The sequence below is a fragment of the Macrobrachium rosenbergii genome, chromosome 26 (assembly GCF_040412425.1).
Source record: "Macrobrachium rosenbergii isolate ZJJX-2024 chromosome 26, ASM4041242v1, whole genome shotgun sequence".
Taxonomy (NCBI): Eukaryota; Metazoa; Arthropoda; class Malacostraca; order Decapoda; family Palaemonidae; genus Macrobrachium; species Macrobrachium rosenbergii.
In genome coordinates, this window is record NC_089766.1 from 50,767,777 (window position 1) to 50,911,955 (window position 144,179).

At 41.4% G+C, this 144,179-nt stretch overlaps 1 protein-coding gene and 1 long non-coding RNA gene across 3 annotated transcripts; both read right to left on the reverse strand.

Moving 5' to 3' along the window:
* Nucleotides 1–9,914: 9,914 nt before the first annotated feature.
* On the reverse strand, nt 9,915–81,280 carry LOC136853196 (uncharacterized). Of its 2 annotated transcripts, none has more exons than XR_010857385.1 (6): nt 81,037–81,280; nt 76,695–76,929; nt 76,484–76,569; nt 19,699–19,898; nt 12,890–13,057; nt 9,915–10,657 (listed from the first exon to the last, which is right to left on the reverse strand). It is a non-coding gene; the product is annotated as an uncharacterized lncRNA (long non-coding RNA). The 2 variants fall into 2 exon arrangements; XR_010857386.1 differs by having other exon boundaries at nt 19,699–19,902.
* A 27,645-nt stretch (nt 81,281–108,925) lies between these two features.
* On the reverse strand, nt 108,926–122,739 carry kin17 (kin17 DNA and RNA binding protein). Its single transcript, XM_067128557.1, has 2 exons — nt 122,475–122,739; nt 108,926–111,717 (listed from the first exon to the last, which is right to left on the reverse strand). Exon 2 carries the CDS (start codon nt 111,698–111,700, stop codon nt 110,513–110,515), a length of 1,188 nt encoding a protein of 395 aa, XP_066984658.1. The 5' UTR covers nt 111,701–111,717; nt 122,475–122,739; the 3' UTR covers nt 108,926–110,512.
* Nucleotides 122,740–144,179: the final 21,440 nt, after the last annotated feature.

The window sequence follows — 144,179 nt, forward strand, 5'->3', positions numbered from 1 at the left end:
GTCACTTGTTTTGTCATTTATCTGCCATTTGCCTTCTCCAGCTCTTGTTATCCACAATAGATTGTGGATAACACAATCTACTTTAGTGAGTTTAGTGTGAGAGAATCCATTTCTCCTTCACCAAATTCAGCGGACATAATGAATGACGAATCATGAATTCACGGAAATTGTAAGCAGATTTTGTTGACAGAGAATGTGCAGCTGCATTCTTGTTGTGCGCTTAATACCGGGAAACTTGTTCTTCAGGCTAGCAGATTATCGGCGAAAATGGTAGTTGGAAAGAAAGAAAGGCGTTGGTTGTAGTTATTAGTATTCATGGGCAATTAAAGGTCAGACCTGAAGAATATCCCTATTGACAAAGATTGGTGTAGAAATGTGTATATTATTCGAATGCCTGACAAAACTCCCACAATGACATAACTCCACCCTGACAAAACCTCATGTTAATAAAAATGTGACATGGAGGAGAAGGATGTAGTAAGAATGAAAATTTCTAGAAAGAAGAGATAGTTCTGACGAATTTAGTTGGATCGGCAGCAGAGTCTCAAGACTAGTGGAGAGGAATCCCAATCAGGTGTCAAGACCCTTCTGCTGGTCCCTAAGCCCCCTACCCACGACAAGGGGTCAGAATCTAGGGGGTTCCCAGGTAAGTGAGGAATGATTCTTGTGACCAAACTAGGAGTCCTAACCAACCAAAGAATACCTTGGCCAGAGTGAATAAGGTTTAAAAATAAAGTGGAAGGAAAGACACTTTCAAAACAAGAAAGAATGCAGACTTGCAAACCACACGGGATAAGCATTCATCCACATCAAAAGAGCAAATTTACCCAGAGACAGAGTGGCAGCAGACCTGCCAACTAGACAAGGAACACAGCTTACCAGTCCAAACAATGAATACCTTGTCCAGAGTGGGGAAGGACACTTTCATATCAAGGCAAGCAGTGCATCTTCCCAATGAAGAAAGGGAGCATGCTTACAAACCAAATACAGTATGCACTCATCCGGACCAAACGAGCCACGTATCCTTTCACTCAAAAGAAGAAAAGCCTTTGAATCTTCCAAAGTAAGTGAGGTATGACATGGAGCAGGCAGCCCTGCCAACCAGACAGTGTAGTTTTCCAAACCAAACAAGGTAACACATTGTCCAGTGTTGGAAAACTTGTCCAAAGTGAGGGTTTTCAAAGTAAGTGCAAGGAAGGAGTCTCAAAACATTTCATACCTGCAGAATGCATCCATCCCAAGGAAGAGAGGAATGCAAAATTTTTAAACATCATATGCAAAGAAGGACTCCTTTAAAACAAGGAATGGATACATACTAACAGACCAAACAGGATATGCATTCATCCAGATAACAAAAGAGTAATGTAATATCCTTTCAAAGTAAACAAGTAATTCTTCCCAAGCAAGAGAGGAATGATTATGACCAGACAAGGAGCAGCAGCCCTGCCAACCACACAAGTAGCACAGCCAAACAGACAAGGAAACCTTGTCCAAAGTGAAGAAAGTCTGTGAGGTCGTGTCTGTCGCTGGGACTCTCAGGGCATCCTCGCTTAAAACAAAATCTACGTGATGCACCAAGTACTCTCAGGAGACACAGATCCAGTGCTCCTGATTGAAATGATCTTTTAGACATTTTTCAGAAGAGACTTCGTCCTTGTTAGAACTGTAATTACTAATGTATGTTAAGGCACTACAAGCTTTCCAACCATATGTATTGAAATCTCTTCCTATATTGTAAATAGAATTCTTCAGGTGTGAGAAAACACATCTGACTGTATATAGAGACGTCCCTCTGTTTTTCCCTAATGTGTTAAATGCTACTTTTATGTTTGAAGAAGACCCACCAGATTTTGTCAATATATCAGATTACACCTTTAAATCTGCCTCTTATTTGCTGCCTCGTGTTAAGCCTAACGATAAGGATTCCTTCAAGGTAAGGAGAACCTTTTTCCAAAGGATGCATACTAAAAAACCAAACATTTGCAATCATCCATATTAAAAGAGCAATGCATCCTTCAGTTTGATCAAACTGAAGAAGGAAAGCCATTCTTTCAAAGAAAATAAAGAAGGCACAGTTCTTTTAACCAGACACAAAAATTAAGGAAGGCGCAATTCCTATAACCAGACAAAGTAAGGAAAGGAGGCGCAATTCCTATAACCAGACAAAGTAAGGAAAGGAGGCGCAATTCCTATAACCAGACACAAAGTAAGGAGAACACAATTCTTACAACCAGACACAGAAAAAGTAAGGAAGGCACAATTCTTATAGCCAGACACAGAGCAGAGACAGCCCTGCCAAGTAGACAAGGAGTGCAGCCATGACCACCAGAAAAAGAATACAGCCCTAACAACCTGTCTAGGAACGTCACCCTGTCAACCAGACGAGCACAGCCTACCAAAACAAGACTACCTCGTCTAAAAGTGAGGTCAGTCTAAAAAAAAAATTGGAAGGAAGGATTATTTAAATCAAAACAAGGAATGCATCCTTATAAATGAAGAAAGGAACATGTTTACAGACCAATGTATACTTAAAAACAAAATGCATTCATCCATATTAAAAATGGATGTACATCTACCAGTTAAACAAGGGAAGCTATTCTTCCAAAGCTACAGAAATGATTCTTATAGTCAAGAAATGTATTTTCTAAAAAACAAGCAATGCATCTAACCCAAAGAGGAACATACTTCCAAACCAAATGAGGAATGCAATCTTCTAAATCCAAAAAAAGGATTGCATCATAGAAAACCATACAGCAGTCCTTCTAAGTAAAGTGATTAATGCATTGCTGTACTGCAAAAGCAAGGGATGCAACCTAAATGAGCATGCATCCTTCCAAACCAAACTATGTATCCTTCCTAACCAAACCAGGAATGCACCTTCCAAACCAAATAAGGAATGCAATCTTCTAAATAAAAAAAAAGGAATGCTTCCTTGTAATCAAAAGATTGCATCATAAAAACCACACAACAAGTGCAACAATCTAAATCAAAACAAGGATTGTTTTTTTCCAAACCATACAAGGACTGCATCCCTCCATACCAAACTAGGAATGCATCTTCTAAACCAAACTAGTAATGTATCCTTCCTAACCAAACAAGGAATGCATCCATCCAACCCAAACAGAAAATGAACCTTCCTCGCCAAACTAGAAATGCATCTTTCCAAATAAGGAATGCATCCTTCCAAAAAGCAAATGAAGAATGCATCCTTCCAAACCCAAAAGAGAAACTTTTTGCAATCCTGAGAACTTGTTACGTGTACAAATCAGAGATAAAAAATTCAAGAAAACACAGAGCAATTTTGTGATCCACGAATAAGAAGGTATACTACCTCCAAGATGACTGGCAAACAACTGTGCTAAGTAGAAAAAGCAAATGCATATGTAAAACAAAAATGCTGGAACAATGTAATAAGTCTAACAGTCAGGAGAGCAAACACGTTCAATGCCCAGAGTAAGAAAAACTGATGACCCAAAGACTAAAAAGACCTGCCACATAAAGACAGGCTTGTGAGGACCTGATCTGTCGCTGGGACCCTCGAGGTATCCTCACTTCAAAACAAAATCTACATGACGCACTGAGTACTGTCAAAACACAGACTCAGCACTCTTGATTCAAACGATCTTTTATGCATTTTTCAGAAGATACTTTATGTCTTTGTTAGAACTGTAATTACTAATGTATGTAAGGCAAGCTTTCCAATCATATGTATTTGAAATCTCTTCCTAAACTGTACATAGAATTATTACCCATTTTTCAAGTGTGAGAAAACACGCCTGACTGTATATAGATGTCCCTGTTTTTCCCTAATGTCAAATGTTACTTTTATGCTCGCAAGAGTTCTTGACCTGTCAAAGATTCTGTGTCAATAAATCAGAATACACCCTGCATCTGCCTCTTACTCACCACCCCATTATAGGCTAAACCACTGAAAGCACTACAAAGACCATAAAGGCTTATAACCTAGAGAGAAAAATAACAGAACACCCCAAATAATGATTGCAAACCAAAAATTTGCCCATTCAGTTGCCTTATACCAGCACAAGTTCCTGCTCCTAGGACCTCGAGAAAAGAATGTGGGTGTTTATTAGAGCAAATTAGGAAAAAGTCCCAGAAAAAAAATTACACATTCCATTAAAAGCACATAAGCCAGAACAAAATCTAAATTTTCAGGGACAAAGAGATTAAAATGCAAATAGCAAATGCGTGGACAAAAATTCAGATACTGATAATGAGAGCCAAAAGTGTGGAAAAAGCAAACTCAAATATTAAATAATAAGATCCAAAAATGTGGACAAAACAAACAAACACTGATAATAAGAGCAAATGCGTATCAAACTAAAAAACATGAGGCAAAGCAGAATAATTCACATACTCAGTAAAACTACCCAAACATGAGCTTAAAAGAGTGGACAATCTAGAGAGCAAAAGAAAAGTCCACTGAGCAAAATAAGAAGAGAAAAAGTAAACCCATGAAATCCATGACCGAGCAAAGAATGGACAACCAATAACTTGGTAAAGTCTTGATAACCAAGAGGACAATGACTGGAGAAAGCAACCATGAAGGGAACAGCAGAGTAAGCAAACCCTGGACAACCAAAACATCAGAAAATGTGCAACCCAAAAAATAAAACGAAATAAAGATAAAACGGTAAAATTTAATAAATCCCAAAGCAGGTAAAAATGAGCCAGTAAGGACCTGAGTTAGTATCAAATTGCAAGCAACCATGAGAGGTGATGAAAGGAGCAAAAGAAAATGTAAAATTACCTGAATATCGAAATATGCTAGAGACGGAAAGCATACACAAATTAGATCCATAAATAAACATTGATTACTACTATACCAGGAATAAACAAATAGGTCATAAGGAGGAACCACGATGTGAGAGAGAGAGAGAGAGAGAGCTACTACATTAAAAAAAATATGAGAGAAATAGTGGAGAGAGAATGGGGGGGGAGGGAGGAGAGAAGAGGTGAGCATGCAAAAGAGATAAAAAGCAAGAATGCAAAGAGTAGGAAAGTGCACAAAAGAAAAAGAGAGAGGAAACTTACCTAACAAAATAGGCCTACAATGCAAGACCCCACAAATGAAACATGAAAAACTTCAAAAAATCATACTCAGTAAGCGTAACTTATAAGCAAAAGCAACCGAGCTAGTGTTCACACTAATGGTTGTGAAAATTTTACCCCTTAAACATTAGAAGGAAAGAAAACTTAGCACTGTACTCCTAAATATTCCTTCTGATTCACTGACAGTGTATGGGTACTGCGAAGTTCAACATCCACTTAAAACATACGGGGTATCACAAAACTAGACATTTACAGCATGGGGGTACTGCAAAACTATGCATTTACAGCACAGGAGTATCTCAAAATTATTAAACAATCATTTACAGCATATGAGTATTACATGCTAAACATTCATTTATGGTATGGGGCTATCACAACAAACCAATCACTTACAGAATAGGAGCATTGCAAAAATATACATTCTTTTACAGCATATGGGCACTGCAAGCTATATCAGACATCCATTTAGTGCAGGGGCATTGCAAAGCTAAAGATTCATATACAGCACAGGATTATTGCAAAACTGAACATACATTTACAGCACAGGGACACTAACACTCTACATTTATTTACAATGTAAGGGAACTGCAGCACCATACATTCATTTGCAGTGTAAGGGTATTGCAAATCTAAACACTTATAGGATATTATTATTGAAAATTAAACACTTATAGGCTATTATTATTGAAAATTAAACATTCATTTACAGACTAGGAGTGTTGCAACACTACACTTATACAGCATAAGGGTACCATGACACTAAACATTCACCTAAAGCTTAGGGGTATCACAAAACCAAACACTCCTTCATAACATAAGGGTGTCACAGAACTAGAGAGTATGGAGGCATAAATAAAAGACATGTTAATTACAATTTAGTGCAGTATACATCTGTAGTTAATCCAAGTTAAGCTTTGCTAAGATTTTCAAGCAATTGAGAAACTGAAGAATGACTGCATGAGACCTACAAGGAATTTTCTGATGACGAGCCCCTAAATTCAGTATCTTCCTTTACAAACCTTAAAATTACAACAAGCACTCAATATATTGTGCAACAACTAAATCTACCATAGCATAAAACACTTGGCAACGTGCAACATACCTGAAATCTCATTGCAACTGCTGTAAGTTTTTACCATCTGTTCCACTGGGCTTTGGTTGACCTACTAGAAGTTCCTGACCATACAGGAACACACTAAAGCAGCAAATACCAAAAGATACTATCTTCTGAATGTGGCCTTTAGACTTCAAATTCCTACCAGTAAAGTTGAAATGGCAAATGATACAGTAGGAAAGTAAAATATCGTGAGCCTAAGCCTAGGCATGAGGTTTTCAAAGTTATACCAGTGTTAAGATAATCAAGTCTTAGAACTTCATTGTTACTCCTACCTTAGTATTGCAACTAACTATATGTTAGTATCAACTACAAAGTTAAAAACTATCACTTAGGATAAAAATATTCTGTCTAATACTATGAAACATAATATACTTTTGTAAAGGTTTTACAAGCCAACAGAAATTGAATCAACAGGTTTTCCAAGTTATCACTAACAGTACAATGTTGGAAAGTTTGTTACAGGCAAGAAAAAAACAGAAAAACTCAACCCTATAAGAATGGACCTTACATTACAAGCCTGAAATTTTGTCATCACAAAGCTGCTCAGAAAATAATTTCCACTCCCTTCACACCTTCCAACACTGCCTTGCAAAAGGACCCATGCTAGGCCAGGTTAACAAACCAACGACTACTTGAATTACTGACTAATGCTATTTGGCTGACAATATGAAATTTGAATTGGAATAAAGGGATACCAAACAACATGAAATACTGCTGAAGCAGCTACATTTGACAAAAATTTTTGACATACTTTGGAATTTGCAGTTGATTATTTACAAAAATAACAACCAAACTTCAAAATCCCATGCACAGTAGCAACCTAAGGGATAAATAACTTCAGTGAGTCGAAAGATTAGAAACGTTATAACAGAAACCCAGAGACCAAAGAAGCCAATGACCTGTCCAAGGTCAATGAAACAGTAAAAAATACTGACCATTGATAATTTAAATCTCACTATGATAAGCTTCTTTGTCAATCAACAGTTATGAAGAAAGCACAGCCTTTTTTGGCTGCACTCACCAATATCCCAAAACACATGAGGGAGGCTGTAACTATATAATATGTCAAGGGAATAAATGTTTAGTGAAGCGCAGTAAAATGGGCACCAATCTGTCTTATAATAGCAGACTCAAATATCTGCATAAGATCAAAGCACACCCATTTTACATAGGGGCAAACCAGAAGTCAAAACCTCCAACATTAAAATCTAGGGATAAAAATCCTTCCTGAAACTCTAGTCATGATAACAACAACTAAGGTCAATAATAATTAGAGAAAACTTTTGAGGATAACAAGCGAGGCAAGTAAATTTCAGTTCAGAAAAACTGAGTTTTAACTGACCTCCAAAGCTTTCCCAAGGAAACTAAGAAGCACAACAAGCCAAACCAAACTTCAAGAAAAGTTATTTTAATTTTTCAAGCCAAGTGAAGTTCTAGAAACTTCAACCAAACATCAGATTTCAAATATGAAGTTCAAAACGCTTTCCCACATTCTTCACAACCCTTCACCTGCAGTACTTTGCACAACAATGGACCAAATCCAGGAGTTACCAAATACTCTACTAGAGCTACCTAACATTAACAAAAGTCGAGTAACAATAGTCTCCTATAAACATCCAAACACTCGTTACATAATGACTCACTTCTAATTTTCAAATTTCTAAATCCCCCACCTGACTTATGTTACGGTTAAGTCTCCTAATGAAGTTTCTCAAAATTCACTGGCAGTGAGACAACAATGGAGTCAAGGTCAAGTTTCCAAAACTTCCACTGGAACTGAAATCAGATTCCAAGCCCTCCTTAGGTGCTAATTTTTCTGACCAGACTACAAATCAGGGAGCTTGGAAATAGTCAACAGGGTTGACACTATCAGGACTCAAAACTCTCCACAAGTGTGTTACATCAAAGACCTCTGAACCAGGGAGTTTCCAAACCTCTACCAGAGTTAATAAAAACTGTGGGTTCCTACTTGGGATATTTCTCAATCCTTCAGTCGATGCTGTATTAAGTTAACTTTGATCAATATACTGTACACCAAAACCATAAACAGCCCATCCTCTGACCAGAAAAAAAAAAAAAACTTTCACCTACAAAATTCAGGGATAACAGCAAGCTAAGTTTTCCTGTAATTAACACTGGACCTTAAACTTTCCAGAGAAAACTAGTTAAGGACACTACTAGTCTAATTTGCATATGACTTAACTACTGCTACTACTACTCACACTGCCAATTTACTGTACAGGATTCAAAGAATGATGAAATAGCAACACCAATAAGAGGAACTAAAAAATGTTGGTACAGTCAACCTGTGAATAGCTAAAATCTGCGAATAGTTAACATCCTCCTCTAAAAATGGTGATAACTGGCTATTTAAATAGTTCAAAAACCAGACACCCCCCCTCTCAAAATGTACCTGCTTATCTTAATCATTCACACACCAAATGTATACCTTAAACTATCATCCTACACAGAATATACCTTAAAATATCATATAAAACACTTTAATATTTCAAATTAAAAACTATTCAAGTTACCCCTATTTTCAAGTACTTCCATTTTCTCTCATACCTAAACTATCATCCTACACAGAATATGTCTTAAACTATTATTTAAAACACTTCAATATCATTTCAGTCATCTTAAAACATTACCCTTAAAAATACTATACATGGCTTACAGCCAAGTGTGAAAACTATTCAAGTGACCCCTATTTTCAAGTACATGCATTTTCTCTCTTACAGAAGCAGTCCAGCTTCTTTGTACAGTACATGGAGATACCCTGGGAAGTTAATCACTGTACACAGTACCTTCATTTTCAATACGATTGAAAAAAGAATACATTTTATTTATAGTTTGCTGTATTTACATTAATTAATATTAATGTTTGAAAATTAGTAAATAATTCTTTATCACAAAAAATGTATTTAGTCACAAAAAATAACACGAAAATACAGTAACTAGTGAATATTTCTCGCTGGAAAAATCTGCGAATTACCGAATTTTTTGCATATAATTTGGTGATAAGTTCCACAGAAAAATCAGTGAATAGGTGAAGCCGCGAATAGGCAGGGGTCAACTTATAAATTTCCGAGGTATTTCATGAAGTCATTCAAACTTATGGATGAACCAGTTCTCTAGCCTCATTGCTGATAATTTCCATTATCACAAATGCATGCACTTTACAATACTACCTGAGAGAATACCACCCTTGCATTTTATTCACACAAGTGAGATAATTTAAAATACAATATAAACCCTATACACCTACAAGACATTTCTAACAGGGAAACCTAAGCCTGATTAATACGTTAGAACACAGATCATTGTTTTAATATTAAATATTCATTATCATACTTCACACACTTAAAAAGTTGATGTTCCTAAGGCATCGGTAGTGTGGGGCACTGAGTAATTTCAAGTAAATAAAACTAAAATGTTATTTTGTCAGTAAAATAAATCACCATTAACCCGTAAGGGACAGGCTAAATATATATCAAGCACACCCTTCACCAGGCAAACTTTAAAGGTTGGCCACTTTAAGAAAAAAATGAGTAATTAGAAAGAGGAAGATAAGCAAATGCACATGGTATAAGAAAAAACATTCTAAAAATTTTCCCTGTGTGGGGCCTCTTTTACAAGACACTCGTAAAAATATGCTAATTTTACCAAGTCACACGTTTTTTCTAATAATTTATTTTATTTTGTAAAATTATAATTACAGCTCACACAATACCATAACAGATAAGAACTAAAGTCAGTAACAAATTCTGATTATATTCGTTGTAAAATATTTATGAGATTTACCGAGATGGGGAGATGCAGTAACTTTTGGGAGGTATACATATTTTTTCTGATATTTCTCTGAACTTTTCTTTGCAAAATTACAATTGTAGCTGACATGCTATCATAAAAGATAAGAAATAAAACCAACAGCAATCCCTGGGTATATTTATGAGCAAATAAATAAAAAGACGTCATGGGAAAGAGAGGGGCAGTACATTCCCCCATCAAGTCTCAAGGTATACTGATACCCTTCTGTCCTGTGCTGAGCTACTACAGTTGCCCTAAGTCAATGGACCATTGAAGTGCTGTGAACATCTTTCGCGCTAAATTCATCCAAATCATATGGCGCGTGATATTAATACTCGTATGAGTTAGCCCATCTAATACTCAAAACCTGTTATTGATATTCATATGATGATGTCTGTTCATTAAGGGTTAAGGTTCTTGATTAAATGGATCTTTTGTTAATTTTAAATACTGGTATACATATTTTCATTGACTAATTGCTTGGAGTTTTGCTGTGCTGCAGCCACTTGGTTTGGACCTGTGACTACTTCCTTGAAATTGTTATTTACTTGAATTGGCAGCTTCTTTCATTCTTGCAATCAAAGCTTTATCCTGTTGATTAACTCTGAAGATGAAGTTTGTTATACGATGGGTTCCTTTTAGCAGCATTGTAGATTGCACCTGAAAATTTTTTCCTTTATTAATTTTAAGATTTGCTTTGTATTTATCTACAAACATTTACTGTTCAAATCATTTGGAGTTGTAAGCAATCCAATAGGCACCACACACTAAACTGAATTCTCTACACTATTATGATATTCACTAAATATCTAACCTATACTCCTATCATAACTCTTAAAATGAGGTTGATAAATCACTTGGGCACTTTGCAAATCACAACCCAAAGTATCTGCACACTTTTTGAACGCTGTATTAATGTGAGGTTCAGGTGTAATAAGTATTAAGATACCATGGCAATGGTAATTAAAACTGTTAAGTTGGCTCCTTAAACCCCTATCAACACTGACTGACTCAGGTGTCACTGTAATGTTCAATAATCTCTTCACTTTATTTTGTACAGTATTTGGATTAGGTATCATATTAAGTTGAAAGTATCTTGAAAACCCTAACACATTCCCATTTGATACTTGGCAATGATTTACTGGAAAAGTCACTTCCTCTATTATGGTAGCAACACCCAAGCTTTTTCTTGAGCAAGTCTGATTACTATTATGGCTGTTAAATAAAAAAATTCAAATCCTAGACATCCTAGGTTAAGACAGGTAAATAATTTCACCTTTTAACACCTTATATCAACTTTTTTTATTCAAAATATCCAGTGCCACAACAATGTGATTATGAAGAGCTATTATTCATTGCTTCTTATGCTGACTAGATAATAGAGCTAGTATTCACAATCATTTTAACCGGTTTACTATATTGTCAACTCTTCTGCAGTTATTAATCCCACATCAGCAAACTTGAATCACATACAGTACATCAAGCTTTTGAATTAAATGCACATTCCCAAACTTCAAATGTTAACTAAAATTTTTAAGAATCAATTACTGTAATACAAAATAATATGATGCATAATTTATTTACAACTAATTTTCTTGAAACATTTTACAAATAATCTATAACGAAAAATTTGTGGAACTCATAAAAATTGGTTTTCAATCCTAAGTAATTCTTCATGTTTACAAAATTTCACATGCATCAAGAACCAAATGTGAATTTATCATCAACAAGAGAAAAGAGCTTATGTAACCACTTCCTTTGTCAAAACCGAGCAGCGAAAGTTCCTGGGTGGATCTCCTCTTCACAGCCAAAAAGTGGCCAAGAATTGCCAAGGCAATTTTAAGACCAAGGTCTGAGAGATTGAGGAGTCAGTTGGAGGAGATGGGGGAAATGCTATATAAAAACAAATTTCTTCATCCCTCTCCCTCTATAGTATTTACAGAAGTATTCTATGTGATGCATTCAGCAAAAAAAGCTCTGGCATGAAGCTTCAACCTAGCAATAAGGCATTCCTTAATTAAATTACACTTTTAAATATTTAGGTTCAACACAACCTTTAATGGTTTGACAATAGTGAGAAATATTTGAAATGGCTTCCAAACTTTCATCGAGCAAGTACAATACTGTACAGGCAGTCCCCGGTTTACGACGGTTCCGGCTTACGACGTTCCGAGGTTACGACGCTTTTCAAATATATTCATCAGAAATTATTTCCTGGCTTACGACGCATGTTCCAGGGTTACGACACGTCGTACGCCGATCCGACGGAAGAAATTTGGCCCCAAAACGGCAGAAAAATCATAATTTGAAGGTTTTTTTTATGTAAAACTCAATAATAATGCAGTTTACGTCGTTTTCAATGCACCCAGAGCATTAAAAGTAAGGTTTTCTTATGATTTTTGACGATTTTCGACAATTTTCCGGTTTACTGACGATTTTCGGGTTACGACGGGCGAATAAGAACAGAACCCCGTCGTAAACCGGGGACCGCTTTGTATATAGTTTGCATCCTATCATATTTTGTAGAAATTTTTATAATGTGTAGTTTTTTCACACTACAATCAACATACAATTACTGTACACACTTTTCAAGTGAAAGGAAACAAAAACAATTTACCTGTTAATTGCTGACAAAACTATAACAAATGAATGCCTAGTTGCTGTTGCTATACTGAGGTCAATGTTGGGCCAAATGCTCAAATCAAACCCTCTTCTACTGAAGATTCTAAAATAATCCTAACCTTCCAAAAATAGAAGAGTATCAGCGATCCTGGGTTGGATGGGTTCAAGCACACTTAAGTCCCAGAATAACAAAGTTTAGCCATCCATTACCACATGCAATGTTCATCCAGTTCTATGACCGAACCTTGAAATAGAGAAATTCCAACATACCAATTTCATAGCTCACAACAAAATTCCTTGCCTGAAAGGCTCCAACACAAAGGGACTCCATCATATATAGCCCCAAGCATATCAACTCCCAGCTCTACATTCTCTGTATAATGTGGTCTTCCAGTTCTGCTGCTGAACCTCTTACAGTAAAAGTCCATCTTACAAATTCTGAAACAGATAAAACTGAGTGAAGAGTTGTATTCCATGAACTAGCCATCATTATATACAAAATGATAAGATTCCACAGCACTGGCAACAACAATGCCAAAATATGGTATTTTCATTATAAAATAAGTTTTTAAATATACTTACCTGGTAGTTACATATATATAGCTTTATCCCGCCGATTCGTCGCGCGCACGGCAGAAATTCAAAATTCGCGGCAATCGCCGATAGATGGTCAGGTGGCCATACCTGAGCGCCCTCTACCAGGTAATTAGAACCATTCCCAATTGTCCTCAGAAATTCCATGCCCCTGTTCTCAGAGGGGAGGAGGGAGGGACCTTTTATATATGTAACTACCAGGTAAGTATATTTAAAAACTTATTTTATAATGAAAATACCATTTTTAAATATCTAACTTCCCTGGTAGTTACATATATATAGCTGATTGACACCATTGGTGGTGGGTTAGAGAACCAAAACACCGTTGGGAATTCGTATAATTACTAAACACTAAATATTAGCTGTAAACATACTCTGGTTCTTACCTGATAAGGAAGCTGGCTTCATAATTATCCTGCCTCATTCGCCTGCATTCCTTGAGAGACCCAGCGACCCATCCAGGGGCTGTACAAAGTCTCTATGGGGCTGTCACACGGTCCTCAACCTTAACATGACTAGACCACCACCCTTGCTATCCTGGCATAGCCATGGACAAAGAGCTGACCACCTGACCCACTAAAATCACTAAATAACACACTCCATAAAACCTAACTTAGACTTGCAACCCCAGACTGTGGAAGGTTGCAACAACCTTCACAGACAACCTGTGAGTTCAAATCAAGAAAAAGGCAAAGGGTATAATACAAAAAAAAAAAGGTTATAGGGTAGAGGCAGTAGTACCCTCTCCAACTATGGCGCTGGAGGCAATGTACGGACCCAGGGAACAGCAATCCTCATATTGGGTCTGTACTTCTTTCAGGTAACAATCTGCGAAGATAGATTTGCTTTGCCAAAAGTCGCTTCCAAAATCGATTTCATAGACCTGTTGTGTCTATAAGCCATCGAAGTTGCCACAGCTCTTACCTCGTGCGCTTTGACTTTGAGGATTGAAAGCTTTTCTCGTCACATTCTTGGTGAGCTTCCCTTATTAAGTCCTTGATAAAGAACGCCAGTGCATTCTTTGATAAGGGTAACGAAGGTTTCTTCACTGAGCACCAGAGGTGATCTGTCTGACCTCTCATGTTTCTGGTCCTTTGTAGATAAAATTTTAGGGCCCTAACTGGACAAAGGCCTCTCTCTTTTCCTGTCCTACTAAATGAGACAGCCCTGGTATGGAAAAAGATCTGGGCCATGGTTGAGAAGGGTTCGTTTTTAGCGAGAAAACCAAGTTGAAGTGAGCAGACTGCATTTTCCCCATTGAAGCCTGCTTTCTTGCTAAAGGCTTGTAGTTCTCCTACCCTCTTGGCTGTAGCCAAAGCGACCAGGAAAAGGGTCTTCTTAGTGAGATCCTTCCATGAAGCCTTGTCGAGAGGTTCAAACCTATTCGAGGTTAAAAATTTTGGGACTACGTCCAAATTCCAAGAGGGGTCCGGGTTGTCCTTCCTCTTAACTGTCTCAAAGGACCTTATGAGATCCGTGAGGTCCTTGTCTCCCGACACGTCAATATTTCTGTGACGGAAGACGGAAGCAAGCATGCTGCGGTATCCCTTGATGGTAGATACTGCTAGGTTTCCTTTTGGTTTTCAAATGCAGAAGAAAATCTGCCAGTTGAGTTAGAGAGGTACTGGAAGAGGAAATGTTGTTTTTCCTGCACCATTCCCTGAATACGTCCCACTTTGATTGGTACACCTTGAGTGTGGACGTTCTCCTCGCTCTCGCGATGGCTCTTGCAGCTTCCCTTGAAAACCCTTCGCTCTTGCCAGTTTTTCGATAGTCGAAAGGCAGTTAGGTTGAGAGCGAGGAGATTTTGATGGTATCTCTCTATATGTGGCTGTCTGAGTAGATCGTTCCGACAAGGTAACGATCTGGGGTGTCTACTAGCCACTCCATCACCTCCGTGATCCATGGTCTCATGGGCCAAAATGGAGCTATCAGGGTCATGCGGGCATCGTTCGACTCTCTGAACTTCTTCATGACTCTGTCTAGGGTCTTGAATGGAGGAAAAGCGTACATGTCTAGTCCCTCCCAATTCATGAGGAAGGCGTCCACCGCCACTGCTTCCTGGTCTGGGACTGGAGAGCAGTAGACTGGTAACCTCTTCGTTCTCTGTGTCGCAAAGAGGTCTATTGACGGTTCTCCCCACAGATTCCAAAGCCTGTTGCACACATCGTGATGTAAGGTCCATTCTGTCGTGAGAACCTGTCTTCCTCTGCTGAGAAGATCCGCTGACGTTCTTCTCTCCCTCTATGAAGCGGGTGATCAGAGTTAAGTTGTTCGTTTCTGCCCACAGCAGGAGATCTTTGGCTGCCTCGTAAAGCGGAAAACGAACGAGTGCCACCCTGTTTCCTGATGTAGGCCAACGCTGTGGTGTTGTCTGCGTTGACCTGTACAATCTTGTTCTGGACCTTCTCCTGAAAGTGGACTAGTGCAAGATGAATGGCCACCAGTTCCTTGACATTTATATGCCATTTCTTCTGATGGTTTTCCCATAGACCTGAGATCTCGCCCTTCCCCAGCGTTGCACCCCATCCCATGTCCGATCGTCTGAATACAACACTAGGTCGGGGTTCTTTTGTTGAAGTTCGAGGCCTAATTGAAGTTTTTGGGGTCGTTCCACCAACTCAAATGTTTTTTGATTCCCAGAGGATCGGAATCCACGTCTCCAGATCTTGGCCTCTTTTCCAATAGCTTGACAGATGGAACTGAAGTGGACGTAGATGTAGTCTTCCCAGGAGACGAATTGTTCGATCGAGGAGAGGGTCCCCAGCAGACTCATCCACTCCCTCGCCGAACAGGTCCATCTCCCTAGAAAGAGCTTCACCTTTTCTAAGCAATCTAGAATGCGTTTCGGGGCTGGAAAAGCCCGAAAAACCACTGACTGAATCCTCATCCCCAGGTAGATGATGTCCTGTGAAGGCGTTAGCTGCGATTTGGCTAGATTTACTACCAGACCTAATTGTTGCGTCAAATTCATTGTAACTTGTAGATCCTCCAGACACTTTGCTTTGCGATCTGGCTCTGATTAGCCAATCGTCCAGGTACATCGAAATCCGTATCCCTTTTAGATGTAACCAGTGAGCTACGTTCGATGCCACTCGAGAGAAAACGTAAGGAGCCGTGCTTAGTCCAAAACAAAGTGCTCTGAACTGATAGGTTGTCCCGAGATGCACAAACCTCAGATATTTTCTGTAGTTCGGGTGAATTGGTACGTGAAAATACGCGTCCTGTAGGTCTATTGAAACCATCCAGTCTTCCTGTTTGGTGCCTGCTAGGACTGACGCAGATGTCTCCATGGCAAACTTGACTTTGCTTACGTACTTGTTCAGTGGACTTACGTCCAGAACTGGTCTCCAACCCCCCGAGCTCTTGGGTACCAGAAAAAGTCTGTTGTAAAAACCCTCTGATGAGAGGTCCTTTACCTCTTCTATTGCTGCTTTTGATAGCATCTGGGTCACCTGTTCTTGAAGAGCTGCTGCTTTGCTCCCCGAGTAAGTAGCTGTCAACTCTAACGGTTCTTGTGAAAGAGGGGGCTTCCTTAGGAAGGGAATCTTGTATCCTTCCTTCAAAACTTCTGACTGTCCAAACGTCTGCTCCCCTTTGGCTCCCTCTTGCCAAAAGTGGGATAACCTGGCTCCCACTTGTGTCTGGAGGTTGTTGTGATCATTTCTTGGATTTGGGTTGCTGTTTGGGGTTCTTACGAAGTTGTCCTCCAGCAGCCATTCTCTGACTTCCTCTCGAAAGGGCTCTCCCCACGAAAGGGCTGACGCGTAGGAGGAGCTTCCTTGTCCTTCCTGGCTAAAAAGTTTGCCGAAAGAACTTTCCTAGCAGTCCTTGTGATCAGATCTTGCGTTGATTGTTGCGCAAGGGCTGCTGATAAGTCCTTAACCAGCTCTGAAGGGAAGAGCTGTTTAGATAAGGGAGCATACAACAGTTCAGATTTCTGAGCTAAAGTCACCCAGACGACACGAATGAACACAACATAGCTCGTTTCTTGATAACACCTGCTGTGAAAAGGGCAGAAAGTTCGACCGACCCGTCCCTCACAGCTTTATCGAGACAGGCAATAAGGTGCATTTGCGTGTCATTCTTCTGATCTGAAACTTCTGCAAGAGCTGCAAGAGTCCAGTCCATCAAGCTGAAGACTTCAATAGTTCTGAAGACGCCTTTCAGCAAATGATCCAACTCCGAAGTGGACCACAGAACCTTGGCTTTAGTCATGGCTGTTCTCCGTGAAGAGTCAACGAGTCTGGAGAAGTCCCCTTGGGAGGAGGCAGGAACTCCCAAACCGAGAGCTTCCCCAGTCTCGTACCACACGCTGGATCTAGAAGCCAATCTTGTCGGGGAAAGGAAAAGTTGTCTTTCCTTGTTCCTTCTTCTTCAAAATCCAATCATTCAGTGTCGAAAAGGCTCTCTTCACTGATTTGGCCAACACTGTCTTCTTGAATGAGGAAGACTTCTGGGGTCTACCCATCAAATATTGCGAGGAGGACTCGAGGTACGGCCTGATGAAAATCGTTAGGAAATAAGTCCGCCAAAAGAGTAAGAAGTCTTTTCAGATCAGCGGCATGAAGAGTTTCTTGAGTTTCCTCTTCCGAGATCTCTTCCAAAGGATCCGCTATTTCCGATGTCGAACGAGAGGGGGAAACGTGTGAATCGTGCTGCTTGCGCAAGGCCACGCATGCGTCCAACTTGCTGTGAGGAGCCGGCGATCCTTGTTCCTCCCCGTCACTCGTGCGGCTTGTTGCGGGAAGCGTCTATGAGCGCTGCAACTCCGCGAGTTTGCGCCTTGCTGGCTGTTAGCGTCTTGTTGTTCTGATTCTTGCCTTACCTCTTCTTGGGTCTGTTGACGTCCTTAGATTCCTTCTTGTGTGTTTCTTCTCTTAGTCCTTGCGACTTGTAAGAGTCAAAAGAGACGCAAGGGACTGCTGGACTTCCGACAAGAACTTTACTTGAGGTGCCACTTGCTGCTGGGAAACAACTGGAGATGGCACTGCACAGCTTCCACAACTTCGGAGACTCTAGCTGGGATCTTTTGATGAAGAGGTGGTGACGCAGCTTGGCTGACACGTCCCATTCTGGGGGCGGGGAGAAGCGTGAACTGAAGTCATGTATACGTCTTCTTCCTCCGACGAGCTATGCATCTTACGCCTCTGTTTAGGCGCAGAAACGCCGTCTTCTTCCGACAGGAATCTCTCTGGAGAGCTCCATTTGCTGCAAGAGGGTTGTTGGAGCGGGAAGGGGGACCTGCGTCTCTTGATAGGTCAGACTCTTGTGATTGACGCCAACCACGTCTGGGTCTTGCGTCATCCGAGGAAGACGAACACGTCCTCATCTTGCCTTTCCTGCGGCGAGGGGAGCGCCCTGGGATGCGCCAACAGGATCGCCGAGGGGACGTCCGCTCGTTGTTCAACGCCTCTCACCTCCCTTAGCCTGTCGATGTTCCTTCTCCCAGGGTTGGGGAGCATGGAAGAGGTCTAGGGCTAGGAGCGTGACAGACACGAACGGACGCACCCTCCACTGCACTAACACTGTCACCGAACTTTTGTTGCAAACTATGCACTGCCCCCACATCACTTCCCTATCCGAAGAAAGGGATTGTACAGAAACTCCTATGGCCGAAATAGCAGCCATTATATCCTTTAAAGACGGATTACTTACTCCCGACTCCGCAGGAGGATCGGGTACTATAGCCTTAGGGTTAGGATCAGGAATATTAGTATCAGACAAGTTAGAAAGGACTTGACTATCAGAAGACCTAGCTGAAAGGACACTGGAAGATCTAGCTCTCCTAATTCTGTCCTTTTCCAATCGCCTCACATAGCGATCATACTCTCTCCACTCTTTATCGGACAAACTTTCACACTCCTTGCATCTATCATCAAGTGCACACACATGATCTCTGCATTTCTTACAAACTGTGTGGGGATCAAGAGCAGCCTTGGGAAGCCGGTTCTTGCATCCCCTAACACACATTCTAACAACAGGGTCAGCCATCTTGAAAAGCAAGTACAAAGAACAATTGTAACAGTCAGAAACCGAACAGATAGGCTAACAATGAGAAACGAAAATCCAGGAAGATCCAAAATCAGCGAAAGCCATCAACGAAAACCAAACAAGTAATGGGTACTTCACCAATTGTAGTAAAGCAAACCAAAGTAGAGCGAATTTCCAACGTGTTGATAGAACGACGGCAGGAATTTCTGAGGACAATTGGGAATGGTTCTAATTACCTGGTAGAGGGCGCCAGGTATGGCCACCTGACCATCTATCGGCATTGCCGCGAATTTTGAATTTCTGCCATGCGCGATTTAATCGGCGGATAAAGCTATATATGTAACTACCAGGAAGTTAGATATTTAAAAACAGAAATTAAATAGAAATTAAACACAATTCTTGAGTTTTGGGTGCTATCGAAGTCCATAAAAAGGTTAAGGCCTTATTTCAGATTTTCAATTGACTTTCTCTGTAGCAATACCATAAATTACCTTGTGTTAATTCTAGCCTTTCACAAATCTTCAAGTTTTTTCCCTCGTGAGTAATGTTAAATATTCCATGGGGTTTATTATCTTGAAAGCTTACTTCAGCAGCTGAAGTGGTTCCTGATAGTGTTGATTTGATAAGTTGGGTCTGATTATCTGGCACTGGAAACATTTGGTTATACAGTACACTGGTGAGACTGGAGTTCCTGTCTGAGAAAAAATAAAATCTTTTAGTTCACATGTAAGAAAATAAACCTAAAAAGTTCACTAATGCCATGAATATAATTATGGCCCCCAAAATGAATGTAAAATCAGGAACCTATACTCAAAAGATATCTAAGCTGGTGATCATAACACTACGAGCAGTTTGAAAAAAAAATTATCCAGTAATTACAATGTACTCATTCAAATACTAACTGTACTGTGTGGTTTTCCATCAGTCATTTGGCCTATATATCTCAAAATTTTCAAGGTGATAAATCTTCAGAGATAAACACAAGGGATTCTAACCTGTTAATATACTATCTCCAATAGTGGTCTGTTAAGTTTTAATCTTGGATATTTAACCTGCTACAAGACAACAGCTCAACTCAGAATAAAACTGACTTAACCACATTAACACCTCAACTTGACAAGGCACTTTGGGGGTCTGGCCATTAAGTAACAAAGACCCTATACTATAGTCTGCACTTGAAGTTTTTCTAGATATCTTATATTTAACAGCAATTACTGTACACAGTACCTAACCTAAATTAACCTGTACTTTACACCTAATAATCAATTCAAGAGATATACTGTACAGTATTAACAAATTTATAAAATCAAAAATGGTGGCATAGGAAGAAATATGACAAATTCAACAATAATTTGTATTTTTCCCAACATACAAACCCACAACATCATGCGATAGGAGGATCCTTAGGCACGCATGCACGGACAGCTATGGTAGACTGGCTTTTAGAGAGTATCACTAGCTCTAAAAGAGGCCCCAGGACCAGCATCCCCAATTTGTGAATAGGCGGAGGGAACTGTGATATTTCCCTTAGATGCATGAGAGAGAGATCGGAAAGGAGGAGGCATGAGGTGGGAAATTGAAAACTCACATGATGTTGCGGGTTTGTATGTTAGGAAAAATACAAACTATTGTTGAATTTGTCATTTGTTCCGACACTGACACAAACACCTCAACATCACGTGATAGGAGACTCATAAAGAGGAGAGAGGAAGATCTCTCTATAAACAAGCAAGGCAATTAAAAGTAACCATGGGAGCTCTGCATTCAAACAGAGCCAGATGGTCCTATCCCATGAACATCACATGTCGGACCCAGGTGAAGTTACAGAGAAGAGACTCTCGACAAATGCGAACAGAGCTAAAAGATTATATCTTTAACACCAATTGTTGAGCTGCCACCACCGGGCCTAAGAAGAAAGTGTCCAGTGACTATGTGTGAAATCTTTCAAATAAAGAGACGTAAAGGTGGTTTGTCTGTTCCAAACTCCAGTGCAGAGGATCTGTCCCACAGCATAGTTCCTCTTAAAGGCAACTGATGGGCCAACACTCCTGATGTCATGGGCCTTAAAGTGTGTTGGCACGGTGGATACATCACGTTATTACTGTACCTCCCTCACGCAAATGGAGATCATGTTTTTGGAAATCTTTTTAATAAAACCTGTGCTGGCAAAAAGTCTACATTGTGCTGGTCTGAGGTAGGCCACATGCTTTAGGTAAGCTTTCACTGTGTGTATGGGGCAAAGCAACATTTCTTCCTGATTGTTATCCACAATGTCCTTAAGAGACAGAATGAAGAAGCCGTCAAATCTTGGGTCATGGGACGATGGGTTCTGGGTCTTTGCGATGAAGTCGGGCAGAAAATTGAAAGCCATTTGCGTCCATCCATGGGTGTGGGTTACACTGTAAGAAAGTGCATGAATCTCACCCACGCTTTTAGCAGACGCTAACGCTAAAAGAAACACTGTTTTCAATGTTAAGTCCCTGTCTGAAGAAGTTCTGATTGGTTCATAAAGGGACGTGGTCAAGGAAGATAAAACTTTTGTTATATCCCAATCAGGAGGTTCCAAATTTCAAGGAGAACAACTTTTCTCAAAGTTTTTTATCATATCCAAGATCTCCCAAGATGATGCCAAATTAATATCTCTAGCTTTAAAAACTTTGGAGAGGACCGATCTATACCCTTTCACAAACGAGATGGAGAGGTTTTTCTCGTTCCTCAGAAGGAGAAGGAAATCTGCTACACTTCTTACCATTGTTTTGAGGGGATGTAGATCCCTCTTACTGCATCAATCCAAGAAGACTGACAATTTTCCTTCGTATAGCTTGAGGGAGGATTCGCTAATCGAGCTGGCAGTGACTTCTGCAACCTTTCTAGAAAAGCCTTTCTCTCTGAGGAGTTGCTCAATAGTCTCCAGCATGAAGTTGAAGTGATTCTACTGACTGATGTATCCTGCTTGTTCTTGTTTTAGTAGATCTGGCATTATGGGACGACGTCTTGGAATGTCTATGAGATGCAGGAGATCCGCATACCATTCTGCTTGAGGTCGCATTGAGGCTACCAATGTCATTCAGAGACCCTGAGAAACAAAGCACATGTTGATCACCCTCCTGATTTGGCTGAAAGGAGGGAATACGTAAATGTCCAGGTTGTTCCGCTGGTGTTGGAACGCATCTTACATGATGGAGTTTTTTCTGGAACTGGAGAGCAGTATACGGGTAACTTGTGGTTCCTCGAAGTTGCGAACAGATCCACTGTGGGGCCCGGCCACAAGCTGAGGAGTCTGTTCAACACTACTGGCTGAAGCAAGGACCACTCCATCCCCAATGTCTGTCCTGATCTGCTTAAGGTGTCTGCTACAATGTTCTTCTTCCCTGGGATGTATCTGGCAGTTAGCATCAGGCCCTTGAGTTCTAACCATAAGTGCACCTTGAAAGCTAGTTGGTTTAAGGAGCAAGAAATTGTGGTGGAATTCAAAACACAAAAAAAAAAACAACACACAACACCCTGATCCTCGGTTGCTGGGAGATGGATTAGCCTAAGGCCGCCATAACAACCACAACCGCAAACAACCACAAACACAACAAAGAAATACAAAAAAAAGGAAACAGAACACACACACAATAAAACAGCACACCAACAAGAAAAACCAACAACTCCCGGAAAAGCATACGAAAACTGTCCAACACGAAAACCACTGACCGGCACTAGCTCTGACTAAAGACTCTCAACAACCAAAAAAACCCTCCTCCACATTCTCACAGACAGACAGCGCCGTAAACAGCCTCCAACGAACGACCCTTATTCCTCTTCCAACAACCAAAACACTCACTAACGACAATTACACTCGCTCTCTCTCTCTCTCTCACAAAACGTTGGGAAATGCTAAATAAAAATCCATTCATCCGTCTATAGTTCTCCCCGCTTTTAGCATTTCCCAACCAATACTTTTCACAATACATTCAAATTGCCTTACGCAACACCAACGGATGCTCACTAGCAGGTCCTCTAGAACATAACTAAGCCCACTGGGACCAACTTCCAATACTTCATATGGACCCTCAAATTTTTCACGCACTTTATTTACATTCAACCGCCCTTTCTCGATTACTTCTTTCAACACTTTCTCGCCCACCTTGTAACTTTCAAACCTTTCATGCACCTTCTTCCATACCTCCCTATCATTCTCAGATATACCCAATCTCGGTCTCACTATCTTTTCAAAATTTAACACACATTTACACGGAGACATACCAATACCCTTATGCACGGTGGCGTTGTATACCCACAACGCTCGCCCAACATTTACATCCCAATCATTATCACATTCACTCATCATACATAATATCTCCGTCAACGTTCTCACCGTTCGTTCCGCCAATCCATTCGCACTGGGCATATACGGCGTAGAGTACACATGCTCTATGCCCCAATCATGCAACATTTGCTCAAACTACCATCCAACAAATTCAGGCCCATTGTCACTCAACATTTGCGTCGGCTTGCACACACACATTGGCAATATCACTTGACCCACCATTCTCGCTACAGTCTCACTCTTTTTGTTCCGAATCGCTACTGCATATGCAAACTTACTCAAATGATCTACCATTACAACCATTCCCACATGTCCTCTAGCAGTCACAGGCAACGACACACAATCAGTCACAACCATCTCAAATAACTCTTTCATCTGCAATCGCAACACAGGTGGATTCACATGCACACTTTGATACTTACCCTTCTGACAGTCCGCACGTAATCGCTACATCGGCTCAAATTTGATTCAATCCAGGCACATACAATCTCTCTCTCATACATTCCCATAATTTATTTTTCCCAGATGCCCATACCTATCATGCACTAATAAACACATAACCACGGCTGCATCTTCCGAAAACACTGGCACATACACTTCCCCCATCCCACATTCCTTCCTGATGCAAAAAAATAAACTATACCTTTACATACAACAAATCTCTTAGCACTTCGCTTATACACTTCTAAGTCATACGGCCAACTTCCTACTCTTACACCCTCTAACACACACTCTCTTAACATACTTATTCTCATGCACTGATTTTGCATCTGCTTAATTTCCTCTTCACTCAACAAATCATTTTCACTCCTTGCAATATCTACCATACCTACAAAACTAGTTTTAGACACATCCCCTCCTTTAACCGTCGTTATTTCCCTGCCGCCCTTTCCTAAAATTCCCCTCCCGACATCCACACTTATCCCGCATTTTTTCAAAAACTTACATCCCAATAAAATATCATATTTATCATTCGTACTCTCAATCACACAAAAATCACTTTCTTCCATCATTACACCCCCAATTTCTAAAGGTTCACACACTCTTCCAACCACTGCTACCCCTAAATTTCCAATCCCTCTTACTTCCCCCTGACAATTCCTAATTTCACACGTATTCCTCAATTTCTCACATCCATTCTTAAATATGACATTCATACTACACCCGGTATCTATTAACGCAATCAATCTTACTCCCTTACAACACACTTGCATACTCATGCACTCGTCAGTCTTTCCAGCAAAGCCTCCCTCATGCAACAACCCCTCACGTACATGCATCACACGCACCGCTTGCATCCTAGAGGATCCACCCATTTGAACCCCTTCACACTCAGTTTCCCAAATTCGCTGTCACAGTCACCCTCTTTCGTCTACATACACTTGATACATGCCCTTCCATTCCACATTCGACACACTTCGCTCTCGGTTCTGAACACATTCTCGCATAATGCCCATTCTTACCACATATTACATTCACTGGTACCCCTACGACCATTAGCAATATGACCCACCTGTCCGCACCTGTAGCATTTAACCCCTATCTTTCGTACACTCACTTACCAAATGTCCTGATTGCCCACACCCGAAACACGCTCCTAAAGCCCACCTACACTCATTCTTTGTATGTCCTTCCTTTCCAAATCTAAAACACTTCGCTCGACTTCCACTCACCGACCTTCCCTTTGTACACTACTATCCCTAACCCGTCCAACCCGTTGTTCCCTTACAAACCCACCATTCATCCTCACTGGTACCTCCACATTACTTGCTCTTACACTCCTATCTATTACACTATCTGCCATTCTCATTGGGCCCCTCAACACTACATCCCTAAAGCTTCCAAACTCTGGCACTCTCTCATCTACCCGAGCCTTTACACTCACACTTCTGCTCTCTTTTATAACCCTGTCAAGCTCATAATCTTCTACAATTTCCAAAATTTCTCCCCAAGTCAACCTTTCACTTGTCCATCTTTTCTTCTCCTTCCGCTTCAAGTTCACAAATTCTCTCACTCCATCTGGCACTGTCTCTAACAACTTTCGTACTAACTCCTTACATTCATCTATCCCATCATCCACAAACTTCTTCCTCGCATATGTCTCCAGCCTACAAGCATACAGTGACAAGGTTTCCCAGCTTTCATTCTTGTCTCATCAAATCCATTCTTCCTCTTATACTTAACACTGCTTTCATACGCCCGCTTGCTCAACTAGTCTAGCTTTCACCATGTCATACTCAACATCTCCCACACTCATAATAACCCTATACATATCAAGCAAAAACCCAGTCAAATATTCTCCTAATTCTCGTGCCCACACTCTCTTACTCTCCCCATATTTATCCTGACAAAACCTTTCATACTCCCTAAAGAAATCATGCACATCCCTACTTCTATACTCATTATACCTTTCACACCGGGGTACCTCCCTCACATACATAGCCTTTCTCACTTCTTTCTCACTTTCACTCTCACTTTCGCTACTTTCACTCTGTCCTTTCACACCCTCTTCAGAATACAAAGAGTCCACTTCCGCACTTACATTCATCTTACTCATTACACTCTTCTTCCCCTTCTTTTTATCCACTTTTATCCATTCACCTCCATCCACCTCACTATCACTACTATTTTTACCCTCTCCCTTCTTTCCTGCCTTTCCCACTTCCTTATCCTTTTTTACCAGTTTCCTTTCCTTTTCCCTTCTTCCTTTTTCTTCCCCTGACTTATCCTTATTTTCCCTCTGTTCCTTCCCTTGCTTTTCATTCCCTTTTCCTTACCCTGCCTTTCATTCTCTTGTTTCTCACTTCCTATTCCAACATCACTTTCATCACTCACGCTTCCACTCACTTCTTCCTCCTTTTCTTTCTCTCTTGCCCCTTCACACGTTCCAGAGAACCTGCCTCCAACAGCCCCTTCTCCAAAAACACCCTTGAACATACCTTTCACCATTTCTTCCACACCTTTCATCATTCCCTCCAACTTTTTATCCATCCTCTCTTCTGACTCTTTCATCTCCCCTTTCATTTCCTCTTTCGCTCCTTTTACTAATGATCCCATCTCTTCCAACTGAAGCCTTAATTTCTCATTCTCACTCTTTAACCATGCATTCTCCTCTCTTAACAGCTGCAACTCCTCTCTCAACCTCACCAGTTCCTCTTCCATCCTTTCCTCCAGTCACACTACCCGCCACCAATCTTAATTGCAACTGCCCCACGTTGGGCGCCAAATATAATGTGGCGGAATTCAAAACACAAAAAAAAAACAACACACAACACTCACCCTGATCCTCGGTTGCTGGGAGATGGATTAGCCTAAGGCCGCCATAACAACCACAACCGCAAACAACCACAAACACAACAAAGAAATACAAAAAAAAGGAAACAGAACACACACACAATAAAACAGCACACCAACAAGAAAAACCAACAACTCCTGGAAAAGCATACGAAAACTGTCCAACATTTAAAACCACTGACCGGCACTAGCTCTGACTAAAGACTCTCAACAACCAAAAACCTCCTTCACATTCTCACAGACAGACAGCGCCGTAAACAGCCTCCAACGAACGACCCTTATTCCTCTTCCAACAACCAAAACACTCACTAACGACAATTACACTCGCTCTCTCTCTCTCTCTCTCTCTCACAAAACGTTGGGAAATGCTAAATAAAAATCCATTCATCCCTCTATAAAATCATCCCCCCGTCTGTTCAACTAGGGGACAACCAAAGTGTTGTCGCTCATCAAAACTGTTGACTTCCCTTTCAGGTCTTGGAAGTACTGCAGAGCTAACCAGGCTGCCTTCATCTCCAGCACATTTATGTGTTCCATCTTCCTCCAAGTCCCTGAAACGCACTTTTCATTTAGGTGTGCTCCCAACCTGTCCTGGATGCGTCCAAGAACACTAGCATCTCTGGAGCTAACTGGCCAAATTTCATTCCTTGGCGATAATTCTTTGGATTTCTCCACCACTGTAATCTCTTCTGTTTTCTTTTGTTACTGCAATCACTTCTTCTGCATTCTCTTGATTTTGGCTGTCTTCTTTCAACTTCCATTGTAGGAAATGTATCTGAGCTCTGCCTCTTAGAATCAGTTTCTCCAGGGACACTAGGTGCCTAATTAGAATCTGCCAGTTCTTCATTGGTTGTATGAGCTTGGAGAGGAACCTCAAAATTTCTAAAAACTTCTCCAACCTTTGTTGTGATGGGAAAGCCTTCAAAATCTGGGTATCTATCATCATTCCCAGTACTTGATTCTCTGTGTTGGAACTAAATCAAAATTCTTGATGTTTATGAGAATCTCCAGAGTCCTACACATCCTTAAAATCAAGTCTCTGTCCTTCTCGGCCTAGGCTGCCATGGAGAAAGAACGAGCCAATTGTCCAGATACCTGCAGAGACGGATGCCTCTCTTGTGGGCCCATGCTGAAACTAGTTGAAAAATTTTGGGAAGACTTAGGGGCTGTCACTAACCTGAAGCAGAGGGCCCTGTATTGATAAGTTTCTTTCTTGAGACAAATCGAAGGTATTTCCTGGAGGAAGGATGAATCAGAATTTGTAAATATGCATCCTGTAGGTCCAGAGATATCATAAAGTCTCCCTGCCTGATTGCTGCCAAAACAGACTTCAGTGTTTCCATCTTAAATGGGGTGACCTGGAGAAAGTTATTCAGTGATGATACATCTATTACTGGTCTCCAACCCCCTGATGCTTTCTGTACATGGAAAAGGCGGCTGTAAAACCTGGTGACAGTGTCTTCACTATTTCTGCAGCCCCCTTGTCCAATATATTCCGAATCTCTTGCTGTAGGGCCTTTTGCTTGGGGGAGGTTTTCCTGTAGGAGGAAAACTCTATAGGAAAGGGTGACAAAAGTGGTCTTTGATGGAAGGGAAGAACATACCCTTTCTTCAAGGTTAGTACCGTCCAATTCTCTGCCCTGACTTTCTGCCACTCTTTCCACTTGTATCTCAGACAGCCCCCACCCTGGTTAGCAGAAGATGGGGGAGGCAGCCTTCCTCATCTGGTGGACATTCTTGATGGTCCCAGCTTTCGCTTTCCATACCCTGAGGGAGTGGAGGAACGGTATTGAAGTCGACCTTCTCTTTGTCTACCCCTTGACTGGGAATTCTGACGAAAGCTTTAACGAAAAGACTGCGTTGCAGTTCTAGTCTGTTTACCTCTGTTGTAAGAAAAGGATTGCTTTCTCAATGAACGTCTGCTAGATGAGGCGGGAACGAAATACTTAGCATCCTCCCTCCTGTCTGAGATTGCCTGGTCGACTAAGTCTTGGAGAAAATACCTAGACATTTCGGATAGGGGGCTATTCTGGAGAAAAAACCCAGACATTTCAGATAAAGGGCTATGCCTGAGACTAGACCAACTGTCCGAAGAAATGTGCTTCTGAGCTATTGACAAGAGGGAATAGCATTTTTTCAATAGAACATTAGCCCAAACATTCACTGCAATTTTAGTCATATATTTTAAGGCTTTAACTGATGGAGGGAAGTAAGTCTTTAATTATAGTTCAGGAATCATGAGAAACAGTCTTATGAATCAGTTTCAATAGGGCCCCTTGTCAGGTGTCAAGCCAAGAGGCAGCTCTCAAAGTTCTTTCCAAACTACACTCCAGGTTGACCATCTCAGAACTAGAGAAAGTAGAACCTATTTGTCTCAAGAAATCTAAGGAAGCATTGTTTGATAGCCTTGACAAACTTCCATTCACTATCCTGGGTAGGGGGGTGGGCTTCTCTGGTACATAATACTTACCTGTCTAGGTAAGGGAGGTAACAATTTTTGCGATCGGGAGGTGGCTAGGGAACCTTCCTCTCCAGCAATCAATAAATCAATTTCTTTAATTGAAGACTTTACCATCCTAGGCAACGGTAGGCAGATGGAATGTTTTGTTTCTGTAGCTGAAAAGGCCACCTGTTCTAAAAAGAAGAGTCTGCATAATCTTCTTTATCTTCTTGTTCCAGTTCTGGATATTTAAGAATCTTTCTTATTTTCTGGATAAGTTCTGGAAAACTTATAGATTCTTCCGGAACATCCCGAGGTAAATGAATGAAACTCGATTCCACATCTGGGATTGACTGCGACATGTCTTCCGTTTCTGATGAGGCGGTGAAAGGGAATCTCGAGATTTTCTCTTTTGATAGGTCATACTGAATGGTAAGATGGGGAACGTCTCCCAGAAAACTCACGGCTTTTATTGAAAGAAGACTGGGTCCATGAAGCCGAACGTTCCCGAGAATCAATGTCAAAGCGAAGAGGTCTAACTTTTAGTTCATCGTCCGAGGAAAAAGGAGAAGACTTCCGATATTTTTTGGTAGGAGAATGTCTTTTTTGTGGGTATCATCACGTCGCGTTCCACTCCTGGAACGGGAACGGGATGCATCTGAAAACTGTGCATGACAGGGAGTGACGGTTCGGCACCTGGAATCCGCCAATTTCGCTCTCGTGGGAATTGCCATGTCGCGTTCTGCTCCTGGAATGGGAACAGGATGCATCTGAAGACTATGCAGAACAAGGAGTGACGGTTCGGCACCTGGATTTGCGAGTCACAGGCCGGCTACTCTCTTTTACGTTTCTGCCTGAGAGAAGTACCATGCCAAATCACGCTTCTAGAGTGTGACCAGGAGGTGTCTCTGGGCAAACCAGAACAATGTCCATGGCAAGAAGTGTAGCGTTTTTGACTTAATTCCAGAGAAGCAGCATGCGAGTCACTCTTCTCGAGAGTGATCAGGAGGAGCTCTCGGAAGAAGACTGCAAATGGCAACGCTTTCACACAGGAGAAAAATTTGATGAGGAAGAGGCAGGAGACACAGAACTTCCACTCCGTCGCACGCCACTGGTACCTGGGACTGGATTGGGAGAGATGTTGGGAGACCTTTTCCCCCTACTCCCACTCTAGGAGCCGTTACCGGGCTAGCCTGGGTAACGCTGATCTTCTTACTTTCGCTAACGGAAGCTGTCAATTTTTTAATGGTCTGGCTGTATCTGAAACCATAGATTTACCAAAAAACTCTTTGTTAGAACCAACGTCATCTCTTGTTGGATACTGGAATTCTGCTCCTTAATGGAGGTGATTGGGTTGGCGAGTTGAAGTTTCCTTTTCTGACTTCTTTTTAGCACTTCTATTTTCATATTTCTGCCACTGAGACGACGACCACAATTCACATTCTTTGCACTCAGAGATCGAGAGCAATCTTGCCCTCTGCATTTAGAACACTGAATGTGGGTTAACCGCTAAAGGAGATGAAAACTTTCCACATTTTCCTTTCCGAGTAATACCCGGACACTTACGGGAGACCGGTTTCGCTGAAGATTTCATAATCAGGGAAAACACAAGACACACTATGAGATTCACCATACACTGTTCACATATGTCTCAAAAACACATGAGATATTTCAAGATAAAGCGAGATTAATATACGCAGGGCGTAAGAAGCACATCTTAATGCAACGACGGCTAAGAACACATTGGAGGATGCTGGTCCTGCACTCTTTTATAGATAATGCTACTCTCTAAAAGCGAGTCTACCATAGCCGTCTGCACATGAGCGCCTAAAGATACTCCTGTCACATGATGTTGTGGTGTTTGTATCTGTGTCAGAACAACTAGTGTTGTCAATCAAAGCCAAGATTGACAAGTCAAAAGCTACCTCTTGCTTCAAGCCTTCCCCTCTTCTTACATGAAGCTTCAGCTGTATCTTCCTACCAAATAAGATATTTCTAATTATATCTTCCTACCAAATAAAATATTTTTAATTTTATCTTCCTACCAAATAAGATATTTCTAATTTTATCTAGCTTGTAGCCAAAATTTGTTTTACTTTATATGCTATGTTGTGTAATAATGTGTTTGATACTCCACTTCAGATGTGGTTCAACTATTAACTTTGGTATACTGTATTCAACTTACTCTAGCATAAGCTACAGTACATTGTAGATTACAAAAGATGAGTAACATTAAAGGGAGTGATGGTGGGAGGAAGGGCGGGGGAGTGGAAGAGACATAGACAGCAAGCCCTGACTGACAAAAAAAAAATACTTGAATTTACAGTGCTCTGGGATAGGTTAGTTAAGGTCTGGTAGGTTAGGACCTTAACCCTCTCTTGAATTTACAGTGCCCTTGGTTGGGTTAGGTTAGGTCTGATAGGCTATCACATAACCTTATTTGAATTTATGGTATTTCTAAGTATTAACTCCACGTGTTTTTACCTTGGAAATTGTTTTTCCTATACTTTTAGGGCTGCTGATAAAGGAGACACATTTGTTTGTTATCGGCCAAGTGTTATTTTCCTCCTAACTCTACCCAACAGTAAAGAGGAGCTGTGGGAATTAGGGGTTTTGGGTGGGGGAGAGCACGCCAAACGAAGCGGACATGTTTACATTGTGGAAAAGTACTCAGAAAGTGTAAAATGCCAGGGAGCCATTTGTTGCGGGGAGGGATCGGCTGAAGGAAGGGAGGAATGTTGAGAAGGCAGGGAGAGAGTTCTCACATCCCCAAATGCGGGGAAGGTAAGAAGCGGCAGTGGGGGTAGGCAGAAGGTACCGGCACCGAGGAAACAGAGGGGGGGGGTGCGGGGTTTAGGTAGGAATGCATTAGGAAGCATAACAGGCCTGCAAAAAACAAAACGTAAACTCTTTTATCATCAGCCCTAAAAGTATAGGGAAAACCAATTTCCAAGGCACCAATCAGTCCTCAGGAGTTCCGATCTCATAAAATAATCTTAAAAAAAAAAAAAAAAAAATACCATTTGATAGAATAAGAAGCCAAGCCCCAACAGACTTACCTTAAGGACTCCGAGCCTGTTTATGGGGAGCAGGGTGCGTTTTGCCGCACCTACATGCTATTTTTCTGAATATCCAGCCTGCACTCACTACCACACCAGGGGCTAATTTTTTTTTTTTTTTTTAAGGCCATGATCTTGACGCAGCTGAATTAACATCTCGTAATTGCCATGAGAACAGATGCTAAATTACCGGTAGTTGACGTAACAGTTCTCGCAGGTAACGGGCAAAGAGTGGTGAGTTACAGGCTCAAAGGAGCATTAAGTTTATGGCAAGGACTCAGCCGGTGTAATGAAACAAAATATGCAGTTATTCAAATTATTAAAACACAGGCCTACGTTGGAGTAAAGCTAGTGGTGGGTTGAGAGAAGAGGGGTTGGGGGGTAAATGACATCAATGTGAAAAGGAGGGAAAGGGGTTTGCATAAGAATCTGTGAAGGAAAGTAGGAAACTTTCAGAGTGGTAACGCATAGAAGAGCGATAATGCACAGAGAGCCAGAAAGTTGTAATAAACGTTACAGCAACCAAAAGGAAAAGCTTTGTACAGGTTATCATAATAACCTCACCAACCTAGAACAGTAGGCCGCGTTAATTAAATGAGGGCGTTTACAGAAAGAGTAAAGTTCAGGTTATTATACTAACCAAACCCACCCAACATAACCTAACATAGCAGGCTGCTTTACCTGGCTGCTTTAAAGAAAACCTAAATTAGTTAAACAGAACAAAGTTCAAGTAGGTTAACCGAAGCTATTAGTTGAAGGAAGGGTTACAAATCATTCCAACGCAAAAAGACAGGTGCAACAGTTGGAAAGATGGTGGTCTAACCAGTGAGGATCGCATATGAATAACCCCCACACCCCCTCCAACGGCGGGAGAAACTTCTCAATTCCTCCTGAAACCCACTGTTTCCTCAGAGTTCTTCTAGGATGCAGCCCAATTCTTCAAGGCCTATAATCAATTGTAATGCTGTATTGTAACACTTACAAGGTAAATGTCACTTGGAGGGAAAAATAAAGTTAAGTATACCTTAGTTTAACCATACCACTGAGCTGATTAACAGCTCTCCTAGGGCTAGCCCAAAGGATTAGATTTATTTTATGTGGCTAAGAACCAATTGGTTACCTAGCGACGGGACCTACAGCTTATTGTGGAATCTGAACCACATTATAGCGAGAAATGAATTTCTGTCACCAGAAATAAATTCCTCTTTTTCTTCATTGGCCGGTCGGAGATTCGAACTCGCGGCCAGCAGAGTGCTAGCTGAGAACGGAACCTGCTCGCTTACCTCATTTTAGGGCGTAACGTTCTTAGCTAGTCAAGGCCTAACCCCACCCACATTAGCTTAGGGTACTGTAAATTCAAACGGTTGCGTCCAAACCCACCGGATCTAACCTGACTTAGGCCATTGTAATTTCAAAAGGGATATATACATCCTTGTCTACCATAATATGAATTCATGTAGGGTTACATCCTAACCTAACACACCTAACCTAATCTAGGGCACTGTAAATTCAAACTTGTGGTCTAACCTACCACACCTAACTTAACCTAACCTGGGGTGATGTAAATTCGATTGGGGTCGATCCCTACCCTATCATGCCCAATCTAACCTAGGCCACAGTACATTCCAAGGGGTTACATCCTAACCTACCACACCTAACCTAATGCAGCCTAGTGCACTGTAAATCTACTAAGGTTTCGTCATAAGCTACCAGACTTAATCTAACCCAACCTACGGCTCTGTAAATTCAAACAGGTTGCATCCCAAGTTGCCAGAATTAATCTAATTTAACCAAGGCTCTGTAAATTCAAACAGGGTTAGGTAATAACCTACCACACAAACTTAAATCAAAAAAAAAAAAAGGGCTACATCCTATCCTACCTACCATACCTAGCCTAACCTAGATCATTGTAAATTCGGTAGAACTAAGTAGTAGCTCACTGGCAGCGATTTCCTTCTAACCTAATTTTTTCTACAGATTTATGGTTGCTAATTATTGATTTACCTTCAATTTTTGTTGCACAATTGTAATTAACCACAGAGCTTCGTCCAACAAGCTGGGGGATTTGCTCCCCTGCTTGTTGCTATCCTACAATTTAGGGGACCCCTAGGGAAAGTGGGGCTGCATTATGTACAGGAGCAGTAATAACTGTGAATTATTAACTCAAAATGAAGGCAAGCAGAAAGAAAAGCCAGTTATACAAGACAAAAACAGAAAGAAATATAAGTAACTTGAAGTATAAATCCAAACGTCGCTTTTCTCACGTAGAGTTAATGGTGTAACGTGATTGGTTGGATAAGTATTTAAAGGCTTTGGACCCACCCCGCCCCGCCCCCTTTTTCCTCAGTAATGAGTCGGCTTGTGTACCAAAAGCTCCTCTATAAGAGTGTGCATTCGAAATAGCAGTGGTAGTGAGAGTATGCGTCTTTGTAACGGCTACCTTTGTCATCTTGTTCCTCCTGTGTTTGTGTATGGGTTTTTTCATCTCTGTAATGCAGCATACAGTAAAATTTGATCGCCTTCTCAGCCCCCACCCGGTGTTCTACAACACCAATAACCCCACAGAAACCCCTACGGGTCCCATAAATTGTAGGATAGCAACAAGCAAATCCCATAGCTTGTTGGACGTTCTGTGGATAATTACAATTGTGCAACAAAAATTGAAGGCAAATCAATAATTAGCAACCAAAAATCTGTAGAAAAAATTTGGTTAGAAGGAAATCAAAGCTTGTGGAGCTACTACTTAGTTCTACCGGGTTTACAATGATCTAGGTTAGGCTGGGTATGGTAAGTAGGATAGGTCGTAGCCCTTTTTTTTTTTTTTTTTTTTTTAAGTTTGGTGTTGTAGGTTACTACCTAACCCTGTGTGAATTTACAGAGCCTTGGTTAGATTAGATTAATTCTGGCAACTTAGGATGCAACCCTGTCTGAATTTACAGAGCCATAGGTTGGGTTAGATTAAGTCTGGTAGCTTATGAAGAAACCTTAGTAGATTTTACAGTGCACTAGGCTGCATTAGGTTAAGTGTGGTAGGTTAGGATGTAACCCTTGGAATTTACAGTGGCCTAGGTTAGGTTAAATTAGGTATGGTAGGTTGGACCACAACTTTGAATTTACAGTGGCCTAGATAAGGTTAGGTGTGTTAGGTTAGGATGTAACCCCACATGAATAATTATGGTGGACAAGGATGTAACCCTTTTGAAATTACAATGCCCTAAGTCAGGTTAGATCTGGTAGGTTTGGATGCAACCCTGTTTGAACTTACAGTGCCCTAAGCTAACGTGGGTGGGGTTAGGCCCTGACTAAGTAAGAATGTTACGCCCTAAAGTGAGGTTAAGTTCGTTACTTTCTTCTCCTTTGATGTTTTCCCCCCACCCAAAATCCCATTTGCCCAATGTGGTCCCCTTTATTTGTCAAATAAAAGGGGAATGCTCCAATGATCCTTGATTATTACTAACATCATTGGAAACAGGTTTCTTCACTTTTAAGTCAAACAATGCTTACTGCAGTGATATTCAAATTAAACAAAATAAGCCGCAGAACCTTCCAGTAGCATTACCAGAACCAATTACTGAAATTTTGGTAGATTTTGGTAATTTTTGGTATTTTGACTGGACAACATAAAACAATAAAGGGTGTATAGGCTTATACGACGCAGTGCCACCGAGATAACTTGAAAAAATTGACAGAAATGATAGAAATTTGGTTTTACATTTATCCACTCCAGAATAAATGCCCTCACAAGTTACAACCTTATACCAAATACGAACACGGAAAACCAACACTCATTGGGAAAATCAGCCAATCAGAAGTGTCCGTAACTTCGTGTGGGAGAAGACGGCTCCTCATTGGCTGAACTGGCCAATGAGTACGAATGCAACCAAAGGCAATAGATACACTTCACGATGTAACTTCACTGACATCTCTTAACCTTGTGAGGATACGGTAACAAGGTGTCCGGCAGCAGGGTTGCCAGAAGTTTGAGCACAAAAAAATGGACAGTAGTCATTTGAAAATAGGACATTTGAGATTAAAAAAAGAGTCATATATATATATATATATATATATATATATATATATATATATATATATATATATATATATATATCTCTAAATTTATATATGTACGTATGTATGTACGTATTGTGTTAAGAGGAGCAGGTGCAGGAAAACAAGCAGATTCCAAATTCAGTATATTTATAATCCAATATTTCGTGACCCTTTGACACATCATTAGGAACATCCGCAAAAAAGCGGACTGGAGGCGCCTCGCCGAGGCGATGCCAAGTCTGACAACCATTGCAATGACTGCAAGTTGTTAACGTTCAAAGTGGTACGTGTTTGGCAAATATGGTGACTGGTGTATTGAACTGTTAATTCATAGTAGCATTAGTTGAATGGGATGATGTATTTATACTTCTGATTAATTTTATAATCATTGTAATTAATATTTGTGATAACATGAAACTGACAAGACCTGGAAACAGATATAAGAGGAAGTGAAAAAGTGACAGAAAAGGACAGTTTTTGACTGCCCTTTTTTTCTTCAAAAATAAAGGACAGGCGGATTTCTAAGAGGACAGACTGTCCATAAAAGGACAGACATGGCACCCCTGCCCGGCAGTAACCATTGCTGGATCCTCGATCAGGGTTGCCAACCCCCGAAGTCAAGCAATACCAAATCGACCATCATCTTCTTCTTCTTTTTCTTTTAACGTGCTTTTATTCCCATTTTTGTATGGGGTAAGCACGATGCCTTCTTTGAAGGACTTTTTGATTTGGCTTTGGGGTAGACCTGTGGTCTCGATCGGCTGCCCTGCCTGACATCGCTTAGACCCCGGTACGTATGTTTCATGTATCATACCAGACCCAACGCCCTTTAATACCAAATTTCATGCTTCAATGCCAAATTAGGAAAATACATATTATTTAAGTGAGGGGGAGAGATTGTATGAAAATTCATTTGCCACCTTTATTGCTGAATCTTATAAAAGTAGCATGAGCATTTTAAGTTAGAACAATGCAGCTTCTGTTATTAAAGTTAAATACTGTAATGTAAACAAAAACCCAGCTTATAAGTGAGGATTATTTAAAGCAATGACATACGTGATATACGAAGGATGGTGCTACTTACCATTGTTGGGATGATTTTTTTTTTTTTGGTGACATGAATCATCATCATCATCATCACTTTCATTATCACTATGATCAATAACATTATTATCACTGTTTCCCATTGTAGGCACCAGAAAGGTTTCAAAAACTAAATTTTAACTCAAAGGGTTTAAAAAAAGGGAAATACACCCAGATAAACCTATTTAGGAGACAGCAAAGAATAGAAGGAAATGTAGGAGTCAAACAATTGCAAAACTACTAAGCATCATCAATATAAAATTAAAGTCGCCTAAAAACAAGATAACTTTCAACCTAGGTACGTTTCAGGTTGATTCCAGAACACATTTCTCCCATTTTAAACCTTGGAATTTCCAACTGTTCTAGAAATAATATCAAGCTAATAAAATTGCTTATATATGCTTGTGTATATGTATATATATATATATATATATATATATATATATATATATATATAATATATTATATATAATATATATATATATATATATATATATATATATATATATATATATATATTGACTTTTTCAATAGTTCCATATGCTGTTCAACTGAAATCAAACATCTCTTGAAAGAATAACGTAGTTATATACTGCAATAGGAGAGCTGTTAATCAGCTCAGTGGTCTGGTAAAACTAAGGTATACTTAACTGCAATACAATTATTATATATATTATATAATAAGGATATTGTAAGGACGTCAGGCGTCTCTTCCCTTCCCGTCAATCACGATCATGTATCACATCTATCAACACAGCGAGAATCTCAAGTACTGTATATATTTCTATGTAGAATTTCCTGGGCTTTTCGCCAATATATATTTTATCACTGTATGTACAATACGTCTCTTATTATTGCTATCTGATTGACTGTTAACAAACACAAAGTGCTCTCACTCAGCGTGCGGGTCACGGCAATCAAAGGTCCGGCAGTTGGTTTCCGTCTGCACGCTGCTATGTATACCTGTGCCCAAGTAAATAAATTACTCAGTACCCAGTTCTGTCTCTTTGACCTCACAACTGGTGACCTTAGGAGCGACGGTAAACACAGGGGTTTTGGCTTTGCCATTAATGGACTTACTGCGGCAACTTTACCTTTAGAGGGCCCTTAACGGAACCATACAATGACAAAGTCTAGGCCTCTGAAAGCTCCTTCCTCAGAGAATGCCTATGCCACTAACGGACTAATTACAGCATACCTCCTTCAGATACGTTCTGGCATTCTCGAACGGTTTGGCCCTGCCATTTACGATTCACGTTGACCGTATTCAGAAGTCATTAACAGAACCACATGGCGTATAGTTTTGACTTCTGACGAGCCCCAAACATCGTTAACGGACTAAACACGGTGCTTATTTCGCGTTTTGGTGTGGGGCAAAATGTCAGACACTGAGGTAGAAAGTTTTTCCGAGGGCATACAGATCCTCTGCAGTCCCCTCTCACCTTCGAAGGCAACAATAAGTCAGGCAATAAAACGCCCACCATTCTCATGGCAAAATACCGCATCCTAATTCCTGTGGCCAGACATCCATTTCCGCGTAGCAAAATCACGGATGAGGAAACCAAAGCGGACATCACCATGACAACGCTGCCAGAGGAGATCTTCACAAAATCACCCAATGGTTGGACTCACAGCCAGGCAAAGTCAAGTACAGAGACTTGTGAGAGAAACTCATCGACACACTCCATGCCCGTCCCAGAGAGCCCAATGCGCCCTCGACCTGATGACCTAGCTCTGGGGATGCATCACCCAGGACACCTGGGACGAACTACCAGTACATCCCAACGATGTTCCGAAGACAGCCATCATCAAGCAGTTTGGGACATATACCTTCTCCTACTCCACCTTTGGCCTCAGGAACGTTGGGGCCACATTCCAACGCCTCATGAACAGCATCTTGGGTGACCTACCTTTCTGCGTCTGCTGCTTGACGACATCCTGATCTTCTCAGGTCCCCGGAGGAGCACCTGGGTCACATCCGGGCTGTGCAGAAACGCCTTCAGGAGAATGGTTTGGTTGTCAGATTCAGCAAATGTACCTTTGGAGTGGAGAAGGTAGACTTCCTGGGCCACGAGGTCTCTCCGGCAGGTGTCTGCTCCATGGCCTCCAAGGTGAATGCAGTGAAGGAGCTTCCAGCACCAAAAACCATCAAGTCTCTGCAGGAGTTCCTTGGTATGGTCAACTGATACCAATGTTTTGTGCTGGGCATCGCCTGCATCATGTATCCCCTAACCGGAGTACTGAAGGAAGCCGAAAGCACTGACTAGGGAAGCCCCACAGCAAAGGCTTTCAAACAGACGAAGGCAGCCCTCGCCAAAGCCACCATCTTAACATATCAAGACCCCACACCCCTTGAGACTTACCACTGACGCCAGCAGATAGTAGGTGTTTCCTGCCACACGCCTGTCTTTTAGCCGTAAGTTAAATCTGCTGAGACCCACTACAGTGCATTCGACAGGGAACTGCTGGCAATCTACCAAGCCATGCGGCACTTCAGGTACCTCTTGGACGGCAGCCCTTTCACCATCCTGACAGACCACAAGCCGTTAATACATGCTCATGAGGGCAGGGGACGATGGTCAGCAAGGCAGTAACAGCACCTGGCTGCTATCTCTGAGATTCAGCTGCACCATCCATTACGTCCCTGACGCCATGAACCCAGTATCCATGCCCTATCAAGAACTGAAATAAATTCAGGCCACCTGGGCACAGACTATGAAGACCTGGCGAAGGAACAGGCCGCAGACCTGGAAACGGTTTACCACACGGCACTCACTTACCACACTGAGGTGTGAAGTCGATGCCAGTGGGTTGATCCAGATCAATACTTTCTGCGACACCAGCACTGGCCGCCCGTGCCCCTGATACCCGCATCACGGAGAAAGCAGACGTTCGACATCATCCACGGGCTGTCCCATCCATCAGGATGGACAATAACTCGCCTGATGACAGAGAAATTCGTGTGGCACGGGATCAGGAAGGATGTTCATGAATGGGCGAAGAACTGCATACTATGTCAGACAAGTAAAGATCACCCGCACACGGAATCAGGCATCAGAGACTTCCCTCAACCACGATGGCGTTTCGGCACATCCACGTGAGCGTCATAGGACCTCTGCTGCAATCAGGGGTGCCAGATACCTCCTGACAATCACAGACCATTCCACAAGATGGCCGGAAACAACCCCTGAGTGGTAGAAGCATCAACAAATGCTGTATTTTAAAGGAAGCCCTACTGTCAAGTTGGATGAGCCGTTTCGGTGTGTCTGACAGATAATTCTACAGACAGAGGCCCGGCATTCTTAGTGGAACTCTGGGTCTCCCGGCATGCCTGATGGGGACAACACTCCACAGTACAACGGCATGCAACTTACGGCCAACAGTATGGTGGAAAGAACCCATCATTCATTGAAAGCAGCTCTGATGCACGTTGCACTGACGAAAATTGGAAGGCACACCTGCCCTGGGTCTCAAACCACACCAGGGCAAACGGCACCACTGTTAAGAGGTGCAAAATAATGAGCAGGTGGACATCTGCTGGTTTATTAGTTGTTGTTTTAGATTTAGCTGGCCTTGTGCCAGCACGGGCTCTTTGCTTCCAGAGCAGCCTGAGGGAAGTGGCAGAAGGTTTTTAGGAAAGCAGGCCGCTTATAAAGTGGTCCAAGGACGTCAGGACAAAGGAATACAATAGGATACAGGTTACCCGTGGTCAACTGCTCTCAATCAGAATTCGGACAGCCCAAACACAAATAACATAAAAGATCAAAATGCAAGAATTGACACAATAATATTCTGACACATATAAAAAGTAACAGGCATAAATAAATCAGTAACAGTCGACGTATTTACATAGATAAAATTTGGCTATTTTTTTTTGACCTAGGCTTGTAGGAGAGTCACCAGAAAAAACGGGAAGTTCACCACAGAAACCCGTTGCTGCGGAACTTACAGTCTTACTTTATCAGGGTCGTAATTTGATGAATTTTTTTCAAAAATTGGTAAAATTTTATGTTGCCAATATAAAATGCCACCCAACGCCTGGTGTTTAAGGTTACAATTTTGCCCTATTAGGTATGGAGGGGGTTGTTGTCTTACCTTATTTTTCAGATTTGATGAAGAGCTTTTATAAAAAATGTTGGTTCTGATTTCATAAAGTGCATTGGCAACTTATAAAATTTATAATCAATCACGTCAGTGGGCCTATTTGTCAAATGTGTCAAATACCTGCAATTCATAAAATGAAATTATTTACCTTAATCGTACTGTCGGAATTTTCCAATTCCTCATTTGTTAAGTCTTCTGTAAGTTTGCCATTGATTTCAGGGCTTATAAAGTTTAGCAGCCTCGAGAAAGAAGTGGTGGTGAGTGTTATCACCAAAAATGTCTAGAAACATGTATATCGCTCAGGTAATAAATAATTAATAAAATACCGGTCCTCATACCTGGTCCGCTTGGTGTCATACGCTGGCAAATCGTTTTTGGGATTCATCTGCCCTCAACAGTTTGATTATGGACACTTCTTATCATCTGATCCACGAAATTTGGGTCATGGTTCATCCACTCGGTGAGTGTATTTCTGAAATCTTATAAATCGCCCACCCATCATGCTGGAAACCAGCAATAGATCTTCCATTGTGGAATAAATGTCTTAATTAATGGTAAATTGAGGGTCAGCTGCAGTTTGTCTTGCCCTTCTTTGTGAAGAGGGACCAAGAATTTCTTGAGAACGCTTTATACCCCAAAAAGAAAAACATTATTCAAGTGTCTAAATGTTTTACATCCTTTTTCCGAAAAAGGTCTTGTCTGTTTCAACGATGACCCCGGACCATTCGATGGGTTTTGATTATTCAGCCAGCTCACGGTATCCTTTCAGAACAAAAGCTGAATACCAGTCAACGCTTGTTCTGACGAGATTCCATATGCATCACTTACACAAGGTAGAGTACTTGAAAGATTTGTCAAACTCAGTGATTGACAAATAAACCTACTTCCCATGGGGGTGAGGAGGTTTTCCAAAAGTATTTGTTAGACTGAGGGTAAGAGCATTGCCTTGATTTTTTGATTTTGCAATCTTTATATATAGACACAATAAGACTGGACGGGATCATGATGGTATGCGCACTTTCGTTGCAATTAGGGTAAATTACTCCTTGGGCAAAACTTTGAGCCTCAATTACTCTATAAAGTCTTCACTTTTTGAATGAAAATTACTTTAATGAACAGCTGTCCTTTCTTAGGAAGGATAACCATTACATGTTGCGGTTAGTGGTTTTGGGGTTCAAATGATAGTTTTGAGAGTGATACACAAATGATATGTGTAGAGTTATATAGCTTATCGTATATTGTTCAAACTAAGTTTATACCAATGTGGCGGAATTCTAACCCACAAACAAAACAACAAACAACACTCACCCTGATCTTCGGTTGCTGGAGATGGATAAAGGTCCACGGTCAACAATCACAAGCAAACAACCACAAACACAACAAGGAAATACAAAAAAACAGAACACACACACAAATAAACAGCACACAACAAGAAGACCAACAACTCCCATTAAAGCATCCGACAAAAACTGACGAACACAAGAACCACTTTCCGGTTGGAGCTCAACTAAAGACTCCCAAAAACTGAAAAATCTTCACATATTCCACAGACAGACAGACAGCTCCAAACAAACTAACGACCTCATCCCTCTTCCAACAACCGAACCACTCACAACGACAATTCTCTCTCTCTCTCTCTCTCTCTCTCTCTTCACAAAACGTTGGGAAATGCTAAATAAAAACAAATTTATTCATCCTCTATATTTCTCCCCCTTTTAGCATTTCCCAACCAACACCTTTCACACCTCTTTCAAATCGCCTTACACGCAACACCCACGGATGCTCACTAGCAGGTCCTCTAGATCGCGTTCAGCGGGCACGCAATCATTCTCTCAGACTCGCTCTCTCTTCCAGCAACATTCAGATTTACATTTTCTCCTCCATTCTCTCTCAGATTCACGCTATCTTCTTCACTATTACCACTCTCAATTTCATCCACAATCTCATCTATACCCTCTAACTCGTTCCCAAATACCTCCCCAATTCTTCAACTAACCCATCCCATTCGCTCATTGACCTTTCCAATTCTTGCAACGATTCATTCATGCTTTCAATCACTCGTCTATCACTGCTACGCTCTCTTACTCTTACACTTTCGCTCACCTCCAACCGTTCACTAACCCCTACACGTTCAGTCAACTCAGTTATATCAAACCCGCATATGCTATACGTTCTATCCATACCATCCCATTCATCCGTATTACACGCTTTATCACTCATTTCCACTTTGGCACTCACACCCCTATCACACAACTTACGACCATTCAGTTTACTTACGTTCTTCCCTTTCTTACGTTTTTACCATACTCTATCAAAACAAATTGCTGATCCTCCATACACAAGCTCTCATGCATACTTGGTTCACCCACATTCGATTTCAACCATTTATACACCCCATTCTCTCTCACATATTCCGTACATCCTTCCATCTACGCAACTGGTTGTGATGCGCTCGCATTTCTCTCACACTACCATCTACACATACTTCCCCCTACAACATAACTAAGCCCACTGGGACCAACTTCCAACACCTCATACGGACCTCAAATTTTTCACGCACTTTATTTACATTCAACCGCCCTTTCTCGATTACTTCTTTCAACACTTTCTCGCCCACCTTGTAACTTTCAAACCTTTCATGCGCCTTCTTCCATACCTCCCTATCATTCTCAGATAGACCCAATCTCGGTCTCACTATCTTTTCAAAATTTAACACATATTTACACGGAGACATACCAATACCCTTATGCACAGTGGCGTTGTATACCCACAACGCTCGCCCAACGTTTACATCCCAATCATTATCACATTCACTCATCATACGTAATATCTCTGTCAACGTTTTCACCGTTCGTTCCGCTAATCCATTTGCACTGGGCATATACGGCGTAGAGTACATGTTCTATGCCCCAATCACGCAACATTTGCTCAAACTCCCATCCAACAAATTCAGGCCCATTGTCACTCAACATTCGCGTCGGCTTGCACACACACATTGGCAACATCACTTGACCCACCATTTCGCCACAGTCTCACTCTTTTTTGTTCCGAATCGCTACCGCATATGCAAACTTACTCAAATGATCTACCATTACAACCATTCCACATGTCCTCTAGCAGTCACAGGCAACGACACACAATCAATCACAACCATCTCAAATAACTCTTTCATCTGCAATCGCAACACAGGTGGATTCGCATGCACACTTTGATACTTACCCTTCTGACAGTCCGCACACGTAATCGCTACATCCGCACAAATTTTACTCAATCCAGGCACATACAATCTCTCTCTCATACATTCCCATAATTTATTTTTCCCCAGATGCCCAAACCTATTATGCACCAATAAACACATACCCACAGCTGCGTCTTCCGAAAATACTGGCACATACACTTCCCCATCCCATATCCCTTCCTGATGCAAAAAATAAACTATACCTTTACATACAACAAATCTCTTAGCACTTCGCTTATACACTTCTAACTCAGACGGCCAACTTCCTACTCTTACACCCCCTAACACACACTCTCTTAACATATTTATTTTCATGCACTGATTTTGCATCTGCTTAATTTCCTCTTCACTCAACAAATCATTTTCACTCCTTGCAATATCTACCATACCTACAAAACTAGTTTTAGACACATCTCCTCCTTTAACCTTCGTTATTTCCCTGCCGCCCTTTCCTAAAATTCCCCTCCCGACATCCACACTTATATCATGCATTCTCATAAAATCAATTCCTAATAAAAAACATGTTGGCATATCATTCTCATCCATGACTACAAAATTATGTATTATTTCAAATCCCCCTAACTGAATTTTTAGTTGTACCTCCTCCCATACTAACACACTCCCTTGTCCCAAACCATGTATCCTTACACTCGTTGATTTTCTTTTTATATCCCAATCGCACCTTTCCAATTCACTAACTACTGTACTACTCACTAACGACACTTGTGCTCCCGTGTCTACCAAACTACAATATTTATTCTGATCCACCACTACATTTGTTACTAATTTACCTTTCGCTTCATGCATACACGCTCTCACGGCTACATTCACCTGCTTAGCTTCCTCACAACCATCCTCATCGCATTCATCTTCAACGATATCCTCAACCCTACCCCTTATTCCCTCATTTTTCCCACAATCACCTTTCTTAACCAGCCAGCTACAAGTATCCTTTCCACAGTGAACATTTAAAATCACATTCATACCATTTTCATTCACCCTTCCTTTATACTCCACCGGCCTATTCCATCCAAAGAACAATCGTACTGTAATTTTAAACATTTCAGCCACTACCAACAAGACTTTCACTAACTTTTCCTCCTCATCTAATTCCCTTCCTTCCTCACGCACTCCTCCTTCCGGCATCTCATTCATCACCTTTTCACGTAACTCGTTCATGCTCGCAGGTACTCCGTCAATCAACCCATTTGTTTCCAAATTACCCAACCCCAAACAGACATTCCCACACTCGATTCTCCCCTACATACTGTTGCTTTACCACAAATCCTACAGGTACTTGGTCCGGTCCCAGTCGCTCCTAACCCTATCATCTCGTTCAGTCCACATACGCGACATAGCATCTGCAACAATATTCTGTCTACCTTGTACATACTCTACCTTAAAACTAAACTCATTCAAATCCTCTATCGTTCTCGCAATTCTAGCATTCACACTCTCCTTTTTAACCATATATACTAGCGGTCGATGGTCCGTCCGTATCACAAAATCTACCCCATATAAAAATACTTTCAACGCTTTCACACAAAACCTTATTGCAGCCAATTCCTTTTCAATCACCGAATATTTCAACTCTGCCTTTCCAAACGCCTTGCTCACATAAGCAATTACTCTCAATTGTTCTCCCCATTCGCCTTCTGCATTTGTACCAAGCATCCTCCCATACTATATTTACTTGCATCCGTATACAGTTCTAGTTTATTCGCATTCTCACTATAGTCCGGGAAAGCCAACGTCACGTCTCTTGCAGCCTCCTCTTTCAATCTCTCGAACGCTTCGATCATTCGCTCATCCCATTTCAATCTTACACAATTTCTCTTCCCCGTCCATTCAGTAAGTGGTTTCCCGATCCCTGAACAATCTTTTATAAACTTCCTTCCAAACTCAATTAAACCCAAAAATCCTTTCAACTCACGCACGGTCCGGGGACGTGGAAATTCCCTCACCTTATTCACGAACTTATCACTCTTCCTTACACCTCTTCCACTCACCATATGCCCTAGGAATTCCACCTCCCCAGCCAACCAAGCACACTTTTCAAATTTTACTTTTATTCCTACTTCTTCCAACCTTTCTAACACTCGTTCAAGCAGTTCCATATTCTCTTCTACAGTCTCACTCTGCAATCAAAATATCATCTATAAAAACAGTTACCTTCTTGCGATCAAACCCAGCCAGAACCACATTCATTGCCCTTTGAAGGCAGCAGGCGCATTAGCCAGTCCGAAACTCAATCTTCGGAACTGGTAGTGGCAGGAACTACTAGAAAAGGGCCGTAATATGCCTGCTCCTTCCTCCAGAGGCATCTGGTAATAGCCTTACCAGATCTAATTTTGTAAACACTTTCATTCCATTCATCTTGTATACACAATCAGACACCACATTCATCGGGAATCGCTCTTTCACAGTTACTTCATTCACCTTCCGATAATCCACACACATCCGCAAACTTCCATCTGGCTTACGTACCGGTACAATGGGGCTATTCCAGGCGCCGCACTCCTTTCAATCACTCCCACCCTCTCAAGCTCCTCACACTGCTCCTCTATCTCACGATTGATAGACGGAGAAAATGTCGGGGACGCTGATATATGGGGGGTGTCGTCTTCCAGAACTATTTTAAATTCAGGAAGCTTGATCCCCCAAAATCCTCGTCACCACGACTCAATGCCCCCGCCTATCCCACAACATTCTCCTCAATCGTTCTCTTACGTTATCACTTACATTTTCATCTACCTTTACTCTTTCTTTTCAACTCCTCATACGTCCAATCATTAGCTCCTTTCAAATCACCTGTCATCACCTGCCGTACCTTCACGTACCTCTCATCATCCACATTCACCAACGCACGTAATATTCCCACGCAATCTCCCTCACATATTCCTCGGACTCGCTTCTTCCCTGACACTCGGCAATGACGTTATATATACCCTCGGATCTCCCATGTTCAAAAACCCCATCATATACACACACATTTGCCCTGACTAATTTATTTATGTCTATTCCCTCAACCACATACTCACACCTATCATTGTTGGCTATCCCGAGGCTATCCGGCCATGCCACTTTCACACTCACAACTTCTCCAATCTCATGTGGCACTTTTACCCTCTCTGTCGCAATTACAGGCACTCTCTTCCACAATTTTTGCTCAACCCTACCATCCTTCCCCAAATACAAATCCCCAAGCACATCCCCTTTCATACGTAATTCAATTACATTCATACTAGGACGGACCACCATCCCGCATTTTTTCAAAAACTCACATCCCAATAAAATATCATATTTATCATTCGTACTTTCAATCACACAAAAATCACTTTCATCCATCACTACACCCCAATTTCTAACCGTTCACACACTCTTCCAACCACTGCTACCCCTAAATTTCCAATCCCTCTTACTTCCCTGACAGTTCCTAATCTCACACGTATTCCTCAATTCTCACATCCATTCTTAAATATGACATTCATACTACACCCGGTATCTACTAAGGCAATCAATCTTACTCCCTTACAACACACTTGCACACTCATGCACTCGTCAGTCTTTCCAGCAAAACCTCCCTCATGCAACAACCCCTCACGTACATGCATCACACGCACCGCTTGCATCCTGGAGGATCCACCCATTTGAACCCCTTCACACTCAGTTTCCTGAATTTGCTGTCACAGTCACCCTCTTTCGTCTACATACACTTGATACATGCCCTTCCATTCCACATTCGTCACACTTCGCTCTCGGTTCTGAACACATTCTCGCATAATGCCCATTCTTACCACAGTTACCACATATTACATTCACTGGTACCCCCTACAACCATTAGCAACATGACCCACCTGTCCGCACCGGTAGCATTTAACCCCCCTATCTTTCATACACTCCCTTACCAAATGTCCCGGTTGCCCACACCCGAAACACGCTCCTAAAGCCCACCTACACTCATTCTTTGTATGTCCTTCCTTTCCACATCTAAAACACTTCGCTCGACTTCCACTCATCGACCTTCCCCTTTGTACACTACTATCCCTAACCCGTCCAACCCGTTGTTCCCTTACAAACCCATCATTCATCCTCACTGGCACCTCTACATTACTTGCTCTTACACTCCTATCTATTACACTATCGGCCATTCTCATTGGGCCCTCAACACTGCATCCCTAAAGCTTCCGAACTCTGGTACTCTCTCATCTACCCCAGCCCTTACACTTACACTTCTGCTCTCTTTTATAACCCTGTCAAGCTCATAATCTTCTACAATTTCCAAAATTTCTCCCCAAGTCAACCTTTCATTCGTCCATCTTTTCTTCTCCTTCCGCTTCAAGTTCACAAATTCTCTAACTCCATCTGGCACTGTCCCTAACAACTTCCGTACTAACTCCTTACATTCATCTATCCCATCATCCCCAAACTTCTTCCTTGCCAACGTCTCCAGCCTACAAGCATACAGTGACAAGGTTTCCCCAGCTTTCATTCTTGCCTCATCAAATTCATTCTTCCTCTTATACTTAACACTCGCTTTCATACGCCTCGCTTGCTCAACTAATCTAGCTTTCACCTTGTCATACTCAACATCCCCACACTCATAATAACCCTATACATATCAAGTAAAAACCCAGTCAAATACTCTCCCTAATTCTCGTGCCCACACTCTCTTACTTTCCCCATACTTATCCTGACAAAACCTTTCATACTCCCTAAAGAAATCATGCACATCCCTACTTCCATACTCATTATACTTTTCACACCGGGGTACCTCCTCACATACATAGCCTTTCTCACTTCTTTCTCACTTTCACTCTCACTTTCGCTACTTTCGCTCTGTCCTTTCATACCCTCTTCCGAATACAAAGAGTCCACTTCTGCACTTACATTCATCTTACTCATTACACTCTTCTTCCCTCTTTTTATCCACTTTTATCCACTCACCTCCATCCACCTCACTATCACTACTGCCTTCACCCTCTCCCTTCTTTCCTGCCTTTCCCACTTCCTTACCCTTCTTACCAGTTTCCTTTCCTTTCCCTTCTTCCCTTTTTCTTCCCTGACTTATCCTTACTTTCCCTCTGTTCCTTCCCTGCTTTTCATTCCCTTTTCCTTACCCTGCCTCTCATTCCCTCGTTTCTTACTTCCTATTCCCATATCACTTTCATCACTCACGCTTCCATTCACTTCTTCCTCCTTTTCTTTCTCTCTTGCCCCTTCACACGTTCCAGAGAACCTGCCTCCAACAGCCCCTTCTCCAAAAACACCCTTGAACATACCTTTCACCATTTCTTCCACACTTTCATCATTCCTCCAACTTTTATCCATCCTCTCTTCCATCCTCTCATTCATTCTCTTCTGACTCTTTCATCTCCCCTTTCATTTCTTCTTTTGCACTTCTTAGCATTCCTCCCATCTCCTCCAACTGACTCCTCAACTCCTCATTTCTCACCCTCAACCTTTCCCATTCTCCTCCAGCCAACCCTGGAGTTCCTAGCTTCCATCCTCTCTTAATCTTCATCTCACTCATCCTGACCTTTTACCTCACTGACCCACCACAGACAATCTTAACTGCTATTTTACAACAGCCCCACGTTGGGCGCCAAATATTATGTGGCGGAATTCACTAACCCACAAACAAAACAACAAACAACACTCACCCTGATCTTCGGTTGCTGAGAGATGGGTCCACGGTCGCCAAACAACCACAACCACGCAAAACAAAAACCACAAACACAACAAGGAAATACAAAAAGAAACAGAACACACACACAAATAAACAGCACACAACAAGAAAACCAACAACTCCCAGAAAAGCATACGACAAAAACTGTCCCGTTCAAGAACCACTGTTGGCACTCAACTCTGACTAAAGACTCCCAAAAACTGAAAAAATCCTTCACATATTCCACAGACAGACAGACAGCGCGCAAACAAACTAACGACCTCATCCAACTTCCAACAACCGAAGCACTCACTAAACGACAATTACACACTCTCTCTCTCTCTCTCACAAAACGTTGGGAAATGCTAAATAAAACAAATTTATTCATCCTCTATACCATTGTTATTTCCTGAACTTGTAAAGTCACCGCATCGATGTCAGCGGAGTGCTTCGAAGGCGTCATTAATTAAGTCTCCGCTGAGCAAGTTTTCTTTGGTGACTTCATAACTTTCTTCACACTCAATTCGTCACGCCTAACGCGCCAGGTCACGCATTTTCTACCATTTCAACTTTATATGTATTTGTCCAACTGTCATAAATCATGTGTCGTATGTTTCTTTATTCGCAGGCATCAAGACTGTATCCATATTGAAGTTCTATACGTTTTTGTATTGTAAATTGTACTTGTTCGCCGAATATTATTGTTAATTGTTTTTGACCTCAGGTCACGCTCAATGTCATTGTCTTCCGCGGTTCGGCCGCTATATAAACTGCCTGAATCTGTATTAAACCATTACGGGCTGCTCTAGAAGCAAGAGCCCGTGCTGGCACAAGGCCAGCTAAATCTAAAACAACAACGTAATAAACCAGCAGTAACTTTTACCTGCTCGTTTCTTTTGCACCTCTTACAAACTCACAGTGCCATCTACTATTGTATAGTTGTTTTTGGTCTTTAGCATTACCTTATCCTGCAATTCATGCAGCTGAAATCTCTAGTTTGCTTTTACAAAGGTGAAGTTAAGTACCAACACTCAGTTTACCTATCCCCACATTTTGCAATTTGTATCATTCTTTTGCCATCTGTTGCTTTTGTCGCTGGGTGGTTTGCTCACTCCAACACGGTCTAAATCCTTACATTTCGCCACACAAATTCATCTAAAACTTCAAAGGAACTGCTTACCTTCTTCGAAATCTTTAGTGTTTAGGGCTTGATCGCGAAGGGCTAGGACCGGGTCGTGTTGTACTCGGTCGGAACGATAACATGAGTTCGGGAGGCAGTGTTTGACGGCTCTGGAGTTAAGTATTCCAAGAAACGGTAGAAATTTACACAGACCACCTTTCATATACCGTCTCCGAACAACACAGTTTCTACGGCGTCGAATTCGTCGTGTTGTAATAGTAAAAAGAAAAAAAAAAACTCGTTGGTGCTTTCATTCTGGATGTCGGAACGTGAAAGAAAGGCTGCATCTGGATCAGAATGAGTGCAAACAAATCATGCCGTACTGATTAGTTCTGATATTTAGTCTTGGAATAAATTTATACCAACTTAAGACCAGAAATCCTTTTAGCTTATGTTGAACTCATTTCCTAGATGAAATGAAATCTCGTAATGGTCAACTCGTCTCGGCGCTCTGTTGATCTGTCTTCCTATTTTGTCACTGATTTTGGTGTAGCATGGTTTGATATAATTAGGCAGTTTTCAGTACCCACTAGTTGCAAAATTCATATGCAGAGGAACACAACGAATTCAATGGAAGAGAATATAGTTTTAGATAGTTCTAAATTTTATACTAAATTTTCTTAAAAACTAAATAATTCGGTTAATTAAATATGTTTAAAATCACAAACAAATCTTGATATATTCTCGTCAGCACTGTCGAAACGAAGCGCATGTTAAAAAAATCCTCCAGTGCAAAGTCAATATTACAAGACATCCTCAGCAGAAACACACTTAACTAGTTACAGGTTTGTACTGTCATATTTGGGCAAGGGTTGCGACACCTGTGTAGATTGATGAGATCAGTGTCTGCCTTGTCGTAACATAAAACTTTTCCAACCTCATTTTGTCCTCAGAGGACACAATAGTGAAGTCCAAGGCCTGCATCACTGGCAGGTAAAGGTCGTGATGACGAAACTCTAAATGTAGCCCTAGTCCTAGTGACCAACTCCAGGCTTGTACTGCACATTGAAGCCACGAAAGATTTTTCTATTGAATGAAGCCCTGTAGAGGGGTAGCCATTATATCTTTGCGCCTCACGTGGTCCACTGTCAGTCATTACATAAGAGGCCTTTGCAGCGTCCCCATCGGCCCCTAGCTGCAACGTCTTTTCATCCTTATTGCTGTATTTTCTGTTCCTGTCAATTTCTTTCCTCTGACTTTCCACCTCTCTAACAACTGTTTCACAAACAACTGAAAAAATTTCCCCTTGTTACGCCTCTCAAACCTTTTTTTTTTTTGTCAATTTCCCTTTCAATGCTGAATGACCTCAGAGGTCCCAGCCTTGACCTAAATTCGATATAAATGAACATGATCACCTCTTAAAGTGCCACTCTAGCTAAGCGTTTTAGGTACTATGGGCAAGGACCCTCTGGTCCACCAGCATCCAGTACCAAATGAGGAACCTTTTCTGAAGGACCCTTTACTGCTATGAGGATTATGACAAGTTTCTAGAGCTATCCTAGGCACAGTCACATCCCAAAGGTATTGAAGCTAACAACAAGAACTGAAGGGGAACAATGGGCTCACAGAAACTGCCATTGTACCATCAAAGTTCCAGTTAAAGAGGGGTCCATGTAGAACTGCTGTCCAGTACATGTCCAACACCCTCTAATGAAGCCTATCTTTTATTGTGGTAAGTTTTTTCCTAAACTTACATAGAGTTACTTATCTTAGAGAAAGTGGGTATAGCGCCAACAGTTGCAAAAGTTTTTTCGCAGCATTTAAAATGGGGTGGGGCTGCAGTTAATTAAGATCTCAGATACTGTCAAACCCACTCACAATAAGGTCCATGATGTTTTTGTCGGTTTTTGTCTGACTTCTCAGTGTGTGATCGCCTTGAGTTCAGTCCCTTCTCATGCTTGATAGATTTGATTGGCATCACAATCTTATTGGCCCTGGAGCTAGGGATGTAGGCTTGGTGAGGACCGTAGGTCTAGCTGATGAGTCATCAGCAGCCTCTGTCTGGTTCTCCTTGATCATAGCTTGTGGAGAGAGAGGCTTGGGAGCAACTGTGTAACTTCGGCCTCAAGAAACAGTGTGTGCCAATGATTGCCTTTCCATTCGAGTGATTTTTCAAGTTGCATTACAGCACATTTACCATTATCTGATTGCCTAAATTTTAGGAAATTATAAGAGTATAGCAAAGGGATAAATTATCGTTAGTATCATGACAGGAAAGAGACGACGTATAAATACATGATAGCGGTGAAAGGAACGACCACCGTATATATATGTTAATAGTCATATATTGGTCAAAATATATGGAATAAGATACAGAACTGAAAAAAAAAGAGCAAACGTAGCCCCTGCACTCAGAAGATAGCGCACTGTTGTCATGTTGTTTTTTTACTTTTTGCTGACAGTCTGGGTAGCCTAAATGCTTGCTGAGCGGGCTCTTAGCTAGGAACTTGGGCCACTGAAACTGCTTCCCGTAGAAAACGGGTGAGAAGCGGTGAAAAATAAAATGTCAAAAACGACAGATAGTTTCTACACAATAGTTTTCGAGGCCACTGAGATGAATAGTGATGCTATGAACCTTTCAGTCCAAGTTCAGCCTGATAGAAATAGGGGTGAGAAGGGGTGAAATACAGAATGTCAAAAATGCTGGGCAATGTAACTGTAACTGAAGCAACTATCTTAACAGGAAAGGAAGAAAGTGTGAGAGAGTAGAGGGGGTGTTGGGAGGAGAAGGAGGGGCTGGGGTAGTGAGAGTGCGTGAGAGAAGAGTTTATCGTTTGTCATTCAATTTTTGAAGGTTGGTCAGCTAGTTTACTAATAAAATTCAGTGTTAGACTTGCACTTTTGTAGAGGCTTCTCATGGAAGTTTAAGACTATAACCAACACTGGAATGTTGTAATCGAAACTCCAATATCTTTTTATAAAGATGCAATGAATTGAAAGTTTTAATACTTTATGCGAAATTAACAATAAATATTTCCCGTTATATATGAATTTTTATATAAAAACTACAAAATTGTATTTTTGAACTTTTCCAACGCATCACTCCAGCCTCGTGTTGCGAATGATAGCAACAAAATAAATCCATTAATTATTACTACAGTATATGTTTGAAGGGAGGTAGTATCATGAGTCTCCCAATGAGTGCACTGATTATTACATTATGAGGACTGAAATATGAGTAAGAAGAAACAAACAGAGCTTATTTAGTTTAGTTTTCTTTGTCTTAGGAATTTCCTCGACAGACGTCACTATATTCTGTTGTGCCGACAGACTGCACGATCAACCGACGAACTACAAAAGTGACTTAGCCCCATGCAAGAATAGAGCCACGTAGCTATATAGTAGCTCCACGGTGGACGGCACTATAACTCGACTTTTTCTACAGTTTTGGTTGCTAATTATGAAATTACCTTTAATTTTTGGCCCTCGAGTGTAATTAACCCTGAAGTTCATCCAACAAGGTAGAGGATTACCCAGTCGAAACCGGGGTTATGGGTGGGGTATACCCCGGTAGAGTGTTATTTGGCTATGTAATGGCTCACCCTCATGTTTCTACCCTACAATTTTGGGGACCCCAATGGAAAGCGGGGTTGTGGGTGGCGTAGACGACGAGGCATGAGAAACCAGCCAAAATTTAGTTTTTACGGCACCCCAGACATGAGAAACCGTTAAATAAACAGAGAACAAACAAGAACATTAAATGAGCCGACAAAAAGGCAACCCCTCCCATTACTACTATCCTCCCGAACATTTATTGGGAGCCACTGGTTCATGAACTCACCTCACTCGGTTACTGAGGAAACTCAGAGTTTGGGGACCTAACCCCAAAACACTTATCTAACCAATCACATTGTGCTGTTATCCCCCACTGAGGAAACCCTCCTATACGCTGCCACTCCTCGCGGCCTGTAGTTTTAAGAGTTCACTAGGCGTTTCGCATGACAGGGCACGGGTACGTCTGTTTTGAACGGTTCATATTTTGTCCGCAGTGCAATAACTTGTTAATCTGTTATCCCTACGCATGAATCTCACACACCTTGCATGAAATCCCCAAACTATATGTTAACACAGCAAAGAAAAAAAACACATATACGCTTTTGAGTTTATTCTTGTAAGTTTCAACGTTCTTGGTTGCACTTAGCCTACCAGGCAAAGCAACTGTTGCAACACAGGTAAAGTTCTGACCAGTACTGAATTATTAGGAGATTATATCCCCTGAACCTACTGCTAAAACACAATTAAATGCATTTACCCCGCCAGCCCAGTACTAAACTCGGCAAAGTGTATCTGTAAGCCCTCCAAAAAAACTTTCCTGCACATTTTTCCCATGACAGCATCGTTTCTTTGCTTCCTTATCATTTAGGAGGATTCCATTAATTTGAACCCATTACTAAACACTGCAAAATGCATTTAACCCGCCAACCCAGTACTAAACAAAGAAATGCATTTACTTTTCCAGCCCAGTAATAAACTCAATTGGCAGAATATTGCATCTGTACCCAAAAAACTAAAAACTTTCCCTACAACATTTTTTCGACAGCAGCATCGTTTCTCTGTTTCTTATCATAACCAGACTGGGATTCCATTTTGAACCCATTACTAAAACACGGAAATGCATTTAACACCCCAACCCAGTACTAAACACGGCGAAATGTGTTAAATATCTGTAAGATTAAAAGATAGTTTTTGCCCATGTTGCAATTTTCTTTTTATGGTTTCTTTGCTTTATTGTCATAACCAGCAGCTTTTTCAACAAAACCATTCCTGTTACCGTCGCTTAAGTTTCCCCTTCCCCCAATACCTCCACGCAAACCCTTCCTCCCAACACCTAATTGCACCAAAAACCCACTTCCCACCTCTCTTGACCACGACAGCCCTTATCTGCTACCCATTCCTCTAACCCTTTGTTGGCCGAGTTGGTTGAGCTTCAGACAGTCATTAGGATGGGCGGAGTTCGTTCCGCCGCCGGCTGATGAAGAGTTAGAGGAATTTATTTCTATTGATAGAAATTCATTTCTCGCTATAATGTGGTTCAAGATTCCACAATAAGCTGTAGGTTCCGTTGCTAAGTAACTAATTGGTTCTTAGCCACGTAAAATAAGTGTAATCCTTCAGGCCATTAAAAGGAGAGCTGTTAATCAGCTCAGTGGTCTGAAGTAAAACTAAGCTATACTTACTTTACCCATTCCTATGCCTTAAAGCATACAGGTTTTGCGTTTCTTGTTCAGTACAGAGGCTGTATCCCTTCCGTCAGTGTTGGGTTTATCTGAGCCCATTTTCGGTATTTTTCCTTGTGTCTTGCGCTAACTGCTATATGAGTTATTGCAACTTTTCTGCCTACTTGCTTAGGAACTGTTCGAACGGTTAATCAAGCTTTGTCAGGAGGAAGTACACTTTTGTAGGCTACCTGGCTGAAGCCCTATTTTAAGATTCATTTCCTAGACCCCAACACCAGGATCCACACAATTTTAAACTTTGAATGATTCTACCCTCCCGGTCCACAAGGTAAGGCCAGTTAGTTCTGTTGGTGTTCACTTTTTTGTTTTATCTGCAAATTGTTTTCTCCTGCCATTTTGCTCCTGCCAGCAGCTTTAAGTGCCTTCCCGCTCTTGTTTTTACATTGGAAACTGGTTTCTTCTCCACTTTTACGGCTTTTGGTGAAGTTGGTTTTTGTCGGCCACACACTTTGTCCCCCGTCCTTACCGGGCAGTGTTTCCTGAAAATTACCCCCACAAAAAGGGTTAACGTTTCACCCACTGGCTTTGAGATGAGTTTCCCTCATTAACCCATCACCCCCGCCTTGCTAAACCGCATTCCACTTACCCCCACTTTTATGCAAATGAGGAAATTTCTCCCTCCTGCCTCGTTAACCCCCACCATTTCAGCCGCTCCCTCCCCTTTGCATATGGCTCCCACTCGTTTTCCCCTCCAGCCAGCGCCCCAACGTAAACATGTCCTCTCCACATTTCTCTGTTTTCCCCACCCAGAACCCCAGATTCCCACAGTCCCCTTTACTGTTGAATAGAGTTGGGGGCAAATGACACATTTCCGCAAACAAACTCACCTCCATTATCAGAAGCCGTAAAAGTGGAGAAAAACCAGTTTCAAGGTAAAACAGGCACGGAGTTAATATATAGAATTACCCAGGGTTTTTCAATTTATTTACAAAAACAAAACCATCTCATCCACCGCCCTTACACAACAAGCCACACAAACCTCCAAAAAACGTGCCAATGAACTCACAATCTCTATAGATATGTAACATTGAAAACACGTGATCTACCACAACTGCCCTGAACCTCAAAGAAACCACCAGTACCGAACATACAAAGCTAAACAGTTACTCTTACCCAATCATTCTCACTACAATTACATAGGGCACTGCAGTTGCTAAGTTTACACAAACTTTAGGAGCCCAGCCCACATGTCTGTCAGAAAATGGGATTTCTGGAACAAGAGGATAATTCAATATAGATTATCGCGCAACAGTCTCACTCCCTGTCCAGGCGATTGCTAATTGGGTTAACTCATTTTTACGTACTTGGGCTTAAGGACTTCAAACTTACAACAAACTATTCAAACAAGTAATAAGACGAAATATGATGTTGCATACTGCGGAGAACCCATACGTGCATTTCGGCAAAATGTGCAATAATTAGTCTTAGCTTATGACGTGCCTTGTCCGTAAGTTCCCGCCATTCTGTCAGCCTCGTAGAATCAGCGGGAGTTTAAAGTGAAAAAAATCCCATACACTGAATTTTTCGTGCCATTCTCCACCCCAAAGAAAAGGTAGGAAAATTCAGGTGGACATGTACTAGTCAAGTAAACTCTAAGAGGACCATCCGCCAGAATTAGTAGCGACATGAGAACTTGTCAGCGCTCACGAGATGAGGTCAGATCTCGACTACATTACAATGATATGCAGAGTGATCACTCAAATGAAATTCAGTAAATACAATCAAAGAAAAATTCAATAGCAGACACGTGCATTACAATATAATGTGCTAAAGCAACAGCAATTATGGACACAATGGGTGTCACTAGCAATGTAAATCAATGGAACATGGAAATCAATTCATTTTTAAGAGACCCATCCATCGCACCAATGGCAGTCTCTTTCGAGCACACGAACATAAAACGTGTCTTCGTCATCCATCGGAGGGGACAATACAGAAACGAGCATCTGGTTTTCTCTCTCTCAAGGAACGCAACTTCTACCATACAATATTTCCGTCTGTTTCTCCCTAACCATTGTTGTCTCGATTTATGTACAATCACCACTACTTGCATTGACATGCAAGCATTCTAATCATGTACGCATAATGTTCCACCAAATCTTCTGTATCAAACTGTATGTATGTTTCTGTTTGTGAAGACGCCAAACTGATCTCACCATTTCACATATATTATGCTACTGCATTGTAATCATTAAGTTTGTCTTGAATCTCATGCAATTGGCCATATGCAGAATTTCCTGGCCTTTCCATTGATATATGTTTTATCACTGTACATTTATTATGTCTCTCATAATCGCCATTCTGTTTGTCTGCCGACAAACACAGATGTCCGAAACATTACCTCTGTTTTGCTCTGCCTGTGTCAACGCTACTTTCGGCTCGCACAGGCCAAGTAATCTTCTTGAAGATTCTGTACATTCATTCATTAAGGAACCACCAATAAACCAGTCAACACCCGCCCAGTATGTCACTCAGTCCCGTCCTCACACATTCAGCTAAACAAGCAATCCATGTATTAATCAACAGAACGTGTAATTTTTGCTACAAAACTGACTAATTAAAGTAAGAACTGCAACAATAAGGAATTAGTCCCATGTCAACCAATGAAAGTAAACTTAGCAATAAGGAGATTTACATATATGGAAATGATTCAACCCTAATCAACACAAAGCAAGGCTCTCATCAAGGCATTGTCGACATCAATACACAAGCATGAGATATCAAAAGGCATCGATAATAAGCATGAGATGTCAAAAACGCATCAATAATAAGCATAAGACATATCAAAAGCAAGGACCTCAGTAGAAATAGCTACATCAGTAGTAATCAGTGATATAATACATGCAAGTTCAAATGAGTGTAGCAACTCAATGGCCTAATGCACCTCATGCAATGGCAAGATTCGTGCTATCAAATGCACAATAATATTGTCTACCACTCGACCTTCATATTTTGTCGTCAAATTACAATTAACAGATTTACTGCAGATTTTCTGACTAGCAGCGTACAGGTCGTGGTTTGTGTGACTTCGCACGCTTCATTCTGGTTCATACGAACTCTCAATTGCTCCTGCAGTCTTGAGAGGAATCGTGAATACTTCCTATCTCTCAACCAAAGATATTGTAAAGTCACCAATTCGGCGCCAGGATAGTGTTTCTGCGGCGCCATTAATTAAGTTCCGCTGAGCTTGTTTTCTTTGGTGACTTCCCGTTTTTCTTCAAGCTAAATTAGTCACGCCTAAAACGTGCCAGGTCACGCTTTTTAATCATTTTTACTTTATGGTATTTATACGAATGTCACACATTGTGTATCACATGTTTCTTCATTCACAGGCATCAAGACTGTATCTATATTGTGTCTCTGTATGTTTTGTATTGTAATTTGTACTGTTCACTGCATATTATTGTTTATTGTTTCGACCTCAGGTCACAGTCAATTCCATTGTCTCTCACGGCCCGGCGTCAGTCGGCCGCAATATAAGCCGCCTGGATCTGTAATAAATCAGCAGTAACCTTTACCTGCTCGTTTCTTTGACACCTTATCAGTGGTGACCCCGAGTATCCCGGAGCCATTAGCGGACTCACACGGCGACCAGTCTTGGCTCCAGGATTTCTCCAAAAACGCTCTTAGCGGCCTAAACACGGCGCTGTAACCAGCGTTTGAGCGTGCTGACTCGTCGGCGTACCCCACCAGCGCCACTAGCGGAACCACACGGCGCACGAAAGTGCGTACTGACGCGAGTATCCTACCCAGTAAAGGGGTCAAAGGAGCGAGCATGGACGCGATATCCTCCTTCATGCAGTTAAACGCGACCCGCGGACGCCGAGGTTTACCACCTCCCATCGCAGCCGCCGCCGCCCCTGTTCGAGGCCCTCCCGCAACTGACCACACCAGCGCCCGAACACACGACGGCCGGGCAACACAATCGGGCCGCCCTCACCTAAAGCTGCCCGTTACGCAGGGCAACCCATCGAGGTGGCTGCGCAGGGTGGAGAGCCACTTCAGAATCGCGGACCACGGACGAAATCCTACAGGCCGACACAGTGCTCAACGCCCTTCCGGAGGACGTACAACAACAAACTCATCTCGCGGTACCCCAAACACTCACCTCACATACAGCACCACAAAAAGTTCCTCCTCAAGCTTGCTCCCTGCCCATCGCCGAGCGGGCCGCCCGTGCTATCGACCTTGCCAATAATCCACGCCACGACCTCAACCAAGAGACGCTTGGGCATGGTCGAGATCTCCTGTCAACACCAGTCTCGGTGGCACGAACAAGCGGCAGGAGATAAGCTTTGACGGGAAATTTTCCTTCGCCAACTCCTCCCGAAGCACGCAACCAGATCGCGCACCCTACACCATGCCTGTCGAGGACCTCATAGAGGCGGCACAACACCTCACAGACTCTTTCAAGGCTTCACAGCGGCTAAAACCGCCACTCAGCCGGGTCAGAAGGCCCAGCCTGAAGAGGACGTAGAGCAGCCCGTCAACGCCATCGCCAACAGACGCCCACCGAACCACAGTAGACGGTGGTCCCCGGCTTTTGTCGCTATCACAAGTGGTTCGGAAAGGACGTACGAAACTGCCTGCCGCCCTGCTCGTTCAACCGCTCAAAAACGGGGTGGCGGCGGCGGCCAGCAGGACAGGCCGCCATGGCAAAGAACCCAGGGCCTCAAAAACAGTAGGTTTTACGTCCGCGACACCGTCTCCGGCAGGATGATGCTGGTCGACACAGGAGCCTTCAAGTCGGTCTTCCCAGCATCCAGAGAGGACCGCAACCAGACACCAGACCCGCCGCTTCCTGACGGCCGCCAACGGAACCCCCATCCTCTCCCACGGCACCAGGCTCCTGTCGATCTCCATCCTGGCCAGAGTTACTCCTGGGACTTCATCGTCATGACGAGGAACCCCCCACTCCTGGGGCCGATTTTCTGGCGCACTTCGGCCACAGATCGTCGTGGGGCGCAAGCGCCTCGATACCGACTCTGCCGGTCTCTCCCGTTAACGGGACCCAGACCCACCATCAGCGCCGTCGCCCTCACCAGTACGCACACCTTCTGTCGGAGTTCCCTGAGGTACATTAAGCCCGATTCATTAAGTCCGGGCCCCAGCCAGCACATATACCACCATATAGTGACAAAGGGGCCCCGACATGTATGTTCCGCAGGCTTCCCCTCAGCGCCTTCAGGAGGCTAAAAAAGCATTCGGAGATGGAACGGATGGGCATCTGCAGGAAAGCCTCCAGTCCATGGGCCTCCCCTCCACATGGTGCAGAAACCGGACGGCTCCTGGAGACCCTGCAACACAGACGGCTCAACATTGCAACGGAGCCCGACCACTCACCCTCTGCCCAATATGCAAGACCTCACGGCCTCCTTTCACGGGGCCAAAATATTCACTAAATTGGACCTTCTTAAATCTTATTTTCAGGTACCTGTTGCGCCAGAGGACATACCAAAGACAGCCATCATCACGCCCTTCGGGTCCTATGTGTTCGACTTCTCCACCTTCGGGCTGAGGAACGCATGGGGCCACCTTCCAGCGGCTCATGGACAGCATCCTGGGGACCTAAAATTCTGCGTCTGCTACGTCGACGACATTCTCATATTTTCCAGGTCTCACAGCGAACACCAGAGGCACATCAAAGCAGTCCTCCAGCGCCTCCAAGAAAACGGCCTCGTCGTCCGTTTTGACAAGTGTACATTCGGCGTCCAGAAAGCAGAGTTCCTGGGTCACGAGGTATCTCCGACAGGCGTCCGCCCTCTTACATCGAAAGTGGCAGCCGAGCAAAGTTCGACACCCACCTCCATCAAGGCCGTCCAGGAGTTCCTTGGGATGGTAAACTTTACAGGCGCTTCATCCCCGGATCGCGACACCACGGCCCCCTGACGGAAGTCCTAAAAGGTCAACCAAGTCCCTGTCTTGGGGACCCAGCCAGCAGCAGGCCTTTTCCCGACGAAGGCCGCCTCATTCAAGGCAACCGCCTTGGCACACCAGGATCCCTGGCTCCTCCAGCTGACGACAGACGCCAGTAACGCGTTGCCTGCGGTGCTGTTCTGGAGCAAATCATCAACGGCGCCCCCAGCCCATCCTTTCTTCAGCAAGAAGTTCTCCCGCAGAGTCCCCGATACAGCACCTTCGACAGGGAACTCTGCGCTGATCTTCGGTTGCTGCAGTTCGGCACTTCAAGTTCCTCCTGGAGGGACGCCTTCACAATCTTCACAGACCACCAGCCACTGGTTCACGCTTTCACAAGCAAGGGGACGCATGGTCTTCCAGACAGCAGCGCCACCTCTCAGCCATAGCCGAATTTACCTGTTCCGTCAGGTACCTCCCCGGCAAGAAAAATCCCGAGCAGACGCCCTCTCCAGAGTCGACTGAACGCAGTGCAGCTTGGTGTAGATTACCAGGACCTTGCCAGAGAACAGGCCGCTGACCCAGAAACCCCAGCATACCGCATCGACATCACATCCCTCAAGTGGCGGACGTGACCGCCCCGGAGGCCCCAGTCTGCTCTGTGACATCAGCACAGGCCAGCCCCGCCTTTGGTTCCAGCCTCACGCCGCCGCCAGGTATTTGACATCATCCACGGCCTCTCACACCTCTCCACAAAGGGACCACGCCAAACTGCTAAATAAAAAAAGTTCGTCTGGCACGGGTGCAAAAGGACGCCACAGCCTGGGCAAAACAGTGCCTGCAGTGCCAGACCAGTAAAGTGGGTCGTCACACGCAGTCGGGGTAGGCGAGTTCCCACAGCCAGGGCGCCGCCGCCACATCCACATCGACGTCGTCGGCCCCTTCCCCATCAGGCGGATCCAGATACCTCCTCACGGTGGTAGACCGTTCAACGAGGTGGCCCGAAGCCACGCCCATGCAAGAAGCCACCGCCATCTCGCGCCGAGGCCCTGCTCTCCAGTTGGGTTAGCCGCTTCGGCGCCCCGACCACATCACAACCGACAGGGGCCCCGCTTTCCTCTCCGAGCTGTGGTCTGCCCTGGCTCAACTGCTGGGAACCACGCACCACACCACCACAGCGTATAACCCAGCGGCCAACGGCCTGGTTGAACGGTTCCACAGGTCCCAAAGTCATCCTCATGGCCCGCTGCACCGCCGAGGACTGGAAACATCAGCTGCCGTGGGTCCTCCTCGGGTTGAGGACCGCCCCAGAGCCGACGGCACCCCATCCGCAGCTGAACAAACCTATGGGGAAACCCTCGTGGTGCCGGAGAGCTACGTGACGGATGATCGCCACTCCCCATCTCTGCAGAGGCTCCGCGACGTGGTTCCGGCAAGTTCGCCTTGCAGGCGCTCATACATCGACAGAGCAACCACCTTCATGCCGCCACAGCTGTCATCCGCCACCCACGTCTTCGCCAGAGTCGACGCCCATCCAGTCCACCACTAACTAAGCCCTACAGGGGACCCTTCCGCGTGCTGGAACGGAACAGCAAAGGCGCCCGGCTGGCACTTCCAGGCAGGAACGACTGGGTTTCCAGACCGGCTAAAGCCCGCCTTCCTGTCGGAGAGTCCCGGCAGAGTCGCAGCACCCCTTCCGCCCAAACGCACTCCAGCACGCCCTCACCACCGCAGGCGCGGCCGCCCAGGAAGGGACCGCCCAAACAGCAGCCTCACAGGCGGGAGGCCCTCAGTTATCCTCAGGAGCCGCGGCACCCTTCAGCGCCCCACCAGGTACAGGGGATTAATCAGACGCGTCCCTCGCCTTGGGAGTATTTGTAAAGTCACCAATTCGGCGCCAGGATAGTGTTTCGGGCGGCGCCATTAATTAAGTCTCCGCTGAGCTTGTTTTCTTTGGTGACTTCCCGTTTTCTTCAAGCTAAATTAGTCACGCCTAAAACGTGCCAGGTCACGCATTTTAATCATTTTTACTTTATGGTATTTATACGAATGTCACACATTGTGTATCACATGTTTCTTCATTCACAGGCATCAAGACTGTATCTATATTGTGTCTCTGTATGTTTTGTATTGTAATTTGTACTCGTTCACTGCATATTATTGTTTATTGTTTCGACCTCAGGTCACAGTCAATTCCATTGTCTCACGGCCCGGCGTCAGTCGCCGCAATATAAGCCGCCTGATCTGTAATAAATCAGCAGTAACCTTTACCTGCTCGTTTCTTTGACACCTACAATATAAACTGCAACGCTTAATCAGTAATAAGGTCTGCTAACAGACATATAGAGCAAGTTCTGGGACGGGCCCCTCAACACTGCATTTCTATAAGAGATGCGAAATAATGAGCAGGTGGACATGTACTGCTGGATTAGTAGTAGTTGTTGTTGTTTCAGATTTAGGTAGCCTTGTGCCAGCAAATGGGGCATACCCATCTCACAGACTCATCATCAACATAGAATTACGGGCCGCCTAGGAGCAGAATCCGTTGGCACAAGGCCAGCTAAATCCAAACAACAACAACAACAACTGTACAATCAGTTCAGTAAGGAACCATCGATAAACCAGTCAACACCCAGCCAGTATGTCACTCAATACAATCCTTACACTGGTGACCCAGGAGTGATCCCCAAGGAGCCGATGGCAGACGTCAACCCAAGATGACATCCACCCGCCAACAAACCCTTCGCCGCCTTTCTTTGCTGTTCCCGAAGTCTTCAATAGATGTCTGACCCTCGAGATGACCCACCCCACCACTGGAGCCCCGGACGCTTTCCTCCCGAAGCTTGACGCCACCCCCGAACTCGTACCGACGAGCTGACCAACGACGGACCAGCCGACATCATCCTCTACCGAAATCAGCCCATGTCATCCTTCAGCCTACTTCGTCCCCTCAAGCTGGCTAAAGGATCAGCCGATGTCATCCTTCAACCTGCTACCGTCCTCCGCGAGTTCCTGCCGGCCGGCGACGCCCTTCAGCCTCCTACCGCCCCAAGCCCAAGCCCTTTGTGCCCATTCCAGTTGTCAGCAAGACGATTTCCGCATCGACGCCTTGGTTTGAAGGTACGCATCGCACAGATCGCGGTCTCTTTTTCGAGAACACGAGGCGCATCATCCTTCGAAGGACAAAGAGAAAAACAAGAGCATCCCGTTTCTTTCTCAATGAATGCAACTTCTACCATACAATATTTCCTCTGTTTCTCCCTAACCATTGTTGTCTCGATTTATGTACAATCACCACTACTTGCATTGCCATGCAAGCATTCTAATCATGTACGCATAATGTTCCACCAAATCTTCTGTATCAAACTGTATGTATGTTTCTGTTTGTGAAGACGCCAAACGTCTCACCATTTCACATATATTACGCTACTGCATTGTAATCATTAAGCTGTCTTGAATCTCGTGCAATTGGCCATATGCAGAATTTCCTGGCCTTTCCATTGATGTATGTTTTATCACTGTACATTTATTATGTCTCTCCTAATCGCCGTCTGTTTCTTCTGCCGACAAACAGAGATGTCCGAAACATTACCTCTGTTTTGCTCTGCCTGTGTAGACGCTTAATTTGCGGCTCACAGGCCAATAACATCTTTGAAGATTCTGTACATTCATTCATTAAGGAACCACCAATAAACCAGTCAACACCCGCCAGTATGTCACTCGTCCCGTCCTTACACATTCAGCTAAACAAGCAATCCATGTATTAATCAACAGCCCCTGTAATTTTGCTACAAAACTGACTAATTAAAGCAAGAACTGCAACAATAAGGAATTAGTCCCAAGTCAACCAATGAAAGTCAACTTAGAAATAAGGAGATTACATATATGGAAATGATTCAACGCAATCAACACAAAGCAAGGCTCTCATCAAGGCATTGTCTTCATCAATACACAAGCATGAGATATCAAAAGGCATCGATAATAAGCATGAGATGTCAAAAAGCATCAATAATCATAAGACATATCAAAAGCAAGGCCTCAGTAGAAATGGCTACATCAGTAGTAATCAGTGATATAATACATGCAAGTTCAAATGAGTGTAGCAACTCAATGGCCTAATGCACCTCATGCAATGGCAAGATTCGCAGCTATCAAATGCAATACATAAATTGTCTACCACTGACCTTCATATTTTGTCGTCTGTCGACAACAAAGAGATTTACTGCTCTGACTAGCAACAGGTCGTGGTTTGTGTGACTTTCAAATTCATTCTGGTTCATACGAACTCACAATTGCTCCTGCAGTCTTGAGAGGAATCGTGAATACTTCCTATCTCTCAGCCAGAGATATAAACTGCAACGTTTAATCAGTAATAAGGTCTGCTAACAGACATATAGAGCAAGTTGTGGGACGCCACCCTTAAGGCGCGTTTCTATAAGAAGTGCGAAATAATGAGCAGGTGGACATGTACTGCTGGATTAGTAGTTGTTGTTGTTGTTTCAGATTTAGGTAGCCTTGTGCCAGCAAATGGGGCCTCTCCCACTATCCAACACTCACTGCTATCATACTTTTATCCTCATCTGATGGGTACCTTAGAGTTCAAAGAGGTTGCAACCTTGCCTGTTAAATCTTTTCACTTCAAAATCACCCCCACCAAAATCACTTTCATGCATCATAATAAAGTTTTCATCTAACCTACCCATCTCACAGACTCATCATCAACATAGAATTACGGGCTGCTCTAGGAGCAAGAGCCCGTGCTGGCACAAGGCCAGCTAAATCTGAAACAACAACAACTGTACAATCAGTTCAGTAAGGAACCATCGATAAACCAGTCAACACCCAGCCAGTATGTCACTCAATACAATCCTTACACTGGTGACCCAGGAGTGACCCGAAGGAGCCGATGGCAGACGTCCGACTCAAGATGACGACCCACGCGCCAACAAACCCTTCGCCGCCTCCCCGCTGTTCCCGAGTCCTCAATAGATGTCTGACCCACCGAGATGACCCACCCCACCACTGGAGCCCCGGACGCCTCCTCCCGGAAGCTTGACGCCACCCCCGAACTCATACCGGACGAGCTGACCAACGAAGGACCAGCCGACGTCATCCTTCAGCCTGCTGCCGTCCCCCTCGGATTGGCTACCGAAGGATCAGCCCATGTCATCCTTCAGCCTACTGTCGTCCCCCTCAAGCTAGCTACCGAAGGATCAGCCGATGTCATCCTTCAACCCGCTACCGTCCTCCTCGAGTTCCTGCCGGCCGGCGACGCCCTTCAGCCTCCTACCCGCCCCAAACCCAAGCCCTTCGTGCCCATTCCAATTGTCAGCAAGACGATTTCCGCATCGAAGCCTTGCTTGTGGGCGGGGGAGTATTGTACGAGACGCATCGCACAGATTGCGGTCTCTTTCGAGAACACGTGTGCATCATCCTTCGGAGGGACAAAGAGAAAAACAAGAGCACCCCGTTTTCTCTCTCTCAAGGAACGCAACTTCTACCATACAATATTTGTTGTCTCGATTTTTGTACAATCACCACCACTTGCATTGCCATGCAAGCATTCTAATCACGTAGCCAACGACACGCAGATCAATCACAGGACTGTCTCAGCCTTACACACAACTATCAAACTGCTCTCAGTGAAATATATTGAAAATATATTCACAAAAGGGATAAATTATATTACTGTGATGAGTAAATATAAGGCTGCTGTAGCATTTCCGTGAAAATGAAGGCTATGGTAGGAAGGCATCACAAGATGCTTAACGAAATAAGAAGAAATAAATGATAGCTGAAAAAGTTATGTATGAGAGGATCCAAACCAGTCTGCGAGTAGCCCAAGATATTCATTTGCTTTTGGGGGCATTCTTATAGGTTAACCTGTTGGACAGAAGGATACATGAGCCAGTAAATATCTCTCTCTCTCTCTCTCTCTCTCTCTCTCTCTCTCTCTCTCTCTCTCTCTCTCTGTGTGTGTGTGTGTGTGTGTGTGCTGTTAGGAGAATATTCTAGCGTAGACTATATTCATAAAGATCTCGATTACTTTTAATTAAAACAAATGACTAAATTTCAGTTGACAAGAGTAGGCAGATAATTCTTTACACCAGTATTTTATGAATAGGTCTATGTTTATTCTGCAGTTGTAGGTCACCATATGAAAAGTTTTCGAAGACACAAAACTACAAGCACCATAAAAAAATAAGAATTACCACAATAAAACGACTGAGTATAAGATAGGCCTATAACCCAAACACCATAAGTTGTGTAAACTGACAAAAAGACATAGGACATTATAGGTCTACGTCCATTTTTATGATGCTGTTATTTCGAAAGAACATAACGTCCTTAAGAAAATTCTCAGCAAATTGTATCCAACACTACTCGCACAGCCTATTATACTGTAAAACTTCAAGTTTAACATTTTCATATACAGGTTTTGTAGAGTGCAGTCACTGCACTCTACAAATGTGCAAACGTGTGCAATGAAATCGATTTTATGACTGTTAAAATGTAGTAAAATTTCCTGAAATCAATATGAAATATCAGTCTGCATAGGTCTGAGAAAGTCTTTGAGTTTAAATTTAGAATGGTGAACACGCTTGACAATATCAGACGGTAATTATCACTGTCCAGTGATTCAAATGCACCGATTCGAACACAGACATTCCTTGTGTCACCTCCGTATTCAGGTGAACCTCCTTTACAAAACACAACACTGTAGCACTGCGGAACACTCCTGACTTCGTTCATATTTTCCTTTTTTTTTAACCACCTTTATTGAGATGCGTATTGCGATTTTATTTCAGGGGATAATATAACGTTTCCTTTTGATGATCTGCAGAACGTAATTTGGTTCGGTACAACAACCATTGCAATATTAATGAACATGAAAAGAACCACACATTAACCACCTTTTCGAAACTATTGCCAGCCAATTAGCTCTAAGGGATGGTCATGACGTAAGCCGTGAGCGGGGCTTAACTGCAAAGAACGCTGGACTTTGCTATAGTATGGCTAGTATGGCTTTTTCAGTTAATGTTAATATTTGAAAACTGGCGTGCTTTTCTTTGTTAGTGTGTTATAACTGTTACGATCTAAACCAAAGCTATGTACACATGAAATAAAAACCTTGAAAGCACATCGAACTGTGTAAGAAGTTCAAAACATGGTACAATTTCGGGTCCTCACCACAGAAAATGAACAAAACTATCTATTACAGAAAGCTGTTCCAACATAGGCCTAACGTAATATAACGTCCACCAACGGAATTGCACATAGATTATGTTTTTGACCATGAATGTGTGTATATATACTTTATCCTGACATACCACATCCTGGTTCAAGACTCCCATTATTATTAAAATAGTTTAACCAGGCCACTGAGCTGATTAAGAACTCTCAAAGGGCTGGCCCGAAGGAGTAAAATAAAATGGAGTCCCAGGTCTAAGCCATAGGCTAAGCACTGGGACTAAATGATAGATGAATAATGAAACTTTAAAAATATGCAAAAAGGCATATGCTTCCACACCAGAACACATGCACACATTAAATACATTTACTCAAGATTCATCTGCAGAGTTAAAAAAAAAATAAAACTGAGTAATGATAAAATTCTAAATAACTTAAGATTTTTTAAAATTCGGATTTTTTTATATTAATTGCCTCGTGGATTTTGTATTTTCATAAATTACTTTTTAAACTTTATTCATGTAAATTACATTTCCTCATGAATATTAAAATTGAGTCAATTGAAAATGTTGCAGGTTCTGATAAAACTTCACCAATCGATCCATTTCCAGAAGTTGATAACCGATGTTGGTTGTATTTTGGACATTTGCATAACACGTTTGACTGTTACTGTCACTAAGCATTCTGAGCATTTGGGAGCTGGCTCATGTGGGCAGCTCATTAAGTGTCCATGTGTCAGACGAGTATAACCTATTCGGAGACGTGTTAGAATTACTTGCGCACGTCTCTCCCTTTGGTATGACCATTTTTTAACTCCAGGTTTTATTTGCTTCAACTTATAATTTTCAGGTTCTTCATTCCATTCATTTTGCCATTTGTTTATAATGCCTACTTTTATATGTTTTATGCAACCGTTGACTGGGATATGCACAGTAGAATCATGTCATATGGGCCTGATAAAGCCCATTATTGCATAACTTATGGAAAGTTCTTCGTTGGGCGAGCGGGTTCCGTTCTCAGCTACCACTCTGTTGGCCGCGAGTTCAAATCTCCGACCGGCCAATGAAGAATAAGAGGAATTTATTTCTGGTGATAGAAATTCATTTCTCGCTATAATGTGGTTCGGATTCCACAATAAGTTGTAGGTCCCGTTGCTAGGTAACCAACTGGTTCTTAGCCACGTAAAATAAATCTAATCCTTCGGGCCAGCCCTAGGAGAGCTGTTAATCAGCTCAGTGGTCTGGTTAAACTAAAATATACTTAACTTATAACTTATGGAGTAATAACTATTGGTTGTCCAATGTTATTTTTTGGTTTGTAACTGAATGGCTTCGATGGCGCTTCCAGAGTCGCTAAAAATTACAAAATTATTACATGAGGTTTCTTTATTTTTATGGCTGGTGCTATTGCGCATAACTCAGCTGTAAATATCGAGGCATTGCCAGGTGGAGAGAATTGATACATTTTGTCTTGGGATACTGCAGCATATATCACTCCATAGTCTGATTTAGATCAGTCTGCGTATATTGCGTAATGTGGACCTTTTCGGCTTATTTGCTCTGTTGTATGTTGTCTATGGTGTTCTGGGGTATATGAGGAACTCTTTGATAAATATTTTAAATGTGTGCAAATTGTTTCATTCATAGTCCGAGGAGGAGGTAATTTTACTACTGAAGGCAATTGCACATTTATATTCGACGACTCAAACAGTCAAGATTCCCAGTGATAACCTACTGAAGCCTGAAAGCATAATCCTATAAAATGCATTTATGAAACAAGAAATGCCTTCAACAGCAGTAAATGCATATATGGCTGATTCATCAAGAGGATAAAGCACTTATTTTGATAATAAAAGTGTAAGTATCTGCATTCTTAAAACGGAAAAGGTTGCTAATGGTAACAAACCATATACATGAATGCGTACCTCTAAGGTGGCAATGGCATGTACCACTGCTTCTCCTGGAGGGAGAAACAGCTTGCAGTGGCAGGAAATGGGTATAGTGCAGTCTCTTGAAGAATTCAAGTATAACTGTATCCTAACGACAAATTAATTTCAGTCTGTCTCCTGAAGCCATGAAAGATTAACGGATTTACATTTCTATGGGTCTCCTCATCTCTAACTTGTGGGCAGATCATGAAGTGCCTTTCATTATCCAAGGCAGAAAGACAGTACAACCGCTGCTTCTGCTGATAGGCCTAACCTTCCGTTCAAGCGTCAAATTTGTTTACTCTATTAATTGACGGTGCACTTTCGTCACCACGAACAGCGTCTTCTAGAGTAACCTTGCACCTCTGGAAATAATTTCTTGATGACCTCTCTTTTATCTTCCATCACAAATGCGTTGCACCCGCATCGCGCTTAAAGGACTAAATTGCTATTCCACGTCTCTTTGTAATAGCCACTTGTACTTGCTGTCGAATGAAAACGACTAATTATGAAACCACAACAACTGGGATGGTAATTAACGCTGATTTTTTCTGGAATCACCTACATCAAAATCTGTATTTGACTGAATCTGACTGAACTCCCTCACCCTGTCCCTAGCATTCTCTGAAGCCTTAGTTGCTGAACTCAGATTGCGTCCTGCAACAGACGCAGTATTCTCGTGCAGACGGCTGCCATGTAACTCAGAAAAAAGCAGCTTGTTCATTGTAGAAATGTGCAAAGCTACAAACGGAATGCTAGCTATAATTTACCTTCAAGATTTTCTGGTTCTCCAGTCCTTGTCTCCACAAACCCAGCTTATGGCTTCGGTAGTTACTTTAGGGAATATAACCAAAGCATTCTCTAATACACAGTGCTTACCTGGAAGGGAAAAGTCAAGCATCAATAAACTGAACATATCCATCCGCAGTTCATTGGTTTGTATAAGTAAATAAATTGTTCCTCTGATCCTGTAATTGCTAGTATATAATCATTCAGAGTAATTAGCAGTTTTATGTAGGGTACAGTACGTTTATGCACACATGAGCATGTGCACACACAAATACACATACACAAATTTACAATATTATATAATTTATATATATGTATACATATATACATATATATATACATATATAATCTCAAACATATTGTAATGTGATTCTAATGGTTGGAACTTTATAGTCATTCATTGGTTTTTCTACAAATTAAAACTATTTTCTTTTTCACTTAATTATCGAGAAGTCACCGAGCAATTATTAAATCTCAAACAGGAAACAAAACAGGCTCTAATACTGTGGAAAATTTGTTGTTAGTCCATTAATTGAATACTGAATTTTGGTCAAAGGCCAAGCGATGGGACCTATGAGGTCATTCAGCGCTCAAACGGAAGTTGACAGAAGGTGGTCTGAAAGGAGTAACGAGGAAAACCTCGCAGTTGCACACGAATCAACTGTTAGGAGAGGGTGGAAAGTAAGACAGAAAGGGAATATGAAAGGAGGTACAGTAAAAGGAACGAAAGGGGTTCCAGCTAGGGGCCGAAGGCACCCTTCAAAGAACCTCAAGTAATGCCTGCAGTGCACCGCATGACGTGCATAGCTGTTTTAAGTCTACGGGCGGGATCATTTCACTTGTTCAAACAAAGATGAGTTGTGTTATTGCCTTTTGTTTCAGTTTAAAATCTTCACAATTTCTCTCAGCAAATTAACATTTGGATTGCTTTCCTTGGTGTGGAGCAATCTACAATTTCTTAAGGTCTCAGTCAATATCTCCTTTAGTTGATGTCCATCAGTAGGGCACAATGCCTCACCTGTAGCTGAAATTCTTTATAATCACAAGTCAACTTATTACCAGAAATATTAATGGGTTAATGTACCTGTTGAATATAATCATATGAAGTACAGAAATTCATAGCTGACCTGACATGCTTATCAGAAGCAGCAGAAGTAAGGCACCTTTCTCTCTAGGAAGCCCCGCTGTAACTGTATGTTCCAAATAACAGTACTGTATATATTAGTATATATTTTTGCTCGAGTCTTTCACGGATAAAATTTCATGGCAATCAGTCATAGGACCTTTAATAAATACGGAGCTATGCACTGCATAATATTGTACTGCCAAATCCTGTGAATATGACAGAAAAACCAAAGTTAGGCTTATCGAAAGGCAGAGTAAGAATGCTAAACTGCCCTTGTCTCCATGCGTTTCAAATGTAAAAGGTTCTGACAAAGTTTGAAACTGTAGTTAAGAGAACTTAACCTACTGTATTGGATATCTGAATAAAGTGGGACACATTACTTTTTATCAAAAGGAGCTGCAGATTCAGGGTCTGAATTAATACAGACAAAAATAAAAATAAAAAACCCTAGGTGTATGAACCATCTTTGCTTGAAATGGCCCACTTTGAGCACAAGTTAGGCATTGCTGTTGGGAAAAATGTGTATTTAGGTGCATAAGTTACACACCATCGTTCTTTTTTGAACACAGGATCAAACATTTCCAGTACCTAAATATCTTCATTCTAATTGCAAAGTTCCGTAACTCAGATGTATCAAAACTGAAGTCTCAAGATTGCCAAGTCTTTAAGAGAATTTACAGTAATTCTTACATTAAGAGAGTATGAACCTTGGGAAAGTACCTCCATACTCTGATAAATTTACGGAAGAAACGTCAACTGTAGGCTTGGACTGTAGTACCACGAGTCGAACAATACGACTAATGAAGTGGAAGTTACAATTAACATGTGCAGCATATGCCCTCTCATAAATGCTCTATTTTATGGTCTTAAGAGTGAGCGCGTGCTAAGGCCACTGGGCCTGGAAACAGGATGCTGTGTACACATTAAATGACGTATATAACTTTCGTATAAAAGTAAAACTCCCTACAAATAATGAATCTTTACAAACTGGACACAATCCAGATACCTCCATTCTTCGAACATTGCCGTCGTGAAATTAAATATTTTATTATTATTTCACAAGATGACACCTATTCACATGGAACACCCAATCACATGCTCAACTCTTTATTAGACTTTACTTACCTTCTATCTACTCGTTCTTCAAGGCTAGAAGGCAAAACATGTCCCGGGAATCTAAATAAGGTGAACCCTGTTTAGTTATAACACCAGACGACATTCTTACGCAGTTCTGAAGGTCTGCTTTATTTTGCAGCGGGCACTCTTCATTTGATGAAAACATTAAACTGTAGTTTCCCATGTCCTCTCTTTTCAATACAATTACTCAACATACTCTCTTCCTTTAGCTATAGTTTCAACTTGTGAAGTCAGTCGTGTCTTTTAGTGTGGATACAACGACATGCCTACTGTAACATCCGTGTGTGTCAGGTATGATTGTAAATATCGACTCAAAACATCCGACTACCGTACCAAGGTCTAGACCTTGTACTGTACAGTAATTAACGGCAATATTAAAACTCACCCTCATTGTTTTCGAGACCTTTCAGCTTAGCTCAGCTTATGATTATTTCTTACCATTCAACACAAGAAGCGTCAATTTCATCACCAGTTTATGCAATTAAATGCTTCTCGGGAATATCTCTTCCTGCTGACTTGCAAAGCGTGGACTATTTTTACACTAGTATATTTCCAGCTTTGATTTACGTGATTATCACTGCGTCTAAATACTGGCAGTATATAAAAGTTTTCTGTATTACATATAGTGAGGTTTTGTATACTTCAAACAATTCCTGTGGATGTAGTCTAGAAATTTATACTAATATTTTCGTCTACCATTCTTCAAGGTTAACCTTATCACAATCTGGCTACATATTAAGTAACGTTAGAGTACTTTTGTTAGCAGTCTCCGTCACTTAAGAATACAAACCTCCCGGGTGACCTGCTTTTGCCCAGGTATAATGATCGTCATTTTAGACTTTCCCAACCTATAATATTTGTAAGTCTTATTCGCTTAAGATTTAGTGTAAAATAAAGTTAATCCAGTACAAATTTTATACGGGTTGCAAAGGCGAACTGCAAGGGTGTGTGAACAAGAAACCTATTTCAAAACAGGGTGTGTGAACAAGAAACCTATTTCAAAACAACGTAAGAGACGTAAGTTGTTCGATCAGCTTTCTCCGAAGATTCTATTATAGAATTTCCAAAAGTCTTGACCAAGATTAACTTCAGACTCGGTTCATTTCCGTAACCAGCCTTTCCCGAGCAGCTTTCATGAGGCTTGAAAGATAATAAAACTAATACAACTTTAAGTAGCAATTTGTTCCAGTCAATCTACTTTTCTTAGACCGTGTCTAGTATTCCACAGCATTAGTACCTTTTGTTGATGAAGTGATCGTAATGGATTTGGCAACATACTTCACTAGTTATTCATATAAATTTTAATTCAAGTCAGAATTTTGATGTATAAATTTCTCAACGAGAAAGTTGGCATTTAAAATTAAGCAACTTAAGCTTGCTGTATTTCCCAGACTGACTATGACCTTTAATTAATAAAAGAATCGGCATCTTTTAAAATATATGTATCCGCCAGGGTACAAAGAATTATAAATACTTATTAACCAATATTCTTTCAAATTCTTCAGTGAAGAGTCTCCTCCTAAACATTTTTAAAAACAATCTCCATTACTACAAACACAATTTGTTTCCAACTATAGAATACCTGCTTCACTTGTCGAGATGTCAGGGCGCCGGGATAAGCTCTTCCCAAGTTCCTACTTCTCTGATGCATGGCCTCATCGTTGGTACCTAGAGGAATGAAATATTCAGTTCATCACTTATAATCTCCATTGCTACGTATATACAGTTAACATGCAACAATTTTCCCGTATCAACAAGCACCTAACAAATACTAAATAAATTGGACAACTTACTAAAACAGCTTAATATTTGTTCTGCACACAAGGTTCATGTCACTTAGCACATTCACAGAAAAGTTCGAAGTTTATTCTTCATAAATTCTATCTGTAAGAGCAGTGCCTTGACAACCAACTGTCAAAAGAGAACGCTGTTTTCCCAAGTGGTAGTATCTTCCGAGTATCACCCAGTGGTTGACTAGTCTTGACACGCGGTCTGCTTTTGTGGGTAGTTAATTTATTCTCACCGAACCTGGAAGCGAAATTAAAGTCCGTCATAAACTAAAGTAGCTAAAAACTGAAGCCAATTAATTTTTGCTTGTTATACACAATAAGATACTCCTACCCTCTGGTATTCAAATAATCTCAACTTGGCAGTAAACTGAACCTTATGATTAGAAAATATAGCAATTGAGAATGTACACTCTATTATTTAATGCAACTATTTAAAGAAATTACTCATTTATTCTTCACAAACTGACTCACTAACCTTAACACTAAGTTTAGGTTTAGTTATAAAATGTAAGTCCCTCCCAGCCCACGATAGACCGAGGTCTATCACATATGCTTGCGAAGGGCATTCCCCCCCCACCCAGGACTTCACCCATGATCAGGGAGGTTATGACTTGCAAGATTTGAGTAAAGCACCGAGACTGCATAAACCAACAATCACCTAGTTGTTTACAAGCAAAATACTTTGTTCGCTTTGTTTGGTTTTATGTACTGTACAGCCCTCCACGGATAATTCTCTGTAGCGGACCCTTGTACAGTCAAAATAAGGTGCTTCTTATATCTGATAATTGTCTTTCAGTGTTTTCTCCCCAGTATCGTAGCCCCTGCAGAACAGGAGTGTCTTTATTTCCTTTTTAAATTTGCATTCCTCCTGTATGCTCTTCACTTCAGCCGGTATTTTGTTGTATAGTCTTGGTGAACAGTGTACAAATGCTCTCTCGCCTGACTTACAATTTGTTCTAGGTTCAAATAGCCTATATGCTTCACTTGTATGTTTGGTTACAATATTCATTTCGGGTCTAAAGAGGCTTAAGCGGTTTCTCAGATATGTTGGTTCATCATATTTTAATTCTTTAAAGACTGTAAGTAGTATTTTATATTCTATTCTAGCTTTTACTGGGAGCCAATGCAGCTCAATTAGTGCTGGGGCTATTCTGTCACGGGAACGTAATCCTTTTATTAACCTGGCAGCTCTATTTTGTACTCCTTGCAATTTGCCTAGTGGGTAGTTACGGAGACCGTAGTATATAACGTTGCAGTAGTCAAGGCTCGAAAGTATTTGGTTGCAAATTGCTGTTTCCAGAGTATCTTCGTTTAGGTATTTTCTAATAAATGCAATGTTTCTAATATGATAGTTTATATGCAATATATAATTACCAATAAGTTGCGAGAAATGTCCGATTAGCGATCCAATAAACTGGATAATTAAAGTGATATCTACTGTATACTGCACAGGTCAACATTAGAGAAGAATCATGTGTACTCCAAATACCTGTAGAATCGAAAGCACAAAACATTAAAGAAACAACTATACTTACATTGTAAATGCAATCATCTAATTCAGATTCAATAATATTCAAACTCACTAAAACTGGAAGTTTCTCCAACAGAAACTATGGTTAATGACATCAAGCACAAAGTTAAATCCAAATTACATGAAATTTAAACTCTTGCTTACAAAACCAACACAAAAAGATCAAATCGTGATTGTCCGTGAAAAAGAAATTTCAACATCATACGAAAGCTTTACTGAACAAGAACCTTTACTCAAGTTCTATAAAATAACGAGGCTAAAATACAGTATATAACGCACTGCCTGAAACCGAAAACGCAAGAACTCGTGATCGCGAAAGGAATAACGCTAAAATGTCCATAGTGCACAAACAAAACTTTGTTCCTCAGGTTGAGGTGGGTGAATGGTTTTGAAGGCCCATGCTCCCTCTTCTTCATATCAGAGCAAAAATGTATGGATAATCAGCCTAGAACCGCCAAGGAGGACGCAGAGAGTGAAACTTGAATTGTCAACGACAACAGACACTATAGGCGGTGTCAGCTGATCCGTCCTCCAAAAATATGCCTTTAATAAACAATTTTTCATGGCAACACTATACCAATGATAACGGCTGCTGATTGTCTAATTCCATCTCATTCGAATGTACTCAAAATAGACTTTGAATTCCTACCAAAGCATTTATCTTTATTTAACATACGGGATTAGACCACAAAAAGCAAAATGACTATAATTAAATAAACCTTTTTGAGTCAGTCGGATGTACTGGGGTTATAACGATATAATTAAGTACCAGTAGGCCGTGTTTTCACGATCAGGTTTACCTGTCATTTCACCCACGACTGCTCGACGGAAGAACGTCCACATTTAAAGAGGATAACTGTCAGTCGGACTGTCAAATCGAGGTCACCGTCCTCCGTTCTCGCCTCGCCTTCGTCGTGTCAACACCAACACCTGGATATTGGTCAACACTACATGGCTGCGATGGAAACTCCACTGGGTGATAGACTAGCTGCCGTGGCAATTCACTTAATATGAATTGACTTATAGATTTTAGGTTTAAGCCAAACACTGGGGCAACTAAGGCCATTCAGCGCTGAATCCGAAACTGACAGTGAAAAGTTTGAAAGGTGCAACAGGAGGAAACCTCACAGCTGCACTATGAACCAATTGTTGGGGAGGGTGGACAGTAAGATGGGAGAAGGGGAATAAAAGCGGAGGTGCGGTAAAAGGAATGAAAGAGGATGCAGCTAGGGGCCGTAGGCACGCCGCAAAGCACCTTACGCAATGCCTACACTGGACCGCATGAGGTGCATTGATGGCGGTCTGCGTTCATCTACAGTCAAATTTCTCCTTTTTAATGAGGCAATATACATTACGCAAGCATCCTTTGTAAATTATGAAATTTGCAAATATGCCAAAAGGCTTACTGCAAAATAATTATTTTAAAAACGAAATATTATAAGCATTTTAAAAACTGACAACCTATTTGAGAGAAAACAGCACTACGGCTCTATCCCGTTCATACTAGCTGTGGGACCGTGCCCAGTGTCTAACGTATACGTTTCAGTTACGATTTAATTGTCATATTTTTTTTCTTTCGTTGATAAAATAGATTATGCCGTCAACGAGTTTTTAAAAAAGACGTGACCAAAGCGGTCAGACCTCACTAAATTCCTTTCTAGTCCGAGCGTTGCATACTTGTTATTGCTTTTCTTTCATGATGATATTAATATTAACCTTCCTTATATTGCTTGTGGTTATGCAAGTTAGTAGAAATCGCGTCATAAGAATAAAGTGGGTTAGATCTATAATGCACTATAAAAAAATAAATTATAGGAGGAGGTCACGTGCTCAACATATTAGTCAACCTTCCGAATTTGCGTTGCAGTTTTCCACCAAGAATCCGCTCTTACAATTTATTATATACAAATTCATTTAATAGACTTTAGCCTCCCATACGCGCTCTCAGATTTTCAGTAAATGATGTCAACTAGGAGAATAGAAGATAATTTGCTCTTATTATGACTGAGTGCTATAGGAGGTATTCTAAGGGCGCTGTCATGGGGTCGATTCCGTGAACCAAAATTAGCTCGAGAAGGACGTTGCTGCCTGCGTGTCAAAGGACAAGCCTATGCTGAAATTCATATGATTATGGATATGAGATTATTTCGTAACTAGAAAATGCTATAAAGTATAAGCCTAACAACACTATAAGATGCTTATGCTTTCAATGCAGGCTGCTGATCTGAAAGTGATACTATTGTCCGCAGGGATCCCATCGTCACTTAAATAAGCCACAACTACTGGCTGTTTTGGGTAGACGTTAAAACTACAGGCTTGTGTCAGAAATGAGCCATAACGATTATTGCGGTCACTGCTTCTTTCATTTGGGTTTCTTTTAACCAGATTCCGCCTACTCCGAAGGAAATTTCCCGTTTACCTTTTTATCGGTCTATTGTTCAGTAACTCGGTTTTATAAATCGTTTTTAACATATACAGAAGTGAGATACGTCATGCTCAGAAACTATTTTAATAGTAGTCAAATAGGCATATCATTATGCAGTTTTAGGCCTGTTTCAAGTATTATAAATGAAAACATAGGCCTAGACCTATTTTAACTTACCCTATTACCCATTCAGCACTTGCACTTTGTATGCTGGCAACATGATTTAAATATCAATCTATACAGTAAAGTGCTTAACTGAATAAATGTCTGCGCCTGGGCATAGTACGGATATTCTGTCCATCAATATTTCTCTGCCCTCTTTTTTTATATAATTTTCTAAAATCTGTTATTGGTCTCATGCTTAAATCACTAAGGGTAGGACTACTTGCCTTCCACAGGTCGTTGGTTAAGGTGGCCGTATGCCAGCACGGGCTCTTGCTCCTGGAGGAGCCGGTATGTTCCCTGGGCATGGTCGCTTTCTGCAGAGTTCAAAGAATTCTAACCAAATTGCTTCTCCTCCTTCGGGTGGGCTGTTTTTAGGATTGAGAAGGCCTTGTACCAACAAAGGATGGGGGAAGGTCCATCGGAGGAAGACCTGTCACGACCTGACACCTTGACACGTGAAGTGAAACTGACGACCGACGAGAAGTCACGAGATTTTGCGAGATTCAACGACACTGAGACTGTTCGCTTTGATACATTTTGGGGATTTGTTGTGTATAGGGAGAGGGTTTAAATGATTTGTCTTTACGAACCAGAAAATCGGAATGAAATTCTTCGTGTGAGACGATGGTTTCTGAAGGCAAACCCTTTTAGGTAATTACTTTTATTTCAGGGTAATTTCAGCAGTTAAAAAAATTGCTCGAAGGACGGCCCTTAGAAGTGAAAAATTACTGTGGGGACTTGTATTGAAGCAATCGAGCTTAGATTAATTTTTTATAAATATCTGTGTTAATTATAATAAAATAAGACCGATCAAGTGTTACTCACCATACAGTAATGTCAAAAACGACGCAGAATGTTTGAAACGATCATCCCAATTATACCGACGATATAGTTGGTGATTATCATGCCTATCCAGTCAAGGTTTGGTTAAGAAATTATAACGATTTTGTGATGATTATGACTATATCATCAGTGACAAAAATGTACTTATTGATCTGACTGAGTGGAAATTATAGCTACGCGGGGACGTACTTCTGAGAATCAGCAACAACCACCCCAACCCCCCAAACCATATTAGACCAATCACTTAATTTACGGTGATTTCGTCATTCCGAACATCTTCGCGAAACCAAAATCACCTGGAGACATAAATTAGTGAAACTACCTGCCACTGTGCTATTATGATTACAAGCCAAGCTGTACCCCCAATAAAGAAAGTGGCCCAGTAAGGAAAAGTAAACAGAAGAATAAACCAAGAAAGAGATAGAAAAATAAAGACAAATAATACATGGCAAAGAACGAATGAAATACGAAAGGAGGTTCACATCAGCTTCCTCAGCAAAGCAATTGTTTGTCCCAAGTTTGGGCTTCAAAGTTCTAACGGGTTTGGTCATGTAGCAGGAATAAAGTCTGTAGAAAACTATAGCCTACGGTACTGAACACTAAGACAAAAGGCAAGACCGTTAAGATGAACTGCTATCTAGTACCAAGTGGTGGATGGTAATGTCTAGGAAGATATAAAAGGGTGGTTAGAACTACGAAATATCTTATACAGCTTTTACTGCAGTTATCTACTATATATATATATATATATATATATATATATATATATATATATATATATATATATATATATATAATTGTCATGGCGGGTATTTGTACTGACAGAGGTACTGCTTTTAAAGTAGGCAGGGATTGGGAAAAGGATTGGTTAGCATGGCATTATAGGATAGGCGCTAGAATAAGGATAATTTAGAGAATTGACTAAAGCAACACACAGCCAGTATGTAAAAGTCACCAATTGGCGCCAGGATAGTGTTTCGGCGGCGCCATTAATTAAGTCTCCGCTGAGCTTGTTTTCTTTGACCTCCGTTTTTCTTCAAGCTCAATTAGTCACGCCTAAAACGTGCCAGGTCACGCATTTTAATAATTTTACTTTATGGTATTTATACGAATGTCACACATTGTGTATCACATGTTTCTTCATTCACAGGCATCAAGACTGTATCTATATTGTAGCTCTGTATGTTTTGTATTGTAATTTGTACTCGTTCACTGCATATTATTGTTTATTGTTTCGACTCAGGTCACAGTCAATTCCATTGTCTCTCACGGCCGGCGTCAGTCGGCCGCAATATAAGCTGCCTGGATCTGTAATAAAGTAGCAGTAACTTTACCTGCTCGTTTTCTTTGACACCTTACAGTGGTGACCCGAGTATCCCGGAGCCATTACGGACTCCACGCGACTCAGTCTTGGCTCCAGGATTTCTCCAAAACGCTCTTAGCGGCCTAAACACGGCGCTGTAAACCAGCGTTTGAGCGCGTGCTGACTCGCCGCGCGCACCCCACCAGCGCCACTAGCGGAAACCACACGGCATTTGGTCGCGTCTGACGCGAGTAATACCCCACTCCAGTAAGGGGTCAAAGGAGCATGGACGCCGATATCCCATCCTTCATGCAGTTAAACGCGGACCCGCTGACTCGAGGTTTACCTACCTCCCATCACAGCCACGCCCGCCCGCATCGAGGCCCTCCCGCAACCCACACCAGCGCCCGAACACACGACGGCGGGCAACACAATCGCGGGCCGCCCTCACCGTAAAGCTGCCGCCGCACGCACGGGGAACCCATCGATGTGGCTGCGCAGGGTGGAGAGCCACTTCAGAATCGCGGACCTCACGGGACGAAATCCTACAGGCCGACACAGTGCTCAACGCCCTTCCGAGGACGTGTACAGAAAACTCATCTCGCGAGTACCAAACACACACCTCACATACAGCACCACAAAAAGTTCCTCTCGAAAGCTTGCTCCCTGCCCATCGCGAGGCCGGGCGCCCGTGCTATCGACCTTGCTAATAATCCACGCCACGACCTCAATCCAAGAGACGCTTGGGGCATGGTCGTAGATCTCTGTCAATACCAGTCTTGGGTGGCACAAACAAGCGGCAGGAGATAAGCTTCATACGGAAATCTTCCTTCGCTAACCTCCCGGAAGTACGCAACCAGATCGCTCACCCTACACCATGCCTGTCGAGGACCTCAGAGGCGGCACAACACCTCACAGACCTGGTCAAGGCTTCACAGCGCTAAAACCGGCCACACAGCCGGTCAGCTCCGTCCAGCCTGAAGAGGACGTGAGCAGCCCGCCAACGCCATCGCCAACAGACGTCCACCGAACCACAGCAGACGGAGGTCCCGGCTTCTGTCGCTACCACAAGTGGTTCGGAAAGGACGCCTGAAACTGCCTGCCGCCCTGCTCGTTCAACCGCTCAAAACGGGGTGGCGGCCAGCAGACAGGCCGCCATGGCAGCCGAAGAACCCAGGGCCGCAAAACAGTAGGTTTTACGTCCGCGACACCGTCTCCGGCAGGATGATGCTGGTCGACACAGGAGCCTTTAAGTCGGTCTTCCCAGCATCCAGAGAGGACCGCAACCAGACACCAGACCGGCCGCTTCCTGACGGCCGCCAACGGAACCCCCATCCTCTCCCACGGCACCAGGCTCCTGTCGATCTCCATCCTGGCCAGAGTTACTCCTGGGACTTTCATCGTCGCGGACGGGAACCCCACTCCTGGGGGCCGATTTTCTGGCGCACTTCGGCCTGCTTGTCGACGTGGGGCGCAAGCGCCTCCTCGATACCGACTCCTGCCGTCTCTCCCGTTAACGGCGGGACCCAGACCCACCATCAGCGCCCGTCGCCCCACCAGTATGCACACCTTCTGTCGGAGTTCCCTGAGGTGTTTAGCCCGAGCCGCCAAGTCCCCGGGGCCCCAGCCAAGCACGGCATATACCACCATATAGTGACTAAAAGGGCCCCGACATGCCGAAGTTCCGCAGGCTTCCCCTCAGCGCCTTCAGGAGACGAAAAAAGATTCGCGGGAGATGGAACAGATGGGCATCTGCAGGAAAGCCTCCAGTCCATGGGCCTCCCCCTCCACATGGTGCAGAAACCGGACGGCTCCTGGAGACCCCTGCGGCGACTACAGGTGGCTCAACATTGCAACGGAGCCCGACCACTACCCTCTACCCAATATGCAAGACCTCACGGCCTCCTTTCACGGGGCCAAAATATCACTAAATTGGACCTTCTTAAATCTTATTTCCAGGTACCTGTTGTGCCAGAGGACATACCAAAGACAGCCATCATCACGCCCTTCGGGTCCTATGTGTTCGCCTTCTCCACCTTCGGGCTGAGGAACGGGGCCACCTTCCAGCGGCTCATGGACAGCATCCTGGGGACCTAAAATTCTCGTCTGCACGTCGACGACATTCTCATATTTTCCAGGTCTCACAGCCAACACCAGAGGCACATCAAAGCAGTCCTCCAGCGCCTCCAAGAAAAACGGCTCGTCGTCCGTTTGACAAAGTGTACCTTCGGCGTCCAGAAAGCAGAATTCCTGGTCACGAGGTGTCTCCGGCAGGCGTCCGCCCTCTTACATCGAAAGTGGCAGCCGTAGCTAAGTTCCGACACCCACCTCCATCAAGGCCGTCCAGGAGTTCCTTGGGATGGTAAACTTCTACAGGCGGTTCATCCCCGGATCGCGCACACCACAGCCCCCTGACGGAAGTCCTAAAGGTCAACTTGAAGTCCCTGTCTTGGGACCCAGCCAGCAGCAGGCCTTTTCCCTGACGAAGGCCGCCCTCACCAAGGCAACCGCCTTGGCACACCAGGATCCCAAGGCTCCTCCAGCTGACGACAGACGCCAGTAACGTTGCCCGCGGTGCTGTTCTGGAGCAAATCATCAACGGCGCCCCAGCCCATCGCCTTCTTCAGCAAGAAGTTCAGTCCCGCAGAGTCCCGCTACAGCACCTTCGACAGGGGAACTCTGCGCGATGTACCGCGCAGTTCGGCACTTCAAGTTCCTCCTGGAGGGGACGCCCTTCACAATCTTCACAGACCACCAGCCACTGGTTCACGCCTTCACGAAGCAGGGGGCGCATGGTCTTCCAGACAGCAGCGCCACCTCTCAGCCATAGCCGAATTTACCTGTTCCGCCAGGTACCTCCCCGGCAAGAAAAATCCGAGCAGACGCCCTCTCCAGAGTCGAGTTGAACGCAGTGCAGCTTGGTGTAGATTACCAGACCTTGCCAGAGAACAGGCCGACCCAGAAACCCCAGCATACCGCACCGCCATCACATCCCCTCAAGTGGCGGACGTGACCCTCGCCCCGAGGCCCCAGCCTGCTCTGTGACATCAGCACAGGCCAGCCCCGCCCTTTGGTTCCAGCCTCACGCCGCCGCCAGGTATTCACATCATTCACGGCCTCTCACACCCTCCGCAGGACCACGGCCAAACTGCTTTCAAAAGTTCGTCTGGCACGGGTGCAAAAGGACGCCACAGCCTGGGCAAACAGTGCCTGCAGTGCCAGACCAGTAAAGTGGGTCGTCACACGCAGTCGGGTGGCGAGTTCCCACAGCCAGGCGCCGCCGCCACATCCACATCGACGTCGCCGGGCCCCTTCCCCATCAGGCGGATCCAGATACTCTCACGGTGGTAGACCGTTCAACCAGGTGGCCCGGCCACACCATGCAAGAAGCCACCGCCAGCGCGTGCGCTGAGGCCCTGCTCTCCAGTTGGGTTAGCCGCCGGCGCCCGACCACATCACAACCGACAGGGCCCCGCTTTCTCTCTCCGAGTTGTGGTCTGCCCTGGCTCAACTGCTGGGAACCACGCACCACACCACCACAGCGTACAACCCAGCGGCCAACGGCCTGGTTGAACGGTTCCACAGGTCCCAAAGTCATCCCTCATGGCCGCTGCACCGCCGAGGACTGGAAACATCAGCCGTGGGTCCTCCTCGGGTTGAGGACCGCCCCAGAGCCCGGCACCCCATCCGCAGCTGAACAAACCTGCGGGGGAACCCTCGTGGTGCCGGGAGAGCTCGTGACGGATGATCGCCACTCCCCCATCTCTGCAGAGGCTCCGCGACGTGGCGGCAAGTTCGCCTTGCAGGCGCTCATACATCGACAAAGCAACCACCTTCATGCCGCCACAGCTGTCATCCGCCACCCACGTCTTCGTCAGAGTCGACGCCGTCCGTCCACCACTAACTAAGCCCTACAGGGGACCCTTCGCGTGCTGGAGCGAACAGCAAGGCGTTCGGCTGGCACTCCCAGGCAAGAACGACTGGTTTCCATAGACCGGCTAAAGCCCGCCTTCCTGTCGGAGAGTCCCGGCAGCGACGCAGCACCCCTTCCGCCCAAACGCACTCCAGCACGCCCTCACCCCGCAGGCGCGCGCCCCAGGAAGGAACCGCCCAAACAGCAGCCTCACAGGCGGGAGGCCCTCAGTTATCTTCAAGGAGCCGCGGCACCTTCAGCGCCCCAGCAGATACAGGGATTAATCAGATGCGTCCCTCGTCTTGGGGAGTATTTGTAAAGTCACCACCCGGCGCCAGGATAGTGTTTCAGCGGCGCCATTAATTAAGTCTCCGCTGAGCTTGTTTCTTTGGTGACTTCCCGTTTTTTCTTCAAGCTCAATTAGTCACGCCTAAAACGTGCCAGGTCACGATTTTAATCATTTTTACTTTATGGTATTTATACGAATGTCACACATTGTGTATCACATGTTTCTTCATTCAGGCATCAAGACTGTATCTATATTGTAGCTCTGTATGTTTTGTATTGTAATTTGTACTCGTTCACTGCATATTATTGTTTATTGTTTTGACCTCAGGTCACAGTCAATTCCATTGTCTCTCACGGCTCAAGCGTCAGTCGGCCGCAATATAAGCTGCCTGGATCTGTAATAAAGTAGCAGTAACTTTTACCTGCTCGTTTCTTTGACACCTTACAAGTACTCTGCAACATGGCGTTACACACACACGCTGTTGCTATGCTATCTAGACAGGACCCTCTAGAATAATATCTACCCACTACAATTAGGTAATGTTTTTCATATTAGAATTGCTTCTATACAATAGGAGGGAAACTGAAAGACATACTTCTTTATTATTTATATACATATATATACAATCACATACTAATCCATTACAAAAAGTGTGGAAAGTAAGATGGAAAACTGAGAAATATGAAAGGAGACAAAGTAAAAGGAATGAAAGGAGGTGTTACTAGAGGCCGAAGGGACGCTGCAAAGAACCTTGTAATGCCTAAAGTGCACTGCGTGAGGTGCACTGACGCCACTATTCCCCCTCCCCTACAAAAGAAGGGTGGGGGGGGTGATAAGATAGCTTCCATGTGTCATACACTTTAGTTAGAGCTCAATGAACTAGTGTTCTGCTCGGAACCTTCAGGTTTTCAGTTCTCAGGAATTATCTGGGGATGAAGTTGCTGAGCTCATGCCACTCTCTACCCTGGCAGTAACCTGCCTAACTACTCTAACTGCTAGATGCAAAACTCATTGTATTGGTCAACTGGGGCAATAATATATATGTGTATATGTATATATATATATATATATATATATATATATATATATATATATATATATATATATATATATGATTAGCGTTGAGCAAGGTTTTTCTTTGAATGTTGTGTAAAGTAGTTTTCTTGTTAATTATCATTTAAAAGCTGAGTTGTTGTACTTTTCAGAATATTTAAAAAAAAAAATTAAGTCATAAATGAGCTCATTTGCAAAAAACAAGCAGTTTATAAGACTTGATGTAAATGATTCTAACGAAGGCTCAAAAAACTTTAGTTTTGCCTCTTTTCATTCTATTTGCTCTACTTGTTGTCCTCTATTACCTCATATGTTCACATTTCACATTTATTCATTACTTCTTCTTAACTTACGATTACAGTTGCATTCTAAATCACTTTGAAATATGGTGGAATACAGAATTCTGGCCAGAGTTTGATGATTTGAAATATACATTAATAATCAATATATCGTAAAGGGGAATACAGCTGTCAATAATTTTTACAAAGCAGATTTGGACACAAATCTTGAAAAAAAAAAACTACGTGGGTGCCATACCAGGTATGAGTCATTCCCTCTAACAAAATGTTATTCCACCTTGCTAATCCGAATCCCATTTGAAAAAGTACTCCATGAGAGCCATTCACCATAAACAGAACTCTCCTCGGTGAATGGCTTACCAAAACCAACCTTGACTACAGAGTGAGAAACTTGCGTAAATAGACTTAATTATTTTGACTTACCTAGGCTGTTGTTTTTGTTATAGAATGTTTTGCACATTCAGCACGGTCCAAATCCTTAAGTTTCGTCATACAAATTGATCTAAAACAGCATTTGAATCATATCAAGATTAAATGTCTGGTACCAAAGTGTTCATGTCTCGAACAGAGAACCCAATTATTCCCATGTAAGGAATAACAAATCCAAAAATCTTCTTGTAAAGAATAGCGAACCCTGCTGCAAGTGGGTTTGCTAATCTTGACATGATCCCAGCATTTGAACTGCTTATCTTCATCGACTTTTTTAAAGCTATCTTCAAGTGTTTAGGGGTAGATCGTAAAGTGCTAGGGCCGGATTGTATTGTATTTGGTTGGGACGATAACATGCATTCGGGAGGCAGTGTTTGAGGGCTCTGGAGAATAGAGAGTATACTGTACCTGCAGTTGCGATCTCTACACCAGTATGTATCTCCATAGAGTCATAGACCATGAGTACTACTACGTAGTTCAGGGACCTTCCACCAGGGTGCCGCTGCAAGGACTTGCGGCCATCTTTAAAGGTCTGGTAACACACAATTTGAACAGGGGCTTAGTGCGATTTTAATTTTTTTCATCGTTAATGTGTAATGAGTAAGTGTTAAGCGAATGTTTAGGGTTTAGTGAGTTAGTGTTTAGTGCATATGAGTAAGTTTTTAGTGAAAGTTTACTTTAGGGTTTAGTGAATGTTTAGTTTTGGGTTTAGTGAATGTTTTGAGTTGGTGTTTAGTGAACATTTATGAGTAAGTGTTTAGTGAATGTTTACTTTAGGGTTTAGTGAATGTTTCGTTTTGTGTTTAGTGAATGTCTTGTGAATGTTAGTGAATGTTTAGTGTGTAAGTATTCAGTGAATGTTTAGTGAATGTCTTGTGAATGTTAGTGTTTAGTGAATATTTAGTGTGTAAGTATTCAGGGAGTGTTTAGGGTTTGTGAATGTTTAGTGTGTAAGTGTTCAGTGAGTTTAGGGTTTACTGAAGGTTTATTGCATGTTAATGTTTAGTGCGTAAGTATTCAATGAATTTTTACCATGTAAATATTTAGTGAATGTTTAGTGAGTGTTTAGGGTTTAGTGAATGTTTAGTGTGTAAGTAAGCATTAAGTGAATGTTTAGTGAGTGATTAGGGCTTAGTGAGTGCTTAGGGTTTTTAATGAGCATTCAGGGTTTAGTGAGTGTTTAGTGTATAGTGTGTGCTTAGTGAATATTTAGTGAGTGTTTAGTGTACAGTGAGTGCTTAGTGAATATTTAGTGAGTGATTAGTATATAGTTAGTGCTTAGTGAATGTTTAGTGAGTGTTTAGTATATAGTGAGTGGTTAGTGAGTGTTTAGTGAATGTTTACTGAATGTTTGGGGTACAGTGAGTGTTTAGTGTTTTACGAGTGTTTAGTGAGCGTTTAGTGTATAGCGAGTGCCTAGTGAGTGTTGAGTATCTCGTGGGTGTTTATTGTTACTGAGTGCGAGTGTATAGTAAGTGTGAGTGTTTAGTGAGTGCGAGTGTATAGTAAGTGTGTGTGTGTGTTTAGTGAGTGTGAGTGTATAGTAAGTGTGAGTGTTTAGTGAGGGTAAGTGTATTGTGAATGTTAGTGTTTAGTGATTGTACATTAAAGTTTGGTTAGTATTTGGTGACTGTATGCAAAGAAAGTCCTGTAATTTAAAGGAATCATTTATGCTAAACTCTGCTTAGATCCAAGAGCAGATGCTTAGGCCTTGACCACAATGGTTGGAGTGCTTAGGCCAACCTGTTATTGTAAGGTAATTTTTCTCTGTGAAATTGGGCCAATTAATAATAATAATAATAATAATAATAATAATAATAATAATAAAGCATAGTACAATAAACTGGACCGAGACCTTTTCAATATGGCTGACCAAGGTCACAATTCTGCAGGGAGTTCATTGCCACTCCAGTGATTGATGCTCTATGACTTGAAATTATATATATATATATATATATATATATATATATATATATATATATATATATATATATATATATATATATTTGTTGTATATTTATTAGCAGAAAAAAATTTCTATATATATGTGTATTTTATATATATATATATATATATATATATATATATATATATATATATATATATATATAGAGAGAGAGAGAGAGAGAGAGAGAGATTACAGAAAAATTGAATTAAAACACTAAAATTCATCTGATAAAAATGAAATAGGTCAAGATTGCATCAAAATAGAGAGAGAGAGAGAGAGAGAGAGAGAGAGAGAGAGAGAGAGAGAGAGAGAGAGAGAGAGAGAGAGAGAGAGAGAGAGAGAGAGAGAGAGGAAATGATAAAATTCATCTGATAAAAACTAACATAGTTAAAGATTGCATCAAAACAGAGAGAGAGAGAGAGAGAGAGAGAGAGAGAGAGAGAGAGAGAGAGAGAGAGAGAGAGAGAGATGAAATGATAAAATTCATCTGATATAAACTAACATAGTTAAAGATTGCATCAAAACAGAGAGAGAGAGAGAGAGAGAGAGAGAGAGAGAGAGAGAGAGAGAGAGAGAGAGAGAGAGAGGTTTTGACATCGAGGGAAAAGACTAAACGAAGAGCATCAAAGGTTTTCGGGAATGTTTCCGATGAATGGAGATATAAGGGAAAGGGAATGTTTGGGGGCTTCACCAGAAAGGAAGCGATCGAGTAGTCTCCTGAAAGAAGGAAGTTATTGTGCCTCATGAGAGAACTGTTTCTTGGGTACCCAGTGAACTATATACATACAGGAGCCTGAACAACATCTCTCATTAGTACTAGGGCTTTAACATTTTGTAAGCACAATGAACTATACAAATGAATAAAGTATTTATATAGTATATATTATATATATTATATATATATATATATATATATATATATATATTATATATATATATATATATATACCTATTGAAGACCCAGAAGAAACTGGGCAATGAAGTGGATACATTTGTAAGGCAAATAAGAAACCAGCCAAGTTTGCCACAACTGGGGAGGGATGTCAGAATGGATTAAGAAATTAAATGATAAAAACCCAGAAGGAAAAACTTGGCTAAAGAAAAAGGTGCTTTCCTGTTGGTCCACCAAGGAACATTTGCTTTCAATTTTGAAAACGGGAAAGTGAACAAAAAAAGAGGAAAATGCCTGTTTGTGCCCTCAAGCAGGGAACTTAAAAAACAAGACCTGGAAGACCATGGAAATGGCCATATACTGGATTAAGTTTGCATTCAGAGTAACTGAAAACCAGAATGAAATGGCTAGAGGGTCCATTCCACTCACTGGTTTGAATCTGAGGAATTTCAGAAGCGTTATCCAAAAGAATGAGGTTTTAGAAAAAGTAAGGAAAGGTGGTCACACCCTGAAGAATGTTGCTAAGGAAAAAAATCATATTAACTTGATCAATCTATAGATATATAGACAATGAAAATGTTTATACAAAAATATAGGATATATATTTATATATATATATATATATATATATATATATATATATAAAATATATATATACTACATAATACATTATCTATATATCTGTATATTTATTCGAGAGTTTATTTGACTTTGCTTAGCAATATTCTTCAGGGTGAAGACGTCGCTGCCTACATGATTTCGAGAAAGACCCTTTAATGGCAACGCTTCTGGGAGAAGGACACCTGAATCAAACCAGTGAGAGGAAGGATCCTCTAGCCATGGTAGGCAACCTTTCAGAGAAGATTATCTGAATGCAAATTTATCCAACCTTGACTGTGGCTGCCATTGTACCATGGCCTTTCATGGTAATTTGTGTTCCTGTGCTCACTGTACCCCAAATACTTACTTAATCCTAAAATTCATTAAACACTAAACAGTCACTCATTCGAGAAGCACACCACTATACACTAAACATTCACTAAGTAACTGCATTAAACACTCACTAAACATTAACTAATCAATCATTATACACTAAACACTCACTGAATCCTGACACTCATTAAAACAAAATACTCACTAAACCCTAAATGCTTTAAATCCCTAATCACTCATTACACTAAACAGTCACTGAACATTCACCAATCACTCATTAAACATTCACTAAAAACTAATTTTCACAAGACATTCACTTAACATTCACTGAATACTTACAAACTAAACATTCATTCACTGAATATATATATATATATATATATATATATATATATATATATATATATATATATATATATATGTATATGTATATTCACTATCAAATGGGCACGTACAAAATAAGCATAATACATCATATCACGCTTTATTATTAGGAGAGCATTTAGCAATGTCAGTTTGCATCATCAAGGCTAAATTGAGCTAAAAAGAAGAGTGTCTTGATGATGTACAGTAATGTGACATTGCTAAATAATAAACTGTGATATGATATATGTATGCTTTTTCCTAGATAAACCCCCTTGATTGCAACCAAGACCATTCAGAAGGAAGAACTTCATATCTAAAAGAATGAGGATTTAGAGAAGGAGTTAAGGAAAGAGTGGTCCTCTGGTGAAGGGCTTCCAAGCTCTTGTTCATGCTCAGAAATGGCAGGAAAACTGAAAGCAAAAATAAGGACCTCTCTCGAATAACGAATGCCTTAAGAAGAAAAAATGACGAATGGGAGGATGCCATGATTAAGAAAGAAAAGGATATCGAACGAATGAAGGACTTCCCCAAAGAAGTTCATGTTCCTCGAGCAAGAAATGGCGCTCTTAACATCAGTCTTGGTAAAGAGGCCCAGAGGGATAATTAAGGTGTCTAGTCAAAGGTCCAGAAGCCGGACAATCGAATTCAATTGCTCCAACAGGACTTGGCTGAGAAGGAACTGCAAATTGTCTTGCCAAAGGAAACACTCAGCCACGAAAGAGGGGAAAACTGGGTTCATTCGAGAAGAGGACCAAGATTTGAAGAACTGCTCTGCTGAATAGGGAGGCGGAAGAAAAAAAGCATCAAGAAGAAACGTAATAATTATAATTATGGGGGATTTAGGGCCCATCCTTGAAGTTCTTGGGCCATCTCCAGGCCTGCTTCCCCAGCCTAGCAGGATACCTGCCTTCCTCCGAGGAAGCAGCCTCTGGGTTGGACCCTTCCCTTCAAGGCTGCCCTCAAGAGAATAGCGAGCATTGTAGGTTTCTGGGCCTCATCCTTGAAGTTCTTGGGCTCTCTCCAGGCCTGCTTCCCCAGCCTGGTAGGATACCTGCCTTCCTCTGAGGTAGCAGCCTATAGGTTGGACCCTTCCCTTCAAGGCTGCCCTCAAGAGACTGGCGAGACTTAGTGGCTTTTGGGTCTCATGCTTGAAGTTCTTGGGCTCTCTCCAGGCCCACTTCCCAGCCTGGCAGGATACCTGCTTTCCTCTGAGGAAGCAGCCTCTGGTCGGACCCTTCCCTTCAAGGCTGCCCTCAAGAAAATGGTGAGCATTGGGGGCTTTTGGGCCTCATCCTGAAGTTCTTGGGCCCTCTCCAGGCCTACTTCCCAGCCTGGCAGGATATCTGCCTTCCTGAGGAAGCAGCCTCTGGGTTGGACCCTTCCCTTCAAGGCTGCCCTCGAGAGAATGGTGAACCTTTGGGGCTTTTGGGCCTCATGCTTGAAGTTCTTGGGCCCTCTCCAGGCCTACTTCCCCAGCCTGGCAGGATACTTGCCTTCCTCCGAGGAAGCAGCCTCTGGGTTGGACCTACCTTCAAAGCTACCCTCATAAGACTGGTGAGCCTTGAGGGCTTCTGGGACCTATCCTTGAGGGGCTTGGGCCCTCTCCAGGACTGCTTCCCCAGCCTGGCAGGATACCTGTCTTCCTCCGAGGAAGCAGCCTCTGGGTCAGACCCTTCCCTTCAAAGCTGCCGTCAAGAGACTGGCAAGCCTTGGATTTTTTGGGCCTCATCCTTGAACTTATTGGACCCTCTCCAGGCCCACTTCCCCAGCCTGGCAAGATACCTGCCTTCCTTCGAGGAAGCAGCCTCTGGGTCGGACCCTTCTCTTCAAAGCTGCCCTCCAGAGACTGGCAAGCCTTGGGGGCTTTTGGGGCCCATCCTTGAAGGGCTTGGGACCTCTCCAGGCCCGCTTCCCCAGCCTGGCAGGATACCTGCCTTCCTCCGAGGAAGCAGCCACTGGGTCGGACCCTTCCCTTCACCATACTCTTTACTTTCTCTTACCCAGCTTTTCAATTATGACACTTGCTCTGTCTGGAGGCTTCCAAACAATTTGAAGAATCTCGGAGATTGTTCCTGCAGACTATGGAGTTTGACGCATGCACAAATAGCATTTCTCTCATTCTTCCAGGAGCTGGAGACTGGGGGATTCCAAAATGTCTTCAAGGAAAATCCAAAAGGTTTTAGATCATTTTAACTTTGCTTTGACCATTACTTAAGAGTTCTTTTTCTGACACATAAGCAGTCTCTTTACTTTAACGAGTTGTCTTCTATAATCTTATGGGATTCCCTCTTACTGATATATATAGCTATCTCCCGACGAGAGAAGACTAATGGGTATTATTGAAGACATCTTCATGGCTCTAGGATACTTTGAAGTAATCTTCAGCTCCTGAAGCATTCCTGGAGAATCCAATGGGTGTTTCCAAAGGCTTCAGAGCCTGGAGATTGTCTGGAAGCCTTTGGAAGCCCCTGAAGCCTCTGGAATTCATCTTCAAGAACATGGGCTTATTCATCTCCAAAACATGACTTCCCAAAGAAATCTTTGAAGCCTTTCGTCTCTGATTTCTTCTCCATAAAACTGTTCTTTAGTAATGTGCAAGAAATCCAAAGGCTACAGAGCCTGGAGATTGTCTTCAACCCTTCAGAAGCCCCAGAAGCCTCCAGAATTCCCAGAAACCTTCGGAATTCCCAGATTCCCTACTGTCACCCTGGGAATGACAAGAATGATCAGGACAAGATCCATTTGGAAAATAGAGGGTCTATACCTGGAGTTGTGATCTCTATACCAACTTACTATGTACTTTGGTGGTCTTCCACTAGGGCGGGCGCCAGAATTTTTTTCATCACTAATTGTGTAATGAGTAAGTGTTTAGCGAATGTTTAGGGTTTAGTAAGTGTTTAGTGAATGTTTATGAGTAAGTGTTTAGTGAATGTTTTGTGAGTGTTAGTGAATGTTTAGTGTGTAAGTATTCAGTGAATGTTTAGTGAGTGTTTAAGGTGTAGTGAATGTTTAGTGTGTAAATATTCAGTGAATGTTTAGTCAGTGTTTAAGGTGTAGTGAATGTTTTGTGAATGTTTAGTGTGTAAGTATTCAGTGAATGTTAGAATGTTTTGTAAATGTTTAGTGTGTAAGTATTCAGTGAATGTTTAGTGAGTGTTTAGGGTGTAGTGAATGTTTTGTGAATGTTTAGTGTGTAAGTATTTAGTGAATTTTTAGTGAGTGTTTAGGGTTTAGTGAATGTTTAGTGTGTGTTTGATGAGTGTTTAGGGTTTAGTGAAGATTTAGTGCATGTTAATGTTTAGTGACGGTTTAGTGCATGTTAATGTTTTTAGTGTATAAGTTTATTCAGTGAATGTTTTGCAAATGTTAGTGTTTAGTAAATGTTTAGTTTGCAAGAGGGTTTAGTGAATGTTAGTGTTTAGTGTGTAAGCATTCAATGAATGTTTAGTGTGTTTAAGTATTAGTGAATGTTTAGTGAGAGTGTTTAGGTTTAGTGAATGTTTTGTGAATGTTAGTGCTTAGTGAATGTTCAGTAAGTATTCAGTGACTGTTTGGTGAGTGTTTAGTGAATGTCTAGTGAAAATTAGTGTTTGGTGAATGATTAGTGTGTAAGTTTTTAGTGAATTTTTAATGAGTGATTGGTGAATGTTTAGTGACTATTTAGTGTTTGAGTGTTTAGGGATTTAATGAGCATTTAGGTTTAGTGAGTATTTAGTGTTTAATGAGTATTTAGGGATTTAATGAGTATTTAGGGTTTAGTGAGTATTTAGTGTTTAATGTGTGTTTAGGATTATTGAGTGTTTAGTGTACAGTGAGTGCTTAGTGAGTGTTCATGTATAGTTAGTACTTCGTGAATGTTTAGTGTTTAGTGAGTGCTTAGTGAATACTTGGCGAGTGTTTAGTGTTTAATGAATGTTTAGGATTAATTGACTGTTTAGTGAATGTTTACTGAAGCTTGGGGTACAATGAGTATTTAGTGTTTTATGAGCGTTTAATGTATAGTGAGTGTTTAGTGTTATTGAGTGTGAGTATATAGTAAGTGTGAGTATTTAGTGAGTGTGAGTGTGTAGTGTGTGTTTAGTGGGTGTAAGTGTATAGTAAGTGTGAGTGTTTAGTGAGTGTAAGTGTATTGTGAATGTTAGTGTGTAGTGATTGTAAATTAATGTTTTGTTAGTGTTTAGTGACTGTATGCAAAGAAAGTCCTGTAATTTACAGGAACCATTTATGCTAGACACTGCTAAGGTCCAAGAGCAGATGCTTAGGCCTTGACCACAATGGTTGGAGTGCTTAGGCCAACCTGTTTTTGTAAGATAATTTTTCTCTGTGAAATTGGGCTAAGTGATAATAATAATAATAATAATAATAATAATAATAATAATAATAATAATAATAATAATAATAATAATAAAGTATAGCACTTTGAGCTGGACCGAGACCTTTCAATATGACCGCCTCGAGGTCACACGCGGGCAGGGGAGATCATCGCCACTCCAGTGATTGACGCCTATGGTTGGAACAGTGGGGGGAAACATGTCAGTGCTTTCATTTTGGAAGTTGGAACAGGAAAAAACTGCTGCATTTGGATCAGTGATCTGTTCTGATGTGTAGTCTTGGAATAAATTTATGCCAGCTTCTGACAGATGATTTTGCCCTTAGGGAAATTTAAGTTAACTCGTACCGATCTTCATTTGTTTGGTCAACTCGCCTGGATACTCTGTTGACCTATTCTCCCATTTAGTAAGTTGTATCATTCTTTTTTCGTATTGAGTTTGTTGTAGAATGGTTTGATATAATTGGGCAGTTTTCAATATCCACTAATGGCAAAATTCATATGCAGAGGCACGTAACGGATTCAATGGGAAAGAATACAGTTTTTTATAATTTAGTTAAATAAATGACAAATAAATGTTTAAAATCTGTGCACAGAAATTTCTTATAATCCTAGTTAGAACTACTAAAACGAAGGGCATGTAAAAAAAGACACCCATCCTTTTGAATTTACTGTAAATAAAGTATTACAAGACATTCCCAGAAGAAACCTTGTTCCTAGTTATTGATTTGTTGGGCAAAAGTTTCCTTACGACAGCTATGCAGACTGATGGGAGCAGTGTCTGTCCTTCTGTCGTAACATAAAACCTTTCCAACTTCATTTTGTCCTCAAAGGACACAATAGGGAAGTCCAAGGCCAGCATCATGTTTAGCTATAGGTCAAATGATATGAAACTTGGAATGTAACCCTAGTGACCAACTCCAGGCTTGTATTGTACAGTACTTCGGAAGCCAAGAAAGAAATTTCTATTGCATGAAGCCCCCGTAGAGGGGTAATGTTGTCAGTACTCCTCACGTGGTGCACTGTGGACACTACTTAATTGTCTTTGCAGCGTCCCTTTGACCCCTAGGTGCAACCTCTTTCATTTCTATTACTGTACCTCCATTCACACTTTCTTTCTTCCATCTGACTTCCCACCCTCTGACAACTGTTTCATAGTACAGCTGCGAGGTTTTCCTCATTACACCTTTCCAACCTCCTTACTGTCAATATCCCCTGAGCGCTGAATGACCTCAGAGGTCCCAGCGCTTGGATAAATTCTATATAAATGAGCATGATCACTGAAAGTGCCACCAAGCTAAGCATGCTTAGGTACTGTGAAAGTGCCACTTAGCTAAGCGTGGGAAATGGACCCTCTGGTCCACCAGCATCCAGTACCAAATGAGGGCCCTTTGCTGAAAGCAGACAGACGAAGGTGTAGCAGGGCGACCCTGCCACACCTATGAGAATCATGGTCAGTTTCTAGAGCAAGCCCCAGACACAGTCACAGTCCAAAGGCATTGACGCTAACAAGTGATCACCTTCAAGCTGGAGCCAACCAAGCTGGTCCTGTAGAAGCAGGAGGAACAAGAACTGAAGGGGAACAACAGGCTCACAGGAACTGCCTTTGTACAGTCATGCTCAAATCTGAGGCAACATGATTCTTTTGTACTGTCCAAAATTTCAGACGCAACGTAACGGTTGTCAAGTAGTGTTGAACTTTTTTATTTCAATGTCATGCATGTCAACAAGTTTGTGAATTCACAGCTAGCACTATTTTCCCTATGGTTATATAAATATGATCCTTTTATGCATTGGTATAATTCATAATGTGTGTGATTTTAACTGTTTTTTTTTTTTTTTTTTTACATTGCTTAGATCAAACACGGTGTGATAAGGTTAGCAGTGCCGTCAATGTACACTTGTCAGCCAAAACATTTTGAGTCGGTGTCAATAACCATATCCAGGTATATAGAATTAGGTCCCGCTTCTCCCAGTTGACAGGGAGTGAAGAGTCTTTGGCAAACTTGCTATAACAGGGCCTGATGTCATCTGTTCTGCTGCTGATTCTAGCATCATCAGCCAGTTACTGATCCAGTCTTACACCAATTCTATGTGCCCATGCTACAACTAGTTCCAAGGTTTGCATAGGCACTGCAGAGCAGTTGCAAGGCTGAAACACAGTACTCAGAACTGGAATACTTCCCCAACTTCCAAAGGTAATACGAGCATTTTTTATGCCAAGTGAATTAGGACATGGATAGAAGTATCCTTGAAGTTCAGGGATGCTTGAAAATTACCTTCCCAATGGATCTCTGCACCAACTCCTCCTTCTTCATCCTGAGCAAAATGCTGATCTTTCCTTGCTATTCAGAGCTTGCAATCTTTTGCTCCTGTCATACATTTCAGTCTTCGCACTGGAATGAGAATGGAAACCAACTCTAACAAGCTCCACTATCCAAGGTTCTGCTGTCATCTCCACTGCTTCTGGAGACAATACCACCATCTAAAGAGCTGTCACTGAGGAAATAGTATTTTCCTACAATCCTTACCAGGAAACTTCACTGTAGCCCGTTTACCTTTTCAGGGATGAAGGGGCAACTGCTCTCTCTCACTTGAGTCAACCTGTTTGAAGTAATAGGATAAAATCTCTACAAACACGTTTGGTTTTGGAAAAAAAAAATGATTGTCCTGGCTGTCAGGTTCTTTTACTTAGTGTCATTTGTTGTGAAGTAGATGATGTACCATACTGTCAATAAGAAAAATCACCATGTTGGTAGCTGTCGAAGTAAAATGTCTGCAAAAGCTTCCTAACTATGCTTTCTTGAACACAAATGTACCCAATGGATCAGAGATTAAAGATCCTTAACATATATGAGAGGATGTCAGAGAGATCTAAGGTTGCCACACTTTTTTCTTCATTATAACATCAGAGATACAGCACCATCTTAATGTGTAAGAGTGATGCTTAGCCAAGCAGCAGTGCCATCCTCCTGGCCATTAAGAGACCATCCAATGACTTGGAATCCTCACTGACAAAAAACTAATGACTCTCAGTACTCATTCTGGCCAGTTGGACATGGCAAGGAAATCCGGGAGAAAGTGCCTTTCAATGTTTGCCTTGTTCAGTGCCAAACTGACTGAAATGGAGAGAAAGAAGTTGTAGTATGCTTGCTATGACCTCTGTGGCCAGCAAGGGGTGAAGAGCATATTAGAGGCAACCAGATAGTGAGATAGGAGCAATGTAGTCCAGCAGAAAAAACGAGTGAGGGACAGCCATCAGTAATTCTGGAGATAATGGTGGCCAGAAGTAGGTAAAACACATGCTTTCGGGTGGCAATTTTTTGTAGTCGCTGCTGAGTTCAGTACGTACCCTTTTTTGGATTTGAAAAGACAATTGAATTTAACCCTTGCAGGACATCCTAATTACAGTATATATTAAGCACACCCCCTAGACTGGCCTAATTTAAGGTTGGCTGATTTAAAAAAGAAACACATCAGTGGTAAGAGGAAGATATGCATATGCACATGGCATAAGAAAAAAAATTCTAAAAATTTTCTGTACCTTCCACAGGAAGTTGAAAGTGAATATGTATTTCCAACCCTGTGTGGGGCCTCTTTTCTAAAAGACAGTGGTAAAAATATGCTAATTTTGCAAAGTTATAAATGTTTTTTTTTTTTTTATTTTGTAAAATCATAACTACAGCTCAAACAATATCATAACAGAAGAATTAAAATCAATAACAAATTCTGAATATATTTAGAGTAAAATATTTATGAGACGTCCTGTGATGGGGAGCTGCCGTAAATTTCCCCATAAAATCTCAAGTCAAACTGAACTCCCTCTATACTGGGCTACTAGAGTTGCCGTGTAAGAGTTGCCAGAAGTCATTTATGGCCCACTGAAGTGATCTGATCATTTTTCCTGCAAAATTAATTCAAACTGTACGGCTTGAAATGTTGATTGTCAGGGGATGATACCAGGAAATAACCCTAAAGCTATAAATAGTTGTCAGTTGACAACGCCCACTCAAAAAGGGTTGATAATCTTAAAACCAGCTGAAGAATAGAAAAAGAAGGCTTTGTCTGGTAAGGCGAAGGTTATCTCTTGGTCTTCATTATCTGAATGCTCTGTGAGCATAAACCAGTCCTCATATGAGTTGCAGCGTGCCTTCTGCACAGTACGAGTCTTTGATATAGCTGACTGCTTGTGGGGAGCTTGAGTCCTCAGTGTAGAAAGTTGGAGATCAGTTGGTTTCCTTTCCAAGGTCACAAAAGTTAAACCTATGTCTGGTGATGATGACTCTCTCTTCCTTCTTCTTGGGGAGGCTGAAGAAGTCAGTGGTAGCAAGACATTGCTGGAAAAAAAAAGTGTGGTATAGGCAGTCTGAGGGTGTGATCTCTTCTTAGCCATGGATCAAGAGGAGAAGAGAGCTGGTGGCCTCTTTTTCCTTGGCAGGTGACCCAGGTCAAAGATGAACAAGAGTACATAAAAGAATAATTCACTATCAGTCTTGAGGCTGACTGCTACTGCCAGAATACTAGTGATATGTCTTTTGGGTTGAAGTGATGATAAACTCTTGTCACAGTCCCTAACAAAAGAACTTGAGGAGTCAAGATTCATGAAGTCCTCCTTGGAATGGTGCTAGCCACAGCTGGATTCCATAGGCATGGAGGAATGGTCATGCTCACTACTTCTGCCTTGATTACTAATTACATGATCCCCAATACTCTCTCAACAACAGGAATGGTCATGGTCTGTGTCTCCTGGCACTCGGCATGTGACCTCTGATACATAAGACATGACCAAAGTATACAGAGCCTTATTATGTGTGCTGCAAGTGACAGCTTAAGCCGAGTCTTTCATATGGTTGCATTTTTCTTGATTATGAAGGCTGAGAATGTTTCTCTAGCCTGTATGCTGACCATTGCCAAAAGGTCAGGAGAGGGCAGTCAATGGCTACCAGGGCCAGAAAGCAAAATGCCTAAGCTCTGGCAGAGGAGCAGGTGTGCCAGTGTATGAAGAAGCAGTCATGGTCTGGAAAGCTCCTTTTATTGGTTCAACAAATACTGCTGAAGTCACGGTGGCTGCAAGGAGCAGTCAGTGCAGGAGTAAGCATGAACAGCAAAGAGACTCAAGTCTGTTTACCTGCTTCAGGTGGCTCTGTAAAAGGTCAGTCATGGATGGAAATGGATTATCCTTCAACCGAGCCAGATATGAGTCCTCACTGATGGGCAATAGTTAGAACCAAGTCACAAAGACAAGGCAAAAGTTAAGTTGAGTGCACAATAAGAGTAGTGGGAAGAAACAAGCTTGCAGGCCAGTCCACAAGCAAAGTGGGCTGTGGGTCAGTCACTAGGCAAGTTAAGTGAGGACCAGGCATGATTGGCAATGAACTGGTCATCAGTAGTGGGCACAGGTCCCAGGACTGGTGCTAATATGTTGAGCTAAAGGTCCAACCACAAGGCAGACTGTAGGGGTGGCGTGGCAGTGACCAGAATTTTTGCCACAGGAGTTTTCACGTAGGACTTTTCGCCACAGACTTCTTGCCATAGGATATTTTGCCCAAGGTCTTTTTGCCATAAGGAATTTTTTTGCCACAAAATGCATATTGAATAAGATATTAAGAAAACTAGCTATTACATGTAATTTTAAATTTAAACATAAATAAATTCATATATATGTACATACATGCATTCATCTAATGTAGTGGTCTTTGATAATTAGCTATTATTATTTCTAAAGTTTTAAACAATTAGTTTTAAACAAGAACTATAGGTAACTGTATTTATGTCTACAGTTTTAAAAAAGTAGGTTTTAAAATGGAAATAATTTTTATCAGTGAAGAATATATTTATGTTCCATCATCCCATCCTTTCTAAAATGCCGCATACTGTGAAAACTAGCCGTGGATGTGAAAAGTTAGTTGATAATGCTAATTTTGTTTACAGCATCGACAGAACTTGGTAAATGAAAACATATTGGAAGTGTGAAGTTAAAAACTATAAGGCAAGAGTTCACACAATTTTAGAAAGTGAAGGTCATATAGTACTACTGAGTAAACCCCCCGTGTTTGCGTTCTCACGATTTGCGGGTTTCTCTGTGGAACATATCTACCCATTATTCGCGGAAAATTCACCCATTCGCAATATTTTTCACTGAGAAACATTCACTAATTACTGTATTTTCATATAATTTTCATGAATAAATGCAAAAAAAAAAAAAAAAACTATTAAAAGGTATAAGCATTTTTACAGGGTTTTTCTTGTGTTTAAACTATCAAAATAGGCAATTCTAAGTGTTTTTAGAGGGTTTTAAGTATTCGCCCAGTTTTTTTAGCTATTCACGGGGTGTGGTTTACATCCCCGTGAATACAGTGGGTTCACTGTATGTGAAAGTTGGTGGTCATAGCCATTCTGCAAACCCAACAAAACCATAAGTGTGCGCCTACCTTAGCAAGAATGAAATTAAGTGCTACTAAGTCCCAGTTGTCTGCAAGGTAACTAATTGCCAATGTTTCTGCTAGCTTAGGAGATGCAGGATGTTATCTTATGTCATCGAATGCCAATTTATCACGAAATATTAGGAAATGGAGGCAAGTGAATGAACAGGCTCCTCCTATTCGATCTGAGAAATGATTATGTAATTTCTGTAGCTTTTCAGTGTCTCGAAAGAGGTGAAAACTTTTATCATACAACAGTGGAGAAGATGACATTAAAAGAATCTTAATTTTCAGCACAAACTTCGGATTAGATGACTTGAAAAAATTACAAAGAATGTAACGGATGTTTGTTTCATTTAACCAAAAATGTTTTCCAAAAAGTATCTGATTTCGGCCATAAAGTGTGCCACCAAAGTGATTCAGAATTCAACACCTTGGTCAACGCTTTGCAGCACTAGCATTGTTCCTCCTAGTGACGTTATTGGTGCATTTGAGGAACTAGTCGACAATGATGATTTGCCTCATGACCCAATTTCATATTTCAAAACCCATTATATTGGTGGGGTAAGAGGCAGGGGCCCTCGTAGACAAGGAGTCGCTCCAACATTTCCTGTGGATATGTGGAATGTTTATGAATGGACCTTGAACAATTTACCAAAAACCAACAATAGTGTAGAAGGATTACATAATGCCTTACAAATTTCTGTCACAAACACCCACCCAAATATTTGGAAATTGATAAACATTTTAAAAAAGAGGAATGTCTAGCAAAGAAAAGAACTGACCTCGAATATGGCGAAGCATCTCATCTGAAGAAAAAGTACAAAGATATTTATGTAAGAATACAAAGGATTGTTTCGATGTATGATTCTCAGTGTAAACATCAGTATTGACGGAGTATTACAATGAACTTCCATTCAGTCTAAACTTGAATTAAAGCTTTATTTTCACTTTTTTTTATTTTTTAAATATGGAGATGAACTTGCATCATTTTGGAATTAATTGTAACTTGCATTAATTTTACCTTAAAACTTTATTTTCATTTATATTTACTATTTTGAATACTGCAATGAACTCACAATCATTTTGAAAATTTATTGCAATTTGAATTGCCTTTACCTTATTTTCCTGCTTTGAATAAACTTTCTATTTTATAGTACCCTTTTATTCTCATACTTTAGACATACTTTATTAATTCTACGGCAAAAATTCCTTGCAGCAAAAAGTCCGTGGGGAAAACTCCTGTGGCAAAAATTCCTAGATCCAGCCGTGGCATGATTCCACGGTAAATACGAAGAGGGGCCAATATGTTGAGCCAAAGGTCCAACCATGAGGCAGACTGGAGGGTGGCTATGGCAACTGGCTCTATGGCCATTGTTTTGGAGGAAGAGAATGCAATTGCTTCTGCACAAAGCTGCTCCAGCAGGAGACTGTCGGCCCACAGATTGACAAGTCCACCTGTGAAGGGCAGGTCTCAGAGTCCTCCATCATGTGACATTCCTTTGACAGTAAGGTCTCCCTTAATCTAAGAGACCAAATATGTAGGGGTTGCTCTTGAAGTCTCCCTGAAGCTACTGTGCTTATGCATTACCTCAGTGACCTGACAGAAGTGATTAGTCAATCAGGGAGAGGCAGTCTTTCCACCATGGCAGAAGCTCCAGATAGCCAGGTAAGGTTTACCCGAACAGAGTGTCACCAAACCTACCCTGATGAGGGAGGAATAAGAAACCTGATTCAAAGACAAGGATAACTGAGAACTCTATACATATGTGACCACCACGGAAAACCTAGCTAACCAAAGCGGCCCAGCCAGATCTAACACTAGTTGTTGGGAGCCAACATTAGAAGGTCCCTGTCAACATGACAACATGAGACCACCTCCCTCAAGAAGCCAGGACATGTGATCAGTCAAGATCACACTCACAACCTGCATCCTCCACTTGCCTCCCAGAGGATAGTTTTGTGAATTGCAACCATCTCTATTTCCCTCTTTAGGAAAGAGTGGTGCTTGCATGAAGTTTATGGGATTTCTCACAAAAGACTTCCGAGTCCTCTTCTTACCTCTCACACGAGATAAAATTAATACTGACAAGCACACAAGCAATCTTAGATATCACCCTCAGTGCATGCCAGGTCTAAACTAGAGGGATCAGCTTAGTGAGTGGGTGGCTGAAACTCACCGCCCCTTACACAAGTACCTGTGAACCTTATTTACGGTTTTAGTGCAAAAATACATAACCTACTTTGAAAAAATGAGAATGTTGAAAATAGAGGTAAGCCCAGCAAAAAACCCAGTAAAGGAGGTACATATGAGGCAAAGACAAAGCCAAACACCAAAATGTACATGAAAATTACCAAAAATCCAAGAAACAAAGTACACTTATTTTTCATTGCAGTACAGTTAATGAAAATGAAAAAAGTAGTTATTACTTAACAGTAATACTGGACATACAAAACTTTCACATAAGTATGAAATTATACAACAAGCACTAATATCACAGATTGGTATGCAGCAAGGGCTACCAAAGTGCTAAATTCTTAGGTTGATCAAAAATTTAATTACTCACAGATAGGTTCCCCTTATGAGGCTGGCAATCAAAAGTGATGATACCAATAACTAAATTCCTGCAAAATGAGGAATTCATATCTCTTACTGAGAATACTAGAGTCAAAAGAGGCTTAAATAAATGAAGATTATATAAGGAAAACTTGTTAGTAATAAGTGCTGGAATAGCAATCCTGCTACAAAATAACTAAAGTACGTATACCTGGAAAATATTGATCAGAGCTGCTAACAACATTGCAGGTTTACTAAAACCATTTTGGTACAAGAGGACGTGGGTTGTAGATGGGGAATGTGTAGTGAGACTTCATTCTTCGATCATACAGACATGACATTCATGACATGAATATAAGGATATATATGATTAATAGATTGAGATGTAACCAATTCACTTTTCATGTGGTCGATTGGGACTAGGTAGGGTGTTGAAAGATTTTCCAAATAAGATTTATCAACGGGACTAGTGTCCTTGTCCAAATTCTGATACCACTTGAATACCAGAAGGAGCTATGTATATAATAACAAATATTAGGAGCTATGTGCCACTGTAACAGTAACAAAGTAACATCAGTCAAGATTTCAAAGTGAAGGACCTTCTCTTGTGTTGATATGTCAGAAGATGACATTCATAACACATCAACTCGAATGTCTGAACTTTGGAATGTAGCCTGAGACAGCAAACTCTCCATTATCCACCTCCTGTTCCAGTGTTAGTTTTGGGTAAGAAACCCATCATGACCTAGGTGCTAAGACCTGCCAGTAGTTTTCACATCATACAAACAACTGAACACCTATAAGACAGTTTTTTGTAGATTATCCAGTTTTGAAGTGCCTTTACCTATTAATACTGCTCATACTGACAGAATTCTTCCCTACTTAAACTACAGTATCAGGAAAGACTTTAATAACTTCAGTTATACTGTTTAGATGATTCATTTTTCTGTTTGTGTTTTCATTCAAAATAGGAATGGCAAAAACATATCTATGAAATAAAGTATTTTGTTTTTGTATGAACTGGAATTGCTCTCAAGGTATGTTTTCATTTAAAATGTGAAATATATTACAAATTTTTAGTTACATAGAATCAAATCTACTCATCAAATGGTCTTTTCTGTAATGTTATAACTTTGAGTAGGTTAATAAGTTTACCTTTTAATACTTCATTTTAAGTTTGTAATTACATTGTCTGTCACTGAAATTTGCAATAAAATCTGTTTCTGTTCAATAATTTGTTTTATTCATTATAATAAAAGAACACATTTTGAAAGTAATTTGTATTTTTCCTAGGTTTACAAACCAGAACCATTTATACAAAAGTGTCCTTTGATGTGAAATTTATCAACTGCTAATTCTTGGTAACATGATAGTTAACTGGTGCAGATGGGGGTGAGAGTGGATATATCCTTCTCTTGCCCAACTTTGCCACTCATTTACTTTCAGTTGAAGGGACACAGCAGGGCAGTTGAGGTGAGTTTAATTTATATGTAAAAGGGTCTGGTTTGTATACGGACAAAAAATACAAAGTGCTTGAAAAATTTATTTGTTCCATGGGGGCACAACCATTGCTTTTCATATATAGGAGACTTGCCCCTTAGAACAGGGGCTAGTCCTGCAACAGTCTGGAGTTGAATTTCACCCAGAAATGCCATGCTCCTGCTTGCAAGTGCAAGCTTCTCCAATACTTTCACAGCACGACCCAGCAATCTTGTACCTTATGTACTTTTACTAGTGCTGTGCATTCCCTTTGGCTTTCCTTGTTCCTGTGTGCAGGTAGTACACTTTTTCCCATTTTTCAGATGTAATCTCTTCCACCATCACATTTTCACGTTCTAGTCAGCTCATCAATGATTGGTCCTTTGGCTTACTATTCCTGGTGGCCATTAAAAAATGCTTTGTCCTTTCTCCTAAGTCACAATTCAAAGTACTGGAGATAAACAACATAAATTGTATACCCGAATAACACAAGGTACAAAGTAACTGTGCCAAACTAAACCAGAAAGTACAATGCAAGACACAAAATACACATCAAAACATAACCTGGGATGCAACAATTTTTGTGATGTAGAGTAAAAGGGGCCCCATATTATGACCTGAGACTCACTTGGTGTATTGACTACTCTTGGTTAAAACCACACCAGTGGAGACAGTATTGCTGAGTTTTACACTCTGTATGGACACATTTCATTACAAACCATATTCAACCACTAATCATGTTTGTAAATGTTCGTTTTTATTTGTGCATTTACTTAACTACTTGTTTAACCAATTATTCACCCTTTACATTCCTTTTTCATTACTACATCTAGATACTATACCTTTAATTCACATAAAACTTGCAAAACTGGATTTATGTTTACTTACTCAAACTCCTGACACGTTCTGGTCATCAGTGCATTGGGACATAAGCCAAACAGGTTGTAAATCAGGAACAGTCTGTAATGCGCTACATAAAATGTAAAATATCAAAACTGCAATTCCAATAAGTCTTAACCCTCTAGACATATACTCATAAATGAAATAAAAACATTCATTTTAAATTAGAGTATCTTATTTTCCATTTATAATTATATAAATATAAAATTTGTCATTTACTAAATCAAAATACAGTACACATTTAAATATACTACATCCTTCTACTGATTCATCAATCAATTCTACAGCTCTGAAAGTATTAATAATCACTTAAAGTTACTGTACTTGCAGGCATTTAATTACCACTGTACAAAAGACCTCTATGTTCTATCCATCGGTACATAAATGTTGCTACAAGATCATGACAGGGACACAATACAAGATCTGACAGCCCATTACAGTACTCATGAAATAATTAAAAATGAGAAACAAAACAATTTTGTTTCTTTAATTTCAACTGACATTGTACAGGCCACATTTTTATTCTGAGCTGACTGTGCAGTTAGGTGGGGATGGATCAGGTGGCATTTTGCACTTTGAGTAACAGAGCACAATGGGAAATCAGTTACCTTGCAAAGTGTAATATTAATACCAGGAGTTTGGAGGTACACACTGTCAGAAACTGTCAAGGAAGTATTTATTTTTCCCTGACAGACCATCTATCTTTGCCAAGTCAGACCTGAAGTGAATAGCAAAAAAATCACAAAGGTAACTCTGTAAAACAACAGACAGATTTAAAAAACACATTTGGTATAAGACTCATGGATCCCCCAGTCTCCTAATTTTACAGCCATGACTTTAGATTTTGCATAAAACTAATTTTTCTTGCTTCCACTACTGTTCTCATTAAAAAAAAAAAAAAGCAGACTCTTGCCACCATGAGTCTTATCAATACAGCATTTCCATTCACATGCAGAACTCGTGTGATGGTGATTTCAATATAAACTACACCAATTAGCTGAAACCTGACAGCGAGGAAGTTCTCAACTTTTCTAATTTTAAACATGTTGCAAACTAAGGTGACCACACAGCTATTACTCTTAATCTTTAAAATTACTTCTATAGCATTTTATCCCCTTTAGGTTAATTTAATAAAGACTTTGTTGTGGTCATATAATTTGAACCACATCCATTCTACAAAAGAGTGGCACTCAGAATCTTCAGCCAACCTAACCTGAAGTAACACTTGATAATAAGAAACAGCCTTCTTATTTCAAAGTTTCTCAGATAAAAAATGGCAGGTGAGATAAGAACTTAGATGTACAGGAACCTGTTTGCTACAGGTTACTATGATGCTTCCCCTAAGGATAGTCTGTTAATCACACAATTATTTACTGTTGAATTCCAATTCTTCTAAGCAAGCCTAAGTTTAAACTAACACTAGCAACTCAGTATAAACAAAACCAAAATATTTAATTGCATATGAACATCATTTACATGACCTGGGCAAGGTAAAGGACCAAAGTAACACTGGAGTTTTTGGGAGATCTTTTTTCACTCAATGGATGCTTCTGTTTATTACATCAATTCCATGCAAACCCTGTTTTTCCTATATGTAATATAGTTTCCTGAAATCAGTGAATACTAGCTTTTAGCATTACTGTATACATAAAAATATAATGTATTCCACTAGGTAGTAAAGTCGCAGATCCTGAAACACTTTTGACATTGCTGAAAGATTGTATCAATACAAGCCACAATCATTTCAAGGTACATGAAGTTTACTGAAATCCTCATATGGAACATTACTCAAAACTTTCCCGTTTTTCAGCTCTAACTCTGCACTAAAAGTAGACTCATTGATCTTTTTGAGAATGGCTTCCATCCCACTATATTTCCCATTGAGGATAAGCACCTTCCTCTCTGGGGATGGGATCACTGTTTCTAATTTAGCCTGGTCAACTTTGAGAGTTGTGCCACATTCTAAAAGTATAATCACACCCACATATTCATTCACAATATCCTTGACAACGCCTTTCACTTTGTAATATTTTGACCCCAGGTCTTTTGAGACAATTTTCACAATGATATCCCGCTGTAACCAAGGGCGTTCTTTTCTTACATCTTTTTCCGCAGACAGCTGTTTTGCCAGCATTTCTTTGGCCCGTTTTTCCTGCATTTCTGCCTCCATTATTTCTTCTAATGCAGTGCGTTGTTTCTTTGAATCAGTTTTGCCTTGCATGTGAGTTCTTTTTTTGCTAGATGTTGCCTCAAGCACATTGTTGACTGCACTTGTCTTCAATTTCACTGGCACTTTATTTGTGCTCAGTTTCAAATTAAGACCCACTGCTTTCCCCTCCTCGTCATGCTTTAACTCTGTGTATACTGCTTCCTCTTTCTTTTCTTTTTGTTGCCCCAATTCTATTTGTCTGTTTATAAACTCTTGCATTCGCTCCTCTTCATCCTTCTCAAACTTTTCTTTCTTTTTAAGCATTTCCTGCCTTCTTATTGTCTCTGGATCACGGTCCACGTACGCAACGTACCAACCCTTTTCTGTTTCGTCAACAACACAGTATCCCTCGCGTCCCAGCCACTTGACAAAGTCCGTGAGTGTTTCCCACTGGGTTGCATTCATGTGTACATGATGTCTATCTTGAATATATTCTTGGTACACATTATTTGCATGCACACGCTTGGTTCCAAACCGTCTTTTGAGCAGGCTCGTGTAACCCTCCATAAACTCTTCCGAGAAACTGTCTAAATATTTGTCTGGATTTTCAGCAAAAAGCAGCAACTGACGCTGATGACTCTCTGACATGGTGTGACACTTGAAGCCATTCTCATCACGACACTGTTTCTGACACATCTGGCAGTACCAGCGAAGCTTTTGAAGGCCCTTGGCTTTCATTTTGTTGGCCAAATCTTTTGGCGTTCCTTTTTCTGTCTTCCCCATTTTGTATGCTTTTACACCTGTATATAAAAAGAAAAGAATAAAGTAATGACAGTACGTTATTAACAATGAAATTAGAAAATATTTTTTATTTACTTATGCTATATCTCCTGGGAGGCAAGGTTGGGCAAAGCACAAAATCTCATTCGAGTTTAAGCAAACCATAGATCAAGCTAAGTAAGAAATCTACCATTATGAGGAAGACCCCTCTCTCATCAATGATGACAATCATGAATCCCAGATAACTAATATGGTTATAGGAGCACTCCCAGTAAATTACAGACACTTGCCACCTTACAGCTGGATTAGGTTCTCAACTATTGGGCATAATGAGAAAAGAGGCAAGTCTGGGAATCCTGTGTACTGTATGTGCTACTTCTTGCACTTATGTAGGCTATAACTTATCAATGTTACTATTAGACTTCCAAAGTCTGCACCTTACATTTATTTTAACTTCTTTTCGTTATTATTTAACCATCATCAGTTTACACTGGCCTAATCTAACAGTCAGCAACTCCTTGAACACACCACACCATAAGAAGAGCTACTGCTCACCCAGCAAAGTATCCCTAAAGGTATTGCTCCAAATGGCAATAGTTAAGATAGTTAGGTCATTATAGTAATAGTTATGCCATTCCCTGTGTTGTCCAGATGTAATACAGGAAGTGGTCATACTTCCTAATGCAAATTTATTGGTTTTTTCTGTTTTAAAAATGATAATTTTCGTGATAAAAATTATATTTTAATGATAAAATAAAGTTTGTTCATACTTACCTGGCAGATATATATATAGCTGTAATCTCCGAAGTCCGACAGAATTTCAAAATTCGCGGCACATGCAGTGGCCGGTCAGGTGGTTAGTACACATTCCCGCCACTGGGAGGTGGGTATCAGGAACCATTCCCATTTTCTATTCAGATTTTCTAACGCCACTGTCTCCTGAGGGGAGGAGGGTGGGCAATATGAATATATATATCTGCCAGGTAAGTATGAACAAACTTTATTTTATCATTAAAATATCATTTTGTTCATGAGACTTACCTGCCAGATATATATATAGCTGAATACCACCTTTGGAGGGGGGTAGGGACAGCCAAGAATTAGGGAAAAAACAAATTTGTAGGTAAAAAATACTTTGGTTCCTTACCTGATAGCATAGCTGACTGCGTGATTACTGTCACCCTAGTCTGCTTCTGCTTTACTAGAGTCCCCAGCGAGGTAGTGACCTATATAGCTGGCGAGTTCTAGATGATCTGTCAACGGGGGCGTGACCACAATGTGACTAGACCATAGACCATACAATGAGGACAAACGAGCATTACCAACCACCTAACCAAAACCTAACATGTTAGTTTGCAAAGGATTGGGAAGACTGCCTCCATCAGTCGACCCAACAACCATAAAAACACAAAATTAAAAGACACTTCCTAACCAAGATTTAAAGGATAGGATAAGAGCTACCCCCTGTCCCCAAGGTTGTTGATGCAGCAATGTATGGTCCCAGCGAAAAGCAATTTTCGTATGCTACCTTAACATCTCGCAAATAGTGTGAGGCAAACACCGAATCGCTTCGCCAAAATGTGGCACTGAGAATGTCACTGAGTGCCATATTTTTCTGGAACGCCATGGAGGTAGCAACGGCCTTCACCTCGTGAGCGTTAACTCTCAACAACTTGAAGTTGGAGTCGTCACAGCTAGAATGTGCCTCCTTAATGACGTCCCTAATGAAGAATGCCAGTGCATTCTTCGACATAGGCTTAATTGGTTGCCTCACAGAACACCATAAATTATCCGAGGGACCACGAATGTCCTGAGTCCTTTTAATGTAGTACTTGAGAGCTCTAACCGGACATAAAACTCTCTCAGGTTCCTGTCCAATAAGGTCTGCAAGACCTTTAATTTCAAAGTGTCTAGGCCAAGGGTTAGAAGGCCTTCCGTTCTTAGCCAAGAACGTAGGGCTTAAAGAGCAGACAGCATCGTGTCCCTTGAAGCCCACACGACGGCTGATAGCCTGAACTTCGCTCACTCTCTTCGCCGTCGCCAGAGCAGTGAGGAAGACCGTCTTTCTAGTAACATCCTTAAGAGAAGCAGAGTGGAGAGGCTCAAAAGGACTGGACATCAAAAACTTGAGCACTACGTCCAAGTTCCAAGTAGGAGGAACTGGCTGAGGAACCTTAGACGTCTCGAACGACCTCAAAAGATCATGGAGGTCCTTATTGTCAGACAAATCCAGTCCTCTGTGTCTGAAAACAGTAGAAAGCATGCTCCGATAACCTTTGATAGTAGGAACTGCTAACTTGAGTTTTCTCTTAAAAAGGAGGAAATCAGCAATCTGGCTCACAGTGGTTGAGGAAGAGGAAAAACCCTTCTTTCTGCACCAACCCCTGGAGGTTGCCCACTTCGCTTGATATACTCTGATAGATGAAGATCTTCTGGCTCTAGCGATGGCCCGTGCCACCGGGCCAGAAAACCCCCTCGCTCTGACCAATTTCTCGATAGTCTGAATGCAGTCAGGTTCAGAGCGGGGAGGTTTTGATGATATCTCACGAAGTGGGGTTGTCTGAGCAGATCTGCTCTCATAGGTAGGGTTCTCGGAATGTCTACCAGCCAGAAAAGAATCTCCGAGAACCAGTGGTTCGAAGGCCAAAACGGGGCGATGAGTGTCATCCTCGTCCCTTGTGAGGCCGCGAACTTGCGTATCACTTCTCCCAGAATTTTGAATGGGGGAAAGGCATATACATCCATCCCCGTCCAATCCCAGAGAAGAGCATCTATCGTTACTGCCCCTGGGTCGAGCACAGGGGAGCAGTATAGCGGGAGCCTCGCTGTTCTTGAGGTCGCGAAGAGATCCACAAGAGGACAACCCCAAAGATTCCAGAGATCTTGGCAAACCTCCTGATGAAGGGTCTATTCCGTCGGCAGGAGCTGATGGCGCCGACTGAGCAGGTCTGCCCGAACATTTTCGACCCCTGCAACAAATCTTGTGAGAATCGAAAATGTTCAGTATGAGCCCAAAGAAGAATCTCTCTTGCAAGGCCGAACAGGGAGCGAGAGTGTGTTCCGCCCTGTTTCTTGAGGTAAGCCAACGCCGTGAGTGTTGTCGAGTTTACTTGAACTACACGATTGGAAACTTGGACCTCGAAGAATTGGAGAGCTAAAAAGATCGCCGCCCACTCTTTGATGTTGATGTGCCAGGACACCTGTTCCCCTCTCCAGGTTCCTGACACTTCTTCTTTCCCTAGTGTTGCCCCCCAACCTGCTGACGGCGCGTCGGAAAACAACACTAGGTCGGGGCTCAGAAGTTCGAGGGAGATCCCTTCTCCCAACTTCGCTGGATCGAGCCACCACTTCAGGCACTCTTTTACAGAAGGGAGAATCCTCAATTCCTATTCCAAGTCTTCCTTGTTTTTCCAGTTCTCCAACAGAAAGAACTGAAGAGGCCTGAGATGCAGTCTTCCCAGGGAAACAAACTTCTCCAGCGAGGAAATGGTCCCCAGCAGACTCATCCATTCCCTTACCGAGCATGTTTCCTTCCCCAAGAAGGCCGAGACTTTCCCGTAGCATTGAAGCTGTCGTTCTTGCGACGGAACAGCTAGAAAAGCCGCTGAATTCATCTGAATCCCCAGATACACAGTGGACTGTGAGGGGATCAGCTGCGACTTTTCCACATTGACCAGTAGTCCCAGGGACTTCACGAGTTCCAGTGTTAACTGAAGGTCCTCCAGACACCTTCGCTTCGACGACGCTCGAATCAACCAGTCGTCCAAGTAAAGAGAGATCCTGACGCCCGACAGGTGCAACCACATCGCTACGTTCTTCATAAGAAGCGTAAACACCCTCGGGGCTGTGCTGAGTCCAAAGCAGAGAGCCCTGAACTGGTACGTCTTGCCCCCCAAGACAAACCTGAGATACTTCATCGAACACGGATGAATTGGAACGTGGAAATAAGCATCTTGGAGATCCAAAGATACCATCCAATCCCCGGGACGAAGGGCTCCTAGTATTGACTGAGACGTCTCCATCTTGAACTTGTCCTTCAGGACAAAGTTGTTCAGCCTGCTGACGTCCAAGACGGGTCTCCAGCCTCCTGAATGTTTCGGAACTAGGAACAATCTGTTGTAAAATCCCGGGGATTGTGTGTCTAAGACCTGTTCCACTGCTCTCTTCTCGAGCATTTGTTCGAGCAGGTCGAACAGAATTTTCTGCTTGGCAGGATGGTAATTGGGAGACAGATCTCTGGGGGTTGAAGACAATGGAGGAGGAGCCAGAAAAGGAATCAAGTAGCCTCTCTCTACCACTTGGAGGGACCAAGCGTCCGCCCCTCTCTCTCTCCAGGCTTGGGCAAAATGAAGAAGCCTGGCTCCTACCGGTGTCTGGAGGTGAAACGAGTCACTTGCCACCTCTTTTGGAAGTGACTCTGCCTTTAGGGAAACCTCTCCCTTGTGGAGCGGGTCTCGTGTTGCCCCCTAAGGAAGCCCCTCCACGAAAGGGCTGCTTCTTCTTAGCCGACTGGGGTAAAGCAGAGGACGATGATGGGGCCAAAGGACGCTTAGAGGACCTGGAAAGAAGGTCTTGAGTTGCCTTTTCTTGAAGGCTGGCAGCGATATCTTTAACCAAGGTCTGGGGGAAGAGATGGCTTGAGAAAGGAGCGAACTGCAGCTCTCCCTTCTGCGCTGGTGAAACAGACTTCGCCAAGAAAGAACAAAACAATGCTCTCTTTTTCACAAGAGCCGATGAAAACTGAGACGCAAGTTCTTCTGAGCCATCTCTGACGGCCTTGTCCATGCACAGAAGTACACTGGACAGCTCCCCCAGACTAATGGAACTCGGACTAGTAGCCTTCGTGTGCAAAACTCCCAGACACCAGTCCAAGAAGTAAAAGACCTCAACAGTCCTGAAGAGGCCTTTAAGATGGTGGTCCATCTCAGTCAAAGTCTAAGACACCTTAGAAGAGGACAAGTGGGATCTTCTAGAGGCGTCAACAAGACTCGCAAAGTCCCCTTGAGAAGTCGAGGGAACTGTTAAGCCAATATCCTCACCCGTCTCATACCAAATGCCTGCTTTTCCGGACAAACGTGAAGGAGACAAAGCGAAAGAAGTCTCCTTGATTTTTTCTGGCAGACACCCAAACCTGGACTTTCTTGAATGCCCTTTTGGTAGATAAAGACTTCTTCATCTTGAGAAAACCAGGAGTTCTTCTCACTTTAGACGAAGACAACTGCGAAGGTGGAGAGCGAGGAGCCGAAGGTTGAAAAGTATCAGGAAACAGATCCTGAAGCAAATGAGTCAGAGTCTGATAATCAGAAGAAGAAGAGGACGAAGGATGTTTCTCTTTGTCCGAGAGCTCTGACGAAAGGGGTTCTTCTTCCTCAGCTGGCGGGTCTTGAGTGCGAGGTGGAAGAAGTCCCGACTCGCCGATACATAAGCGGGACCTCTCGCGCTTAGAAGATGTTGTGGCTAAATCATGAAGGACGTCAGAAGTCGAAGCGGGTAGTTGAGCGTCATGATGCACTGCAGGAGCGGCGTCAATACAAGAAGACCGTGCAGCGATACGGCGAGGTGTGTGAAGAGCGTCATGGCGTGGCGCGCGCGAAGCTCCATGGCTAGACACGAGAAGAGCTTCACGGTGTGGCGCGCGCGTGAAGCGTGAGGCGCGCGCGAAGCGCGAGACACGCGCTCCTGGCGCGTGTCAAGAGAAACGTCCAACTCCTGAAATCGGGGAAGACGAGTAGGAAGCCACTTTTCACTCTCTCTAGGTGACAGACGAGAAGCCCCATGCCATCTAGCAGACGAGGAAGACGAAGCAGGTGACGAAGGTGAAGGTCTGGACTTCTTAACAGGCAGTTTCGAATCCTTGCGACGAGGCCTGTCATCTCTACGGTCCATGAGAGCATCCAGCTGTTGTTGCAAACCCAACAAAATCTGACGTGTTGGAGAAGCAACTCTCTCGGGAGAAGGGCTGAACCTGCGAGAAGGAGAGGGGCGAGGAGACGTCTTCTTCCTTCTCACAGGAGTAGAAGCTCCAGCCCTTGCCTTAGCGCGACTGGGGCGTCGAGCAGCGTCATCATCCGTAGAACACCGTAATTTCTTCTACGGAGGAATATCCCCGAAACTTTCTGGGGAAGAGCACAAAATGTCTAGAGGAAGAGGACGTGAAGCGTCCTCTCCTCTCAAGCTTCTCTTAAGAGGGCGAGAGTCCAACCGAGAGCTCCAACCCCGACGCAGGGAGGACGTGTCGGAGGACGAGAAGCAATCCTTCTGGATGCGTGCCCGTGCACGATCCCTGGCAGCCTGGGTAGAGACATCAGGACCTGCTGAAGGGAAGTCAGATCGGTGGGAAGCCCCCGTAACCCTCATGCAGCTTTCGACATGCCCCCTCCCTGAATCCTGGGAGTTCGGCAGAGGTCCAGGCCTAGAGGCATTATAGGGCCGATCTGACGCCCCCTCCACAACACTAGGGGCACTAACACAAACAACACTTTGCGCTTGAATCGCATTCACTTTGGTTTCAAGAGCACGAATTGACTCTAACACGAGAGCCAAGGTATTACCTTCTGCAGCAACAACCTCAGGGCCCGAAGGCAACACTACAGGGTTAGGACTAATATTAACTACAGGGTTACTAGCAGGAGAAATCCCTGACTGTCCATCTACAGATGCACTCCTGGAGGAAGACCTCCTCAACCTATCACGCTCCAATTTACGCATATAGGCTTCATATTTCTTCCACTCCCCTTCAGATAATCCCTCACATTCATTACACCGATTATCCATAGAACATTCAACACCCCTACATTTCATACATAAAGTGTGAGGATCTATCGAAGCCTTCGATAGCCTCACCTTACATTCACCCAAGCTACAGACTCGATAGCTAGAGGAAGACATCTTAATTATAAGAAAAGTCAAAAGCAAAATCAAAAGCGGTCCAGAAAAAGCGTATGCCAAGTCACAGATCCAAGTCGAATACCAAAAAACAACCAAAATACTTAAGCGACAACAAATTTCGAAATCCAAATGGCGGGGGAACTGACAACAGGTGTTGACAGTCCGGCGACAGAGAAAATCTGAATAGAAAATGGGAATGGTTCCTGATACCCGCCTCCCAGCGGCGGGAATGTGTACTAACCACCTGACCGGCCACTGCGTGTGCCGCGAATTTTGAAATTCTGTCGGACTTCGGAGATTACAGCTATATATATATCTGGCAGGTAAGTCTCGTGAACAAATGTGTTATTTACCACCAAAATGATGATTAATTTTTCATAAAATATTAATATTATGTTATCCTGAATGTTATTACTACCATAATTACACTAGCATTAAAATTTCTGTAAGGTTACCGAAAGATAAAGGTTGCTAAATGCCACCATAACTCGATGTTTACATTTTCTCAGCTGGGCTCACATTGATAAAGTTGATTTCACTGATGGAATTATTCCTCAAATATGCCAATAATATATAGGGTAAAATTGGTTTTATTAACTTGTTATAATTTTATTTCATAATGTGAATATTTTCATGTACGTCGGTGGTTCTCGCACTGAAGCCAAGGCTAGCCTTCCGATAAACATCACTTGGAATTCAAGGTTTGATTTCAAGAATGGTAGTAAAGATGGCCTCAATTTTTAGGAGTAAATTTTAGGAATTAAAGGTCGTCTTATATGTGGAAATGTCAGAAATATTTGAGATACACTAAAACATATGGAAATTATTCGGAAATATGATTAGCCTAGTGTTTGAGTAAAATTTTACTTTAAACCATTATTGCATTTCAGTCTTCAAAATATCACTTATCTAAGTTTCACTATGTACTTTAAGCATTTCTGAGCATTATTTTACTTTAAACTATTATATGATATTGGGGTTTGGTATTATTTTATAAGTTGCCAATATACGATATGAAATTGTAATCTACATTTTTTAAGAGCTCTTCATTCTCAGTATTTTGAACCCCATAAACACTACTCGCAAATGATATATAACTTAGATAATGAATTCTCTTTAAAAAAAAAATTGATTTTATGCCTCACTAAATTTTTCTGAGTTCCCTTGACTTCTTTCCCTTTCCATCGGCCATCAGCTTAAAATATCATGCACATTTGCTTAGAGTGTTTGAAAAGCATTAATATGAATACCAGAAACACTACTCTAAAATAAATATTGACATATAAAATTAATTTAATTAAAATAAGCCCCTTTTTTTTTATCTGAAAATTTCCTTAGTAGTGACAATCGACTCCCGGAGCTCGGTTTAATGAGTGTACACATCGGTTGACGATGTAATCATTGAAGTTCTGCCTACGCATGCACCTTGTCCAATGAGTTCGATTGTTTCCAGTCGGCACGTTTTTTAGTCTGCTCACGCATCCAAATTTCCCAAATGAATTTGTGGTGACTGCCAAAAGAAGTAATCACAAGACTTTTTCAACCAATTATATTGCATTTTCCAAAAAACATGTTACACTACACCTGCTTCTATTTTAATTTGAATATGAGTGTCATTTAGTACAATGACTGCAATGTACAGGGTGTCCATTTGATCCTTGGAGATTTATAAAGAACTTTCATAGTGACAATGAAAATTTTTTTATCTTAAAAGCCACGGAGTTCTCCCAACAACCAACCACTGGTCGAGAGAATTTACCAGATTTTCGATGCGGAACCTTCCTATTCATCTAACAGTAATTATATCTGGCAAGACTGCTTATTAACATACACACACAATATATTATATATGTATTTATATATAATAATAATAATAATAATAATAATAATAATAATAATAATAATAATAATAATAATATATATTACAGTTAATATGTGAAATCTAGGGATTTCACAAAATACCTAGGGAATTGTGAAATGAGCAACTCATTTAGGAACATTTGATTCCCGAAGGCTAGTACTAAACACGGCGAAACACATTTTACCCTCCTTAAGCATTTAAAAAATAAAACACGAAGCCCAAGCTGTTCGATTGTTGGTTTTTCCTTGTCAACAATGAATCCCCTGAGGGGGGGTTGCCCCCAGGTAAGAGAATGGCAAAACAGTGACCAGTTTTCCTAAGTAAGTTAGGTTAGATATTGCCCTTAATTATTACCAGTTATTCCTTTAAAAATGAAGTCGAAGACGTTCAGAAACCAGGTGTTCGAATATTGCGGGTTGTTGTTATGCTTATTGTAAAGATTTTCCAGTTGCCAGTGCCGGGCTGTGTTTGTGAGCGCGTATTTGAATGACATATTATGACAGTGAAATTTTTTCTTCTGGTGTATTTTTGTGTTTTCTTGAATTCTGATGCTGATTTGTGCCAAAAACCCTTATTTTTGGAATTGGGGGTAATGGCCTACCTAGGCCCTAGTACCCCAGCTCCAAAATGGAAAGTTACGTAAGTGCTTCGTAATGGAACTGAAGTCAAGGTATAACAGAATGGTTTTTCTGGCATATTTGCATGCATTTTTAACAAACTTGGTGTTGATTTTCAAAAGAAATACATACGCTAGTTCTGGGGTTGGGGTATCAGTACCCTAGCCCCAGAACTATTGATTTCCGAGCAAAATCGTCACCTAATTCGCTCAAAACTTGTGAAAATATGCCAGAAAAACCATTCTGTTATTCAATGGGGAATATTGGCAACTTATAAAATTTTACTGGAGCTTTTAAGCTGTGATCTTAAGTCGACTTACCATGATTAGTATGAAATTCATGCTCACATCAATCATGAATTTACTGTTACCAAGATATTTACTGTCTATTAGTCATGTTTTCCCACTCATTACAATGGGGCTGGCGCTGAATACAGTGCTCATGGCAGCAGTGCTGCATCATATAAAACTTTACAGTACAAGAAACAAATGTACATGTTCAAAGCACATATTACAGCAGGAAACTTGTATTTTCAAGTCCAAAATGTGGTAACGGCTAAACGTTAAATTTTACCTGTTCTGACATTCATTCCGTCAGCAAATGACCTAACCATCCACACCTAGGTAATTCTAAGCCATAGTTCCGCGGTGAGCTCGACTATGACAATTGACGTTTTCCTATGTTATTTTACTTGCTTTACAAGAATTTAAAGTCATATTTTCTTGGCTGGCTGTAACTAAACTGTAATCGACCTTTGAAGACTACACAACGGGGTAGATCTAAGCTGGCATTCCGCGGCGAGCCCCCCCACCCCCCTCCATAGCTAATATGGCAAAATTGTAACCAGTAAACACCCCTAAGGTACATTAGTTTGGTATCGTATAGTCTTCAAAGGTCAATTACAGTTTAGTTACAGCCGGCAGAAAAGATATTACTTTAAATTCTTGTAAAGCAAGTAAAATAACATAGGAAAACGTCAACTGCCATAGTCTAGCTCACCGCGGGACTGTGGCTTAGAATTACCCACACCTAAACTAACCTAACCTAACCACGGGTACAAGATCCTTAACTTAGTGCATGATGAAAACATCCCATAAACTTACTTTGACCTGAACGAGAACTATCAGTGGGATTATGGTCCCTGCACAGCATCGGAGTTATGTTTGCCCCCCCCCCAACCCGAATCTCACACTGTGGCCCCCTGAATTGTAGCCTGTGAGTGTGGGGTCCACAATCTCTTAAAAGTACTCATTTGCAAATGAGATGAATGTCAAAAATGCTCAAAGCATTTATGGAAACAGCAGAAGAATATTTTCAAGCACAAAATGCAGTTTCGCCGTGTCCTGACCTGCCTGAGGGTGAGGGGGCTCTGTCCCCACTGGACCCCCTCCCAATTAACACTGAACATTACCTGTAGCTTATATCCTTAGTATTGAAGTTTTGATGATGGTGATGACGAATTGTTGTAGATGAAGCAACAAGGAGCGATGAAACCCCGACGTTAGTCAATGCTTACACTGAGCGATTGTGGAAACGTTCAGGAGTCGCTTGCCGAGCAGTAGTAATCGATAAGTATACCTTTGCAACAGCTCTCCCTCTTGCCTTCATTTTACACTCGGCAAGGAAAGTGGGATACAGTTTTCATTAGATTTAGTTCGTCGAATTTTAATTTTTTTCTGAAATAAAACACATAATCTCGGTAAATTTACTCTAGAATACGAAAATGCAATGCAAATTATATCATGCATGTTAAATCTGCAAAACAAAAACGTTCAGATCGTTAAAAACACCATGCATGTCCGAAGTAATCAGAATTTCTCAGATGACTTCGTTCATAGAGATCTAAAAGATAGTGTGTGGATATCTCGGTGTAGTACTGTTTATCAGAACGCAATATTTACTCGTTTTCCATTATGACCAGGTAATGATAATTTCTTTAATTTTTACGCATTCAAATTTGTATTTCACGGTGTTAAAAGTCAGCTGGAATTAATGGCAGTAAATGTTGTGACAGCTAGTGTAGGTTGACCAAATCTATTAAAATCCGCAAAAGCGTTTTCTATGATGTGAGGAGCACCCGAAAACTTTGGTAGGAAAACACAAGTAACTGGATGTTTCTTGACGTTTGCTCTCTCTCTCTCTCTCTCTCTCTCTCTCTCTCTTCTCTTTTTTTTTCTCTTCTCTCTCTCTCTCCTTTGCCAAAACATACTATACAAATATAGTATCACTCAATCTCTAAAAGAAAAAAATAATGAAATAAGTAGCTCTACATATAGGGATGAGGCTTACACAATAAATTTGTTTCTCTCTTAGTATTTCTCCAACGTTTCTCTCTCTCTCTCTCTCTCATCATAACATTGCATTCGTTCCTTTATTGTTCCGTTTTTCGTTGGACATTGCTCAAATTTGTTTGATTTCATTATGGAAGATCATGTTTCCAATTCAAGCATTCCATTCATTGTGGTGTCATAAATTCATTTGTATAAGGTTACTTGGTAGATTATGTCGAAAAATGTTTATTTTGCTCAGGTTTTTGCAAATTGAATTTTTAGTCAAAGCTACTAATGCATTTAAGTATCAATGATTTCAGAACCATAGAGTATGACTGAAAGTTATAGGAGGTCAAGCAAAAATAAACACAATAAGACTGAAGCTCCTTGGTTTTCTTGTTGCCAGATGTTGCATTATTTTATATGTGTGAAGATTTAAAAAACTGTATCCTTTTTTCTTGCCGAGAGTACATGTACATGTGTTTGTGGAATTTCGCCCCTAATTCTTTAATATTTTCGTGCCTCAGTTTTTTCTCTGCTGGGCTGCCGTAAATGAGCAGAATGTCAGCAATAATTAAGTTTTAGCCTTCTAATAAGTCTACCGAATAATGCTGTACTTTTTTATTTTGCCATGAGCTGGACAGACAGGACATGGCAAACATTCTGAATCACCGATATAAGGACATGGCAAACATTCTGAATCATCCCCTATATATCGTTCCTTAACGTTATGATGTCTTTAATCTAGCCCTGATAAGTACTGTTGACTTTGTTTTGCCATGCCAAGTTTCTTCTTTATTATTCTTCTTGGGTTGTTTTATAAACGCGCAGTTATATCTTTCACTATTTTTTATTAACCACCATTGTGCTTAGTCATTTCCCACCTTAGTTCGTCTAATTTTAGGACTTTATAATGTTCCTTCTTTCATCTGTTTTGTTTGTTTGTGAAACAACTACGGGAAACCTCAGAAAAAGTACCCTCAAGAAGATGTAGAGTAGATATTTAATGGAGTACCAAAACAAGCAGTTATACAGTAGTCAAACCACATCCCTTTTCCATGGCTAAGGTGCTATTTGGTTCTTAAATAGTGTTCATGTATCAGTTAATTATTTAACACTTATTGTGCTCACCTACTCTTCTGTGCAATAATTCTAAAGATCGAGAACAAGAACATTTTATTTATTCTAAGGCATTAGCATGCTACTGTAGTTGTTAAAGATGTTAATCACGTATCGTAAACCGTCGAAGCGATGGACAACCCAATTTTTGAATAAGGTCTATCCTTAACTTCTTTATTGTACAGCATCTATAAGCTAAACAGAAAGAAATTATGGCAAACACAGAATAACCGACACCAAACTATGAGCCCTGTAAATGTTTAATATGCTTAAAAAAAAAAAACATTCAATAAAAAGCACCGCTTAGAATTTAGTCTTTCAAAGTTAAAATCAATGTACTCACTAGACGGCTGAGACAAGCACCTAATTTACAAATCTTTAACAAAATGTTTCCTTTCAGGATGTGCATCATTTACCTTACCTTCCCAGAAGGTTACGATGAATGATTGAGAAATCTTGATTGCTGTCACCGAAGATCTGGCTGCTGAAATCTTGGATGCTGACTCTGTGATCCAGAATGCTACGTCTCTTCAGAACATAGGATAAATTGGAAATGATTGGCAAACAGTCACCAATCGGCGCCAGGATAGTGTTTATCGGCGCCATTAAAAGTTCCGCTGAGCTTGTTTTCTTTGGTGACTTCCCATTTTCTTCAAGCTCAATTAGTCACGTTGACTTTGTTTTGCCATGCCAAGTTTTTAATCATTTTTACTTTATGGTATTTATAAATGTCAGTTATTCTTTCACATGTTTCTTCATTAGGCATCAAGACTGTATCCATATTGTAGCTCATGTTTTGTATTGTACCTTTGTACTCGTTCTAATTGTTTATTGTTTCGACTTCAGGTCAAGTCAATTCCATTGTCTCTCACGGCCCGGCGTCAGTTTGTTTGCCTGGATCTGTAATAAAGTAGCGGGAAACCTGCTCGTTTCTTTGACACCCTCAGTGGTGAAGATGGAGGATAGATATTTAAGCCTGGTGCCGTAGGAGAGGACAAAACGGGTCTGGTGTCTATACAGTCCTCTCTGGATGCTCAAACCGACTTAAAGGCCCTGTTTCGACCAGCATCATCCTGCGGAGATGGTTCTTAAAAACCTACTGTTTTTGAGGCCCTGGGTTCTTCGGTTAATTATGGCGGCACTGTCCTGCTGGCGCGCACCCCCGTTTTTTGAACTGTTGAACGAGCAGGGCGGCATAGTTTCGGGCGTCCTTTAAACCATGGTAGAACAAGAACACCTTTTATTTATTCTACGGCATTAGCATGGCGTTACTGCTCTAGTTCTTAAGGATGTTAGCTCACGTATCGGTTTTAAACGCTGTCGAAGCGATGGACAGTCTGTGAGGTGTTTTGAATAAGGTCCTCCTTAAGGCATGGTTTAGGGGTACAGCATCTATAAGTTAAACAGAAAGAAATTATGGCAAACCCAGAATAATTGACAGGAGATCTATGAGCCATGTAAATGTTTAATTTGTAAAGTCACCACAAGGATAACATTTAAAAAGCGCCATTAATTAATTTGAGCTTGTTTTCTTTGTTGAAATCATTTTCTTCAAGCTCAATTAGTCACGGCTAAAACAAGCAGGTAATTTACATTTTAATCATTTTAACTTTATGGTATTTAAATGAATGTCACACATTGTGTATCACATGTTTCTTCATTCCAGGCATCAAGACTGTATCCATATTGTAGCTCTGTATGTTTTGTATTGTAAATCGTTCTGATATTATTGTTTATTGAAGATCTCAGGTCACAGTCAATTCCATTGGATGCCCGGCGTCAGTCCAGAATACGTCTCTTGCCTGGATCTGTAATAAAGTAGCAGTAACTTTTACCTGCTCGTTTCTTTGACACCTTACAGGTATGGTGGCGGGGAAGAAGGGTATTTTTAGAAACGGCTGCACACAGACTGCAAGATTTGAACTGCCCAAGAATCCAATGGCTACACTTTACAGTACAGATATATCTATATCTAAATCTATCTATCTACACACACACACACACACACACACACACACACACACACACACACACACACATATATATATATATATATATATATATATATATATATATATATATATATATATATATATATATATACACACATTATTCACCAAAAAGGTTGTCACATGCATTTTTAGCTGAGCAATTTGGAACAGAATGGTCTGTTCACAAAATTGGTAGTAGTCTTGAGCTGCAGAAAAACTTCCCATGGATAAAACGTTTCATGAATAGGAAACGTTTCATTTAAAATTAAATACAAAGGACTCAATAGTCACAAAGAAACCAATGTTCACTAAAATTAGGAGGAAAAAAGTAATGTTCACTTCCTTTTATATTTCACGTCTGAACCTTTTCTCAGCCATATCAGCAAGTCAAACACATGTACATAAATTACAATAACCTTTGTTTACATATCTACAGAGTCAATAGCGGGTATGACATCCGCGAGCAGTAATAACGCCCACCAGGCGGCATGGCATGCTGTCCCCCAGCTGTACAAGGTTCTCAGCAGGCATCCTGTCCCATTCTTCCAAGAGAACCTGACTTAATTCTCTAAGGGTGGATGGTTGGTTGTCCCTTTGTTTAATTCCAACAAAAGCAGGAGACACTAGAAAGAGATGTATAGTTAGCAGGCATGGACCTTCTATCAGGATGAACGGCAATGGGGAAAGTCTTAAGCGTTCCGGAATGGAGTGGAATAAAGTTAAGTACACCTTAGTTTAACCAGACCACTGAGCTGATTAACAGCTCTCCTAGAGAGGGCTGGCCCGAAGGATTAGACTTATTTTACGTGGCTAAGAACCAATTGGTTACCTAGCAATGGGACCTGCAGCTTATTGTGGAATCCGAACCACATTATACCGAGAAATGAATCTCTATCACCAGAGATAAATTCATCTAATTCTTACGAACGGGGGCTCACCAGAGATAAATTCCTCTCATTCTTAATTGGCCGGTCGGAGGCTCGGATGGGGACCCAGCAGAGTGCTAGCCGAGAACTATACCGACCCGTCCGACGAGGAACCATGCCTTAAGTACGCTTGAGTAAGAGCAAATGGAAAAAAAGAGTTAGATTTTGTGTTACCACAGCAAGGATATGACTGTAATGGTCTGGGGTGACAATAGGTGCATCTGACTGTTGGTCTCGTTGAAGCAAGTGTAAAAAGATGGAAGTTTTGGGCGGAGAAGAAGGTTTAAAATATGGCCTAAGTGTTATTCGGACAGGAAAATTTGAAGAGAAAGAAGTGAGAAGAGCAGACAAGGGGGAGAAATGGATAAGACTGGTGAAATATTTTAGAAATGACTGTAAAAGTTTAAGATTGCAAGTGCAAGCAAGAGTATATGGAAATCATGCAGATGGAAAAATGAGTGGTTTATAAGAATAGTGGGAGAATGGCCGTGGTCGATTCACGCACGTATCTGGGAGTAAAATAAACGAAATGAACAACAGTAAGATGAGAGAGACAGGGAGTAGCAGGATCGGTGAAGCAGGGGAGACAGCAGGATATCTACAAAAGGCGTGGAAGAGAAGATTGTTTATGGAGACTAGAAGAGAAATGACAGGAGTCTGGATGCAAATAAAAAAATAATGTAAGAGCTTGAGAGTCAATATATATATATATATATATATATATATATATATATATATATATATATATATATATATATATATATATATATATATATTTTTACAAGAATCATTTCTCGCTATAATGTTGTTCGGATTCCACAATAAGCTGTAGGTCCCGTTGCTAGGTAACCAATTGGTTCTTAGCCACGTAAAAATAAATCTAATCCTTCGGGCCAGCCCTAGGAGAGCTGTTAATCAGCTCAGTGGTCTGGTTAAACTAAGATATACTTACTTACAAGAATAAGATGGAGGAGAGATTTCTAATGTGGTTTGATCAAAAGACCCAAGAAATAAAGGCTAGCAAAAAATCTACATAATTTGCAAGTTTTAAAAGTTAGAACGAGAGGGAGACCATGAAAGTGTTAGCTGTGAGAGGGGGAAAGGTTGGAAGAGGTTTTGGACCAGAAGGGCTTTAGTACTTGGACCAGAAGGGCTTTAGTACTTGGACCAGAAGGGCTTTAGTACCTGGACCAGAAGGGCTTTAGTACTTGGACCAGAAAGGGCTTTGGACCAGAAGGGCTTTAGTACCTGGACTAGAAGGGCTTTAGTACTTGGACCAGAAGGGCTTTAGTACCTGGACTAGAAGGGCTTTAGTACTTGGACCAGAAGGGCTTTAGTACTTGGACCAGAAGGGCTTTAGTACCTGGACTAGAAGGGCTTTACTACTTGGACTAGAAGGGCTTTAGCACTTGGACCAAAAGGGCTTTAGTACTTGGACTAGAAGGGCTTTAGTACTTGGACCAGAAGGGCCTAAGTACTTGGACTGGAAAGACTTTAGTACTTGGACAGAAAGGCTTTAGTGCTTGGACCAGAAGGACTTTAGTACTTGGACTAGAAGGGCTTTAGTACTTAGACCAGAAAGGCTTTAGTACTTGGACCAAAGGTTTTAGTGCTTGGACCAGAAGGGCTTTACGCCTTGAACTAGAAGGGCTTTAGTACTTGGACTAGAAGGGCTTTAGTACTTGGACCAGAGGCTTTAGTACTTGGACCAGAAGGGCTTTAGTGCTTGGACCCAGACTTGGACGGGTCTTTAGTGCTTGGACCAGAAGGGCTTTACTCCTTGAACTAGAAGGGCTTTAGTACTTGGACTAGAAGGGCTTTAGTACTTGGACCAGAGAGGCTTCAGTACTTGGACCAGAAGGGCTTTAGTGCTTGGACCAGAAGGGCTTTAGTACTTGGACGATAAGGTCTTTAGTACTTGGACCAAAAGGACTTTAGTACTTGGAACAGAAGGACTTTAGTACTTGGACCAGAAGGGCTTTAGTACTTGGACCAGAAGGGCTTTATTTCTTGAACCAGAGGGTCTTTAATACTTGGACCAGAAGGGCTTTAATACTTGGACCAGAAGGGCTTTAATACTTGGACCAGAAGGGCTTTATTTCTTGAACCAGAAGGTCTTTAATACTTGGACCAGAAGGGCTTTAATACTTGGACCAGAAGGGCTTTAATACTTGGACCAGAAGGGCTTTATTTCTTGAACCAGAAGGGCTTTAATACTTGGACCAGAAGGTCTTTAATACTTGGACCAGAAGGGCTTTAATACTTGGACCAGAAGGGCTTTAATACTTGGACCAGAAGGGCTTTAGTACTTGGACCAGAAGGGCTTTAATACCTGGACCAAAAGGGCTTTATTTCTTGAACCAGAAGGTCTTTAATACTTGGACCAGAAGGGCTTTAATACTTGGACCAGAAGGTCTTTAATACTTGGACCAGAAGGGCTTTATTTCTTGAACCAGAAGGTCTTTAATACTTGGACCAGAAGGGCTTTAATACTTGGACCAGAAGGGCTTTAATACTTGGACAAGAAGGGCTTTAGTACTTGGACCAGAAGGGCTTTAATACTTGGACGAGAAGGGCTTTAGTACTTGGACCAGAAGGGCTTTAGTACCTGGACCAGAAGGGCTTTAGTACTTGGACGCAAAGGGGTTTAATACTTGGACCAGAAGGGCTTTGACACTTGGACAAGAAGGGCTTTAGTACTTGGACCAGAAGGGCTTTAATACTTGGACGAGAAGGGCTTTAGTACCTGGACCAGAAGGGCTTTAGTACTTGGACGAGAAGGGCTTTTGTACTTGGACCCCAAGGGCTTTAACACTTGGACTGGAAGGGCTTTAGTACTTGGACGAGAAGGGCTTTATTACTTGGACTAGAGGGCTTTAGTACTTGGACCAGAAGGGCTTTAATACTTGGACGAGAAGGGCTTTAGAGGGCTTTAGTACTTGGACCAGAAAGGGTTTAGTGCTTGGACCAGAAAGGGTTTAGTACTTGGACCAGAAAGGGTTTAGTACTTGGACCAGAAAGGTTTTAGTACTTGGACCAGAAAGGCTTTAGTACTTGGACCAGAAGGGCTTTAGTACTTAGACCAGAAGAACTTTAGAACGTGGACCAGAAGGGCTTTAGTACTTGCATGTCAGAGGTAGGCAGAGCAGTGTGTGAAGGGGATCGGCTACCTGCTGATAAGCCCTCTGGGCAGATACTTGATATTGTTTAACTGGAGTCTTAAAAGCTATAAGAAGACTTGTGCAACAGGAGGGGTAGGGCCGTTGGTGCACCTCATGCAGTGCACTGTAGGCATTACTCAAGATTCTTTGCAGCATCCCTTCGGCCCCTAGCTGCAGCCCCTTTCATTCCTGTGAATGTACCTTCGTTCATTTTCTCTTTCTTCCATTTGACTTTCCATCCTCTCCTAACAATTGGTTCATAGTGCAACTGCGAGGTTTTCCTCCTGTTACGCCCTTCACACCTATTTATTGTCAATTTTTGTTTCAGCTCTGATGACCTCATAGGTCCCAGCGCTTGGCCTTTGGCCTAAACCCTATATTCTATTCCATTCTATAAGACATGACAGGAATAATACTTCAGCAGTTCACTGCTAGCATGAAAGCCATAGACTGAACTTCGAAAACAACAAAATAACTTCAAAATCAGTTCTATAACGTAACAAAAGCATAGTTGTGGAAACGACATCAAAGAGCTCTTTGCCCACTGTGGCTGGGAACTAATTCCCTAGCAGTCTGGAATGGGTCAATACGCATTGGAATTAATGGGAAACGGCCTTTAGGGTGTGATTAGAGGAGCTAAGATGGACGTTGATCCTGATATCAACGAGCATCATTAACTCAGAAATCCCGGTCTGATCAGGGGATCTGAAGGATCTGAAGGATAAGATTAGTATATGTAATCTGAGAATATTAACAGCTCTCCTAGAGGGGCTGGCCCGAAGGATTAGACTTATTTTACGTGGCTAAGAACCAATCGGTTACCTAGCAACTGGACCAACAGCTTATTGTGGAATCCGAACCACATCATACCGAGAAATGAATTTCTATCACCAGAAATAAATTCCTCTAATTCTTCATTGGCTGGTCGGAGACTCGAACTCGGGCCTAGCTGAGTGCTAGCCGGCAACCGGCGACTCATCCGACTCATCCAACGAGGAACAGCATCAAGGAAAGGCATGGGTCAAGGAGCATGGGATGACAGGCGGAACTGCTTGGTCTTGATGTAGTTGTTAATAACATAGTTGCATTCCTTAGAGACATTAACTTCTATAATGAAATTTAATATTGACCTCTTGGTATGTTGCCAAGTGTAGTATATACACTTTTACAGCTGTGTATATGAACATGTTTATGGATATTTTTATTTTTTTATTTTTTTACACTAAACGTTATATGCATATCCTAAATGCAAAGTTATAATTTTTTATGGGGAATATCATTTTCTGCCAAATGTCAATTTTTACCATAGTTTTAGAATCATTCTTTTATTTTTATTTATTCATTTCATTGCCATAACTTTTCATCTCAAACCAAATTCATTAGAGAGCTGAATAATTCTTCGGATTCCAATGCTTGGCTTCAAGCCTAAATTTCATATTCCATTCCATTCCGATAAGATTAATAAAAAGTCCCATTTCAATTTCTTTTGACAATAGGGGACAGGAGTCCTTGGAGGCAAAAGAATTCCGCACTGTTCAACAAATACATTTTATAAAAACTACACAGGAAAGGCATTTGTGCTTAGGGCATCTGCAAGAACGTGTTTTATTTGCAGAATAGAACAGAATAAAATATAGGATTTAGGCCAGGGGCCAAGCGCTGGGACCTATGAGGTCATTAAGTGCCGAAACAGAATTGACAGTAAAAGGTCTGAAAGGTGTAACAGGAGGAAAATCTCGCAGCTGCACTATAAGTCAATTGTTAGGAGAGTGTGGAAAGAAAGATGGAAGAGAGAATATGAACGGAGTTACAGTAAAGGGAATGAAAGGGGTTACTGCAAAGGAACTTAAAGAATGCCTACAGTGCACCACATGGCTACCGCTGAACGGGGATCTATTCTCAGGGAGATTCAAACAAAATACATTTCCTGAAACCAGTCACGAGGCCCACCTTGGGTAAATTGTTCGTAAAGAAAAAATTTTCGTCCAAAAAAATAAACAGAAAACCGAACCAAAAACATAACTATTTGGCAGAGGTAATAAAAGACATTCGACTTGCGAGGAAACTCCATTTATCGAAAAAACAGAGGAGGAAGTTTAGCCAATTCCACGTTAAGCCAGATGGGGAAGGAATACTTCGCAAATATCCGAGTTTGCGCAACTTGTTGCTAAGTCTCGGCTGAAGTTTTGACAACCCTTTTTCCTCTGAACCAGCATTGAATTTTTTTAACACCCTCGTTCATCTTCGAGGGAAGGGTTACACGGGAATACGAAGAGCTAGATATGCAAAAGTTGCTCGTCTTATAAAAATCTGGGATTCAGGTCTCTGGGTTTGCTATTTTTAGGTCAGGAGGTGACCCAGGCCGTGTCGATAAGTCGGGAAAAATGCTTAACATGAAAGGTATGTGTGTTTTTGATCAATCATTTTTTCTCATATGAGTTGGTGATACAAAACTGAATTCACGTTGAACACGGTTTTAAGCATATATATACAGTATAGGTATATATAATATATATATATATATATATATATATATATATATATATATATATATATATATATATATATATATATATATATATATGAATATATTAATGTGAATGTTTGTATGTATGTATGTAACTTTGCGCTCTATAGAAATCGGCACAGCTTGACCGATCTAGACAGAATTTGGCATGTGGCCATCATTTGACCGTACTTGATAATAAAGTAGGTTTCAAACCCGTTCCCCTTCCCTTCCCTTGTAACTTTTGTGGTTATATATATATTATATATATATATATATATATATATATATATATATATATATATATATATATATATATATATATATATTTGAATTTTATCACATCAAATATATATATATATATATATATATATATATATATATATATATATATATATATATATATATATATATATACAATATAAACTTAATGCTTATACTGTATATATATGTATGCTGTAAGGGGGAGGTTTCTAAAAAAAAAACAACAATTGCTTCCACCTCCATCCTTTAAGCTCTGAATCGGGGAAACAAGCCCTACGCAGAAAGCATCCACAACATTATAGCCACTTCGTCCACCTTCATATCCTATCAATTAACAGCACATCAAACCACCTACTGTCATTCGCCTCTACTTTGCCAGCACTCTGTCTCTTCCTAGGTATCAAGGCCCGTCTTCCATTCCAGTGCCTCTTCCGAGCCATTTATGCAGCAATATTTAAGTCTCCCTTTCCCCTGGACTTCTCAACATTTCCTGTCGAAAAACTCTTTTCGACATCCTGTAGCCCTTCATTTTTGACGCAAGGCGAAACCATCTTGAAATACCCTGAGTCATCTTTTCGTCTACTAGAACCTTTGTTCTGTCTCCTCCTCTATTGTCAGTTCTCGTTGCCATGGGGCCCTGGCTGAACCTTACTCTGAAAGGTGGAGTGAAGGATACAGGCAAAACGCTCTAGTTTCTTGGGCGGGTGGAAAAAATTTAACTGGTATTTGTTTGGCTCTGAATCCTTGGAAATTGCCGCAAGGGAGTGAGAATGGTTCTAAGATATTTGATTCCGTGAATAATGGAACCACGCCTTTTCACTGTAAAATACGACGTGTAAGGCATGAAAGGATAACAGCGTAATAGTTGCTCGTATTAGTAGAAATTCATGCCCTCAACTGAGCTGGCAATTAAAAGTTGGTTCATTCTTAATTATGTGCTCGAAAGAATTGCAATAAAAATCCAGTTTGGTAAGAATATACAATTTAATTCATTTTTCAAAAGATCTATGTAAAATCTAAGATTTTATGGCGTGTAGCTTGTCTGGCCCTGATAAAACACAAAAAATATTTCATTCAAATTTCTGCTGAGAAGTAACGCTGATGTGAGCTAAACTGTGTGAAAAAATGAACAATGGTTAATGGCGTAATTAACCTCCATCATAAACGAGATAGGTACAGTACTTCTCTTTCTTACTGTCAACAGTTTTATAGAGTCTGCATTTTTGTTTGTACAGTCACCCTAGTATATATATCATAAATTCCTCTTGAGGATGTTTAAAAAGGTGAAACCTGTCAGGATTCACATGTTTTTTCCTTTCCCCTTTTGTATTTTGCATATATAAATACACATTAGAAGCCCGATTGTTTGGCATTCCCGGTACAAAGGCTGTGTCGAATAATAAAAAATTCGAAATGACTAGGTCCCCCACCCTCTCAATTCCTGATGTATTTCGTTAACCGACCATCAGCAATTTCTATCCATAAAAATGACTGCCACTGCTATAAATATTAGGGACACAGTGTCATTTTTAAGAAAAAAACATTGTCTCCAAACATATAATGTAAATGTACAGCACAGCCAGTCCTCTTATCCTAATCATTGTTAACGTTTTGTTGGGTAATATGAAAAATTTTGATAATTATAACAGCCACCAAGACTAAATTTGCAACCAAAGCGATTTCCTATCAAAATATCTAAACGTACATTTCCTTGAACCATCCACCTCCTACAACATTCCAAAATAGAAGAAAACAGTTCAACGTGTCATTTACCCTAATTTTACCAAGTACAAAAGTTCCTAAGAGGCTACAGTGGGGAAGGAATCAGAGCACTGCAGAGGGAACCGCTAAATATTCCTGGGAACCTGCATCTGCAAACTCTAAGGTCTAGCTCGAAAGTGTTCTGGCTCACCAACTTCCAGTGGCTCCAGAGTCACTGACGTTCATCTTGAGTTGATGATAATTCAGTGCTAGGAGGCAAGACTCAGCACAGGGATTCAGCTGTGTGGACCATGATTGAGGCCCAGGGCTTGTGGCAAGTAATAAAGAGGGACGGGCAGATGAGGAGGCAGAGGTTCTTCTAGCAGCCCTTGTGAGTAGGTAATGAATGCTGTCTTGTTTGACAGATCTGCTCTCTTAGCTTGGAAGGTCCCATGCATGACATAGTGCTGCATGACCTCCAGGCTGTGAAGTGAGAGTATCTCTCAGTAAACTTTAGTAGAATATCATATACCTCTGATGCAGTCTTCTATGTCACTTTATTTGTGCTTCTTCTTCTTCCTTGTTCTTACTGTCTTCCTTCGTCTTTTTTTAGTGCCCTAGGGCTGGTCATATTCACGAAGATTTTCCTCATATGTCATCTCTGAGACCACTGGTACTTTATTATAAAGGATTTCCTTGTATTCAGCTATTCTTTTGACCACTGACCCCATCAAGCCATCCTGGTCCTGAGGTCACACTAATATCACACCGCATGACAAAAATGTTCCCATTTACAGGTACATTTTTTGAAAGATGGGCACAAGAGTAATCTAGCAAAGATAAGTCTTAAAACCCTCTAGATTCTAGAGGATTCTAAGACTTATCAGTGTTGTTAAAAATTTTTTAGATGCAGCTGATAACAACGTCATTTGGAATCACTGTTTTATACACCGACAAGCTCTGGTATCAAAGGGACTTTAGGAGAATCTTAAGGAAGTGTTGAAAAGTGCAGTTGAAGATATGCGTGTAGCATTGTCTGTCTTCCTCTGTTCCCAACTGGAATCAGGTGCTATGAACAAACAAGCACATCCATCTCATTAAATGACTTTTTTTAAAAATATGATTTACTTTACCTTTGTGTCGGAATTTCCTTTAAATTCATTTTCTAAAAATAATATTCTTACATTCATATAAATAGATACATACGGTTCCAATATGCTCGGAATATAAAAAATATACATATAAACTGTCGATGCTAAATAAATGAACCTAGTGAATAGAGTTTGTCTTTGATTTATTATACGTGGGTATAATCGGTCGCAATGCAAAATGTGGTTCTTGTGTGGGTCGCAGTTAGAAAAGTTTGAAAAAAGCTGCTCTAGAAGACCTTCAGTCCTGAAGTGTTAGCCTTTATATCACACAAGGAAATGCTGGAAATTTTTAAATGTCCACGAGTTTTTAAATTTTCAACAGCCAACAATTTCACTTGATGAGTCCCCAAAGCATTACCACAAACTAAAATTCTTTCTGGTATGTCCCTATAAAATCTGATTGTCTCATCCAGCCTGGATTGAGGTCTGTTTTCAGCTCCATGAAGCAATAATGTTCAGCAGCATCAGCACTGGCAGACCTAGATTTGCCACTGACATCTAGTCGACTGATTTTATGACAGGCCTTTACATTCTTCAGCTATCTGAGAGTGCACATTGTTGTAACATCTTCATATCTTCAACATCTTGACCTTGTCTGTGATGAATGAGCCTGAGATGGGCTTCCCTTTACAATGCTGAGCAGTGAACCAGTTATACAGAACTTGGTCCAACTTGAGTAACTTGACTACAGAGCTTTTCTTTAAGGTCCTTGATATCATAGTAATAAGAGGAGCTGATCAATAATTTCGTTTTTTTTTTTTGTATTCTAGAAGACATTTCAGAACAGCATAACACAATGAAGTACACAGTTTTTCCCATAAAGTTTGCCAATGACTGCAGACTGCAGCTTGGTACAAATGCACATAGCATTACAAAGCCCTACCACACAATACACTTGATTCTCTGATTGGCATCTGTTATGACAAAAGCTAACATGAAACTTCATAAAAGTACTAGTTTAGCTTATCTCCCAATCTTCTCCCACTCAGATGCTGAAAAATAGCTGCAAAACCTCAGGGGAGTAACTATGCCTCAACATTCAAGTGTCACTGACTAGCTGCTATCTTTGTGGAAGCCTTAGATGATACCAAAATGGAGTGAGGGGGCCCAAAATTCTTGTTCCAGACAATCTATAATTTTTTCCCAGTAATCAAGGAATGGTTGTAACATGACTATTCAACAAATCTGCCTAATAAACGGGTTCCGGAATACTTGGACTTCTAGTTGTATACTGTAGATATTGTGAACAAGAATCAATAAATAACTCATGTAAGCATTACTCCTCATGGTATGTGCTTCACTTGGTCACCTCAGTAGGAATATATGGTTGCTATTGCCCCTCTTCTACTCCAGAGGCCATTCAAATGTGGTCTTTTGCATACACACTTAGGCTATATCTATGTAGATCAGTAGTTCTAGTAAATAAAACTCTTGAGATGGCTATTTGTCTGTCCATCCGCACTTTTTCTGTCCGCCCTCAGGTCTTAAAAACTACTGAGGCTAGAGGGCTGCAAATTGGTATCTTGATCATCCACCCTCCAATCATCAAACATATCAAATTGCAGCCTTCTAGCCTCACCAGTTTTTATTCTATTTAAGGTCAAAGTTAGCCATGATCGTGCATCTGGACAACAACACAGGCCACCACCGGCGCATTTTTTACTTGTTTTAGATAGGACCTATTGCAGTGACAATATAAACCAGGACAGCTGTAAAATGGACCTCTTTATCTTTGGCTGGGACAAATTCGGAATTCTTTTCTGTCATTATAATGCATCCACGGTTGCACACTTTCTCTCTTGGGAGGCCCTTCGGCCTTTGACTAAACTGCTTTCCACAAGGAAGTAAAGCGGCACACCTTGCCCAAGGGTAACATGAAGGCCACAATGACTATTGGTATGTGCTTTGCAGATACTTGGTTCCACGTGGCCTGTGGATTGCAGTTTCATTTACTGAAAGAGCACGACCAGTCGGTCTGAAGTTTTCTTAGACGCCCTCTTTCGGATCATTTTGTATAACTTTTGTGTCTTTTGAAGATGAAAGTTAAGGATTTTGTAATCTAACCAGCCACAGATTTACTTTACTTTTAAATACAAAATATCGAAAGGATAAACTTTAGCTGACAAAACTTGAAGCCACCTTTCAGCATTTCCCTTCAACGGTAAAAGAGGACTTTTCGTGATGTGTGGCATCAGATTTAGCGGATTTCTTTGGAAGTTTCTGCTTTGTTTTATTAGACGTTACTAAAAGTTTCTGCCATTAAATAAAACATCTGCGTTATTTCTGTCAACACTAATTTACGCATTACTAGTAGAGTAGATGCTGAAACTGATTACTGTTAACCCATTTATATAATAATAATAATAATAATAATAATAATAATAATAATAATATACATGGAATATACAAATACAATAAAAAAATTTAGATACATAAGATAACATGATAAAAAAAAATATATAATATATATATATATATATATATATATATATATATATATATATATATATATATATATATATATATATAATACAATAAAATTTATCACATACCGTGATTCATATAAATTAATACAAACGTCCTTTAATATCCAATATGAAAATATATTATTTCCAGTAGTGAATTGGATATTAAAGGACGTTTGTAGCTTAATGCTTGTATATGAATCACGGTGATATATATATACGTATACAAGGTTAGTATGGCAGAGGTGGGTTGATACCGATACTAAATACAAATACCCGAGTTCGACGGTGATTAGTAGGTGAGGGTCGGTAATAACTTATACCTCACTTGTTGGCTTTGTGGGAAAAGGCGTCACTGTAGTCCTGAGTTCTAGTCCTTCGCTGGTTCGAGCCCACAGGACGACGATTATCAACTAAAAAAATTCCCCTTCAGTAACATATATGAAAATATATTATTTCCGAGGTAGAGCGAATTGGATATTAAAGGATGTTTGTAGCTTAATGCTTATATATATATATATATATATATATATATATATATATATATATATATATAAACATGTGTGTGTGTGAAACTTTTAGCTGAAAGCGAGCTTCCGTCATGATCCTTGCAACGTGGTTAGAAAATTCCCTCCACTGTGAAACCAATTCACGCGCACCTCAATCTTCACATGCAGAAGAATGGAAGAAGTTCGACGCAAAACCTTCGCCCTCCTTTGAGACGAGACTTCAAGACTTTGAGGGACCACAAAGGCGAGGCGATTGATGAAAAGTTGCAGGGACAGGCGAATGAATGCTTCGATGGACGACGCCAGACCCTCATCTTCAGATCGCGGCTGAGGAGCCCCTGGAGGATCGATCTCGTGAGAGAGTTTCGGTTCAACTCGGAGGCGACGATTATGAACAAGTCAGCAGGAAAATTTCTCTGCCAGTAAGAGTCGGAAACGAATATATATATATATATATATATATATATATATATATATATATATATATATATATATATATAAAAAAAAGCCAGGAAGACGAAGCAACGAAAGATATGAACTTATTCATAAATACGGAAAGCTGAGGTACTTTGTTAACGTACCATAAATCATTTCGTTCTGAAATGTATTATAACACAACATACACTTCTGTATAGCTGCTGCTGACCTGTGAACTTTGCAAGATGGGAAAAATCACGAAGCGCCAGATAAGTGTTTGAAAGCGCATTCTTTTTTTTGAAACTAATAATACTTTTTCCAGCATCAATGATGGCGACTAAAAACAAAAAGATTAATATCCCTCGCTGAATCAAGCTTACGGAATTGCATACGTGCTCTGTTCTCACGTGTTGTGTGCTGTGGCATTACGTCACTGTGGTAGCTCAATGATGGACTTTTCAATAACGGCAGCAGTTCAACAGCTCGCATATTTCGACACAACTGCAATCCTCATACTGAATTGTTTTCCATGTATTTGCCTTCGGGTCGTCAACAAACATGGAACACTGCGACAAAATGTGCAACTGAAATGCATTGTAATGAGAAAGAGGAAGACTGGGGGTTGCAACTGAAATACATTATACTAAGAGAATGACTGGGCCTTGCAACTGAAATACATTGTAATGAGAAACAGAGAGACTGGAAGTTGCAACTGAAATACATTGTAATGAGAAACAGAGAGACTGGAGGTTGCAACTGAAATACATTATAATGAGAAACAGAGAGACTGGAAGTTGCAACTGAAATACATTATAATGAGGAACAGAGTGACTTGGGTTTGTAAATAAAATACATTGTAATAAGAAACAGAGAGGCTGGGGGTTGCAACTGAAATACATTATAATGAGAAACATGGAGGCTGGGTGTTGCAACTGAAATACATTATAATGAGAAACAGAGAGACTGGAAGTTGCAACTGAAATACATTATAATGAGAAACAGAGAGACTGAGGGTTGCAACTGAAATACATTATAATGAAAAACAGAGAGTCTGGAAGTTGCAACTGAAATACATTATAATGAGAAACATGGAGACTGGGGGTTGCTACTGAAATACATTATAATGAGAAACAGAGAGACTGGGGTTGCAGCTGAAATACATTATAATGAGAAACAGAGAGACTAGGGGTTGCAACTGAAATACATTATAATGAGAAACAGAGAGACTGGAAGTTGCAACTGAAATACATTATAATGAGAAACAGAGAGACTGGAAGTTGCAACTGAAATACATTATAATGAGAAATACATTGTAATGAGAAACAGAGTGACTGGAAGTTGCATCTGAAATACATTATAATGAGAAACAGAGAGACTGGAAGTTGCAACTAAAATAATTATAATGAGAAACATGGAGGCTGGGTGACAATTGAAATACATTATAATGAGAAACAGAGAGACTGGAATGTGCAACTGAAATACATTGTAATGAGAAACAGAGAGACTGGAATGTGCAACTGAAATACATTGTAATGAGAAACAGAGAGACTGGAAGTTGCAACTGAAATACATTATAATGAGAAACAAAGAGGCTGGAAGTTGCAACTGAAATACATTATAATGAGAAACATGGAGACTGGGGGTTGCAACTGAAATACATTATAATCAGGAACAGAGACTGGAAGTTGCTACTGAAATACATTACAATGAGAAACAGAGAGACTGGGGGTTGCAACTGAAATACATTATAATGAGAAACAGAGAGACTGGAAGTTGCAACTGAAATACATTACAATGAGAAACAGAGAGACTGGTTGTTGCAACTGAAATACATTATAATGAGAAACAGAGAGACTGGAAGTTGCAACTGAAATACATTGTAATGAGAAACAGAGAGACTGTAAGTTACAACTGAAATACATTATAATGAGAAACAGAGACTGGAAGTTGCAACTGAAATACATTATAATGAGAAACAGAGAGGCTGGAAGTTGCAACTAAAATACATTATAATGAGAAACATGGAGACTGGGGGTTGCAACTGAAATACATTATAATCAGGAACAGAGACTGGAAGTTGCTACTGAAATACATTACAATGAGAAACAGAGAGACTGGGGGTTGCAACTGAAATACATTATAATGAGAAACAGAGAGACTGGATGTTGCAACTGAAATACATTGTAATGAGAAACAGAGAGACTGGAAGTTACAACTGAAATACATTATAATGAGAAACAGAGAGACTGGAAGTTACAACTGAAATACATTGTAATGAGAAACAGAGAGACTGGAAGTTGCAACTGAAATACATTATAATGAGAAACAGAGAGACTGGATGTTGCAACTGAAATACATTGTAATGAGAAACAGAGAGACTGGAAGTTACAACTGAAATACATTATAATGAGAAACAGAGAGACTGGAAGTTACAACTGAAATACATTGTAATGAGAAACAGAGAGACTGGAAGTTGCAACTGAAATACATTATAATGAGAAACAGAGAGGCTGAAAGTGCAATTGAAATACATTATAATGAGAAACATGGAGGCTGGGGGTTGCAACTGAAATACACTGTAATGAGAAACAGAGAAACTGGAAGTTGCAACTGAAGTGCATTGTAATGAGAAACAGAGAGGCTGGGGTTGCAACTGAAATACATTATAATGAGAAACAGAGATACTGGAAGTTGCAACTGAAATACATTATGATGAGAAACAGAGAGACTGGGGGTTGCAACTGAAATATGTTGTAATGAGAAACAGAGAGATTGGAAGTTGCAACTGAAATACTTTATAATGAGAAAAGAGAGGCTGGAGTTTGCAACTGAAATACATTATATTGAGAAACAGAGAGACTGTGGGTTGCAACTGAAATACATTGTAATGAGAAACAGAGACACTGGGGTTGTTTCACAAGGTATATTGTTTGTTTATCGTTAATTTTACACCAATATGTTTGCTAGGTTTCTTCTTCGTAGAAATGCCTTATTAAATTCATTTTTAGTTCTCTATAAAAGAAAACTACACAGACGTCTATTTGTCTGTCCGTCTGCACTTTTTCTGTCCGCCCTCAGCCCTCAAATCTTAAAAACTACTGAGGCTAGAGGGCTGCAAATTGGTATGTTGATCATCCACCCTCCAATCATCAAACATATCGAAGTGCAGCCCTCTAGCCTCCTCAGTAGTTTTGATTTTATTTAAGGTTAAAGTTAGCCATGATTGTGCATCTCTGGCAATAGCAACAGGCCAGGCCATCGGGCCGTGGCTGCATGTTTCATGGGCCACAGCTGAGAGTTTCATGGTCCGTGTGTGAGAGTTTCATACAGCATTATAGGCTGTACTGAAAACTCGATTGCGCCGAAGAAATTTCAGCTCATTTTTTACTTGTTAGTTTATGTTGCAGGCATATCTATTTAACAAAAATAGAAAAACAGAAGAGACGAGCAACATGCTTGCTTGGTGGGAGGCAAGTTGCTCACTTTGACATACCCTGACCCGCCATTGAAATTGTGACTGGAAGTCAGGCTTGGAGCAGCTCATCGAAAACGAACATTAATCCAGAGCAGTTGTATTCTCCACAGCCAAGTTGAATTTCCAGGTCTCTGGAGACATTCCATACATTCAATTACCATAACTCGGTTAAGTCACTACTTGTCTCCTAATCAAGTCTGTTATTTTACTCATCCAGACGTTTCTTCACGTCTGGTTGAGTATAATCACAGTCGATCTTTTCTTTTCCATTCGGACTGCATACCTGGATGAACGGAATGGAATGGAATATAGAGTTTAGGCCAAAGGCCAAGCACTGGGACCTGTGAGGTCATTCAGCGCTGAAACGAAAATTGACAGTAAGAAGGTTTGAAAAGTTTTACAGGAGGAAAAACTTGCAGTTGCACTAAGAATCAATTGTTAGGAGAGGGTGGATAGCAAGATGGAAGAAAGAGAATATGAATGGAGGTACAATTAAAGAAATGAAAGTGGTTGCAGCTAGTGGTCGAAGGGACGCTGCAAAGAACCTTTAGTAATGCCTACAGTGCACCGCGTGAGGTCCACTGACGGCACTAACCCTCTAAGGGGCATATCTGAATGAAAGGATTCTAACAGATTCTTACCATCCATGCATACAGTATATGCTTTTATGGTCTGGGATGGTGATGATGTGACTCTAACAAGCGCCAACTAACATAAACGACGCCTATGGTGTTGGTCTTTTCCTAAAATACATTTTTGACTTTGTAAGAAGCAAATCTGTAGAGCACCTGTAATGTACATTATCACCAACTTTAAATGATGTAAGACTACAGATTCAACTAAGCCTAAGACCCCCAGGCAGGACAAACCACCTGTAACTGATTGGACATTGTGTGTCCCTAGTAAAACACAAGAGAGAAGCTCTTGTGTAAATGTATTGTAAATTAAAATACAAATACGGACAAACGTATTAAATGGAGGAATATCAGCACACTTTCAGCAGCCAAGAGAAGTAACAATGTTAGGGAAGTATGTAAATGACATATCTGAAAACATATTGAGATTTAGCTATACAACTATGGACGACTTACTGTAGCTCTCATATTGAGAAAACCTGTTTTAGTTGACCGTATACAGTATCTAATTTTAGCGATTTTTATG

Coding starts and splice junctions, on each gene's coding strand:
- kin17 (XM_067128557.1), bottom strand. CDS start 111,700: ATGGGGAAGACAGAAAAAGGAACGCCAAAAGATTTGGCCAACAAAATG.